Source organism: Sparus aurata, chromosome 4, assembly GCF_900880675.1.
Source record: "Sparus aurata chromosome 4, fSpaAur1.1, whole genome shotgun sequence".
NCBI classification, from domain to species: Eukaryota; Metazoa; Chordata; class Actinopteri; order Spariformes; family Sparidae; genus Sparus; species Sparus aurata.
The window spans coordinates 28,131,392-28,275,570 of NC_044190.1; the positions used below are offsets into that span (position 1 = coordinate 28,131,392).

At 40.4% G+C, this 144,179-nt stretch overlaps 1 protein-coding gene across 2 annotated transcripts; it reads right to left on the reverse strand.

The window, feature by feature from the left end:
• Positions 1 to 18,327: 18,327 nt before the first annotated feature.
• spon1a (spondin 1a) lies at positions 18,328 to 104,737 on the reverse strand. Of its 2 annotated transcripts, none has more exons than XM_030415302.1 (16): positions 104,035 to 104,737; positions 102,960 to 103,066; positions 98,354 to 98,487; positions 86,241 to 86,314; positions 85,626 to 85,748; positions 78,345 to 78,493; positions 42,504 to 42,568; positions 33,563 to 33,782; positions 30,527 to 30,667; positions 29,391 to 29,466; positions 29,070 to 29,252; positions 22,607 to 22,777; positions 22,344 to 22,511; positions 21,833 to 21,997; positions 19,324 to 19,590; positions 18,328 to 19,229 (listed from the first exon to the last, which is right to left on the reverse strand). In XM_030415302.1, exons 1-16 carry the CDS (start codon positions 104,264 to 104,266, stop codon positions 19,066 to 19,068), a joined length of 2,439 nt encoding a protein of 812 aa, XP_030271162.1. In that variant the 5' UTR covers positions 104,267 to 104,737; the 3' UTR covers positions 18,328 to 19,065. The 2 variants fall into 2 exon arrangements, with proteins under 2 accessions (XP_030271162.1, XP_030271163.1); XM_030415303.1 differs by having other exon boundaries at positions 33,563 to 33,764; positions 104,035 to 104,736.
• Between the last annotated feature and the right edge of the window lie 39,442 nt (positions 104,738 to 144,179).

A 144,179-nucleotide genomic window follows, 5' to 3' on the forward strand; every position in this document is an offset into this window, starting at 1 on the left:
GTTCTTCTTTTTCTTCTTGGCTTTTGAATGTTTTATATTAAAGTGTAATATTTTCTTACATATTTACACCTTTAACTTAAATACTCATTGAAAATACATGACTTATGGATGTGCATTTATGATTCAGCCAGCACACTGTGACACAATCTGTACAGACCCTCTGTATTAGGCACTAATGGCAGATGAAAAATGCAGTTTCACCACCCGGTGTCGTTATGTATACAACAATCCGACCTGCGTATTCCCAAGCGTGCAACAAATTTCCGATTAACTTTTTTTTTCCATTCAAATCCAATCATCTGATCGGGAAGATAAACACATGCTGATTAAAAATCAGCCAATTACTTTTGAGGCATGAAAGCATCAACTCTGAATGGTTCAGTGTTAACGGCCTGAAACCTCTGTGCACGCCTGAATGCAAAACCACGTGCAAAATGATGCTAAAAATAACCACAGAGGCGCGGGCTATTCTCTGTAACCAGAGAGAATTGGATTAGATAGAATTAGATATTAGATATTACTCTCTCTCTCCATCTCGCTTTTTAAATTCCATTAACTGGTGGGTGTCACACAAGATCCTTGTACGCGTAGATTGTTATCATGAAGTCATTTCAGACTTGCAGCATGTACATTGTGTAGTACGTAGCGCCAGGTCTCTCTTCTGTGTGGACATGAAGACCTCAAGGTCTTATAAATGTCTCACTGCATCATCACAGAAGACACAAAGAAATGAAAAAGTTGATCCTAGGGCCTGACTTATGTCGCCTCGAGTCTAAACTTCATTTTCTAACATGTAATATACTCATGAATACAGACTACACCAAATCCCTACTGCTGTTATTTGGTGCTTTTTATTGCATGAGGCATGCTTTCGGGCTTTTGCGCTCTCAAGCTCCCAAAGCAAATATCGTGTCTCTGTTTATGGACGCTATTTTCGGAACATGTCGGGCAATAGTTTTTTTTTTTTCCATTATGATGACGTGAGACTATCTCATAATCAATTAGAAAAGGTTTTCTTTCCTGTAGAGCTGATTTGTCGTACTTAACTTTGTGAAAATCAGGACAAGAAGTTGGCGTGAGATAAGCACACCCCCCCACAATTATTAACCACCGTCACTGCAGCTGTCAGGCAGTAACGAGACAGGGAGCTGACTCAGTGTTAAGGCCAAAATACACTTTTGGTAACTGAGCATTTGCACACAGACAGGGTGGAGGATATAGGTAGCTGAAAATGAGGTAGGAAAAAGAATGAAGTAATTTTGTTTTCAGATTTCATGTCACATAATGAAGTTATTTATGGGTCAACCTCCGGACGGACGGTAATGCTGTATTCATGGATCCCAGGATTTTTGATGGATTTGCTGTATCTGTACAGGCAACGGGTGAAATGCTTTATAATATGATGCAATATTAAACAACGGCCCTTGTAAACATATTAAATCTGAAGAGGCGTACAGAACAACAATTCAATAGCACCACAAAGCGTTGTCTCAACAATTACCACCATGTCAAATCCAGCTAAAAAAGCTACAGCTAGCATAGCAAGAGGCCCCAAGTGTGGAAAAAACAACTGCTGTGCATACTCCTTGTTATTCAAAAGTTTTCCCAAACAGGGGGGCAGGGAGTGATATTTCTCAGGGACTGAGGGAGACCCACCTGCCTGTCCATCATCTCCACCCGTGTGACTGGCAGACTGTTAGCTGCTCAGGGAGACGGGACGCGTTGCTCTGCTAGACTCCGCGTTGCCTCAGGAGGGAGCCTCCCAGAGAGGGGTTAACACCTGCTCAATCTGCTGAGGCTCGTGGGAGGATTCTGCTATAAAAAGGACTTAGCAGGGTGAGATGAAGATGAACAGAGGAAACGCACACACACACACACGCACACATAGTTTCTAACTACTGTATTGGGCAAAGATAAATTTAATTGGCATCCTTGTGAAATCAGAGCAAAGTAAGAGCAAGCGTTGACCTCTCTGTGTTATTCAGGGTATCGGACTTTTACCTCATGCACAATAAACCCTGAATTGATGCCAGGCAGCTTGCTCCTTTTTATAGATCTCTTTGCCTGAGTCTACAATATATCTCTGCAATCACCAGCACTATACATGCTGCATACCGTGACGGCTCACCTGTTGATGCCCCGCATGTGACACAATAAACGGTCTGTGTCACTGGTGCTTCAGAGCCCCAGAGCTGTGGAGAAGAATACCTTCATTTGTAGAAAAATAAATTCAATTAACATTTGAAAGGATGGGACTGTTTGGAACGCTTATTCGCTTCTCTAGTTTCATTTCCCCGCGAGGCACTGGGGAATATTGCCGCTTTGATGATCTTTATTGCAATTTGAAATCAATCGGAAAATCACCAAATTGCTAGCAGTCCCATAGTCTGGAGCAGCCTCCCAGATGTTCCATATTCCAAAACAAAGCATTTGCATAAACCAGGGAAACAATGGAGCTGACATTAGCAGGTTTGATTAAACATTAGCATTATTTAAACATTATTTCCCTAATGGAGTAGAAGACACATTCATTGCTGAATGTTGTCATTTCATCTCATTGATAGATGATGAGATATGACATTTGTCCTGTGCAAAAGTCTTAAACGCCTAAAACACTGTAATTAAATGGACATTCAGTTGGAGAATGGTTGCACTTAACAACATAATGTTGAAATGCTTTGTGTGCAGCAGCCCCGTGATTGATTCTCTTTGAGCGATGTCCTCATCCTGAGGGCGGTTACCAGTGTGAACGATGGAGTGACTATCTCTCTCTGTAAGTCTGCATCTTATTGAGAGAACTCTGCTAAGTAGACTCGGGGGAGCAGGGCCAGGGTAAAGCTCACAGTTGTGTGCGTACGTCAGTGGGCTCGCATTCATCCGTTCGTGTTAATGTGTGTACTTACATATACTGCATAATGCATGTTTTCTGGGCTCGTATTGTATATCGAACATGCAGCGCGTGCCGAGGGACAGTGAGCTATCTCATGTTTGTGACTGTGTCATAATACATTATCGGATGGAATCTGTTAGTCTGGATGTTTATATTGCACATGTGTCCCCCGGGGTTCTGTATGGTGAGCGATAGACAACAAGCTTTGCTGACTGGGTGATCCAGTCACAACCTCAGTGCAATTAAGGGAACATAAAACTATATGCCAGGTATGACTGAGTCATAAATATTTCATGCGTTAATCACTATGAAGTAGCAGCAGAATTTTATTGTAATTTTTTTTTTATTCATTTTTATTGATAAATTCAAAATACAATTTTAATAAAAAGTGTTTGTAACCCTTACCTTCTACCTGATTTAGTGAGAATATACTGCAAGCACAGCTTGGTGAATCTTATGCTTCTTGAATGGTAAATTCTAATATGGCTGTTGTGTAATTGAATCATAATGTCTATTTTTCAGGCTCAATGTGATTATCCAAGGCTTTCAGCTGTGTCAGATCTACAGTCCTCACCATCTTTCCCTCAGCTTCCTCCGGATCAAGGTAAACTGCAAACCAGCTAACCATTTTTTCTGTTTTCTCTCCGAGGGCAGAACAACCCAACTAGGCTGAACCGTTGCACCAAACCACCGACAGCCAATCTCAGGGAGCCGATGATGATGCCCCCACCCCAACCTGCCCCCACCACCCCCCCACATGGCCTGTTGCCGTGGTAACAGTGCGGCAAGTACCTCTATAGCTCTTATGTCTCTGGTTATGGCTGTCTGTTTCCATTCTGAGGCTGGATGGATTGATCACTATTCTGCTCACCAAGTGTCGAATCAGGGTGGCACTGGAGCAGAACAGCTTGGAATGACCTGAACTGAGCGCAACTACCTGTTCCTCACTCGACAAACCACGTGAGAGGAAAACCTGATGAAGCCACTGATTCCTTCAGGGTTGGAAATCTGTTCCATCGGCACGGAAATGGGCCACTCGGTGAATACGGCTAACCACTCTTATTACTACTAAGTAACACTTTCTTGTTCTATTTTTCGTCTCAATTTTTGCAGTACACTTTTAGAAATACATTTCAAAGGAGAGAAAGTGCTGTTTCAAAGCTGCATGCTTTGTAAACCTTCTATGACTGTGGCGGACTTTTCAATTAAAAACAATAATTTTACTGCATCTGTATCTACCGGCACAGCTGAGATTGCTTAGCAACACAGAAGTAAGCTAATCAAGAAAGCCCTGCGCTTGGGTGATGGCTGTGAGGCACAATGTTATCATATGATAACAGTGTTGATCACAAGGGTGGTAGAACCTGTTAAGGTGCAAGTAATGGTGACACACAGCACAACTATATCTTGACAAAAGAAAAAAAGCTGCCACAATACATTACATTTTGACATGTAGCATCATATGAGCATTATTGACATAATAATGCTGTGTGATTTCATCACACTTGATACACTAAATAAACATTTCACCCATTCCTTTTAGTTCAGTGACTGAACTAAAACTGGAAAAAGGGAAAAATTGTGGGTTGTTAAGGGGCATTTAGTGTACGCTAAAGTACAATTAAAGTTATGTCTTCTTTGTCGTTGTTGTTTATCTTAGCTTCTACATTCAGCTGATATTAATTTTGCTCTACTGAAATTGTCCTGCTTCTCTTTGATTCAGTTGTAGTGTTTTTAAACCACATTACCGATTTATTAACTATTATGATTGATAAATATTTGTATACATTTATACACTAAACCCTAAACCTGTTTGAACTACACTGTTATTGTAATGTTTTGCATTCACACTGGATAGATTTTGAATCCAGTGTGTAATTTGTAACGTGTTCTTCGAACCAAATACAAATGTGTTTTTTTGCTTATTACCATACTTTGCTTAAAAATGTAAATTATACTATTAAAATGTCACACGTGTCTTGACTATATATGTCTACAATACATTTGGACAGAGTTAACTTTATCAAATCAAATTACATTTACAGATGTAACTCAGGTAAAATAAAAAATTGCCTTAAAGTTATACAATACATTGGTCTTGTGGTGACCAGTTCAATAATGATCAATAATGTGTTGAATTAACGTGAAACAGTCTAATTGGAATTAACTGTGCACAAGCAATAATAAGAAGCCTTATTCTGATCATTTGAGACCAATGTACACATTCAAATTAAGTACATTTAAAGGACTTGTTCCTTCAGTGAGGATTCTGCATGCATTTCATGGAAACATTTCTTAGGGTAGTGATGATATTCAGAGACCACTTGCTGTTTGTGTTGTTTGCGCTTGAGAAGGCATCTCTTCAGCAGCAACAAAAGATTTCTCATAAGAACAATCTGTTCATGTTCTGAGTCGAGACGTATGCTCTCAGCATGCTCAGAAGATGCTCCGTGTCTGAATAATTCATTCCGCTGAAAACCGTCTGGATCTTACACCATGGTCTGCGATTCCATTAAGGTCTCCTCATGCTTCATTTTTATATTCACACAATCTCATTATCATCATGAAAGACCTCCACATCATGAAAAAAGTTCAAAGAAATAAAGAAAAATGGCGGTGTAATCGCACACAGAAGTCACAGTTTAGTTGATGCTCTGGTTTAGGAGTCACGGTTCCATACAAGTCTGGTGCAGCTGCAAAATAACCCCAAATGTAAAATAATCGTTTCTTCTCTAAATTTGGGTGGCACCATCAGGAATGATCTATGTCAGTGTTATCTGGGTCGTTATCAGGCTCCAGCAGAGCTTGTTGACAAGCCAGTATTTGAATCAGATGTGCTGGTTCAGGGGAAGATCTAAAACGTGCAGTGCATGGGGCTACCAGGACCCCGATTGTAAAATGTAATGAGGACAATGTGCACCAATGTTGCAAACTGTGTGCACAAGCCAACATGCTGGCACTCCAAATTCCTATATGTGTACAGATGATGTTAAAACAGCTCCTCTAGTGGAGGTCCTACGTTTGTTACTAGTAAACTCCCACCTTCCCTGCTGTGCTGAGTAGTTTTATGTAAAAATATGTTGCATAATTGATACAAAGAATGTGCGGGTGCAAGTGACACAAGGAACTCCCCTTGTTTATTGAACATTGTAACAGATGTCTATATCTGGTTTAATCACTATGAACTCATGAAGTGCTTTGGTTGTATTGTTGTCCTTGTATGGCAAGTATTTAATATTTATACACTGATATTGACCTGTGTGCCTGACATCAAGTTAAACCATTTAGCTTGGGCTAAACAGGACTGGCATCGCCATATGTTTCTGTGGGCCCACTCACATTTGGCCCAATTGCTCCGTCCCCTGCCGAAGCACAATTGTCCTTCCTCCCCAGTCCCCTGCTGGCCTATACCCACGTAAACCAGGCCTGATCATCGTTACCTCTTGTATATATGTCATCACGTCATAGCACTGAGAGGCACAATGGAGAACAACAGCGAGAACATGACTAACTTTACCAACTTTTTTGTGCCTTATTTTATGTCATTTTGGTCATAGATTGGATTCTTGATTATGCAAGAGTATACTTCATGTCCACGTTGCACACCTGTTATTTTGACATTTGATTTACTGTACCACTTTGTTGCTGGAGGAAGATGGAGCCAAATATTTGTGTATAAGAGCCAGGCGCTTCGCACTTACCATGCAAGCCTACAATGTCAAGAGAAAACCAAGCCACAATAAAAAAAAATAAATAAATCTTGAAACATTTTGGTTAAAAGGATTCACACAAGATGGGATTCGGGACGACTACACAGGATTTGAAGAAGCAAGGGTTATATTGCCTGTGATAAAGAATTCCTTGGGGAGAGTGAGAGAGAGTCACAGAGAAAGAGTGAGGGAGCAAGAGAGAGAGAGAGTTTAAACGATGTGAGAAAACATTAGTAGGAACCATTACATGCTCTGGCGCTGCTCTGGGAGCCATTAGCTTGTATAAACAGGTCATTCCTCCACTGAGCTCTACTCATTGATTCGCATATAATCTGTCTTTGCTCTTCGTGCTCATACTAACTGAGCACAGTCTGCTCGGCACTACAGTACATGTTAGTGTTGCCAAAAAGGTTGTGGCAACCCAGTAAGTGTCTGTCTATTGGAGTATCAGTGTGGACCAAAAGCATCCCCTGCTGATGGCGATGTAAGGGAAAAGCTCCCTCGCTGCTACACCCACAGCTCCATCACACCTCTGGTGCACACTATGGTATAATGTGGGGTAGCACACATTGTGTATTTGATGCCTTTTTGCATTATATTTAACTACATAATATGTGATATAATTTGCCAGAAACCATGTGGTTGTCTGTCTGTGTCAAATCAGGGGAGGCCAAAAGAACAGTTAATACAGGATTGTAGGGAGGTTTTATGTTGAGTCTTCATCCAAGGCCATGTGTTAAATATAGTTAATACTTTCTGGGGGAAAGCTCACAGGGATGTGTTGATGTTGTGAGACAACAAGATGCAGGGTTTGTGAATGTACACCCGCTTATTCAAAAACAGGCATGTTCTGGTTAAGTCGTGATCTCCTTTTCTACACACTGAACACTGCTGAAATGTCAATACCGATGGCACTGTCAGATCTAAAGATATAGTTCCTGTGCCCGAGAAAAGTCAGGTCCAATTATCTCTTCCCTGGGTGATAATACTACCAAATGTGACTTGAACGTGTGTCCAATATAGTGGAAACCCACCCTTTCACACGGGCAAGAGCAGATGGCAGACTCAAGCAGAATGTAGGCATTTCACTGTGTACAAAGAATCCAAAAACACCAACTTAACTGGAAATGTATCTGTAGAAAACACATGACCAACATCTCTATAGCCACAAATTATGATGGGGTCCATGTAAATCAACAGCCTCTTGGTTGGACAAAGGATAGCAACAGGTTATAAAACAGCCTGTAGTTTACAGTGCAACTTCGTCATGTGATCAATACATATCAAATACTCAGTGACTCCTACTGTTAATCAAATGTAAGTCCAGCCAATGAAAACCAGACGAGGGGAAACAATTAGAAATGTTAGAGGGGAAGACAATTTTTTTTCTTTTCTGTGAGCATTTTTAAGTATTGTGTACCTCTGTTTAATAGAGCTGAACAGTTGACAGTGATGACATTGTGTGGTACCCAAGTAATTATGGAATAATCCCATGGTTTGGATGTGCTACCAGAACATGATATACAAAAAGATGCAGTACAATGAAAACAAATGCTTTTGCCCTTTTCTCGTGGCAGCCGTGACAGTAATTTCGTACATGCCTGCCGAAGGCAGGCTAGCTTCACTCACACTCCATGGATTTATCCTGCCTATGTCTTGTTCTTTATTGTATTTGGAAAAAGAACAAGTTGAGAAATGGGTCTACAGTTTTAAAAATGTGCTTCCAGCAGGAATGACTGTCCAGCAGTGCAGCAGCTCATATGGAGTGGAAAAACACATTTACCTTTTTCTGTAGTGTACAAGCGATGGAAGGCCTGTGTTGTCATCTGGACAAAAATAAAACAGCACAATAAAAGAATAACGCATATACGAAGGTTGATCAAATAAAGCTAATCATAAGTGTTTAATTAGATACTAGTGAACTTGCCAATTTCTACATAATGTTGCTTAAAGTGTCCAAACCTTGCTGTACAATAAAATAGTGCATTTACTTTGTTCTTCCGGCTTAATTAAAGAGTAAAATAAATCCTTTTTGTGTGATCAAAAGATAGAAAGATTATAGCCCTCTGGTGACAATACAAGCTGTCCATAGCTGTGCACTTGAGAAAGGTACTTTTGTATTCTGCTCCCGTCATAAGTTGCTGCAAACACGCGTGCTGCAAGATGACTTACAAGAGGAAAGTCCCATTTCTCGACTTATTTCTTATTTCAAAATCATACAATAAAATAGAAACAGGCACAACAAATCCTCTGAGCGGTGTCTATCTTTACTGCCGAAGGCATTTAGTAGCATATCACAACTGTGAAATACATTACAACATATTTCTTAATAGGTGCCGCACAATGTCATTGTTGTCAACCGTTCTCCTCCATTTATTGGTTTTCTTTCACCTTACTTTTAACGTTTAAAATTCCTGCCGGTACATTTAGAGATAAAATAATATGTTTAAAAAGGATGAGATCTTTTTTCTATATTTTGATGAGTTGGGTACTTACATTATCCCAAATGATTCCAACAATGTTCAGACCAAGAGAAATCCATAATTTTACATGAGGTGGTGCCGCATTTTATTTAGTTGCCTGTCACCATAACATCCGGGGAGTGAGTTAGAGAACGAGAAAGAAAGTTGGCAAGCATGGCAAAACGTACTATGAATAAAACCTGAACATTACCTCGTCCATGAACATTCTTGCCTGAGTTATGTACTGATTCAAATGACAGATGTACACTATAAATTGTGTGAAATTGCACAGTAAATTGCAGGCTGTACTAAGTGTTGTGTAGTGCATTTGGCCTCTCCCAGTCAGAGAGTGTTGTGAAGGGTTATAAAGCAGTCTGAAGGTGACAAGTTCACAAAAGCAGCACTTCATGGAACAGTTTGTCCTCTTTGTCTGTGACTTTCCGTCCTTTTCTGTTCCGGGGATGTTCGATAAATAGAGTATCAACAAATGCGTGTGGGAAAATTTAGACTTTAATCGAAAAAGGCTATGCTTCGGATCACAGCAGACTGTGAAAAAGAGCGTCACGGTCTGCCATGTGTCGGCCTGCCATGTGCCAATATATTTAAGTAAGGAAACAGAGCTTTGCCCCGAGGTCTCCGAAGCTTTTGTTGAGTCTTGGCAACACTAAATGGAGAGAGAACTGCCAGAGGATTACCGGTAAAATAAATTAGCCTACAGTCAACCTTATAACTTCACAATATAAATACCCACAATACAGACACAAGCAGCAACAAAATTAATTAACTCTGCTGAGGAGGTTGTGTCTCGTGTCTGAGAGTTTGCAGTGTAACTCAAATTTCATTGAAACTCAGTTGTCAGATAGTCCCCCGGCCACGCAATAATTGATTCTGGTTCGGTGCAGATCTGGATTTGGGATTTTTATCCTGAGACAATTGCCCTATGTCTATCAAAACTGGTGTTTTAAGCTATAAAGCTAACAGAGATAGAGACATGAATCCAAATCCTTAGTGAGAACACTAAACCCAACATCTCAAAAAAAGAGAAATTCTCGCTGTTGATGCAGCCTCAAGTCAGAGAATCGTCCGGCGTTGGCGGAGCTTTTTTACTCCCTGGGTGTCTCTTAATTACCTGATTTTATGTTTCTTAGTGCTTTGGCTGAAAACAGAAGACAAGAGAAGACATGACAAACAGATGGAATGCCAATTGTCTCTGCCTCCACTTGCGACCCATTCTAAGCTGGTTGAAAGGAAAGGGATCAACGGGCCGAGTGAGGAGAGGTCAAAGTTCTCCCTTGATGTTGCGACAGAAATGCAATGTAAACACGCCCACATATGGACACGCCAACGAACAACTTAGTCTCTATTTGGAAGGTGCCATGAGGGAGAGATCAAAACAAATGAGGTCTGTTTAATTAGACATTATAGTGGATTATAGAATCAGCTCTGAAGAAAACAGCTAATACTTCATTAGTGATGTAATACACAATGGCATTTTACTTCATTTTCATGAACGTTATATGTGAGCTGTGGCTTGTTGGAAGTGGAAATTTAAATGACCAGAATACAAACTTTGATATCTGTTAGAAGACTTTCAAACATGTTTAACATGGTTAAGGGGAAGGCCTGACTGCTTAGAAGTCAAATTTGAATCATTTGTTGACACTGTAGAGTTTGTCATGGCTTGCTCATCGTTATTTATTAATCATTTAAATGTTAAGCAACACAAAAGCTGTCTTTAACCTCAACTGACTCTGCCGAGCTCATCCATCAGCAGCAGAGAAAATCTTGCCCTTTGGTGCGAGGTTGTCTGTGACACTGCTGATGAAATGCAATTTTAACGGCAGGAGAATCGTGTGCGCGAGCTATCGCTTTAAAGCCATATGGTTATTTAAGAGTTCAAACTACTGGGGAGGGCTATGTTGTCATGGTAACAATGAGACCCCTCAAGAAGGAATTTTTAACACTGCAAAACGTTCAGTTCACCATTGATATCTGGAGTGTGGCAAGGGAGTACACCTTTACAAACACACTCTGAGTCAGTCCACTGTCACTGCTGTTTGAGTCTTACAGAGAGAAATGAGACAACCACCATCACACAATATGAAGACCAAGATCAAATTATTAGAATGTCCAAATAGCGTATGTGTTCCTGAATTTACATTTTCAACTGTAATTTTGATTTTAGCGTGTTAGCAGGTATGTGCCACCACTTTGCAGCACAGTGTTTTAATCTGTTTAAATGTCCACTGGCATGGTGAGGTACATGGTGGGTGTGCAGCCTCACCTGCCAACCCAAAAGTGTCAGTATTTGACGAGCTGTGTAAGCCAAAGTTGGGAATTAGACTATCTCACAAAGAGGAGCTTCAACATTTATTGGTGAATGCTACTTTTGAGAACAAGTTGTGCTTTAAAAAGTGAGGGAGAAAAAAAATGTTGGGGACATGCTCCCATCTACTTACTGTGAATAATATATCTGCTAACATTTCTGATAATTGCCAAAATCAAACTTAAAATTGAAAATGTGAAGTATAGGCTCATAATAACAAAGTGAGACAACTATCAGAAAAGCAGGGATTCACTTTTGGGGGGAATGATCTGTAATACCTAAAATATTTATCATGTTGGACAATAGCCCCATATCGTTCAGTGTTCTTCAATTTACAGTGACAATCAGACTGTGCAGAAGCGTCAGAGTGAGTCTGTATAGCCTTGCCGTGGAATGCCAGTCAATTTCAGATTAGTGCACTGTGAATCCCTGCAAAATGTGTTTCCCCAGCAACAAGAAAGATAACATGACAGGAAAATCATCTAGCGCTATCACTGTAAAAGGGTTTTCCTGCTCTTTGCCAGGACAAGAAAAAGGGGGTGACAGTAAATGAAAGAGAGGGGGAAAAAATGAACAGGACAATGAGCAGAATAGCCATTCCAGGTTTTTAAATTAAACATGCACAACACCGGATCCGGATAATGAGCGGTGCCCTCAGGGAGGCTATCTATGGCCTGGGGCTGCTAAACTTAACACAGAAACGCCCCGACTCTGCCTCACACATTATAATTGTTTATCAAACTAGATAGAATACACTCTAATGCTTACTGACATCTCACAGATCCCTCCTGTTCTAAGTCTAAACAGGTTATAAACTCCGGACATTGATTGCTGCTGTGGTCTATAAATTTGTGGAAAAAAAAGCCTTTGCAAGGGCCAGCCACCATATTGATTTTCCCTCTGAGGTTTATTAGTTTATGAAATCCTATATTTCCTCTGTCTCTCTGTCCAGACAGAGGAACTGCCGGTGTAACCGGGGGAGCTTTACTGTTTCTTTACTTCCTTTTTTTCATTTAAAAAACTGAAGGGGCTGCTGTACTTATTCCTCCCCTCCTTTTCTAAGTTTTGTCGATAATGGATCGACCCAGTCACGTTCATAAAAGGGCTCAGAGGCAAATCAAAGCCAAGCAAGCAGAATTTGCCAACTCAATCACCCGACATCCGAGTTCCTCTCACGGCCCGCTGCCTTGACGAAGCTAAACAAAATGTCTGCTGTCAGAGTGAAAGAAAACAATAATAATCAATTTTTATACAGCCAAACCCCATTCAGCTGAGCTTTCCAACCATCACCCAGGAAAATTTCAAAGGAGACAAACGATTGTTTAAACTGCTTGACGGAAATTGGAGCTTGTCACGTCAGGAGACGGATGCCAAAGCAGCATGGGGCCTGTCTACAGTATGTGTCATGACGACATTTTGTTTATAAAGTGATTCATAAATGAAGAATTCAACTGGCTGATATTTCTTAATATCTTCTTAAGCTTCATTAACATATATATTATTATATAGATTACTAAAGGGGAAGGGGGCAATTATGTATCATTATAAAGAGCTTTAATTTTTAAATTGCTTTATATTAATGGGCAGTAACAGTTGTGTAATCATGCAGATAAGTTGAGAGCCACATTCCTTAACTTGGTGCTCTCATGAATCAAACATTTGGTTTCAGCAGATTTTGTCATAATTAACAATTTAATTAATTATAAGATACACTTGTAAACGTGTAGGGAGTGAGGCATAGAGTTTTAGAAATGGCAAATATGAAGCATAAAGTTACGTATAAAACACAATTTCATTTGTTTTTTCTAATCATACAAATATTTCTACAAGGCACAGATGCTGTTCTGGAATCAATTTTAAAAAACCTGTTTGAGAATTTTCATTTTAATTTAGAGGTAAGAATACCAGGGCGTCAAAGATAATGGATTTTTTTTCTCACTCCTTGTTTACTAAAATCTGCTTCAGTGGAATATTTCACCTAATCGGCTTATATTGCTCTGAAGGAAAGTCAGCAAACCAAACCAGAAATTCAGATCAGACAGTGTCAACTTTTTATTGCTTTTATTACTAAACAATGGCTGCCTGGAAGAAGGTGAAGGAAACTAAAAGCCTAGGGTAGCACAACTGTTTCAAAAATGGTGACATTGGTTATGCACATTTGTAATTAATGGGTTAAAAACTACAGTAAGTTTCAGCAGTCATACGCAAGATGTTTTTTTAAACAGCTGACTGTGGTGTCAATAATGATCACATCACAGGACTGTCACAGAAGTCAACATCTCGCCAAAAAATATCTCCCTAACCCAACATCATACACAAGTTCCACTTAGAAATGCTACAATCCACCACCACTCTCTACTAGTCAGGGCAATGCGTTGAAAGACAATGTCTCAATGTGCTTTACAGGCCCCCAAAAGCAATCATTCCCTGAAAGGAATAAAGGAAATAATTATGGAAGTTAAATCATGTCATTAATCAAGAGCATAGATTTTCAGTTTGAGAGCATGATTTCATTCCTTTTCAGTGACACAGCTCTTTCGCGTGCTCAGATTTTTTCTCCTCATGCTCACATTTGGGGGATAGTGGGGGATATCCATTATGGGGATAGTGGTGGAGTTACAGCCTTCAAATTGGCTGCCAAAGCAGACCGAGACGGCATTCCAACATTGCATTTCAACTTTTGTAAGCACCGCTGGAAACCAACAACAACATAGGACTAAAAATTAAGGCTAAAGAAAAGTGAAGGTGCAACATAAAGAAATGTGAAATTATTATATTTATAATTAATTATTCCTTTCCTTGAACCACCACCTTACTGTGGTGGAGGGGTTTGAGCACCTGAATGATCCTAGGAGCTATGTTGCCTGGGGCTTAATGCCGCTGGTAGGGTCTCCCAAGGCAAACAGGTCCTAGGTGATGGGTCAGACTAAGAGCAGTTCCAAAGCCCCTGATGATGAAGTTTAGAACAAGGAAGTGCACGTTGCCCGGAATGGCATCACCGGGGCCCATCCCTGGAGCCAGGCCTGCAATTGGGGCTCGCAGGCGAGCACCTTGTGGCCAGGTCTTTGCCCATGGGACCCGACCGGGCGCAGCCCAAGCAAGCATCGTGGGCACGCCCTCCAGTAGGCTCACCACCCGCAGGAGGGTTCAGAAGGGGCCTGCGGTGAGAGGCAGCGAGCTGGTGTGGGCTTGCTCATAGCTCCCCAGCTCAGCCACTATGTGTCGGAGTTCTCCCCGGTGAACAAGAGGGTCGCTTCCCTGCGCCTCCAGTCGGGGATAGGTCTATACTGTTGTTTCGGCTTATGGGCCGAACAGCAGTATAGAGTACCCGGCCTTCTTGGAGGCCCTGGGAGGGGTACTGGAAAATGCTCCAACAGGGGACTCACTCTACTGGGGGACGCTCACGTGGGCAGCGGACAGCGTTACATGGAGGGGTGTGTTTGAGAGGAACGGCCTCCCTGATCTGAACCCGAGTGGTGTTCTGTTGCTGGACTTCTGTGCTAGTCGCAGTTTGTCCATAACGAACACCATGTTCAAGCATAAGGGTGTCCATCAGTGCACGTGGCACCAGGACGTCCTAGGTCAATAATCGACTTTGTAGTCGCGTCATCTAACCTCCGACCGTATGTCTAGGACACTCGGGTGAAGAAAGGGGCTGAGCTGTCAACTGATCAACACCTGGTGGTGAGTCAGATCCGCTGACAGGGGAGGAAGCTAGACAGACTTGGCAGACCCAACTCCCATCTCCGGGAGAAATTTGACCAGATCTCGAGGGAGGCTGGGGACATTGAGTCCGAATGGACCATGTTCACCACTTCCATTGTTGACACTGCTGTTTGAAGCTGTGGCTGTAAGGTCTCCACTGCCTGTCGTGGCGGCAGTCACGGCAGCAAACCATCCGGCACCTCAAGAAGGGGAAGCAGTTCTCCACCAACACTGTTTACAGTGGAGGTGGGGAGTTGTTGACCTCGACTGGGGACATTGTTGGACGGTGGAAGGAATAACTCGAGGATGTCCTCAATCCGACTGACACGCCTTCCATAGAGGAAGCAGAGGCTGGGGACTCAGAGGTTGATTCATTCATCACTCTAGTCGAAATCACTGAGGTAGTTCGGAAGCTCCTCAGTGGCAGGGCACCGGGGGTGGATGAGAGCCGCTCTGAGTACCTCAAGTCTATGGATGTTGTGGGGCTGTCTTGGCTGACACGTCTCTGCAGCATCGCGTGGCAGTTGGGGACAGTGCATCTGGACTGGCAGACCAGGGTGGTGGTCCCTCTATTCAATAAAGGGGGACCGGAGGGTGTGTTCCGACTATCGGGGGATTACACACCTCAGCCTCCCTGGGAGTCTATTCCAGGGTACTGGAGAGGAGAATTCGGTCGATAATCGAACCTCAGATTCAGGAGGAACAATGCGTTTTTCATCCTGGCCGTGAAACACTGGACCAGCTCTGTACCCTCCACAGGGTGCTCGAGGGTTCAGGGGAGTTTGCCCAACCAGTCCACATGTGCTTTGTGGACTTGGAAAAGGTGTTCGACCATGTCCCTCGTAGCGTTCTGTGGGAGGTGCTTCGGGAGTATGGGGTCAGAGGCCCTCTGCTAAGGGCTGTACGGTCCCTGTACGACCGGAGCAGGAGCTTGGTTTGCATTGCCAGCAGTAAGTCAGACCTGTTCCCAGTGCATATTGGACTTCGACAGAGCTGCCCTTTGGCACTGGTTCTGTTCATTATTTTCATGGACAGAATTTCTAGGCTTAGCAACGGGCTGGAGGGGGTCTGGTTCGGGAGCCACTGGGTCTCATCTCTGCTTATCGCAGACGATGTTGTCTTGTTGGCCCCTTTGAGCCAGGACCTCCAGCACGGCAGTTTGCAGCCGAGTGTGAAGCAGCTGGGATGAGAATCACACCTCCAAGTCCGAGGACATGGTTCTCGACCGGAAAAAGTTGGCTTGCTCCCTCCGGGTTGGTGGAGAGCTCCTGCCTCAAGTTTAAGTATCTTGGGGTCTTGTTCATAAGTGAAGGAAGGATGGAGCGTGAGATTGACAGGCGGATCGGCACAGCGGTCTGTTGTGGTAAAGAAAGAGCCAAGCTGAAAGGCGAACCTCTCAATTTACCAGCTCTGTCACCTGGGAGGAGCTCGGAGTAGAGCCGCTGCTCCTCCACATCGAGAGGAGCCAGCTGAGGTGGCTTGGGCATCTCGGAACATTTACGCTGGCGATCGAGTTGTGAAATTCCCATCAGCCTCTCTGTACTTTGCTTATAGTACTAATTAGCAGGTGTTAAACATGCTGTAACCCAGTGTTATATCATCAGTGTGAGCATGCTAACATAAAGCTAAGTGTTACAGTGTTTCTTCTTATTGCTGTTTAAGCTAATGTGACATTTAAAACCTAGTATTTTATCGTGAAGGAGTAATTTTTGGTGGGCGATTTACACAGCTTCAGTATGTGCACACAGATGTTCACATTTTAACAAAGTGATAATTGAAGGAATGTCTTTTCTGGTAAGATTTGTATCAGTTTTGTGACTGTAAGACAAGGGTTCGACCAAGATGCAATATCGGAAATGACTTAAAACCTAATATATCAGTCTAAGACTGATGATCCATGTTCCAAGAGTCTTATAAATCTCACACACATAAACCGGCTGTACACTGCTTCCACCACAGTGTTGTGCCCGAGGCATAAATAAGGATAGGCTGTTGCAGCAAAAACCTACAGCACATACATCTTAAGAATAAAAACTAAAAGCAGGCTAGCAGAAGAGTTTATGGCTGAACTTAGTGAAGCTAAAAGATGCTTCCTGCTGTAACTCAAGTGCTGGAGACGTCTCTATTCTCCACATCAAGGACCTGATTTTTCCTTACAGTTGTTGAATCCTCAGAAGCTCAGTGAGAAACAAGATAAATGAGAGAAAGGTTGAAGTGCTCAGTTTTTATGTCAGCGGCGTGGCCTGCCCCCAGAATATAAATATTCATCAATGTGTCCACAGACAGAGGAGACTCATTAGAATATCACAGAGATGTGGAAGGTCTACTGGCATGAGTGCATCTTTGAGTTGATTTCCAGAGTCTGATCTTAGAACTGCAACCTGGCTTGCACAACCACAAGCCTGCACTGCACTCGACTGGTTGAGGTCTTTAGGGGCTTCCAACCAGATCTTCCATTAAGATAAACAAACACACATTTATTTATGTTTTTATTTTTATCCCATGCAACCTCTTATCACGCAGTCTCTGCAGCAGTTGCTGTTTCTACAGCTTAACAACGGCAGTTATAATTCCCTTTCCATGTTTCCCAGCGCCTGTGAAGTGTGTAGGCTTCCCCCATGTGTGATTGGGTTGGCATGGAAACAGCAGTGGCATTGTGATGTGTGCGTATTGAATTTTTCCCCCGTTCCCAGAGTTCCACGGTGAGGAAAGCCTGACACCATCCCCTCCCCCCACCAATTACACCAGAGAGTAAAGGGGTGGGAGGGGGGCGATTCTTTCAAGATTTCAACCTCTGTGTTACTTTAAAATGAGGGTGCATTTGCTATTAGCAGCAGAGGACCTTTGAATACTCATCAGTTTCGGTCAAGAAGGCTATTAATGTCAAATTATTTTCCCATGCCATTTCCTTTCACTAGAAGTTAGTCAGTTTGCTACTTTATGAATTATTGTGCTGCATATTTTCAGATTCAGGCAGGTTTCAAAAAGTACATGTTTATCAAATTTCAATACTTAAATGATTGAAATACCTGTATCTGTAATTTTGAATTTGGTTTCCGGCACACTGCCCCCTTATGGCCATGGATGTGCAGAAAAAGGGGGTTAAGGTGGTAGAGCATGCCACTGGAACAAGCAGCCTCAGGAATGACCAGTCAAGGCAAAGGTTTTTTTAGCGAGTTATCGCCATCTAGTGGCAGCAGAAGTGTACACCAAATAAAAAGACAGACCCCGGTGACAAGTTGTCACATTTACTTTTATTGTAAAGGTGATATTATTCCAAAATATTAATATGTTAGAGGAACAGAGAAAGAAAAAGGAAGGGGGGAAGAGCTCTAGAAAACATCTACACAAGACTTTGGTAAGAATCTTGGGACACATTCTTATCAAAAAATTCCACAGCAAAAAAATAACAAAATCTTCTAACAATGAAATCAAAATCATAGAGATCTCCATCGTGGTGCATCTACGTGTACAACAATATAGCTGGGTAAAAAGTCAACTGGGCATTTTGTGTCCTAGAAACAACTGAACAATTGAAGGCATATAAAACACTGGAATGGCTGGGCACCTGTGCTTTAGAAGTCTGGAATATACTGTACTACTGAAGGATACCACAAGATATAACAGTTCTTTATTCTCATTATTAAATCAATTTATAGTTCATAATTATAATTTTTCAAGATATATCATACCACAACAAGTTTACAGTAACCTTGCAAAAGAGCCGTACGTTCATCAGAGCTAGTTGGAGAGCACAGAAGAATCGGCCAAGTTTAAATCCAGAGTTTTCCAGTGAGGTCTTCAGTGTAACTGACCCGAGCTCTGGATTTAACCCCCCACAGATTCGAGTATGTGCTGCTTCAGCCATAAACGGAGTGCATTGGATCATTGTGCAACAGTGTGCCATGCCCTGTCCCGTCCCCAGCCCCGCCGTCATCCCTCCCTCCCTTTCCGCACCCCCCCGACTCCTTCCTAGCAGGGGTGCACGTTACACGCCCTGATCTCCTTCCTGTCCTTGCAGCTGGACAGCTGGGCAGTCTTAAACCTCTGCTTCACTGTCATGAGCCGCTCTTGAATACCTCCACCGCACAGCTTGGTACAGTCCGTCCAACTTGACCACGGTCTCATTTTACACCCTAAAAGATAGAAATCAGGAAAAAAGTGATGAGAGAGACAGTCATTATAGCGTGTGATGATGTAGTTCTGAAGGTGACGAGGACGAAGGCCAACCTGGATGCTCGGAGGTGGCGTCGACTCTGCTTGTTTTGCTCCTCCTCTTTTCACGCTGCTCCTTGCGTCGTTTCTTCTCGTCGCTGTTGGCTTGTCCTCGGTTACACTTCCTGATCTTGCATTTCTTTCTCTGGATGGTTTCGGTACAGGAGTCGCCTCCAAACTGAGGCTCCAGCTTCACCATGCGCGTCCGGATCGTGTGACCCTTCCCGCAGGACTTATTGCACTCTGACCATTCAGTCCACTCAGACATGACGCAGTCTATGGCTGAAGAGACAGAATTGGACAGAGAGAAAGGGGGTTTAGAGGAAGTTGTGACAGAGAGAGGGGGCAACTGTGGGTCATGGATTATATATGAATCCACGTCCAGGGAATGTACTGTGTCTTATCTTAAATTATACAGCGGCACCACAGAGAATAGTTTTCTGGTTAGCCAGAGGGTGTGATTTATTTTCTCATAACCACATGCGTATGATGTAGCATCCTCACAACTGCTGTAAACGAATAAGCACTGAGATGAATAAAACATAGTATTAGCAACTCAAAGTCCTAAAACAACAACATAGATTTATACATAAATTACAATCCCTACAGGGGACACAAATCATGAGAAATTGTGTTTTCCCCTGAAAGCTTCTCACTTTGGCAACAGCTTCTGTTGCTTCTTGGTAAAGTCAAGTTATCTTTTATATCAAGATAGTGGGTGAAGGATGTGACAGATTTCTGTTTAAAGGGTGTGATTCTTCATTATTACCACACAGCTCATCGTAGAATATCTGTCAAATCATTTAACAGTGGCTGTGATTAAAAGTACATCAAACAGTCAAATCAAACATTATGTTTCCACAGAAAACATAACACAAAGACACATTTTGGATACAGACTGTTTGTTTTTAAAGGCGTACTAAGTAAGAATTGACCGCCATTTAAAATCATACTCAAAACAAAGTGAGTAGCCTGATGTACTATAGCTTCTGTTAGCCAGCAAGCTCAGTTAGCCATGCAGTTAGCATTAGGACTGGGAAGTAGGGGAGATTTGGACCATTACGAGCTGGGCTAAATGGTTAGCATGCTAACTCTAGTATTTCTTGACAATCTGTTGGCCATTTTAGTTCATTTTTGCAACATTTTCACCTGAAATGGCACCTTTAGGGAAACCAATCTCCTCTGATGTCACATTCAGGGTGGGAAGCTCAAATGCAAGGATAATGTTATGCTGATGTTTTCTAGGGTACACATCGTATACACGTGGTTTTGATATAATTTCACCTCTTTCTTGTTGATTAGCAACTAAAAAGATGATGAATAGGAAAAATCTGGAGGGACATTGGGCCATATTTCAGGGTAAAACAACATATTTGTCAACCTGTTCCCTTTCCATTAGAGAACAGCTAACGTTAGCATTAAACCACTTCCTAGCAATCAGTAACGTTAGATAACATCCAGTGTGATTCACCTCAAGGTTTAAATAAATGTAAATAAATTTGGATGGTGTCTCAAATTTGGTCAAAAAAATAAAAAATATATTTTATTGTCACTAATGGTCACTAAAATGTTTTTTTAAGCTCACCATGTCCAGTATTCAGAATTCAAAACATTTATTCACAAATATAATTCATTTTTTGCCAAGCGGAGCCAGCCAGTCCTGTGCACGTATGCAAATTGGCCATGTGTGCCAAATGGAAAAAAGACGTAACATTGAGACGTCATACTGAAAAATGGCAAGCAAGAGAAAGCTAAAGCACACCAGAGTGTATCACTCACACACTTTGTGTTCACATCCAAAAAGGTGCCACTCAGAGATGAAGAGGCACCGAAAGACAATGCTAATGCAGCTAGCACAGTGGGCCAACTCGCTACCAGATCAGAGGATCCTCTCCCACCCAGTGACTCCCAAGAAGAACAACGTGAAGTTGAGGCCAAGTGCTCTGAAGACGCAGCAGGTCCTGAGGTAACGTTAGCTGCTACTACTGTTGCTAGCTAGCTAGCTAGCTATCTGTCTGATCGTATTTGCTGTAGATTGATGGATAAATAATTTCACACAATCGGTCATACTGCAGGCTCTCATTTGCAAGTGCACTGATTGCGTGACAGTCTCCGATATATATACCTATACCTGGAATATATTCAGTTGATTGCTCTTGTAAGTGGGCCTGATTGTGCCAATTATTGTCCTGTCTGCACTGTAATGCACAACTTTGCCTCTCCTTGTTATAAAACAATGTGCACCCATATGTCATTGTTGCTTCATGAATACTATAGCATATCGGATTATCAAAAATTGTTAAGTGTGTGTATGTGTGTGGTGTCATGTAGGCAATAGACTGATTGTCTTGGCTTGCATCCATGAAATATTGTAATGTTATAGGCCCAGTGCATATTGAGAAAATTTTGATTGGTATTGCGCAACAATCGGTAGATGGGGACCGAATATTGCGGGGTATTTCGCACACTGTATATTTATATATATACATATATATATATATATATGTATATGTTTATTACTTACGACATTCCGGCAGCATGCACTTCTCCACCTGTTCCAACTCCTCTGTGCAGTCTCCCAGTTCCACGGGGGACGTGAGCTTGCGCTGTCGTGTCCTCAAACCCTTCCCACAGGTCACGCTGCAGTCGCTCCAGTCAGACCACGGGGTCAGCATGCAGGGGATTGTATCTATACAGAACAGTCACACAGTAACACATACATCTAGAATTAACATGCATGAAAAATATTTTCACTGCAACTGATCAAATCACATTTTTCAAAGCAAAGAATTAGGAATAGTAGCAGGAAAACAGCAACGGGCGATTTGTTTCATATCAGTGTTTTTAGTTTCTGTTAATTGATGCTTTTTAAAAACAAAATCCTAATGTAATGTATATCAGTGCTACTTCCATGGATCTACAGTTGGGTAACCAGCCCCCTTATACCCTGCAGTTTAATGAGAACATTTTTTCTCCAGATTTGAAGTGTAGGAGGTGTCGGGAAAGTTGTAGTCTTGAAAAATGCAGCTACTCACGGCATTCTGGCATCATGCACTTCTCCACTTCTAGCACCTCTGCCCCGCAAATGGAGCCATCTGTAGGAGGCATCTTCACCAAGCGCTCTCTTCTCTTCATGCCAAGACCGCAAGTGGCACTGCAGACGTCCCATTCCCCCCACTCTGTAACCAGGCAACTGCTGGGAGCTTAGGGCAAGTGGGAAAGACAAAGATGCCATAAACCATGATGCTGCTTACATTAAATCCATAATATGACTTAAAAAGGAGGAGGGAAAACTCACAGCATTCCTCGTTGACCACACAGGTTTCAGTCTCCTCTGTGGGCAGGGTGCAGACTGAGCCATCATCGGGGAACTGCTTCACATAACGCTCCCGGGACCGTGAGCCTATCCCGCAGGACGCGCTACACGGAGACCAGGTGATCCACTCTGACAGCATACAGGTGGAGGCATCTGAAGAGTCAGAGGACAAAGAAGGAGAAGTCAGAAAGTCTGAAGAGAGGTCAGGGCTTGTTGCTAACTGACAGAATATGTTAAACTCAAAATAATGTGAATTTAAAGCTCTGTTGTCTTGGAGAAGAACAACACAACTAGATAAAACTGCTGCACCTGAATTAGGGCTGGGCGATAAAATGATAACGAAATCTATCGCAATAGACAGGTGATCTATATCAATAGAAAATAAGTTCAATAGAACGTTTGATAATTTCACTCAACTCCATTAGAAAAAAACAGGAACAAAACCCCAATCCAGAACCGCAAGGCATTCTGGGGGATGTAGGCAGAGGAAGGGCTTTAGCCTCTCAACCTCTCAGCCTAGCAAAGCAAGGTTGGTGGCATGAACAAACTCCCTCGCTCTTTGGTAACCTAGCAACAACCTGTTGAGTGACATGCACAGTAGCATTTTCATGTTTCGCCATCGTGCCTCTTAACTGCTTTAACAAAAAGAACGGTGTGGAATGAAAGTACAAAATGAGTGCGACAGTGCAAGAGGAAATTGTGGATAAAAGGAGAAAGGTCACGTCACCAGTTTAGCAGAATTTGGATGTTTTAAGTCCGACAAGAGTCAGACCGATGTTGTCTGCAAACTATGCAAGTTCATTGTCCCTACCAAGTCTGGCAATACGACAAATGTATTCAACCACCTAAGCCTCTCTCATCCGTTGGAGTACAGCAGCATCAGACAGACACAGCCATCGACATCTGCCAGTACAGGTGAAACACCACACAAGTGGCAACAGACCACCATGGAGAGGTACTCAGCAGCAGTGCCATACGACAAAATATCAAAACGTTATAAAGAAATAACGGATGCAGTGGCGTATCATTTAGCAAAGGACTTGCTACCACTGAGAAAAGTTGAGAAGTCTGGATACAAGAAACTCATTCAAGTGCTTAACCCCCCTTACATTCTTACATTTTTTTTAAAAACTGACTAATATGAAACACTTATATCGTGATATATTTTTCAGCCATATTGCCCAGCCCTAACCTGAATGTCTCATTTCATTTGTGACTGATAGTCATGAGTGTAATTATTACACATGTAATGTTCAAAAGCAGGTTGCATCCTTAAGTTTTCTCTCTTCTATCTGCTCCACTGGAACACACAAAACACACAGCTTGCTTCGTCATTTGGGGGGTTGTTGATACATGTGTTCATTTATGTGTTCGCATTTTGCTCTTTACCTTCCTGCCTCTGTGTGTGTGTGTGTGTGTGTGTGATTGTTGGTTGTGCACTGCCTCACATGGGGCACCATTATGATATGCACTGCATCACACAAACACAATTATGTAGTACGCATGGAGGATTACTAGGAGTAGAAGAGTTTTGGGTTAAATTTTATATAATCAACAATGATCAATGATTATCAGGGATGATCATTAATTATGATAAATAATATGATACAGTTTACATTAGATCGCCTCAGAGCCCCACCCTTGAAGAATTTAGAATTATATATAAATATTATATAATATATATAATATTTATATATAATATTATATATACATTCATATACATATAAATCATTCCGTCTCACAAGAAGGAACTTAACAGTTTGTAACTCTGATTAATAATCAACTTAATAACTACAACCAACATTACCATAACAGTTAGTAATGGTTGAAGGATTTTGTTCTTGACAGTGTAGATGTTGGCAACATTCACTCTTGTACAATATTTTTAAAAAAGTATTTTATTTAACACAAAGATGAAAACACACAATCTAGCTAACATGTACCATATACAGGTTTGGTGTGTGTGTGTTCGTGTGTGTGTGTGTGTGTGTGTGTGGGTGTGTGTGTGTGTGTGTGTGTGTGTGTGTGTGTGTGTGAGAGTGTGATATGATGCCAGGTTAGAGAAGATGGTTAGTTGATGGAGAGGAGCCCTTGAGGATAAGAAGTTGAAGCAGTAGAGGATAAGAGAATAAGAGGAAGTACAAAGGAAGGTGCTGGAGTTTTGACTATCTGGTCAGAGGGGGTTCTGTCACCCTGACCAAGAATAGCTCAAAGCTGAATTTTGCACCTAGGTGTGAAGACTGGGGAATTCTGGGTAACTGAGTTCAGTTCAGAGTCCATTTTGAAATCCACAATGAATGACTCCGTGTGTGTGTGTGTGTGTGTGTTGCCTTTTTTGTATAACGTAACAATTAGTCTTATGAAGTTCTGCTCAACAAGTCACTGGTAGCTGAAGTGAGGCACATAGGTTCTAGTTCTAAGGGAGGCACTGCCCTTATAATCATTTTACTCAAGTACTGTAATTAAGTACAAATTTAAGTACTAGTACTGTACAGCATTTCAGAGGCAATATACTCTTTTCACGGCAAACATGATGATGAAAAGCACGGGTGAAGTTCATAACATCAGTGATGGCTGTATTCTTTTCATGTGAGCTACTTCTAGGGCTCTGATGTTGTGCATGCTCACTCGGCAACATAGCTCACTGAGACACTTAGTGGAGTAAAGCCATTGTTAATGTTCTTGATAACACCTGGGCTTTTCCTGCTTCGATGTCTCACTATCATTGTGCTTTTTTTTTAGGTTTAGTTACTTTTTGAGACCCTTCAATAAACCCCATGTATCTCCACATCTACAGCAGTAAAATGCAACATGAACAAATGAATGCTGCTGTTTTATAAATCCTAACATCATATATAATAGTAAAACGATGACAGAGGCAATTTCTGTACTATTTTATGCTTAAAGTGCATTTTGTGAATCATATTTACACGTTTCACTTAAGTAAATGCAGAACTATCACTTGTTGTGCAGTTTTTTCCAAAGCGTGGAAGTGAAGAGAATGAATACTTCTTCCACCGCTGTCTAACTTCATTATGTCATTTAAATTACATTGCAGGAGAGAACAGCCTCTTAGCTAAATGTGTGCAATGTGGGTCTGAACTTTGTAGTTGCACATAAAGAATGTTACTAAAACAGCATACAGTAATTTGTAAACATTTAAAAATGACCACTTCTACCCAAGATACAGAGAAGCTTGTTCATGGTTTAATTACAAGCAGGTTAGATTACTGCAGTGCATTAATGTCAGGTGTCTGCAAAATCTCTACAAATCCATCAGAGTTGGTATAAAGTGCTGCCGGCAGTGTAAGTGGACCAAAGTCCATGCACTGTCTGTCTTCCAGTTAGTTTGAGGATAGATCCTCTTACTTGTCTATAAATCTATTCACCGACTTGCCCCCAGAGTATAAGGCTTATACATATGCTAAAAGTCCCAGATAGAGCCATCAGATCTTTTTCTCTACTGCTCACTGCACCCAAACAGTGAGAGGCATAAAAAGACCTACAGGGAAGCTGCCTCTGGGAACAGTCTCCCTTTGGATCTAAGGACAGAAATTCAGACTTCTAAGTGGCTGCCCCCCCAAAAAGAAAAAAACCTCAACATGCAATAACACTGACATTCTCCTGCCTTCATTATAAATTATTTTTGCCAAATAAAAAGTTAATTAATTGTCCTTCGCGGCATACAGAAAGTTCTCCCCTGATAATATAATGCACATATTATAAAATTTAGAATAATGTAAGATCATTAAAACAGCCACAAGAACCTTTATTAGCAGTAGACAGAGAGGAAACATGGGAGAGAGAAGGGGAGGTGACATGCAGCAAAGGACCTCTGGCCGGAATCGAACCGGGGTCAGCTGCGTTTTTATGGCATGCGCTCTAACCACTAGACCACCTGCGCGCTACAAAAGACTTTCTTTCAAGTCAACATACATTCATAGCCATTAGTCGTCAAATCAACAGGAAGGAGAGAAAGTACTGGACGTTGGGGATCATGTTGCCTCGTTTCTCTATTTGTGGTCCCACCGGTAAGAATAATCAGAAGTTTCTTTTCCAGTTTAGCCGAGGATACGGGTGAAAACTATTTCTCTATTTCACAAAAGTTTTAATGATGTGGTTACATCAGACCCAACATATGCAGGGATGAAAGATAAACTAGTAATGCATGAACCAGCTTATCTAACCAATAGCCATGGCTCAGTGGTTCGTCACTTTATGATGACCCAGGGGTCCAAATGAAAGATTTTCAGGCTATAACACAGTCAGCCATAAAATTGATTTCTTGAGGCAAACTATGCTTTTGAATCTATTATAAATAAATCAGAAAAAGACAGCAAACAGACATCTTTTAAAATCTCACACTAAACCATGTTGTGCACATTACACACACCTAAAGTCCGCATCTGTGCAGAAAGTACACACTGACAAGATAAACACTTTTGATGGATATCATATAAACGTCATAATGTGCTCCTTCTGTTACCACAGATGACCATCTCCTGCTATGAAAAGTTATATACGAATAGAAAATAAAATTCTAAAGTAAAATAAATGGATAAATGGGACATGGGACAAAATGACTAATAAAAACAAGCAATGAATAATTTGAATCTCATAATTCTGGGATCCAGTAACAGATGAGCTTGGGTATGGAGATAAAGTGGCAGAAGGTAAATATTAAGACTGTGACATTTGTTTCATTGTACTGATTCTGTGCTCCTGGATTTGAAGGGAAACAGTGATCGTGAGGTTAAAAATGCCAATTTCTCAGCTTCATTTTTTCCACATTTAATGAACTCTGTAGAAATGATTGCCCTTCCTATACATAGATTCTCCAAGAGGTTATTTTGGTCCCATTTAATATGTGTAGGCAGCCAGCCAGGCTAGGATGCCAGTATGCGTGTGTTATGGGCACAAACAGGAGGAAGCAGAAGTTAATATCTCAGCACATTTAATTGGAATAATCTGTGAGGCTGGATCCATGGCCAATGTAATTTTTGGCTGACTCAAACAGTTTTACAATGTTTATTTTGCTGCCTATTTTGCTTCTTCTAGTATTTTCTGTACTTTTAATTTGCCAGATTTGATTAAACTGCAGCGCTGAAGTGTTTTGATCTTCTTTGCCCGATGAAGCACTTTGTGACTTAGTTATAAAAAACTGCTGTATAAATAAACTTTTGCCATATTAGTGTAAGTGAGGGCCTTAATATTTCTGCAGTAATCAACATTTGAAGTGTGAAACAAAGCACAAATAATGACCTTCTGAAAGAACAATCTGTGTGCCATTCACAAAGCAATGAATGGCTCTTCACCAACAGGCAAATCCAACCAATGGATTCATCTCAAATGGGGCGAGAGTTTACTACAAAATAAAAACTACTTATGTTTCCTCTTTCATGTAGTGCTTTTTATCCATCTAGATTCTCTTTGTGTTAGTTTGCGAGTTTAGAAGGTATCGACCATAGACATGCCTTTTCTTAAATGCAAAGGAACCCATATGGCACATGTAAAAAAACCCAAAAACTTAACAATGTCTCTTTCCAGAAATCATGACCTGGTTACTCAAGATAATCCAGAGACCCTATTGTGAGCAGTTTCATGTAGGAACTTCTTTCTTTCCGTATCACTGCACAAAATGTGCAACTTCTTATGGCCAAGAGGTTAGCTAACTAGCTAGCTAGGATTAGAGTGTGGGTTAGCTTGCTTACCTTGCTAACATTACAACTATGCCAAGTAGGATGCAATTAATAGAGTTGCACATGCACAGTACCGATCAGGTAGCGGGCATGGAAGCCACTAGCAGCGGGAACTTCTCTAATATTTTTATTTTGTTTTACCTCAGTCTCAGCCTGTCTTTCAAACCCAGAACTAATTTAATGGCATTGAAGAAAAGAAACGGACATGCGGGGAAAAATTAGCGTGTTCATCCAGGTGTCTATACAGTACATCGTAAATTCTGCAGAGTCATTCGACACAGTCATTCGGAGTAAAAGGTGTTGGTGTTTCTTTTTGTCCAGTGGGAAAAGGGGCAACAAAGAAAGAAGATGATAAAGTAAAGGGAAATAAACACGGAATAACCAGCAGACCTTGTTTCTTGTGTGAATTACTCTTAAAATCTTACAAAATAAATTTGATGACCTCACGCAATTTACCTTGACTTACTGTAAAATTTAAAAACCTGCCTTATAAACAAAGTGCTCTTGTTGCCTCTGCTCACTCTTAATTGCTGCTGTACAAAGGCACTTTGGGCATTAGCGATGGCCTACAGCAATAAAGGCTTTTTCTATAAACATACACTCGCTTCTTAAGAGTGTCAAAACATTAATGGAAGCAATAACCCTAAAATTTCTATTTCAAATGTTCCTTTTTTTTACGTCATCATGGACTTTTTTGTTTTCCTCGCAGTTACAGTAAGCTCCAGTCTTTTCGAAAAGACACTCACCCTCATCGCTGCATCCGGGCCCCATGCAGGGCTCAAAGTCCTGGGTGTGTGGGCAGGGCACACTGAGGTCCAACTGGGCCTTCAACATCCTCTGCCTCATCCGCTTGCCCTTTTCACAAGTGGCCGAGCTGCAGGCTGACCATGGAGACCAGTTGGAGTAGATGCAGGTCTCAGGAGTATCATCTGCAGGATGGAGAGTGGAGTATAGGTATGACATACAGCCTACAACTGTTTACTATGCTTTTAATCTTGTGAAGGAGATAGATAGAGAGAGAGTGAGAGAGAGAGAGAGAGAGAGAGAAACGAGAGCAGGGTCCGGACCTTCCTCTTTCTCCTCTTGGGCGATATCCGCTACAATGTCATCCACATTGTCTGGCACGATGTTGCACTGTTCCCCCTGTGGACGCACAGACACGAACGGCATTGAGACACGCTCTGTATGGGCTCTGTCGCTCAGCTCCCTCAACACATTCTCCTCACTGTAGGATCCAGAATGAATGTACATTCATTCAGCGAGTGCAAACCGAGTGCATGTGTGTGTGTTTGTATAAGTAAATTATGAAAAATAGGTTGTGGAAAATGAATAAAGCAATAACAAAATCCCAACAGCTGCCTCTAGATGCCACTGAAGGACTGCTAACCCTTTTATCCCTCCCCTGGTTTGCAGCCAGAGGTGCCAGAGAGTGTTTCACCACCCATCAAAGTATATTAAGAGAAAGGCTGTATTTTATAGAGAGTGAATTTTAGTACCTGCTGCCATAAAAGCTTTGACTTTTTTTCAATGTCTTTCGTCACGTTATTGGCTGATGTTCTTTTTGGAGTTGCATCACAACACAATTGAGGTATTGTGTCATTTATTATTCTGGATATAAAGTGTGATTACTTGTCACTGGTGGTCTACTGCTCATCGCTTACTACTGTACGACTACTGATAACTGACATTTGACAACATAAATCCTATTTTCCAGAGCCTACATTTCATTTTTGTTCAATTTGGAAAGCAGCGAACTTGTTGAAAGGTGTCCCAAGGATTCTCACTTTGTGAAACACAACTCCCACCTCGCACACCACAAATAGAGGTACAAGAACAAGACTGCTGCTGAGCACCAATAAAGAAAAAGGTAATGTCTCTCTCCCCTTCCTCTGAGTCTCTACTTTTCAAGCTTTAATACTTCAGAATGATTACAGTTATTAAGCCAGTTGAATTTGTATGTCATCTGTAATGCGCATATATACTTTGAGAGAAGTATAGGTGTGAAGAGAAGGTGTGGAGCTGAGCTGGAAGAACACAATAAAATTACAAAAAAATCAAAATACAAATTAAAAAAAAGGATAATCACACCAACAGAACAAAACATCCCGAACAAGGATCTTTTTTTTCCTTTATTTTGCTTTATGCAAATGCCTTCATTATGAACATTATCCCTGAAAAGCTACAAAGAACCGTAAAAACAGACCTTCCTGGCAATGCGTTCCACCACCACCCTTGCCACAGGAGTGATGGCGCCCCCCTCAGGGTCATAGAAAGGGCTCTGTGGATGATCCAGACTGGTCAGGGGACGGATCTTTTCCTGGGGCACAGTGGGCTTGTTGGGAGACTAGAAGAAGGACACAGAAAGACCAAAAAAAAAGCAAAGCTGTGGATCTTTGGGATTTCAAAAATAACACACTGTCAGGATTTGCTTGAAAAATACTGTTGTGCAAGTACAATGAGCACAAAGTCAGTCAAAGTCACACGCAGCACGAGTCACGCAGAGGACAGATCGCAGAGCTGAAGTGCAGCTGTGGAGGAGTGCTGTAGTTTATATGGGAGATGCTCTTATTAGTCAACAGTAAAAGGTCTGCCAGCGTGGGGTCGATAGAAGAATCCCCGCCAGAGGCTGTCTGGAGGCTGAAGACCAGCTCATCCTTCACCCCCCGCTGAGGCCGCCCATAAAAAACACAGGGAAATAGCACAACTGTTTTTGTTGGTGTGAGAGAGGGAGAGACTGTGAGATAGGGGGAAGGGTAATGAGTGGCCACTAATTAGAAGACACAGTAAAAGTAAAGGCACAAAGGACGGATCTCATTATTCTGTTACAGTCCTGCGCCTTTAGCAAACCGGGAGCCAACGTCCCACCCTGAGTCCAGCATAGTCTCTGTTCCTCCGCTGTACCATGTATTTTTGGACAGAGGGTTTCTTTCATTAAACTCTCTCTAAAAAGCTCAAACATGATACTTGTGTGATCAGTACAGACAGTACCGTTTGTGAAGGTTGTCAATTAAACAGATAAAGAAAACCTGTATTTTGTGGATGTTTAACACCCACATGTTTTAGAGGTAGCAACAAAGCACTACAAAGTGTGTGAGTCCCTTCGTTTTACGTTAAGTTTGTTTAGCAGATGCTGTTATCCAAAGTGACTTACAACCATGTGGACACGACCCAGTGATTGCTTGTCTCGAGCATCTACCGAAAACTCCAATAAATATGCTAAATTTGTTTGTTTGTCTTGTTGTTCTGATTTTTGTGCCAATGTGCAGTCTGAACAGGTGAGTTTTTCAGGATCATGTGTGAGATTTTGATTCCCATATGCCAGGTGTAACGTGCAACTATCACTGGATTCATCTGATCCTGAATGAAACTTAAAAACATGATGATTTTCAGATGTGTAACACTTCTGTGTGGTCGAATTAGACATAGAAATGAATCCGATAAGCATGATTTTAGAAGCCAATCCTGACAAATTGAGGCTGTTCATTTTTGGTTTTTACTATCCATCCCGAGTGAGCCAATCATGAGTGGACAGCTTCGAGACTGTCAACTCAAACCTGGCATTAGATGCGCCTTGAGTGACTTGTGCGATCGGACCTTACCTCCCCACTCTGAATGAAGCTTTAGCAAAAAGTCGGACAGAAAGGTTACTCTTTTGCATGCTCTGCCGTGAGTTTGATCCCCATACCATCCTTTAATTCACTTTCATAACTGCCTGTCATTATCTGGGGCTGTAAATTGATATCAGCTGCATATCCATCCAATAGCACAGCGACACACCTTCGCTGTTAGCCGATCATCTTGCTGCTGTCACTTTAAGTACAATTGTCTCCTGCCTCTCGTTTGTTCATGCTGCTGTCATGCGTGCGTCTTCCCGCCAAGCCTTCGCAGCTTCATCAGCTTCATCAGCTTCATCATTTCCTCAGCCCATATGTCTCCGAAGAGTCACCAGCCACCGCCACCAGCATCTGGACACCATGGGGGGATCCTTCTTGCCGCTGCTGTTGCTGAGAGCAGATGCCCTTCGATCATAAAATCTCCCTGCAGAGTTTAGGCGCCGAAGACTTCTGACTCATTATCTTACATCATCTGCTGTATTTCATTTTTTTTATTTTTGTATGACGTTTACCGAATTAACAAGTAGACTGAATGCAGTCTCGGAGGTAGGAACTCAAATGTGTCCATGACGCAGCGGGGTGTTCACACCTGTATTTAGGCCTGTCCACTTGTCATCAAGTAAGTGGGTCATATCAACGGGTCAAACAACAAAAACTAACTTCCTGTTTATTTAAGAAAGTCCCGTCCCTTACACCTCACAGAATCTGTGCCCTCTACCACACCTCATAGTTTAAACTCCTGTTGTACACGATTCAAATTCTGCAACTTCATTTCACAGTTTTTGCAGATTTTTTTGTGTTGTCAAGTCTTATGGAGGAGTCCAAAAAAATAATGCACAGCAGGCAAGCTGAAGCACGTGATCGAAAAAAAAAAAAAAGAGAGGACTAAGAAGAGCGAAATTATTGCAGAGGCCGGCCAAAGCAAGCAAGAGAGCGCGGTTCAGCGGGTTCCTCCGTGCTCTACAAGGGATCAGCCAGAGGTTTCACACATGTCATCATCGACAGTCTAATCTGTTAGTGCTGACTGGAGACACGCAACAGGCAGCAGACAGCACCTCCGGGAGAGGGCACGATGGGGGGAGGGGAGGGAGACGTTCGAGGCTGTTAAAGGAGAATTGGAAGGGTGATGACACTTGAATTGTTGCACGCTGGCAGTATGTGAAGAGGTGAAAAAGGGAGTGATTGCGACTGCGAGCAGAGGGGCCGACGAAGAAGAAGAGGTTGGTATAATGACAAGGTCAAAATGTGAGTGTGAAGGACGGACTCAGCTGGGGATGAAAGTGAGGAGGGAGGTTATCAGTGGGCAAAAGGCAGAGAGAATAACAGTTTGTAAAAAGGCTGTGATTGCTGTGGGGCTGCAGATTGTAACCTGAGATGAGTCACACATTCCGAGGGACACCGCTGCCTTTGTTTGCATTAATATAGTAATAGATGATTTATTCTCCCTCCAAGATTTGATTATATTTTTATGCTTTTTCACTAAATATTTATCAGGTAAAGTATAAAAGCTACATTTCAAAAATTGTTTCTTTTGGGATGCAATCCAACTCCAACTTACAATCCCAAAAGTCCCAATATTACTATTTTACCGACAGGAGGTTTAACACCAAAATGTTATTACTGACCTCGTATGTAACCCCACTGTCAGTGCCTGCATCCCATGGGATCAGGTCCTGGACTACCTTCTGAGCCCAACCACACTCCTTGGTACACAAGTCCTCAGCAGACAGACCCACATTCCAGTCCGGACTGGGCCCCAGCATGGTCAGGAAGGACATGATGTGGCGGGTCCGGTCCACTGAGAACTCAGCTGAGGGCGCGGCCCGCCTGCGGAGGAGGGTGAGACTGAGGAGTGAGTGGATCAAAGCAGTTTGGAAAATGTGAGTAAGGGAAAATCAGATAAGGTAGAACTTTTAATCCATACACACATTTCTACATAGTCAAAATAAATACATACACAGCAGTACATGATAAGTACGGGAGCCCCGAGGGAGAAATGAGGATTTTTTTACCCCTCTGGTGATCCATTTTATAAGTCTAAGCTGATTTGTTTTCTTTCCAGTGTGTACGACTTAATAACTGATGAAACAAATGTTTCACCAGGATAATCTTTCTCAGTTGTTTATTCCTTTTGTAGGAGAAAAAGCATTTTTTCATGTGTGAAACTAAGAAAGGAAAACTAAACATGTGACAATTTTGGCAGAATAATAAACAAACTTTTTTTTTTCTCCAGACAACCTTTTTTATCACTTGGTTTCACACATGAATTTCCTTTTTCACTCCTGATTTGTTTTTTCACCTGTTCTCACAGATGGAAAAGTAAGAAAGATTATTATCGCAAGCCCTTTTGTTTCCACCATATTTCAAGTCATAAACACAGGAGACAAAAGAATCAGACTTAGAAAATGGATCACCAAAAATGTTCCTCAATCGCTCAGTTGATGATTGAACTTAGTGGGTCAAACTTTAGGTTCACAAATTATTGACATGATATTAAATAACTTGTGAAAGTCCTGAAACACATATGTCAACAGAACATATACAGTATATGTCAGAAACCAGAGTTGCTGGTGCACCTAAATAATTATTCACAAACACACTTTGATTTTAAGTCTTTTCTATTCTGATTTTTGATGTTATAAAGTAGGGCAACAATTGCAGGGAGAGGTGCACAAAACACAGCAGCGTGCAGAGTAAAAGGATGAGCATTTAATCAGGTTTGTAGCCAATATGATCAACAAAAATATTCTTGCATTAGCCCTGATACCGATCTTCAGCATTCGCTTGCTTCCCTTCTCTCCACACTTCTGCACATCTTCTCGTTGAAACAAAGATATCAGACTGATAGCTTTGTTAGCTCTCAACAGCTACATGAGGCTCAGAAAGTGAACCTATATCAGTAACTCAAAGAAGCCTAATTGTTGCACCCTAAAAAATACTGTTGAAAATGAAAAACACAAAGAAACAAAGGTACATTGTGAAGTGGATGTGAAATAAGAAGAGAAGCTCGCCTGGAAGTACTCCACATGCTGCACTTGCAGTGCCATCAAATCATAGAGACTGGCATCTATTTATTTGACATATTCTAGACTTGCATTGCCAGGACACATTTATCTCCACTCTGCATTTGCTCCAGCACAGGAGACACACACACACACACACACACACACACACACACACACACACCTCTGGCCATCTGTCTTGACCAATGATTGACAGTTAAACTAATTACAAGAATTTTACTCAGCCAATACAAGATTAATTAGGAGTGGGGAGATTCTTGCTACAGCATTGACAATTAGCCAGGGATTCCTTTTCACCTGTCACCGTGCCCGTATAAATCCATTTGACTTCAGCCAACTCAGTCTTGCCCTCGTGCACTCTGCTAATGATGGCCTCTGAGGATGTGAAATAGCCCGTATCCCCTGGGAACACACAACTTGACTCGACACTCCCAGGCCTCTGCTCAGTGAGCGCTGCACATCCAAGGTTTATCTCAGACAGCTACCTGGGCTCTACAAAAAGGCAAAGTGTAACTGACAGAGAGGAGAGACGGAGCGAGTCTGGGAGCAAATGAGGAACGGATTAAGCGCTGTAGATAACCCCAGTGAAATACTTTTATCACTCAAAACACTGTTGTCTGGTTTACGAATGTGTGCGTGCATGTTAGCAGGTGTTATGGAGTTTCCTGAATGGATATCAGGCCCTAATGATTCCCCAACACATCCATTCCCTTACATCTACCTGTGAAGGGGGCAAATTGATTGTAGCCCATTTCTGACAGCTACAGAAAAGATTTGATGATTACTTAGCCATGACAAAAAAGAGAGATAATGAGTCATATTTATCAGATAAAGAGTCCAAATGATTTGAATAAGGTAAGAGTGAAAACTATGATATAAAAGACACAATTATGAGATCAAAAGTCAAATGATGACATAAAAGTCATAACAAAAAAATTGATATAATCAGACACAAACTCATAATTATGTGGTAAAAGGTCAATATTATGAGACAAGAGATCAATATTTGTATTTCAGAACTGTTAACCCCCCAACCTCCCAATAATTAAAATTACTTAATCTCATAATATAGATTTTTTTTTTTTATCTCAATATCACGATTAACCATAGGAATATTGTTTTCATCAAGTTTGGTTTCCATGTTATTTTTCGTTCTTGGTGCAAAACGAGCTTTGATACAATTCAGTACACAGAGTTACTACTTGAATTTAGTCAACAAGAAATATTAAGTAAAGGTTAAGGTGAGGGAAACACGTCTTCAAAAATAATTGTTTTTCTGTGGCAGAAAACTGTAATATCCATAAAATGGCCTGAAAAGGATTTTTTTCATTTGTAAATATTTTGTTGAGAGCATTTATTGTTCTGCAGACAGGTTACATGAAGCAGTGCTTCAAAGCTCAGGCTCATTATCAATAAATTATCAGCACTACAACAGTACAATTCATATGTTTCAAGTATGCAAAAACACTTGGCTCACTTGACTATTATACAACACACACACACACACACACACACACACACAGAACCCATTCCAACAACCACAAAAAGTAGTTCTCAGAGTGACAGAAATAAAGGCAGCTCATTAACAGCTGTAGTCTTGTCTTCAAAAGCTCCTTATTTCACACTGCTGACAACAAGCTTTTTTTTTTCTTTATTTTTAGCTGCTAATCAGATGTAACCCGTGGAACACCAACGTAGCCCTGTGGTTATTAAGAAGACGCCTGACAAGAGAGAGTGGGAGCGTGGAGACAATAAGGAGCCAGCTGAATGTCATGAAGGTGCTGCAGCTGTCACAGATGAAACCATTTTAATCCAGTTTAAAGTGGGAAAAGTGGCATACGGGTCGGAATAATGAAGAGAATTTTAGTGGGGAAATTAATGGAGGAAGACACTGTCATGTATAACGTCACTTGGTAGAGAGTGGGAGGATACGGTGCAACAAAGAAAGTGGGAAGTAGTTTTTTTTGTTTCATTAGAATTTTTGCAAGGACCAAGATTATATAACTTAAACGGTATTTTGACTTCCTCTTCATCTTTGTGGACAAAGAAACAAATAGAAAACTTCATCGTCTGCCTCTCCAGAGGTACGGAGCAATTATTTAGACAGCCATCATTACACACCATGCTTTCTGTTCAAATGATTACAGCTTGAAGGAGGCTGAGGCTGGGAGACCAAATTGCCCTGCACTTGAAGGATGCTCCTCCAACATATTACATTTTCTCACTCATATATAGTGAGAAAAAATAAATATATAAATAAATATATATATACACACACACACACACACACACACACACACACACACACACACACATATATATGTTGTTTTTCATGTAGTCTCTTCAAGGTTATTTTATTCTTCTATAATATAGGAATATAGAAATATACACCTAATGTCCATTTGGAGGTGTGCGTGTGAGCTCCTCTGTGACCTGTGGTTACCCAAAACACCTTTCTCCTTTCTTTTCTTCAGTCAAACTGAAAGGACCATCTTTGAAACAGAGGAGGTGGCCTACAACATTACCTATCACCCACCTACAATGCTTCCTACAGTTCCCTCCCCAGACAGCTTAACAACCATTCACACCTGGGCTCACATAGCCCTAGCAACCCGCATGACAGCCGGTTGGGTCATCAACCCACAAGTGGCCGTAATGACTCTGAAACTCAGAGTTCACACGTGTCCTCAATGATTCTGTAAGGACACTCCCACACAGAATTTAAAAGCCTGTAACTCCCCTCCAGTTAGTTAGAACTGAAGGAACCTCTTGCATGAGAGGTGAAACGTCTTCAAAAAAATGAAACAAGTCCAGTTGTCTACGATACAGCCCTTAGAACCTTTCTTTGCATACTGACACATTTATTCAGGAGCTGTCTAATGTACCTTATTTTCCGGGATATAAATTCACACTGTTCTCAAGTTTATTTGTTCCACTAATATGTTCTCAGTCTCAGGAGAGCCACTCTCATGGACACTCTGCTGTAATATGTGTGATAATGGCTGGCACTTCAGCCTTATTCTTTTCTCATCTCTCACCTCTGATCTTACGCTACATCTCTGCTGCTTTGCCCTTTGTCCCAGCAATCATTTCTTTCTCTTTATAGGCACATGAAATTGAAAGCTTGGGGTAAAAGAAGCCACTTCACTCTACAGAATGATGCTGCAGTGCACAAACATTTTTCTTAACCACAAAGTTGACCTTAAAAAAGTATTACTTGCGTATTTAAATCCCAGTCTTTGCATTTTATTCTAAATGCCTGCTTTTTTCTTTCTGTCTCTCATCTTTCACATATGTCAAAGCAAGACATGTTGGAAGAAACTGTCCTTTTTGTGTTAAATGACAGCAAAATCTCCTTTTTCTATACATACATATGAGTACAAGAGAAGGCACAAATGCATGTGCCTTTTCGTGTTATGCACCCCGGACTTCCTGGTTAAAAAGGTGAAATACATACAAAAAAAAACCCAGAGCTGCCCAAAGATGCATATTTACTCTGTATTTCTGGAGCAGCAACACAAAAACACACACACTCAACCATGAAACATGCTGACATGAATATGCATTTATGCATTTTTTTATGCAGCTACAGTATGTAAAGCTAATCAACTCTCCAAAGACTCTTTCAGCTCTCTATACACTACTTCAGTGGTCAGGACACTTCCATGTAGTCATCGATACAAAATGTCCTTCCCTTTTCTCACTACAAGCTGCTGAAATTGATCTGACACCCTCCTGCATGCGCTGCCCGAGATCACCATTTGAAACAATTAATTGGTCGCCCATATAGCACAGAGTAAGCTAATTAGCCCTGGTGGATATCACTGCCTCTATTCTTGGTTGCGTTTGTCCCTTCTAGAGACCAAACACATGGCCCTCACCGGGGCCCTGTGGTTGAGGAAACAACACCGCACCACTGAGGCTTCTACCACTGAAGTTCTTCTGAGCGAGCATAGCCAACAAGCTCCTTGTTTTTCTCATGAATAAGAGATTAAATGGCTTTTATGAATTTAGGAGTAAATGAGCACACACATACTGCAAGTAGGGTGAAGATGGCAGTTTCAGGATACCTCTGAGCTGGGTTTTTCACTGATCAGCAATCTCTGGGTGCAACTTTGGAGACTAACTTCTAACTGTTTGTGTGGACGCCTTAAAATCTTCGGACCTGCAGAATCATCGAAAATGGTTTACCAGTTGTAGAGAATGTCACAGCTCATTCACTACAAACTGTACTTGGATTTTAATGTGCTGAACATTTTTTGTGCCCCGCGTTTTAATGAGTACATTCCTCTGCAGAGTGGCTGATATATTAAGATCTTAAATTCAAAGCATGCAAACATACATTTTATATAAAAGTAGGCAGTGTTGGGAAGATTACTTTGGAAATGTAGTTGGTTACAATTACAAGTTACCCTGTTGAAAATGTAACAGTAGTGTAACTATTTCAATTACTTTCTCAAAGTAATGTAACTAATTACATTTGATTACATTTTGATTACTTTTCTTAATTTTGAATGAAATCTCTCAACTGCTAACCATTTTCACATTTTAAGACCTATAGTGTGATAAACCTTTCAGTTCAAAGGTTTAACCATATATTATGAGTCTGACCTTAGGCCTGTACGGCGAAGGAGGCTCACTTCCTCACTAAATGGAGCGACAACGGGCTGATTTCAGCCAAGAGGAGCAGGTTGTTTTAATGGAGAGAGTATGAGCGATACAAAAAAGCCTGATCACAGCCTGAAGCAACAGTGTTGCTGCAAATATGACAAGAGGAGGCTAATTTTAATTTCTGACAGCTCTACATTGAGCTGCTTTTAAATATGAAGCTTTAGAGCAACAACAACTGTTGTTTTAAACTGTGTTTTATATTGTTTTCATATATTTCACTGATCGCAATTATAAAATGCCAGTGTGTGTTTTATTGAAAGCGAGGCTGGGTGTGCGTATGAAAATAGGTTACAGTGGGTTTTTTAGGTGCTGTAGCTACAAGCAAATCTCATGTTGTCTCTGTACAAAGACCTTTTTAAATGTGAGAAAACAGAGTAGACCTACTCAAGATTTGCGTTTTGGCAACACATAACAGGCGAAACAATGAATTTATTCATGGCCACATTAAGTTAAATTATCTGTCTTGCTGCGAGTGCACAACTTCTTTCAGTGGTGACTGACTGTATATAAAAGTAAATAGGCTATAGCCTAATAAATGACCTCCTGACGCGAGTCAGATCAACAGCTGAGCAGCGTATCCCCTCAGCTGAACATCTGTAGGCGGAGACGCTCAGAGAGAAAGTAAACAGCAGCGGATCAGCGCGATCTCTCCCTCCGTACAAATGCTCTGTTCTGATCCAGCTCCACTGGACTTTCAAAGTAAAGGTCACGCCAGCTGTAAATGAGTTAAATAGTGAAACAGCGGCGCTTTTATAGCCGATTTTATGATTAAACTCTGAACAGAACCTGGTCGGGACCAGGTTATGAGCTAAGCATAAGTTACCATGGTGATCTAGCCGGGTCAAAAGAGAGCCACCTTTGTAATACAGGGAAGCCTAGCTTCTGTCCGTATGAAGTGTTTTTTGTATTTCCAGCCCAGGAACATCTTGTACACCGCCGACACTGTTGCTGCTGAGTCTGACTGCCGCCGTACGGTTTGTAGGTTGAGTCGAATGGCACATGACCAGAGAGAGCCAATCACAAGCGTCAGTTTTGGAAGGAGGATGTTGATATGAAAAAAACTAAAAACAAACATGAATCCAGGGGGCGAAAAACTATTTGATAAATCGGAGCTTTTGCGGCGATTTTTCAAATGTAACTTAAGTTGTAATCATTGAAATTTCCAAAAGCAACTGTAATTTAATTACATATTTTCTCCCAGTAATGTAACGGATTACAATTACGTACATTTTGTAATTAAATTACGTAACGTCGCTACATGTAATTCGTTACTCCCCAACACTGAAAGTAGGCACATAAATATCACAGAACCATTACAGACCCAACACAGTTACTCAATAATGATTAAAGTTCAGCCTATTACAAATTCACTGCAGGAGGGACTAGAGGGACTTCAACATTAGTAGTAAATCTGGCTGTTAAAGGGGAGGCTGTTGTAATCCCAGACTCCCCCTGATACTGGTCTGCTGTGAATAATTCAAACAACTCCTTTTTCTCCACCTGTCTTAAAGGTTATCCTGTTTATAATCATGCATCAAGTCAGAAATGTATGTAATGTAACTGTTACATCATGTGTTTTACTTAAAAGTCAAAAGAACAAGAAAAGATTGTCACTTTTTATACATTATTTAAAGTTCCATCCAAGTTCATCCTTTTTTCCATATAGCTCTCTTACCTTGAAGGTACTAAAGAATATAGTACTTTTCCATGACATCTTTGTAAAAATGATCACAGGTTGGAGTGGTTATTCAATACAGTCCAACAAAAGAAACTTAAAATCTCTCAAATTCTAAACAGAGAGATTTAAATGGCCAAATACCAAAAAATTCCTCAAATTCAAAAGAATAGAAAGAAAACAAAAAACAGATTTGGGTGCCTCACTGCCTTGAGCGCAAAAAGGAAGACATTTTAAATGCTGGCTGCCCAGAGACTGGAGTCTGTGTCATCACTGTGACCCCTCAGAAATGATGACAAGAATGCACTTTCTTCCCTCATGTCCAACATACACTCTGTTAAGGGAAACATACTACCCCAAATGTTCAAAAATATTAATGGATTTTAGCACCCTGTCAGATGCACAAAAAGTGCCAAAAATATTTGGAGAGAAGGAGAAGTGCCTATTATTATCAGCAAAACATATAACAGCACGCCACAGAAAGAAAACAGACTGAGGTACAAGACCTTAAATGGGGATTGAACTACGATGACCGATATTTTGCTATATTTGATACATATCTGAGTGAATACAACTATAATGAAGATGTTTTAAATTATTATAAATATGTATTTTTTACGATTTGCTCATCTGTTGCATTACTTTAATACTTATTATGTGATTTATAATGCTTTGGCAACGCAAATGTATATTGTCCTGTAAATAGGGCTACTTTGAATAACAAAGCAATTAATTAAATTGAATTTATTCTGATATCTATATAACTATATAGTGAATTTGTGTGATATTACATATGATTGTAGGTTGGACATAGTTGCACGCATAACACAATGATGAACATTGTATCAATTCATACATAATGCAGTCCTAGACTGTTCCTCTGTCAAGGTAACTCAACACCAGATGTTTAATTATGAGGCCTTTGGTCTTGAGTATCATGAACGGTTTATTCCCACACAGAATACCCATATGAATCAAACATAATGGTTTAATAAGACCAGTGAAAACAGAGTGAGACCTTAGCAAGTTTAAAGTCTCCACAGATTGACTGTATACTGTCTAGAAGGTGCCTGGATGGGTTTTGTTTTAATAAAGGGGAAGATGATGAAAATTATTTATAATTTGTAATAAAACTCCGGAGCCCAGTCCGTAGCAGATGTGTGGTGAGTATTATGATAATCAGGAAATATCACTTACACATTAAGTGGTTGCCAGGCCGGCCACTGTGCTTTCATTTTGATGACTGTCAGGACGTCGTCACCCTGCACAAGAGAGACAGACAAAAGGCCACAAAAAATTTCAATCTCAGTCTCCCAAAATAACCAACACAGGAGCAATCACGCTTTGCAGGGGAATAATTAAAAAGGGATCAATGAAAGACTTTTTCCATTTCAACACTCCTATAATCTATAAAATAATTACAGTCAGCAGATGAAGACGGTGTGTCTGGTCAGAGTAGCTGAAAATGCAACTTCAACATAAAAAAGAAAAGCATTGTGCAACAGAAAAAAGACTAATTTAAATGTGAGAGTAAAAAAATGAAATGGAAACAGGAGGTTTAAGAGAAGTTTTCACACAAGTTTCAAAATCCTGTGAAGGCATAGGACCACTGAAAGACATGTGGAGCAGAATAAAAACATCTAGTTTCTGCAAAAATACTCAAAATTAAATTCAAAATACCTGTTCTGACAAACTATGCAAGGAAAGTTAAGGGTGATAAAAGAATATTACTAAACCTCAAATAACAATAGAGCATACCAGAAACTCTTCCAAGACACTGCAGGCAATTGAACAGATATTTTCCAGAACACAAAGGGGGTTGGCCTCGGTTTGAAGGCTGCATAAGTCTTTTAGAAAGTTAAGCATAACTTGAAAAGGTTGTTAATTTTTTTTTTGCTATGAGGAAGAATAACTCAAAAGCCTCTAAAGTTGACAGAACGATGCAACGCTGGCATTCCTGTAGGGCTGGACGATAAAACAATAATATCTATTGCAATAGACACATGATCAATAGCAATAGAAAATATGTTCAATAGAACACTTGATAATTTCACTGAACTCGTTTCGAAAAAAACAAAACAGGAAGAAAACCCCAATCCAGAACTGCAAGGCATTCTGGGGGATGTAGGCAGAGGACGGGCTTTAGCCTCTCGACCCCTCCTGGCAGTCTGGCAATATGACAAATTTATTTTACCACCTCAGCCGCTCTCATCCGTTGGAGTACAGCAGCATCAAACAGACACAGCCATCGACATCTCACTGTACAGGTGGAACACCACACAAGCGGCAACAGACCACCATGGAGAGGTACTCAGCAGCAGTGCCATACGACAAAACATCAAAACATTATAAAGAAACAACGGATGCAGTGGCGTACCATTTAGCGAACCAGCCCTACATTCCTGTGTGCAGCATTCAATCTGCAGCTACCGTGTTGTACCGTAAAGATGCAACAGATAATTATATCCATCTTAAAAACAGCTAAAAGAATTTCACGAATGATCCTATGTTGAGTTTATGAAATAATAGTGTCACACTGTTGAAATTTCCAGCAGGTTCATTCAAGACAATGCACATTGTTGTTCACCTGTTGCATGTATTCTCTTCATGTCTCTGCAGATTCCACAGATAAAGACATAAAACTGGAGTGAAATGTTGTTATGATGTTGATATGACTGTCTACAGGTCGCTTTCGGGTCTGTTTCTGTAAAGAACCACACGTGTCACAGCAAAAACAGGCAAGACTAGATGACGCTGCAGCCTTGCTTGACACGCACGAGAGGCTCCATTCACACCCCAGCGTGGCTGCTCTAATGGCGCAGTGTCGTCCACACAGCAAATGTGGCCAGAACTAGTGTTTTCTATGATAAAAGGACATCATTCCTCTTTCTTATGGCAACAGGTATTATTCATTCATTAAGATGGATACTTCTAACACTATTACCACTTCTCAATCCTGTAAAGTGCTGCTGCTGCATCAGATATTACATCACTCTGATATTTACGCTAGTTCCGCCAAGCACTGAAAGCACCCATAATCTTTCCCACAGCAAGTGCCCCAGAAAACTCACAGACACTTTGTTCACCACAAAGAAAATATAAGGCATACGCAGGACTGCAATAACATCATAACAAATCTAATAAAATGCCTCAAGAAAAACTGAATGTGAACATCACATCCTGCCCGTGTGAAGCTTGATCAATCTCAGGCGCTCAGTCAATAGCTTCCACTGCTCCCCTCAGAAAATGCAAAAAGAAAAAAGAAAATCAACTACATTTCATTCAAATCACTATTTCTCTTTGAAAAGGTTTGTAATGCACAATGTGCTTAATTGTTACAGTGATGTACTTCCTGTGGTCATCATACGTCCCTCACCCCATCTGTTCCTCTGTGTTATTGAATTTCATTGCAGTGAGTCTGACGGACTGATAATAAGCGCAGCGGACTAATCCTGTTCTGGATTCAAGGATGTTACTGAAGGGCTGGGCCTGTGGTGAGGATTCACTCATGACACAGTACTGCAGTCTTGGGGAAGCTTTACACTTTTGGGTAAAAGTTTCTGTCAGTATGTCATCATATTTACAGAGACACTTGCAAACTTACAATAAATAGCAGTTGACAAGTGCGCAAATGGCAAAAAAAAAAAAAAAAAAAGTCAATTTGCTACTTTCATTTCAGGTTCACAGGTTAATCTAAAAAGTGAAAAAGGGAAATATGTTTATCTTCTTTAAGGATACAAATGAAGTCTGTATTATGAGAGCTGTGACAGCTTCTCAAGGTACTGAGGTTGAACAGAGATGAAAAGCTTGCCTATTTTGTTTTCAACACACCATCTGTCTCTTAAATGTGATCTAGGACAGAGGTTTTCAACATCCAATTTCCCTGGCTGAAGGTGAAAAGGAAGGGAGCTTGGAAATATGGGTCTGATGAGGAATAGAGCAAGCGAACATTGCTGTGAGACCTTTAGAGAAACAGAGTGCTCACGACGGGCAGAGTCCAAGACAGTGACAAGGATCACTAGTGAGCGAGCCAAAAAAAGACCTGAGCCCACAATTTAGTCTTTTGGCAGCCGTTTGCAGAACAAATTAAACTGTCAAGATGCGACTCATAACTGCTGAAAAGGACACATTTCATGTTCTGCACCTGCAACCCCAGAAACAACAGGACAGGTTTCTTTCCCTTTGTCTCTCCAGGTTTTGCCCTTCAACATCCCAAAATAACTAAACCTGAATGCCCATATGGGCTTAATGAAGCCTGGCCTCCTAAAATGTTGTAAAATACCATGATTCTCTTTTGAAGGTAAAGAGAGGTGAGGAAAACATGTTCCCCCCTCAAGGATTAAAAAAATACCATGCGGATGTGAATGTTTGTTTCTTCTTAGGAGAGAACAGCCTAATCTCATCTCAAGTGTTAGTTGGTCATAATGGTTGGGGAGAACTTTTAACAGGGATCAGGGAAGCTGATATGATTGGATATAATTGATGCCAGCTTGACATGTTATCAGCATGCACACTGAGTGCAGAGTGAGTGACTCATAAAATACCACTGGAAAAATGTGCCCATATCTACACACTAAGAAATCAAAGTACGGGATTGTACCTAAAAGAGTACAAATGCTTTGTCACTCCAGTGGTACCCTATCACGGTACAAGCATGTACCTTTAAAATTAGTAAATTTTTGTACCCGCTTGTTTGTACCTCTTAAGAAACATTTCTGCACCCCTAGTGACAAAAATGTACCTTTATGTCCTGGTACAAAAATGTACTGACTAGAAAGGTACAGTTCTTGTACCGTGATAGGGTACCACTGGAGCGACATGCCATTTTGTACCTTTATGAGGCAAATACATACCTTTAAAACTGAGACAAAAGACTTGACAATCATTCAGATTGAGATCAATTTATTCAAACGATTTGTTTACATCTAGTAACAAAATCAATATTTTACATTGAAACGATTCAGTTCATTTTCATAAACCACTTTTAAATTTCATTAACCACTTTTGAATTTCTTGAATCACATAACCACAAAATGTGACATTCCAGGTATAAAGCACACAACATTAACCAAACTCATCTTTAGAACTGTAATATAAATTCAGTAAGAAACAACATGGGACCCGTTTAAATTGTTTAAGAGTTTAAGCACAAAAACTGAAGGCATCAGGCCCAATGAGCCGCTCATAAATCAGTCCTTAATGTAAAACACTCAAGCAGTTCAACACATCCATGTATCCTGACACTTCATGCCGACTTCGCTGCATGAAAAGTGGGATTTTCGTCAGTATGCGGCACTGTAGATTGACGTGGAATTTCAGGTTTGCTGCTGCACGCGGCAATTTGCAGGCAACACTGAAAACTGACGTAAATTGTCGGAAATTGACGTGGGCCTTGCTTGGCAGTTGTCCCCCAATGACCCCCCTCCCCCTGATTCTAGGGGAGGCTTTAACATGTAAATGAAAATGCTGTGAGCTATACAAATGCAAATCAGGGTTGCAGGGGGAGTTTTACCCTAGGTGGCCTTTTTCTAAGACGTGTTAACTTCATTTTAAGAAAATCTCTGGTATAAATAGATCAGGCTCAGTATAGCCTAATTATAGACCCTTATATTTGAGCTTGAATGGATTTATTTAATGAAAGTATGCTAGATTAATTACTGTTTATGTCATCAGCAATGGCCAACGTTATGAAAAAAAGATCTCTCTCTCTCTCTCTCTCGATCTCGAACAAGTTAAAGATAAAACGCCAGTTGTTAAGAAGTTAAAATTTGCATGAAATATTTTGAGATAACCAAGATATTAAAATGTAAGAAAAGAAAAAAAGTATTTCTATAATTTCATGGGTTCTGAATGTTTTAAAAGCAGTTGAAAAGTAATTCTTATTGCGTGTGAGAGTTCTTGTTCCTGTAAGAGTTTTTAAACTTCCGGGTTGACCGGAGCGTGAGTGACGAGGAAGATATGTGGTAAAATATGTGGAAAATATTTATTTTTGTCCCTCTTTGCAACAATGACTATAGCCTTACTTGATGATCAGTGTGCAAATTTGTATTTTTGAATATAAATTAAACGATAAATCAATAATCTGGGCAGGATACTAGAATCCATTAAAGTGTAAAGGGGGATAAAAATTCGTACTCCTTATACTTGTACAACACTAAAGCCTGGTTTATGCTTCTGCGTTGCAGCGACGGCGTAGCTACGTCGTCGACCCTACGCCGTCATTGAGCATTCTTAGTTCTGCGTCGAGGGAATGCGTTGTTCCGCCAAGCGGCTAGGGGGGTGTGGCTGTGTCTTTGTTTGGTTTCGGGGGGTTCATATCGGATTCCTTGGTTTTCTTCCGGTCAGACAGTAAACAATGGCAACTGAGATGGAGCGGGTGTTTTTGGAGATGGAGCTCGTGGATATTGAACAGTAGAAGTAGTAGAAGAATAGAAGGATCTTTATTCTTATCACATATGCAATGTACAACATGTTGAAACTGCCACTCTGCATTTTACCCATCCCATGGAAGCAGTGGGTAGCCGACGTACAGCGCTCGATTACCAACTCGAGAACAAAGCCAGTGCTTCGGTCAAGGGCCCCTATTTTCAATAAATAAACGTGAGGAAAAAACACTGAGAGGAAAAAAGACGTTGTTATTACTCTGTTCAGCAGTTTCCAACATAGTAATGTTGGTCATGGTCACACATGCACACACACAAACACACACACACACACACACCCACACACACACACACACGTCAATATTGCCAACAGGGCACTATATTTCTCCACTATCTAAGAGGGGACCTCTGTTTCTGGTCATTTTGAAGACAAAGAAAAAAAAAAGCTTATTTTAAGGTATTTTACCATACTATTACTTTAAATGTTAGAGAGAGAGAGGGAGCGAGAGAGAGAGATGTTTGGAGTGTAAATGGGTGAGCTTTTGACATAGAATGAGGATGCTTATGACAAACACCTTGTGTCTTTAATTCACCCCCACCCCCTCCCTCCCCACTAACTCCCACACACACTCACACAAACACACACAAAGACCAATATTTTGAGTGTTAATGAGTATAGCTTATGACAGGCAGAGGAGAGATTCACTGAAGACAATTACCATCCTTGCAAATGCACACACTGACCGTATATGCATGCACATACATACAACACATACCCACTGAGCCAAATGTTCCCTGCATGTGTATAAAACAGGATACTGAGTAGAATCTCACTCTCGGCTCTCTTTCCCCCTCAGCCATAAGTGAGTCTTCAGTCTAATGTAGAAAGTCTCTGTAGGATCAATATACTGTAGAGGATGTGATCCAATACTTCACATCTTTACTTACTAATTACCAGAAACCCAATCACTTAGTGGCTCCCTAGACATTTTGATGGAATGGGTGAATTTTATAATTAATTTGCAGATTTGTCGGTACAGTGTCCACCAGCTAGGCCCTCATCTGCCCCTCAGTACATTTCTATAAATATTTGATTTCCTTATAATTGACAGTCAGTCGTGCAGATGGGTCTGCAGCATCAAATATGCAATATGTATTAAATGCTAAAATGTACTGGTCCAATAGTTAACAGTAACATTGCAGCTGCACTGTTATGTACACATAAGCAAAAGAAGAAGACTTCCAACACAACAGTTCACTTTCACTAAGTTTGTGTTTCAAGGGCCATTTGCATTTGGAATTCACTTCTCTTTTTCTTCTTTTTTTTTTTTTTTTTTGCACCTACAACATGTCTCTTGAGCTGAGGGCTTCGAGTTTTCATCTCAGTCACTGAAGAATTCATGCAAATCAAGACACATTACAAGCAAATAGCCTCCTTCATCACCAAAAGCACAGCTCAGTGCCAGAGTCAGAGACCCTTACACCATAATGGCCTGCTTTTGACACTAATATAAATTGCTCTCTGTGGAATCCAAACCTCAGACATGCTTCTATCTTTTTTAGCATTAGCTCAGCCATTTATGGTGTTGTTTTCATACATTTGAAAATAATTATACTCATTTAAAGAGGTTGTAACGGAAATGTCATGTTTGACAGCTTTGATTTTTAGCTTGCAAACAATGCGTTTTCATTTTAACAACTTCATAAACTACAGCAGGATTTTTTCTACTTTGGTCTGTAAAGGGCCATGGAATTCTTCAAATTTATTTGGAATGTGAACAATCATCTAAGCTGCAAATATAAAAACCTGAAAGTGAAAATATGCACAGACAAATCGGGCACAGAAAGACAACTTTCTGAGATGTACTGTTTTTCTACTTATTACACAGACATCATGATATGTCACTTTTGGCACAAACCTTTGCTGGAATAGGGTCTTTGCTTGCCTACTGCAAGTATGTACAATAAGTTGCAATTTGACTTGAAAAGGATTTGAATCTGTATTTTATCCACAAATTAGTAGAAATTACAGTTTCAAAATTAACTATATGAATAGTTGTATATCTCTTCAATGTAAAACCCAAGAGAGAAAGCAGCAGTCTTTTTCTGTGTCCATACATTAGGAGGCGAATATTAAAGCATGCTGCCATAAAGAAACTCACTTTCGCCGCTTCACACAACTTTGCTGCTGAGTTTAATGACTGGTGGCACAAAGATTTATTGGGCTAATGGCAAAATGTGCAACAGATCATTACCTTAGCAAAGAATTCCCAGACTCTGAATGCATTTCTCAGTTAACAAGCATTAACTGTGCATACATCCGTTCATTCAGTTAAACCGTCAGTATGCCCGACTCAAAATGTCAACTTGTGTTGAGTGACTGCGGTGACAGACAGAGCAAATAATAAAGAAGAAACTTGACACTTTTTACAGAGTGACAAAGAGCATTCCATGATGAAATAAAGACTTATCACAAAAAAGTGGGAGCATGTTTCTGAGTGAGATGAAGTTTACAGCCACCTTCCACATTATTCATACAACCATCTGATCTTACTAACAACAGATACAGGTATGACTGATACAGAATGTACTATGTATGTTCATTTTAAACATAACAAAGGTAGAGCCTTCCCACACAGTTCATTATAGTTTCTAAAATCCAACCATCTGCTACAGAACTTGACTGCAACAGTACAGTTTGTTTTATTTTCCTATAGAAGAAGAAATCTAATTTTCCTGCCCAGTGCACCGACAGTATTGTGGTTTCTAATGCTGCTAAGAGAACAAGACTGCAAGAGATGAAAGAGGTTGCAATCACCTGCATGTCACATGTTTTCTTACCACCACCACAAAGGGAGACACAGAACATTATTATAAGTTCTGTGAACCATGTTCCTGCCTGAGAAATGCAACATGACCACCTAAAAGTAACTGATTGTATATTCATCTCAATCACATTTCCTTTGTTTCTAATTATATTCTTATCTTATTAACTTTACTTTCATACATGATTTAGCACATTAGGGTCACCGTACAAGGGAAGAATCTTCTGGTTACCTGTTAATTGGACAACTTACACCACTAATTAAAGTCTTCCCACTGGCATATTTATTCCTGAACACACTCCAAGCTGTTCCTCATGCCAAAAGGCAGGCCCTTTGCTGCTCAAATAGAGCGCATTTCCACTAATGACAGGGATCTCTAAAGCTGAACCTATTAGTAACTCGTCCCTTGCTGCTCCTGCCCGACGCGCACAGTGGTTAGCTTTTTAGAGAGCCTGTCATTTCCTTCCACTAACTTAATATTGGGCGAAAGCAAATCTATAATTCTGTTCTATTCTGTACGATGGCAGCTGAGGGACAAGCTGAAAGGGAAGCGTCTTTTCAATTTATTTGCTTTAGTGCAGCAAGCCATTACCTACAGCACTAACAACACACATTCTAAGACTTTCAGTGATTTCTCATTTTAAGTGAATTATTATCATTTTCATTAGGTTTCATGACCCTGAATCCCTTCAAATATCATATGGGTCAGAAAATAAAGCTGATTTATTGAAACCTTGAATAGATGTGTTTCGAGACTACAGTGTTTTCATCACTGTTCCGGCTCCACGAAGTGCACTGAATCAATAAACACTGACGAATTACAGCTGATCTCTTTTTGACTCTTTGGCTTTTACTCTAAACCCTCTGATGTAACCTTTCATAAAATATCTTTTGTACACTGTTTCCATAGTCCGGATTTCCAAGGTTTTGACTTTCACGAGGACCTACAACAAGCATCAGCCTATTTTGTTTTTGTTTACGGAGCCCCTTAAGGGACATGGAAAAAAAAAAAAAAAAAAAAAAATGTCATTTTTGCGAGATCCTGCAAAGATTTTTGCGAGATCTCGCAAAGACAATTCTCATCTTTAGCTGACAGGAACTCAAAATAATGACTGTATTTCCAGCTAGAAAACGCGCATCTCTCTCCTCCCTCCATTGTTGTTTGTGTTTGTGTCGCTGCGTGGTGTTACACGTGAGTTGTGCTCGTGCTGAAAACGTGACTTGTGGCACACGTGACATCACTCCCCGAGTCAAGAAGAAAGCAGAACTATTTATTTTTACTAAGGAAAATGACAAAAATAATGATAAGTAACTTTAATCTGATTACTGGTTTGTAAATGTTGACGTGTTAGATTACTCGTTACTGAAAAAAGTGGTCAGATACCGGCATCACTGCGCAAATAGTCTTTTTTTAACGGGGTCCGGGGACATTTCGAAAAATTTTAAAATTGGGCTGTTTAAAGATGCAATTTCAACATAGTTTGAGAAGGAAAGGAAGGCCAATACATATTTTAAGACCTGCGCTGTGTGCATAGGCTATAAGAGCAGGTAGAACATTCCTTATTATAATTTCTTGGCTTCATTGACTATCTGCATCAGGCCTGCAGGAGGCTTTGTAGGTATTAAGAGACAAATGTCGTCATTTAACATTGTCAATAAACCCACAAACGTAATAAAAATCTGCAGTATTTAATGTTATAAACCCACAAATGTAATATATTTTCCACAAACGTAAGAGCCGCCGCCTACTACAAACGTAACATGCTATTTTCTACACATGTAATAACTATTACGTTTGCAATGATTTATTTGTGGGGACGTGAAAATCTTTATTGTAATAACTTCCCACAAATGTAATAATACAATGACTAATGGTCGGGGTCGTTGTTGTTTGTTTGTTTGCCCATACACCTACTAATACTACTGACCGTGGGCGCAAAATCCAGCTGCTGACTCTCCGCTGTCACACAGTGGATCCCCTGTGACCAAAGTGTCACCTGGACTTCAGAAGGGCCAGAATTCAAAACTACTAGAACGGCCGTAAGCGGTCATTTGGACCGCTAGATTTAAACTCTATAATCTGTCATGTAAATACCCAACTGAGTGATGAATGCATTCATTGTGTCATGATATTTAAAAAAAAAAAAACAACAACAACAAAATAACCCCAAAATGAACATGTTAACAAGTTTAATTATACATGTATCAATATTCACATCATCGCACATAGTAAACTGTAATCATTGCATATTTACACAAGATTTTAATAGAGAAAACTCATAGAAAATTAACAACTAAAAGTAACTTACTTGACTATGAAACATTTTATTTTAACACTTAATATATAATAAAACAATAATAGTAGAATAATAATCGAAAAAGCTGGAAATGAGCTGATCTAAAACAAAAAAAGAGCCGTTGTGATCACTGGTCACATCTCCGCACATTACCTCCCCTCTCGTACAGTTACAAGTGTCCGGTGTTTGGTTCCGTTTGCAGCGGACCGGCACTGCCTCCGTGTCTGTGTCAGCGAAGATGGCCAGTGGCAGTCTTCTATTACATACTAGACCTGGCTAGGATCAATGCCCGCATCTTATTCAAGGAGTGCTCAAAGTGATCGAAACAGCTCTTTTTTTTTTGGTTTGTTTGTTTTAGATCAGCTCGTTTCCAGCCTTTTCGATTATCATTATTTATTTTATTATATATTAAATGTTAAAATAAAATGCTTCATAATCAAATAAGTTACTTTTAACTGTTTTTTCTTGTTCTGGGTTTGACAAATGACATCTTTTTTTTTTTTCACCCATCATTTTTTTTTCAGCCATCATTTTTTTTTCACCCATCATTTTTTTCCCCCCCATGTCCCTTAAGGGGCTCCGTACCTTTTCTCTTTCTCTAAACACATCCAAGAGGATGGAAATCTGTGCATCACAATCTCTGTGTCCTTCACGACCTCCAGACCGCAGCAGCCAGAAACATCTGCCCAACAGGACAAACACTGTGGCTCACGTCACAGTACAAAGTGTGACTTATCAAATTATTTTACACAATAACACAAAACATCTGCTCCAAGTTAATTATCCCACGAAACAAAGGCACATTCATCAATGCCAGGCTAGTAATTCACTCCTGATGTGTTTCTTTTTTATCCAACAAAACCCATTAACTGCATGTGCTGCAAATTAGCAAATCTAGAAACATTTCATTTAAGAATTGATAACCCAAATTTCACAATAAAAAATCCATGAGAACTATGCCACTATGAATAATTACCTTGTTGCTATAAAATCTTTCAGAAAACTGATGGATGTTGCTGTTCAGTGGCCATATTGGAAGTCTTTCTAAACTAAACAGTGTTTTATTAAATAGTTGATGTTTGTGCAGTTCTGAATTGTGACTCACATTTTTGCACATTTAAAAAAAATTATATACTTCAGAGTTGGTCTGATTAACAAAAGAGCCACAATCAAACCATCATTTCCTCCTTTAATCTGTATTGTGGATGATAAAATAGTCGGAGAGGAGAGGAAAGTGTCTTGTTAATGAGCAACAAACACATCTTAATTGTTAAACATCATCCCTGTTGAGTCACACGTGAAGCTAAAAAATCCCCTTGTGTCAGGTAGAAACCTGATGTGAGATATATTCATAATGATAATAATCTTCTCCTAAAATATGAATGCTTCTAAATTATTTCTACAAATGCTTACACATTCTAATCACAACCTGGATGATTTAATAATGAATGAACAAGCATCATTAACCACTGCAGATGCAAACAAAAAAACTGCTGCCAGTAGAAACAGTTAATGTGCATTTGTTGACTGAACACTAACAGTCAATATTCAGAATGCAGGTTCAATAAAGAGCTGTTAAGCAAACTGACAGGAGATGCAGCTCAAGGCGTCTAATGTTTTACAAAAAATGTGTTTACTTGATTCCTCTCTCCTTATATCCTCAGTGGGAGGGGCTCAGCTGCAAGGAGTATATGCATGTGAAGGAGATGTGGATGTAGTTAAGGGAATGGAAACCTGATGTATGAGTCAATTCCTTCCAGACTGCATTTAATGATTTTAATCTTTACAACAATCATGAGCACCATGCAAACAGTTTTTTTAATGGGGTCATTTTGATACTTGCTAATCAGCAGTTCAGAAATGGCTAAACCGCATGCTTTTTCTGCAACAAATGTGAAAGATTTGCCGAATATGTGAGGCAGTTTATGGTGGTTAATTATATCACTATCACTTGTCACTGTCATTTCTCCAATAGATTGCGATCCCATTGTCTAGCTGGATCATGCAAGACATCATGATAGTATTGTAAGTGATGACACCCCCATTGTGCCTCTCAAATGTTTTTTGTTATCATCCCAACATCAGATTCTTGCACTTCTTGATTTTTTGTTGAATAATGCATTTTCTCAGGATTTAATTTTCAAGACTGCAGTAATCGATACGTGGCTCTCAAGTATGCAGACAACACTGATTTGATTTTCCTCCTGACCTGTTAAATAGTGACACTATGTGCTGGAAGCGAGCCTATTGTCAGAGGCTTCTGAGTCCCAGAGGCCAAGCCTGTCCTGCCAGGGTGGAATACCCCTTTGTCGCAGTCCCTCACGCTGAGGATATCAGGCATGAAATTGGCTCAAGGCAAGCTGAGGGTGTAGTCTTTAAATACTGCCCCAGTAGTCCTGAGCAGTGTGCGGTTTTCCCCTATTGGCGCAGTCTTTTCCTTTTCTTCAATCAGCAGAACAACTGTTCAGGGTGATTCTTTATCATGTCTACAGAAACCATAGTGATTGTCAACCAGTTCTTTTCTTTAAAGTGAGAATGTGTGAAGAATTTAATACAGGACACAGTTTATGCAATGACATTTACTTTGTATCTTTGTCCCATCTATATTAATAGTTAAACTTAGTATATTGTAAACTAAAAAAAAAATCAAAATCAAAATACAGTAATATTCTGGCAGCAGGTGGTGCCAATAACTTGCAGTCCATTTCCGATTAATTTTACACATGCTCTTGTTTAATTTTTGGCTTTCCAGTATTGAATCAAGGTTATTTAACTGTATAAAAACAATGAAATTACCTTTGAATACTAATACAAATACTGTTATAATGCATGCATCCAGTCTTAAAATGCAGAACAGTGCTGTTTTTCATTCAATTTCAATATATAATTTCACCTGAATAACCATATAATTTAATGATCAGTGTAACATGCAATAGAATTACCTATTGGTTCGGTGTCTGTCACTTTAAATTGCATGTACTGTCACAAAGATAACATTAACCTGATTTTTTTCAATTAAAAAAAATCAAACTTTTATGGTCTTATGAGAGTTTTCATGATATTTCACATTGGACGGGGAAAATCTTAAAAATAAACCAAATAAACCCATAGAATTAATGTTTGTGGTGCAATATCATATCACTAATTAAAGTGATAGCTTCTGAAAGCAATGTTGTTTGGCAGTCACACCTCAGGTGGCAGATTTCAGAGCCTAGACCACCAAAAATAAACTCAACCTTTGAGGAAATGTTGGTACACGTGATGTTATTGTCTCTGGTGCAGGTGTTTGCTGTCTAGGAAAGAAAAGGCTGTGTCGCCTGGGAATAAATTCCTGTCTGTTCGCATGTAAAACATTCACATGATTTCCATGTGTGTTATTGGTGTCATGTCAATCTGTGCTGCACCTGAGCCCTATTATTGACAAGGTGGTGCGATTACGTGCCTGCTCGCGCATTAATTGGCTTTCAAATGCCGACACGGTCATACACTGTAAGTGATTCTGAACATCTGTGCGTGTCAGTGTTTGCATACATGTCTGTGTTTGTGTGACCGGCACTGTCGCTAATGCAAAGCACTCTGAGCATGGCGTCAATTATTGCAGTGGATCACAGAGGGCTGATGGCTGCTGTCAGAGAAATGGACTCATCTCAACTGTGTTTCCAAGGTGATTCAATACGCAGCGTTTGTATTGGCGTCTGAAAATCTTTACCTTTTTAACAATGTGAAAATACAATTATTCATTCTTAATCCGCTCACGTACAGACAATTAAAGGGTGGCTAACACATGTAAATTGCTGCCAACTGTTCTAGCTAACGATAAGCTATTTGAACAACAAAGTGAGACTTTTAAATACTGAATGTAAAATATAGACTGACCAATACTGTGACTAAAGTACCATTTCTCGGTATCTGCCATTAAATCCAAACACGCCGTAAAAAAATTACTTTTTTTTGATTGAGCAGAACTCCTAACAACCTCAATGGCTTCAGCAGGATAATCAGTGGAATATATGTGTAAATGTAGAGGGACTACTGATGGCAAGAATGTGATGGTAAAACTAAAAGGGAGTAAACACTGCCATCATATCACAGCTACAAGTGTTGAAACAAGTCTAATTCTCTCCGTGGAGAAGCCTCTCAATGGGGTGAAGGCTTCCACAGTTTTGTGCTTCATTACATTTACATTGCTTGTTTCCCTCTTCAACCCTGATCCATGGAGGCATAAAGAGGTCCTCAAAAGAAATGTGACCGCCAATGCTTTCACCCTTCCACTGCACTAGTATATTTTAATCTGCTTCTGGTTGAGACTTAACCCAAGCCGGGAAGCAGGAAGGATCGTCGCTAAGCCCCAAAACAATTATAACTCCATATTCTCATAATGACTTATATTAATGCACACCTTGTTATTTGTCACCTCTTGATAGGTGTGTGTTAATGTGTTTTACCGATATCCACTGCATCAACTGGAGCAAAAGCACACATGAGAAACATTTGTGATGAGAACTGTAGGATTTATTTTCAGAGGCTTGTTTAGAACAAATTTCTCTTCAGATGTATTGATACATGGACAACTGGTCAATGATTTTATAGCAGAATGATATGATACAAACTGCTTCGACCTTATTCAATTCAAGATTGGCGTGTAGGCAACAACATGTACTAATGTAGTGCTGGTGTACTAATACCAGTCTCCATACAGGAAGTGCAGTAGCTAGTCTAGGTATGGTTTTGTACATTAAAATTAATATTTTACTTACCTTCGGAGGTGACAAATCATGTCACAATTTAAAAAAGAAAATTTCCCTCCTTCAAACCTCTGACATCTCAATCATCTGTCTGAGACTGACTGTCAGCTCTACGGCAAATGTACTTGCTCTGAATGTAACAGAGACAGGCAATGAGTGGACTATTACAAAAAGATGACAGTTTTCTTGATGCTTTTGTCTTCTTAGAGAGTTATTTGAATCTCGGGATGACCAATAGAATCACTGAACGCATATTCCCTCAGCTGGGGAGTCATTATGATTGATGGTATTAAGCATAATATTTGTATTCCTATGTAAATGTATGGGTGAGATGAAGATAGAAACAACCTCCCTGATGAAGAGTATATAGTAGACAAAAAAATCATTAAAGTAAAGATAGAAGTACGTGTTATGCGTGCAGAAGGACTGATCCAACTTAAAGCCTCGAGGCAGAAATCAAAGGGGCATGAGAGGAGGAAGGCCGGCATATATATCATAAGTATTTTACTTAGTACTTTGAAGAAAAACTAAATAAACCGTGCATGTTCTGTGTCACTCAACTGGTGACACAATCGTTCTAAATTCATCTCAACAGTGATAATGTATGCTGGTCCCTAGGCAGAACTGTGCGTGGTTTAATACGGCTAATAGATTAGAAGAAGGAGACATTACAGCTAAAATTAAGGCGCAAAGCAAAAAAGAGCTATAAAAGCTTGAAATAAGAGCAAGAGCTCATTAAAGATTACACATTTCAGACACAGTGAACATAACACCAATAAAAAGGCTGTCTTTAAAAAAAGGTGCAGCCACAGAAAAAGCTTAAAACATATTCGTCTTCACCTTTAACAACTGAAAACCTCTCTGAGCAATGCATCTATATCATCTGTAGAGAAGGGTTCATAATGAGACTCAAGCTGAAGAAGGGACAGACCATTCCTGGCTAATATCAGCATAGAGTGAAAGTGTGAATAACTCTGTGCATGTCAGGACTAAATAATTTCTCTGCTTATGAATCACTTCAATGACCCTCAACAGATGTATAATTGATGTCCTTGTCATTTTTTCCTACAGCTTCACATTAACAAAGCTGTCATTTGTGAATGGTAAATATTATGTACGATCTAAGGTGTCATGGAAAAAATATTTGTCAGCCACTTTCGATTTACACTGTCTGCACCGTATACAGTGGCACACCCCTTTAATTGTGGGAAGCTCTCTGTTTGGCGCATTTTTCTGCTTTTCGATGTGTGGACCTTGGCCAGAGATATTTCAGCCTGTCTTCATCAGGAGAAAGAACCATGTACATAGATCGACAGTGAAATCATCGTATTACGACCCAGACTTGGATTTTTTTTTTGGCCGTGAACTCCAGTGGCTGTAGCAATTGTCAGAGCTAAAGTGAGGTGGAGAAGCAGAAAGAGTGAACATTCAGGAGGCCACTGTTTGTGTCCAGTGTGAAACTAGAAGTCAACAGTAAGTAATTCTAACTTAATTATACATACGGTTATGTGAGTTGCTGACATAACTTAGGTACATTTCTGCTGAAGTTACAGAGGTCAGACAGGTATTTTAACCCAAACCCCTAAGTTTTCCTAAACTTAACCAACTAGTTTTCTTGCCTAAACTTAAACAAACTGATCAGTTTACATGTTCATATGTAAACTTAAAGAAAAGGCAATCATCAAGGTCCAAAAGGGTTCAAAGGCAATTAATCTCTTATTTTTATTCAACGGACAAAGGCTGAATATATTTAAAACACTCCAGTTTGCAGGATGTTCAGAGAAACACCAGGAATAATTTTAAGTATATCTCAACCAAAAACCTCATTAGAGGCAAAACCAGCTGAACCTCAAGGCTCCCACTAGGAGACCATCAGATTATGGATACGTTTCTCTCCCACATGTGGTTCCCGGAAAGATTAGGTTATAAGGTTACCAAGCATCAATATAGTATACACGTAAAGACTTCATTTGTAGGTAGCTCCTGTGCAGTGTAGTCTTACCTCGAACATGTTTCTATTTTATACTATATTTGCTCACTCAATCAAAACTGGCTTATGTTGTGGAAAAAAAGCTCACTGTAGTCATTTCCAGAACAGAGAACTGCTTGTTTCCATTAGAGGAGACACATCATGCAGAGCAGATGACATACTGCTTCTTCATCTTGGAGGGAAAAGATTCATATTGCATGAATAATTTCCATCTAGTCCTGACAAGCGCAGTGAACCTTCATTTGCAATGCTTGATTTAGCATTCGTAATCCCCTGTTAGGCAAGAAACGGCATTTAAACTGGCATCATGGCAAATAGGAAATGGTTAGGCAGGAGTCACAGTGTTAATATGTATTATATTGCCTGTTTGCTCCACTGACAACTGTAATGGTTTAATATGAATATGGGCAGGAAGGCAGCCATACAGCCGTCTGTGTGCTTTCTAACTGCAGAATGAACATACAAAAAACCTGCTGGAATCAATCAGCTACCTTACAACTTTTTCTCCTATAATAATGTAATTAATTAGTTTCCACTTTTCACAGTAAACATAAAAAACATCTCATTAATCTGTTTGTGGGCCAGAAGAGGTTGTCTGGAGATTTTCGCTATCTGGGTATCACCCACCACTTTATTGATTTAGAAAAATATTGACAGTTTTCTGGAGATGAAGAATGTTTTTTTGTGATCATGTCAAATTTTCCCCCTCCCAAAATGACACTGACACTCCATATTTAATGTTTTAAAAATAGCAACCATGAAAGGAAGTGAGTTAATCTGTCAATATCATATAGAAACATTGTGTTGGCACACACTTATTATTACAGGATATGCAGGAGCCTTAAAATAGACTTGTACATCCATTTTACCTAGCTCGCAAAAGCCTAAATGTCCCTTTTCTGTGGTTCCACAGGACTTAGCCGACATACAGTAGAGAGATGTGTTATGGGGAGAGGCAGTAATTTAGAAATGTCTGTTGGAAGTTGGATGGACTGAACAAAGTTGTAAAGAAAGGCCTGTGTCAAGAACCTTCTTGGACCTGGTCTATAAAACACGTGGAAATTCATAATGCACCTTCTGTTGCTGTATTCTAATCAGCTTTTATCACTTAATAATCTTGGTAGGATGCTATATTGAGAGATTAATACCAACAACCAACCAGCTGACTTTAAGGATTAGGAATTTGTTGTCAGACTGTTCCTAGTGCATTTCCATCGACTTCACAACATCATCTGAATGAAGACACAGGAAAACTTAAATAATCCCAAAAAAAAGTTTTCTCACTTGGCTGAGGTGCAAAAACTGCTTATGTTACTCTAAATACCACCTCCTAATATTCCCATACCACCAGACAACGTGCATGAATCTTACTGAAACCATTTTATCTTACTGAATTATCAGAAATACAATAAAAAAAATGTTTCACTGTTGGATGGATATCTGCTAGTGCCATTATATCCAATATAAGAAGTGTCAATCTTCCTAGATTGCTAGAGACACAACAGCCCCTTAAAGATGTGCTGTCTGATCTACTGCCATTATTCATTGCTCCACATAAATGATTACAACAGACACCATTCACAATAGATGGCAGATCATCAAATTTGCAGATGATGCAGCACTCTTTGGAAAGATACAAGTCAAGATTAAAGCCAGTTAAAGATCTGCAATCCACTTCTTGCACTCGAGTGAAAGCAATTTACTGAATTGACCAAATTACTGGTCATAGATCAGATCTTAAAAAACAAATAGCAGTAGTTCGGAAGTGTAGTCTTTTAAATTGATCCAGAATGCAATACAGATGAAAATGCCAAAGCCCAACAAAAACTTTTAAAGTAGATTACAAGATTACAAGAAAGCTCAGGAGACATTTCACAAAAGAACAAACTTAACAGAAAACTAACTATTGACAGCAAATGCTCAAACATTTGTTCCCAAGATCACAGGGCTCTCAGAAAACCACACTGCATCTCTTATGATGGAAATCATTGCTGATCCATCTCAACCCTTCCACAGTGAATACTTTATCCTGCCCTCAGGCTGCCACTACCGGCTTTCACTGCTGAAACAATCAGATCTGTCAGATCATTTATTCCAACAAGCATCCACCTGCTAAACAGTGAATAAGCAATGGACTGTTGAACAAATGACATGGATTGTTAGGACTCCTCAGTTGCGTGATTCTATTCTATTAACTGTTTTAAACTGTATGTATTTCAATTGCACTTTAATTACAAACTGCTGAATGCCAAGGTGTGCTTTTGTCATTTTTGTCGAGATTGTCATGACTGATGTAATTAAACAGTCCATTATTTCAAAATTGTTCCCTTGGACAAAAATACCTTTGACTCTGTGATACTTTCCAGGACTCTGTGGGCACATGTGTGTTTGTATGAGTAGGAGGAACATGTTTGAAATTGTGTGTTCAGATTTTGAACTAAGACTCTGTAGGGTTGAGTTTTCATTAAACTGTGATGATGATAATGTTCCCCGAGTCTTGCTCTGGAAAACAGATGAGGTAGCCGAGATGACCAGGTTCCCAACGCAAATAAAATCCTATTAGCATTTTTCATGCCAACAAAGCCAGTCTGACACTGAAGCACAAGCCGAGAGGAGACCGCTGTGGAAATTGCCCGTATCACTCACACAGTTTCTGGAGAAAAATGATACTAATAGCAATCCTCAGCTCCTGGTGGCTGTGATGGCTTACAACATGAGGGAAGTAACACCCATTTACTCACTGCAATAGCAGGAAAGAAAACGTGATGCAATAACAGCTGGAGCTTCGGCCTTTTTTAGATCCCATCGGAGTATCAGTCGCAGCACATACTCGTATAATCATCATGCTAAAAAGATCATTAGCTCTAATTACCATGCAAATACCTCTGTTATTTCTTCACCTCATTAATATTATCAGAAAAGCTTATTTCCTCTGAGTGCACAACTATGCAAATAAGTCATTCATATGCTTTTTCACTGCTTTAGTACAATGCAACCTGACCCTGAAGATTGTGACAGGGTAACATCCATCTGCATGAAATTTCTTCCTTATTTCTCGGTCAATCTATGTGAAAGTGCAATTTCCGCATTTGCGTTTTCCAGACAAATTAAATAAGAGAGTTTTCCCTGTAAATGTTTGAGTCAAAGGTGGCAGAGGCACTTCTCGTTTTACAGTTTTTGTGACATTTCAGGAGCTTCACAGCAAAACATCTTTCAGAATTTCTCAACTGAAGAAGTTGATGACTACTTTTAAAGTCTAACAAATTGGCCTGAATTCGAACGTAACTCCAAAAACATTTTGAGCAGCATATCACCCCACTAGCTGGCAAGTGTTTATCTTTATTAGCTATCCATGGCTGTAGCTAGCTATCTTTATCTAGCTGGCTCATAGCTCTGATGAGCTCTTCTTAGTTCAGTATAAGAGAGAAACCTGAGTCCGGAAGGTGTACGGTTGTATCTTGTCTATTTAATAAGAGAAATAGAAGTAAGACTATTTCATTTCTAGACATTTTTTGAGTTAACTTTTTTTATTACACTTAAACCTACAAATTATGTAACTATTGTGTCTTATCAGTACACAGTGGTATAATGAGACAGGATGGGCCAGGGCTATTTAATTAGCATGCTAACACCAGTAGACATGTCTGTTATACAGTACATAGTCATCGACATAACGTCAACACTGTTGTTTCTTCACACTGTTTTGGTAATGTTTGTAAATTTTTTGAAGGATTTAAAAACAAAATTTGGCTATATGTTACGGATTGCTCCTTTAAAATGTAAAAACAAAAAACAACAACAAAAAATTCGGAAAATATCCGATATCTTTTTATATATCAGCGTATTGAAAAGACATAAAATGTCATGTGAGATCTGACACAGGCACTTGTTAACAGTTCTCTCTGTTGAGTGTGAGGCAAACTTTTGTGTAGAAGGTACACACTGAGGTATGCTGAGATAGCGAGTCCTAACATCTCGCATGTAAGCACGTTGAGGCTCTTGCATCCACTTCAGACAGGTTGACACACTAAAGCTTTTAATTTAGTAGCTATAGCAAAGCTTAAAAAAGGTTTAAACAGTGTACTTTCAAATCAATAGGGACCTCAGGGCTTCCATAGACTTGCACTACGCTTGATAAACTGTATGGAGCCATTTCATGTTGGGTTTTTTCTGTTGTTTTTTTTTACGTCCTAAAACGCATCCCCTGCGTATTCATTTATTTAGGAGAATGCTGCAACGCTGTTTTGCTTTAAAGCTCCACAAATAGAGCATTGGCACAGGGATGAGTACATACTGACTGAATTTTCATCTCCGGGGGGAACTGCTCTTATCAGTTAAAGGACCATGATTTGCCAGACGAAAGTGCCCATGGGGATTTAAAAATTAAAACAAACTGGAATAAAAATATGAAAAACAAAGATTGAGACAAATGACGGCGTATCAACGCAAAACAACATCAACATTATGCAATCTCTCTGTGCACATATCACATTTCTGGCTCTATTCTTTATACCTTGTTATGTCAACAAAAGGGGTACAACATGGTGGAAAGAGTGAAAACAGCTTTGTCACATGACAAATGACAGTCATTGAAGAACATGCTGTTATTATATGGAATATCAATATTGAATGGAAGAAGAACTACAATCCTACAAACATAGGTATGTCTTATAAATCAATTCAGTATTTATTTAGAGTGACTAGGTCACATGACAAGAAGGCTTTCGAAACAATCGCAGCTATTTCCAATTCAAATATTTATGTAAAATCCAATATTTATATTATATATTCTAATTACACATTCAATATCAAATAAGGTTAAGAAAAATGTATAATATTTTTTAATGACAAATTTCACTAATATGAGCAAGTAAGCAGAGAGTTTAAGTAGTAGTATTGGGTTTTTTTTTTATCATTCAAACAGTCATTTAGACCCCTATGGTGATGCGTGAGGGCTCAGTGGCTACTCATTTTGTTGTTGAATAGAAATATTTGGCCCACTCTAAATGGCAGAATACTTCATTTTGTGTTTAAACTGGTCAAACTACTCCCTAGGACACCGCAATTATGTGAAATTAAGAGCTCCGATCCAAATCCCCCCCGTTACTCTAAAGGAGCCTTTTCCCCCGTGTGAGATAGGAGCTCCTCTGATGTTGTAATCAAAGTTCTGCTCAGGATTCTCTGATCTGTCTATCCCAGCACGTACTCCAAACTATTAATAGACATTAAAAAATTGCTTCAAAATTCCAGTGGGATGCATACTGGCTGTTATCAGCACATAGCGTAAAGCCTTACACAGCCTTCAGGTGGTAATTAAATCTCCACTGACTTCCCCTAAATCCTGCCCTGCAGAAAAAGAAAAAAAAACTGCAATCCAGATCTGCGTAGGTGAAGTCACTTCAGTCACACCAATCATGCTCTAAACAGGACAGGAGAAAAATCCCGCTGGCCAGGGAGGGAAACGTGGTGACAAGAGAATCATCCATGCTTAAGGCAGATGAGTTTGTAAGCGCTGACTTCTTCTCTGGAGGGCTGTGAATTGATTTGCTGACTGCGGTTGTCCTCGGTGGCAAATCTCTGAGCCTTGCAGTACAGTCTGGAAGCCTATAGTGCTGCCTGGCACACTCATTCATCAAGCAGCCTGAGCCATCATACAGGCAACTCCAGCAGACCTGAGCCCAGGGCTAGGGGATATTATTAGAGATGAATTGAGGTAACTGCCTTTGATGACCCAGTTCAGGCTGTCTGTCGCTCTCTAAGCTTTTCTTCCGTTTTACTAACTTTCATTCTTACTTCCAGGATCTTTTCTCTGTAAGGAGGTCACTGGCCATTGAGGCTAGATGTACTGCACTGCAGAGTGTGTGATGATCCTGAAACTGCCCGTTGCTGAGGCTGGAACCTCAAGTTTTTAGATTTATTATGGCCAGATATAATCCATCCATGTGTTTATTACATATACACCACCAGAGACGTCTTATCAGTCCTTTTGAGGCACACATGCGGCTGCATCAGAATACATAATTCAGTCCAGTACTCACAAGAGACATTAGCCCGGCATCATCTCCGAGGGGAAAAACAAAATAAAAACAGAACCATGCTAAAGGAAAAATGTTAAATATAGTATGCAACAGCAATGCGACTACACAGAATGTCAGTGCTATCTCTTTGCAGAATATGTTCATTTTACCAAACATTCAACACGTACTGGAAGCTACAGTTGTTTGAAGCAGAGGTACATGAAAGCAACATCATCCAGCACAGAAAAAAAATGATGGACTAAAACAAATAGAACGTATTCTCATTTTCAACAAATTACACAAATTACACAGGGTAGGCAAACAAGCCTGTAGAGAAGAATATTGTATGTATGGTGTAAGTGCCCACAACACTGTTCCCATTAACCATAACATGAAGGTTAGTTGTTGCACATCTCAAAACACACAGTAGCTACTCAGGGCTAATATGCTTGTGACGCTGTAGTCGGCCCAGATAACTCAAACAGAATCCACAGAAATGTATTTCCAACTGACAAATCAAACTCTCAATACACTGTTACAAGGAGCGTCCAGTTTCACTGCCCTTAAAATCCATCATCAGGGAGGAAGCCAGCCTCCACTGATAACATAAATGTCATGTTTGTGTTAGTTCCCTTCACAGGCAGAGGAGAATCATATCCACAGAGTAACAATTATTACTGTTTGTGCGCAGCATGCTCACACACAAGTACACAACACACAAACACAGAGTAATGAGCTTTTTAATGCATTTGAGGCAAAATAATGCAGCGTTAGAAATGAAAGACGCGGCACTAAAAGTAATGGAATAAGCAATAACCTGGAATTAGCAATAGCTGTAGCTCTACAAAAACAGGGTTTCTGGATAATAAATCTCTGCTATCTTCCCAGCTCTTATGAAAAGCAATTGTGGACTAATAATAGGCATTGCAGATGATAATCGTGTTCACAAAAGACAGTCGAAATGTTGGAGTTTGCTGACATACTCTATCATATATCAGACTCGAGACAGATCTTATGAGGTGTGAAACTTGTTATTCTTGATTTGTGTGTCACAAATATGCAGCCTGGTCAGTGGCCCTACTTTTCAAAGCTGTCATCACTTCTTCTGCACTCCCTCTGGTGCAGCAGTACTGTATAGAGAGCAGGAAAAGTCAGAGTCAGGAGGTGGTCATAAGAGATTGGATGGGTCATAAACTGGACTGAAAACCGGGGGTGGGACCTATTTGGGCCCTAGTAGTTTTTGTACCTAAACCTTACCAAGTAGTTTTGGAGCCTAAACCTTACCAAGTAGTTTTTGTACCTAAATCTAACAAAGTAGTTTTTGTACCTAAACCTTACCAAGTAGTTTTTTAACCCAAACCTAACAAATTAGTTTTTGTACCTAAACCTTACCTAGTAGTCTTTGTACTGAAACCTTACCAAGTAGTTTTTGAACCCAAACCTAACAAAGTAGTTTTTTTTACCTAAACCTAACCAAGTATTTTTTTAACCTAAACCTAACCAAGTAGTTTTTGGGCCTAAACCTAACCAAATTTAACGTCATTACCAGTCCAACATCCATAATGTGTCATAATATGCAAACTATTTGTCAGAAAGCTTCATTTTGAAAGGGTAGCTAGAAATTGCATAAATGTTTTATTGCTAACTTGTGTGAAACTGAAGCTAGAGGGCAGAGCATCAACTTTGAAGCTTAAGGCCACTGTCTGAAATTGGGAGTGAGAATGTGTTGAAATATGTGTGTGGTCGTATTTGAATGCGCTACCATGTCCTTAACTGTCAATCACATTGTCTCTCCTCCATCTCTTTGACCCATCCCTGGGATGACAGAGTCCAGGTCCCCACCCCACCAAATGATATGGAGATTGCGCTGAATTCAGGGCCTCAGAGCCATGGTCTCATTTACATAGGGACAACATCACATGTGGAGCCATTTCTGAAAACAGATTTGTCGAGGCCACCTCATGAATAAAAGATCACAACGATTTCTAATGAGGGTTTATTGTATTTAGCTGGCCTTGATCTTCTGAAGATGTAAGAAAAGAGTAAGAGACGTTTCTATTAGGTATCCAACCTCATTCAGGAGAATCCGCACTTCATCTCCACACAGGCTGTAATGCACGATGCACACACCAACATTAATGTAGGGTTAATCACAGTGGCTGCACTTCCTAACAGATGGTATGGAAATGAAATGCATTTAGTAATACTTACTTTCATCTCACAAAACCTATTGACAGTTGAGTAGACATGCTGTATGAGAGGCATATGGTCTCACACATACAGTAGGTCTCTTTAACAACGTATGCATCATGTATTCAGGTATCTTCAAAAGACTTTTCTCAGATGCAGTTTTTCCAAGCCCTGTTTACAACTTGTCCACTTGTTTTACTGAGTGTCCATCCTTGGCGTTTTCAGCGCCACCAACGTATCCTCAAAAACAGATAGTGACACATAAAGTATGACATCTCCTTTAAAATGGCAAAACTCAGTGGTTATATGCAGGTAAGCACATGAAACCCAGTGAGAGATATAGCATTGATTACTAACTGATAAGAGGGGGGAAGATTGCCCCTGGAGACTACAGATATAATGCAAACTCAAAAGATTGCAATGTTTAGCATAAATTTGAATCTTAATATCCTTCAACTGTGTCATCTCACACTCACAGGAACTGACAAATATTCAGAGGAAAGTCCCAGCATGTACAAATAACAAAAACAGACAAACGTCTGATCTTTGAATGCTACAATGCAAATACAGGACAGGCAGAAGCAGGGTCAGCTACCACTTTCTTATTCCAAGCAGTACTCTGGACACCGGGATGGCTCTATCAAAGCTGCCTCCGGCCAAGATGTCCGAGATTCCAGAATAATCCAGCTTTTATCCCTGTGAGTGTGTATGTAACCCTGTGTCCTGAGCCAGCCAGCTGCACGGAGGGCCGGTTAAGTCAACATTAAGGCCCGCGTACACACAAATGGAGGACGCATGCAAACAGAACGGCATGAATATGCCAACAAATCATACATATTAACCACAAACACATGCAATCTACATTAAAAAGCCATGGACTGCATAAGAAGCTATAATGACTTGCGTGCCTCTAAATAATAAAATAACGCATCACTCTGACTGTTTCATTATGAGAAAAATAAACAACCCAGTCATATGTCCAAACTATGTGCATGTGCACACTCAGGCGCACACGTGCACATACACAGAGAAGAACATACTGTCTAACTCGCTGCATTTCAAAATGTACTAGCCTCTGGCTGTACGGCTCGATTTCTGCAATCATAATTACAGTCCTGGGAACCAAGGCAGGCATTAAGGTTTTTGAGAGCTTTGTTTTCCCAAACAGGAATATCTCTTCTGGGCACATAAAGCTGACTTGACAGGCTGAGAGAAATTAAAGAATTATTCCCTCCTAAACTCGAGCGTTCGCTTTTATTCAGCCTAGAAGATACCCGGAAAACAAAACAAAGGAGGGTTGTATCAAGGGAGAAGTGGCCGGGGGGGGGGGGTGTTGGCAGTGAAAAACGGGAGACATTTTTGCATGTTCTTTACACCCACTGGGGTTTGGCATGGTGCACCATGGCTTGGCAAGGTTGGATACAGAGGTGGGGTCAAGACTTCACCCTCTGGGAGGCCCCCTTTATAGCTAATTGCTATCCCACTGTGGCAAACCTGACCTCATGCAGTAGCACTCACGCAGAAAGATACATGAGGAGTACGAGGACCTGACAAATGGTATGATTTGAAAGAAGAGAGCGAAGACAAAAACAGAGACAGAAGGATACTGGAAAAGAGGCTGTTTGTGTGTGAATTTTTGTGTTAACAACTTCTTCATCCCACTCTAGTGCCCTGCTCCACAGGGCTGGAGGAGAGCTGCCTGTAATGTATCATTTAGCACTTCAGTTAAACCAAACGGAACTCCTGCTGGACTTCCTGGAAGGCCTGGACGAGATTAGAGTTGACTAACCTCACTGTATGAAATATGATTCATTAATATTCACTGCATCCATTTGACATAATATAGCTAGAGTCTGCATGTCGAAGTGTCCTTGGTAAAGAAACTGAACCCCAAGCTGCTCTTAATGTGCTGGTTGGCACCTTGCATGGCATGAATGTATGAATGAACAACTGTAAGTCACTTTGGACTAAAGCGTCTGATAAATTCCCTAAAATGGAAATGTCAAGGAGCAGTGTGTTCAAACTCAACATTCAAAAATCAACTAAAATTACTAATTACCAACACTCCAATGGTCCCCCCGCTCCTCGTCCAGACTGCTAAATGCACAGCTCACTGAGCTAATGATAGCCACAGTTAGCAGCAGTGATATGCTGCCACCTATCTGGTTTGAGTACAATTAAAACATGGCTGAGAAAGGATGTAGCTCAAAATTACTTGAGAGGAAAAATCTGATCCACTTTGAATCCTAACAGTATTTAAACCCCAAGCTCCCTCACCGCTTGACCCCTTTCAGCAAGCCTCTAAAGGACTTTACACAATGCAGCTCAATGGCCACTGTAGTTACTCATAAACTACATTTCTACAATCATGATCACATGATGTAAAACTGTCATTAAAACATGCAGGTGCCGTAGGAATTTGTAAGTGAGTGAGCAATCACAACTAGACCCTTTCATGGCAGATGAAAGGGAGTGAGTTTCATTGATGTATCATACATGTTTGCATGCTGAACGGACTCCGGCACCAGTTAATTAGACGGCCAAGGAATGAATCAAATGTGGGGGTTGAAAGACTGAGTCTGAATTGCATCAAGGCGGAGACCAGTTTCACCTCTGATTGTTTGATGAGAGATTGGATCGCAGAAAGATATTACACAACTTAATGATGCAAGAAAATAACTCAGGTCATTCAGTCTTGTCTAATCTGCCCGGCCTCGTACAGGTCTTACCGGAGATGCGCAAGGGGAGAAAAGATAGATCACAATCCCTCATTATCAAAATGTCAACCATTATGTGTTAACCTAGGAGAGAGTGTACTTTTCTAACATGCGTTTGAATTTCGCTCATGTCATGCATTAGTAAATTGTGTACTTATTGTAGTGAATGGAGTGAAATTTGTCTGTGCTCCACATGAAGACCCTTTCCAGTGAAAACACATCGGCTCCTTTCCAAGACATTGTGTTAAGTGTGCCATTGGTTCAACGGTCAATGGTCTGAAAACACTATGGGATGAACTCTCCAGAGAGAAACAACGGAAGAAGACAGTAGACAGTGACAGTTCACTGGTATTATTAAATAAATAAAATGTGTTTACTATTTTCCTTCCCGCAAACAATCTCAGAAGATCCGAAGATCAATACAATAGACAGTAGCTCTTCTACCTGAGCATCTAAACAGCCACATTATTTCTCCAGACATAACAAACTCTGGTAAGATTTACGACCCGGCAATGCAACCACGAGAGGTAATTAAAAGTGTACCAAAAGACACAAGGGGAATTCAGATTTCCGCGCAGTGAAAAGTGTTTCTGAAGTCACTCTCTGGATTCAAAGGAACACACATAAACACCTGCTCATTCAGTGAGAGTCAAGGACCCAAAGGAATCTGTATATCTATTATTCTCTGCCCACGCTCCTGACTGCACTCCTCCCACTTACAGATGGCAGACCTTACTGTTCTCACGACAACTAAACTGCAGAATTATCACTTGAATCCTTGAAAAGGTGTGCAGAGAGAGGAGCAGAGGGAGAAAGATTAACAACGAGGCATTTTCTTCCATAATGCCTGTTGTTCTTTTACTCATCATGCAAACTAAATATGCGAGTCAACTCTAATGCTCCCTGCAGACTGTGAAAGCACTTCCATCAGCCTGGCAATTTGACTGCAATAAATAAAAGTCGCGATTAGCATTACGATTTAAAACCTTTTATATGAATCTTGCTCAGAAAGATCCTGCATTTAGTTTTTATATTCAAAGGGAAATTAGGGTTTTCCCAGCAGTCAGTCATATTATCCATTATCATCTGCACATGTACCTTTTTAAAACTAAAAAAGGTGCCAGACACCAAAAGGACTGCCACTGTAACAACTGACACGGATCTGTATTTCATAACGTCTTCTTTTTGGCTCCAGCCCGAGCTATGTTGTCTGTACTCCGTGGCCCAGCTGTGGCGCTCGGGATAATAGAGGATTCCATCAGCATACTGTGCAATAATGAAAAACACCCCATGCTGTGAGAGGAAATAGGAGATTTCACAATCTGTCTGAGACTTTGGCCCTGGTCCATGTAGAGAGTCTCATTAGACTTCTCATTAATGACACACTGAGCTTCTGTAATAACTGAATGCATATATAAATCACCTCAGAAATGAAAGGAGAGACAACAACGGACCCAGACCGCATCCTTGTGCTGCCAAGTCCTCTGATAAGAGCATTTGTACTTGGCAAATGGACCAGTACTGCACATCTGCTTACAGTCTGGAACTAGAATTACTGCCTGGGAGTTGCATGCCTCCGCAAACCAATCATGTTAAGTTGACGTCCATGTCTGTCTAGACTCATATAATAAGTATAGTTCAGACTTTTAACTTATCTAATTAAAGGTATTGAGTGTATTTTTTGGTTTCACTATACTGACATGTATGATTCCAGTGAATAATGCTTGCTGAGCACAGACGTAATTTTGGGGGGGGACACAGGGGGCATGTCCCTTGCACTTTTTCAAAAGGCCGTTTTGGTCCCCTGCAGTTTTTACTGTCCAAAAACCATGTTACGCTATATTTAACAGAGACACGTCAAGCACTAGGACCAAGCGGAAAACGGCCACTCAAGCTGAAGCCTGTTTCCATGAGTTTAGACCCGCCCACAAGCTCCTCGATTGGCTACTAGAAGGATTGTGATATCAAAGGTTTCATTTACATAAACATTTGAATCGGTGTCCATGTGCGTATGTGTGTTTGGTAATTAGGCGCAGCCAGGATGTAAATTACCAAATAATGGCCGGGGCGTTTATTTGTTTCAATCACTTAACAGACCAGGCGTTTATTTGGGACCAGGCTTTTAATTCAACAGTTGTGCGTCTTCTGCAAGTGAAGTTGTTGCGGCGGAGGAAACTCATCTCTGCTGTCACTCACGGTGGTGTGCATTTGTTTCTCCATCGCCCTGATCATTTTGCGGGACACTCTCTCGTGTCATGCCCGTTTGCTGATAACTCATTCTCGCATGTTTATCTCAGGCTCCTCGCTAGCCTTCTTCCTCCCTCCACCAGGCAGCCTGGTCCTGTTGCTGTCCTCCTCGGACAGACGCTGAAGCTCAGTTTTATTTTTTCACCAATCTCTCACTCTGTTGGGGTCGACAGAGAAACGTCTAGCGGCTGCTTCTCCCGAGTTTTCCTCTGCATATTTTACGACAGAAATTTTAAACTTCAAGTTGTACTTTTTTTTTTTTTGCTGCACCGGAGCCATGGCGATCATCAGTGTGATATTGACTGACAGAAAGCAGCACAATACATGAAAAAGGCGAAGAAGAAAAACGTGCAGTGTCAGTGGACACATCTTCTTCCTTGATTGAAAAAAATAAATAAATTAGACTCAGCATTTATTTGGAACCGGCAGTTATTTACCAAAATATACACCTGCACCCGGCGCTTAAAGGGGACTCTGCGGTTAATTGTAACCCGGCTATTATTTGGTAATTTACGGTACTCAAAGAAATGTGTTACACCCATCCTGCAACACCTTCACTGGCTCCCAATAAAGCAGCATATCCACTTCAAGATCCTCCTCATCAATTACAAAGCTTTCAATAATCTTGTAAAGTGTCTTTGAGTTTTATTGAAAGTGCTGATGAATAAAATGTAATATTATTATTATTAATATTATTATTTATTATTATTATTATTATAACTGTAGAGCCTCAACAAGATTTTAAAAAAGCTTATATTTTATGCCAAAGAGATACACTTATTTTCATGTATTATTTTTATGTTGAAAGGCAACCCCTGTTTAAAAAGAACACCAACAATGAAAGATTTAGGGAAAAATACAGTAAAACCTCAAATTACAAATATGATTTTATACATCCAAACTCATGAGAATTGTGACACTAAGTTTTTTCCTCTATAAAATGAGGTCTGTTTACCATATATTCCAAAAATAAGTGTAAAATTGGTGGTACTGAGTTGGAGTGAAGTTGACTAACAAGGTGAAACACAGAATTGGATGATAATGTTTTGCTACATGCTTCACAACCAGTCAAACCAAAAAAGGGAACAGTAAACTTAAAAGGTAGCAACAGAAAACTAGAAGAACTACTAGAAAACACAGTGAACTGAAAGAGTTGGAGTTTTATTAAAAATACTTGTGTCCCCCCCACCTCTGAAATCAAAATTTCGTCCTTGTTGCTGAGAAACCCCCCGATGCACGCTATATATACCATGAAATACAGCTCGAAAAGACAAGACTTAAAGGTGCAATATGTAAGAATTACATAATTAAAGACTTGGATGCTCTACACACGTGCTCCACCCGACAGCACAGAGGATCTATACAACCACCACAGTTTCAAGGTGGACACCCAAGATGAGTCTCACCAATTCAGTATTCGACTAGATTTGAGATTTTGCATTCTCACCTTCTGTTCCTGAGTAATGATATTTAATAATGGCCAAAAAAGTGTTTTTTTGCAGAACATGATGATATCACTGTGAAGTTGACCTTTGATGATTTGGATATAAAATGTCATCACCTCATCATTTTCACAAGTGTGAAATTTAGTGATAATTTGCACATGAATTCTAAATGTGTTTTGTGAGGTCACAGTTACCTTAACCTTCAACTAGCAAGTTCTGATCAGTTGATCTTGTAGGCTTTTTGTTCCAGACTTGACGAAATTCCCCTAATGTGTTACTGAGACCTGGCATTTAGGAGAATGGAACAGGTGGACAGACTTCCCTAATAGATTATGTTGCTAAACCATCGATGCACCAAATCTTGAGACATATCACCTATCTTAAATACGAACATACACTCACTAACAGATACAAGTTTGATTTGCATCTCCAGTGACATCAGATTATAAATCAGACAAAAGTGCCGTCTCCCAGACTATGTGTTGAAATTTTATGTTGTTGGGCAGTAATGGTCACACTTGCGATCTCAGACCCTTTCAGTATGACGAGTGGCATAGTGTCATGATTGCTTGTGTGTGCAGTGCAGAGGTGTTAAGACTGTGTGGGCGAAGGCTGCATTTGAGGAGGCTCTGACATGAAATCATGTTTTTATTAGCAGCCGGTCACATGGTTGAGGGCTGGAATGAGCTGGCCATGAAAAATAATGGCATGTAGGGGACAAATTTAAAAAAATGTAGCAAACTGTGCACGTCACATCCTAACTCCTTCCTTTCATTAGTACTTATAAGAACACACAAAAGAATGGAAGCAATATGGCTGTCATCTGTAGATTTGCAGTTTAATAAAGCTCAAATTGAGTGCAAAATGTCGGAGCTTTTGTTTAAACAATGAATAATTATAAAAAGTTATCAACAGAATACAAAGTTTTGACATAATGTCAAAGACGTATATGTGTTGTGTTGCAGAGATATTTATTGAAGTTAGCATGCTAGCCAGCTAGCTGCTAGCATCTACCCAAAGGTAGTCACTTTGTAAATTCAAACAGGATAGTCCGATATAGGGTTGCCAACCGTCCCTTGAAAAACGGAATCGTCCCGTATTCAGAAACAAAGTTACGCGTCCCGTATTGAGCTTAAAAGGGACGCACTTTGTCCCGTATTTCCGTGAGAATCAAAATGGTCTTTAAAATGTCAATGGAATCACTGAATGACAGGGCATTTTATATGAAAATATACGGTAATCTTACTGCCAGCCCTCTCCTGCTCTGTGACCAATGAGCCGACAGCACACTCACACACGAGAATAACAACGCAGAATCCGGCTCTTCTCATTGGTCGAGTTACTGTCGCTTGCAAGAAGATACCGGAAGACAAGAGACTGAGGCAACTGGCAAAACAATCCAGCATGGCTCACAACGACACAGGTTCACAGGACACTGCAGACGGTACGCCTTCCACCATGAGCAGTAACGGTACTCCCCCGATAAAAAAAGAAAAGGCTGCAAAAATACAGACTCGAATGAGAAAAAGAAAACGTGGCTGGAAAAAGTGTAGATAATGTCTGCTGGCGCACTTTTTCTGTAGCCCATGGTGAACTGTTTGACGTGAAACAGCATGCATCTAGTGGTCTACACGTGAGGGACAACCAGGTGGACCCTTGACTGGTTTGTTGTCCACCAGGCAACACCGCGGATATGGTATGTAGAAAAAATAAGAATGTTTTTTAAGTCCAATAAATGTCAGTATTTTGTGGCCAAAAAAATGTTTAGTGTAATAAACACATACAATTGATAGATGAATACATCAGGGCGGTTGTCCCTTATTTATTTTTCAGGGAGTTGGCAACCCTAGTCCGATAGTAAACAGCACTAACACATCCCCAGTGCTCTGAGTTCCCAGTTCGGGCAGAGTCAGCTAACACGACTGTTAGCTGCAAGTTTAACTGACCTTACTAGCTAATAGCAGCCACAGTTAGCAGCCCCTGATGATATGCTACCCCCCTATTTGTCTGGGGAATACTGCTGCTCCTTTAAAGATGTACTTATTCCTGAAGAATAAGCACAGATTTTGAGCAGTAACAACGCAACATACAGTGTAGCTTACCCTTGTCCAATCACTGAGAGGCTGCTAAAGTCAAAGCAAAATAAAGCGATCACGTTCTGAATTGACATGAGCAGGATAAAGAGGGCTCTGTGTGCGTGTGTACGTGTGCACACATGTTTGCTCATCTCTGCGTGCCTGCTTGGCTTTGCAAATTACACTTTGTATGAACACTCTGATCAGTGCGCCACTTGGCTGGAGTGGAGCCTGGCTATGAATATCAATTTTGCATTCATCGCTAGTTGCTCCCCTCGATGCCCCACCTGACACAAAAGAGAATCAGCTTTCTGTTTGTGTCAGCGTTTAGCAAAGAGCGCTGCACGGCTCCTTCACCCAGCCTCCTTACCTCAAGGGCATCAACGGACTCTGTATGTTGTCTGAGATGTAGAAAGAGGGATTTGTGCTTTTGTCTAAGGCAAAAGAAGATTGTTTAGTTTCTAGGTATATCAGCAGCTACCTAAGTCAACCAAAAAGCATCCATGTGTCATGTGGATGACAGGTACAAGACAAACGCTAAGTGAAATCAGCTAAGAATGATCACACTGTACGTCCACTCGCTTACAAACACACAAGCAGAAATGGTCCAACTTAAGCCACGTGCAGAGTATTGACAAAGGCTGACTATTCATTAGCTTTTCCAGGCAGTGAATGATAGCATGCGGCGTGCTAGTATCAGACTAATCAGGGTTTATATTGATTGCCTGTGTAATCGTCCCACTTCACAATTGAGCAATTATCCTCTACAACCACAGCTTGAGCCGAGCCACACCTGGTGATGTTACTGTCACTGGTGGTGAGGATAATGCCCGATTTCCTCCTGTTAAATCAATTCCCTGAATTGCTGATGAGAAAAGGGCAATCCAACTGTTGTGTATGTCCTGTACATAATTCTCAGCTTCCCTGTAGAAAACAGAGTTGTCTGACTTGTCTTATATAACTGACCTCTGGGTGTATGATCAATAGTGTGGCTAAACTAATTCTCATATAATGTGCTCAAGAAAATGGCTGCAAATTAACAACAAATGAACAACATTCAATTAAGTCTATATAATAGAATTTATGTTTTTCAGCTCACTAACTGCTCCAATCAATCACACCTGGTGCCATTTCACTCCCATTTCCAAGCTCAGAAAAAACTAATCTAATGATCCCGGCCAAGAGATGAGAATAATGTAAAAAAAAAAAAAAAATGCTGTAATAGCAGTGGGAAGGCGGCAATGACACAGAGACCCCATTGCTCACACTATGGTCTCATTATCTGCTGTGACTCCAGGTCTTCAATATTAGCCAACAATAAGCACTCTGCAGGACCATCTGCTCTGCCAGCACGGGTTATTCTCAGAGTGGGAGAGACAGCCGTGGAGAGGAAAGGAAGAGGAAAGATATACCATGCTATTTGTGGACATAATAAAGAAGAAGAGAGGCCAAGGAGGGAGAGAGAACATGAGGAATGGAACAGAAGAAATATATAAAGATTACGAATTAATATGTAGAAGTAAGGTGAAAGCAGTGACAGGCAGTTTGAAAGCAAAACTGGAGAAAATATCCCAAAAGGAAGGAGCCGCTGGAAAGACACAACTCACCATGGATGGAATCAACTACTAATAAACAAAAAACAACAACATGTAGATGTCGGCTCAAAAGCACCTCCTGAACACCACGAGGGTTGTATCAAAGTCAGATAAAGGTGAACTGACACGCGAGAATTTAACGCTGATATCTCGCTCTAATCTTTACTTTTTGACGTCACAACCCAGGCACTCACCCCCCAAGAACCAGAATATTGGTCACAGTAGATGTGGAGGCAGGCTAAGAATAGTGTAGATGCATGAAAGCACTAATCAATCTGGACAACAACGTCAAAGCAATGCTGAATTCTGTCAGCTCATGCTGAACTCAGGTGTGCATCTCCTGGAACATCCGCTGAGACCCCAGCAGTGTTATGCAACTCATCTCTACAGGTTTTAGTTGTGATCAAAATACTTTCAGAGAGAAAAGCTGAACATTTGTATGATAGATTAATTTGTTGTATTCAACATGTACAGCATGTCAGTCATTTTCTGGTGCTGCTGGAGATTCTTACCTTCTGTCTGATCTCCTCCTCCATTTTGACCGGGGAGCCCAGCTCTGCTACCTGTTTAACTCCATCACTAGCCAAGCCACCATATTCCCACAGCACGTAGCTCTTAGAATGGGAAGCACCAATAATGGCTGACCAGTGATTGGCCCGACCTGCCGGAAAAAAGACAGTGAAACATCTCTTTAGTGGGCATCCCAATCTGTTTTCCCGAAGACGCCAATGGTGATCCATCAGATGAGCACAGAAGCAAGACTCTGGGCAAAGTTGTGTGGTTTTAAATACAAGTCAAGAAATGTGTTATTTCTTTAATGCCATATATGCTTTCAAGAGATAAACAAAAGCAAATGTGTTCAAAAGACTCAACAGGTCCAGGTGCACTGACGTGTCAAATACATCGGAAGTCCGATTCTAGAAATTATTATGTAGAATTGGTGAACAAAACATGAATGGTCAAATGGTTAAAACTCAATGGTGTCAGGAAATAAGGTTGATTGAACATGAGATCACTGTGTATACAATACATAAAGTCATGTTACTTTAATATATAGTAATTCAATCTATTGACCATCATAAAAGATCTTTAAGTTGACATGAAAATGTGTTGATTTAACAATTAAGAATTAAGAACAATATATTCATGTTGAACATGATTACATCAATTTTAGTCCACATGAGTTTTAATGTGTGCAATCAATGCTGATGGTCTTGAGCTTCAGTTCAGTTGATTTCCTGTTTTATGTTGAAAGTTTATCCTCATGTGTCATGTTTTACTTTCCACTTCCTGTCTTTGTCCATTTTCCCACCCTTTTCCTGTACACACAAATGTGATAATTTGTTCGTCATGTCTCCTGCATCTCATGTGTTCCTGTGCCTGTTTCCCGGTCATTGTGTGTCATCTTCATTAGTTCTTGTGTTCTGGTTTGGTATTTGTCTTTCATTTTTTTCCTTGAACTTTCTTTTACCGGCCTTTCATTGTTTGCTTTTGGTTATCAGGTCATCATTGAAGCTCACTTGTTGTTGTACAACCTGCCTGCCTCTGTGTCCACGTTTGGGTCCTTTTTTTGACGAACTGTGACAAATACTCATTAACGTTATCTTATAAAGTCTTTTGTTTTGGGTCAAAACATTTTCTCAAAATTTATCCGAATTAGGTCATCCCTACTATGTTACTGTGGACAACAGTGGCCTTGCATGTGTACCGCTTCTACAGCAAATAAACCATTTGTTCCATACTCGTTTAAAATCCCCCTATTGTCATATTATTCCTCTGCATTTTACAGTCCCAATCAACATAACATGTATGCTTAAGTCTTTTGAGATTCGTGAAAAAAGGCTACAGCCACTCATTCAAGATGAAAGATTATTATTGTGTCATGTGTCTTCAACAACTTCAACATTTGACTGAACACATTATACCACCTACAGTATTTAGGCAGCATGTGATTCACTCAAATAGTTCATAGGTCTGCCTCTGATCTTGATGCCCTGAATAAAGGCCTGACTCTGCAGTTCTGTAAGTCACCTTGTGTGCCTTCTGCTGGTTCCCAGCATGACTCTGAACAAAGATTAATCACTCTGATAATCTATTCTCTGAGTTTGCAGTATTTCTGTTATAGTAAACGGAGGACAATGCTAACGTGGCTAACTTTCAAATGAGTGAACTTATATAACTATAAGAAACTATACTATAAGTGGCTAACTTTACTTTCTGACTTTTTACTTCTACACACTTGTTCTTACTTTATATCTGGATGAATGCTTGCAGATGCCAGCAGAACAATGATTGTATTCCCTGATTGATGTTTGTAAGAGGTACTCACAAGAGGAGTGTTGATGGCTGTAGCCCAGCTGTAGTTTATATCATTAGGCTCCCGCCATTATTGTGTATGCATCTGTGTTCCATTTGTTCAGTGGGTCTTGTGTAGTCAAGTTTGTCTTTTTCCCTCTCTTTTTGTCAGTTTTCCTGATAACACCACAAACACAGCTAGAAATTGTTCTAAGGTCCCCTAAAAAATACCCAGTGGTTTTACGCTTACCACATTTTGAAGAACGGTCTCGAACTGTAGTCACTGGCTGGGCTGCCGTCTCCCTTGTGACTCCACCAGCATCACTTCCACCTCACGACAGTCAGCTCAGCTAAGCTCATAACCAACATTTCCTGGAAACTGGGTTGGTTAAAGTTTATTTGACCTGGCCTCTAATAAACTTTCAAAACTTTTCTTACACTGCAAGCTGCACCGAGATTTCTAACTCTTCCAGTATCCCGGTTAAAGACTAATGATGAGCAGGATCGGGAATGACCTGCCCGAGGAACTCAGATTAGCAAAGTCAGTATCATCTCCTAGGGCTTGATCTGAATGTGTTTTTAGCAGTGAAAGGTGCCCCTTTAATGGGTGTGTTAAATGCTTTTGTGCTCCAGGTGCATTACATTTATCTGCCTTGCAGTTTTATGGGGAAGCACCTTGAGAGCTCCAACCTACAAAATTATCAACTGACTGAAGGTTAGTGGTGGTTGTTTGTGCTCAGGCTGTTAGAGAATATCAGTTATTAGTGTATCAGGCTTCAGTACATGAGCTGTGTGATTGATAGTAGGAGCCTATTTTTTTCTTTTTCTTTCGCCCTAATAATAAAATAGCAGGCTGAGTGTATTGGCTTACATAGGCTTCACAAAATCACAGAAGAGTTTCATCCACCCATCCATCCCATGATGACGTCAAATCTTGTTAAATGCAAAAATTTTGATTTGCCAAAAGCTCTGTTCTTACCTTGGAAATAACTAAATACATGAAGTCTTTTCATTTTCAAAATACCTGAATGTTTACAGGAGACGAGGTCTACAAAGGTGAAGGTTCTTTTAAATGTTTTGGATGATCCTAGTCTGAAAAAGAGCTTTGCGTGGAGCAAGTACAACGATAAAAATGTAATCTGTCAGTTGTGTCAGTCATTGTAGGTAAAAAGTAAACTTATGAAAAAGCCAGGATTACAGAAACAGAGGATACCTTCCTCACAACTTTTTTTTTTTTGTCTGTCGATATCATCTCCACCATATTGGTTGTTTAATATTCTTGCTGATGGTCCTTCATGAAATTTTAAGGCCATTTTCTGGCCCAAGCTTTCATAAATGCCTATGCCCGGCAGGTAGAACGTCATCGCCTGTAACTAAATAACTTGAACATTATGGCACCAGTGAGCAGGTGTGTATCCATTACAGTGTTTTTTCGCCTAAGGTTGAGGTAGTATTAGCTTACTTCAAAGGTTTGGAGCAAGACTCCTTCTTAATGCAGTTTTCGTAGGGATTAGTCCATATGGTCAGAATTGTAGCCGGTTTCCATCTTCAATCTGTGGATATGTTTAGCATTGACGTGATAAGTGCTGATAGCTGCACAGTGCCTATTAATGACCCGCCACAATTTTGCAGGGCTGTCTTAAGAATATGGTGCTTCATGATTCTATAACTGCCCGCTGTGACCTCTCTCTTCAGGTTAATGGGACTCTGGGATCAATGGTGCATGGCAGACCTCAGAGCAATACATGTAGACTTAAAGAGACACACAGGAGTAGCAATAGTTACAATACGCCTGGAAAAAAAGGTCATAAAGGCAGAGAGAGATATTTGTGCCTTTCAGTTCACATCCTTGTGAACTAACTCAACTAACATTGCTCTGTGTATTCCCAGAGGTCAGCAAATACACAGAGAATCCTCTAGATGTGATGTCCTTCCTGCACTAATAAGTGTTCAAAGGTGTCATTGATTACATTCAGGCACTAAATGTGGTGTTACATCCAATGGTGGTACCAAACTTTGTTAGAGGCTGGAACCAACCATCAGAGTCCCTACACAATGATACACAAAACAATATTTTTTTGATTCACAATCATAACAATGTTTTTTCAGAAAAAGATACACTTACATCCTCCAACTTTCTACAAGCTCTGCAGATGTTCGTTCTGTCTACTTAAAAATGTTATCAATGTGACCCTCGATGTGTTTTATAGCTCCTTGTGCATGTGAGCTCATCATATGCCTCATATGAAATCTTATGAAAGTATTTGTGATTTTCTCAAGGGTAAGAAGGTGTTGACCGAGTTAAGAATACAGAAGATGGAAGGGAGTTGATTTCTGGTGTGCATGTTTTCAGTCTGGACCTCAATATATTGCTTCACTTGAGTAAAAAGAAACTCACTCTGACTTCTTTATTGGGTCTATGAAGGAATCTTAAGCTCTCTCCCTCTTTCGTTTTCTCTCTCTTTTCCTCCTACTCATCCCATAGAAAAACCACTGTTGTCAACCAGGCTGTGCACCGTCTCCACACACTCGCTGTGTCCGAGCGAGCTGGCATTGCTTGGGTTGAATAGGCATGCAGCGCTGCATGACTTACAATGGGGACAATGGGAGAAAGAAAATAGAACTGTCAAGGTTATCATGTCAGCAGGAAAAAAAAAAAGCCTGTTGGCCTGTTTAACAATGAGTTTTTGGTCTCAGAATGTGTGTCACCACCAGTGTTGGGAAGATTACTTTGGAAATGTAGTTGGTTACAATTACAAGTTACCCTGTTGAAAATGTAACAGTAGTGTAACTATTTCAATTACTTTCTCAAAGTAATGTAACTAATTACATTTGATTACATTTTGATTACTTTTCTTAATTTTGAATGAAATCTCTCAACTGCTAACCATTTTCACATTTTAAGACCTATAGTGTGATAAACCTTTCAGTTCAAAGGTTTAACCATATATTATGAGTCTGACCTTAGGCCTGTACGGCGAAGGAGGCTCACTTCCTCACTAAATGGAGCGACAACGGGCTGATTTCAGCCAAGAGGAGCAGGTTGTTTTAATGGAGAGAGTATGAGCGATACAAAAAAGCCTGTAGCAACAGTGTTGCTGCAAATATGACAAGAGGAGGCTAATTTTAATTTCTGACAGCTCTACATTGAGCTGCTTTTAAATATGAAGCTTTAGAGCAACAACAACTGTTGTTTTAAACTGTGTTTTATATTGTTTTCATATATTTCACTGATCGCAATTATAAAATGCCAGTGTGTGTTTTATTGAAAGCGAGGCTGGGTGTGCGTATGAAAATAGGTTACAGTGGGTTTTTTAGGTGCTGTAGCTACAAGCAAATCTCATGTTGTCTCTGTACAAAGACCTTTTTAAATGTGAGAAAACAGAGTAGACCTACTCAAGATTTGCGTTTTGGCAACACATAACAGGCAAAACAATTAATTTATTCATGGCCACATTAAGTTAAATTATCTGTCTTGCTGCGAGTGCACAACTTCTTTCAGTGGTGACTGACTGTATATAAAAGTAAATAGGCTATAGCCTAATAAATGACCTCCTGACGCGAGTCAGATCAACAGCTGAGCAGCGTATCCCCTCAGCTGACCATCTGTAGGCGGAGACGCTCAGAGAGAAAGTAAACAGCAGCGGATCAGCGCGATCTCTCCCTCCGTACAAATGCTCTGTTCTGATCCAGCTCCACTGGACTTTCAAAGTAAAGGTCACGCCAGCTGTAAATGAGTTAAATAGTGAAACAGCGGCGCTTTTATAGCCGATTTTATGATTAAACTCTGAACAGAACCTGGTCGGGACCAGGTTATGAACTAAGCATAAGTTACCATGGTGATCTAGCCGGGTCAAAAGAGAGCCACCTTTGTAATACAGGGAAGCCTGGCTTCTGTCTGTATGAAGTGTTTTTTGTATTTCCAGCCCAGGAACATCTTGTACGCCGCCGACACTGTTGCTGCTGAGTCTGACTGCCGCCGTACGGTTTGTAGGTTGAGTCGAATGGCACATGACCAGAGAGAGCCAATCACAAGCGTCAGTTTTGGAAGGAGGATGTTGATATGAAAAAAACTAAAAACAAACATGAATCCAGGGGGCGAAAAACTATTTGATAAATCGGAGCTTTTGCGGTGATTTTTCAAATGTAACTTAAGTTGTAATCATTGAAATTTCCAAAAGCAACTGTAATTTAATTACATATTTTCTCCCAGTAATGTAACGGATTACAATTACGTACATTTTGTAATTAAATTACGTAACGTCGTTACATGTAATTCGTTACTCCCCAACACTGGTCACCACAATGGTCCAGGCATCACTTGAAGGTCGTGTTAGGAATACAAAGGGTGACGTGACATTCCTCGAGGAGCAAGAAATGCCTCAAGGCTAGCACTTGCACATGCAGAAATGTATTTTTGTTGATTCTTGATTGGAATGTATCATCAGAACTCCAATAAAGGTCTGATCACATGCTTACTGTATCGTAGTTGATCAGTATTATTGTCCAATCTTTGCAGCGTTATAATAACTGGTTACCTTGGATATGACTTTGTGCAAGGACAAATCCAATTGTAGCATCCTAAGAGTTGGGATGAAACAGAAACACACACACACACAGCTTACACCATCCTCTTTTAAGTTGAACTATCTGCGAGGTGTGTGTTTGCGCGTCTTGCGTGTGAGAGTGAGTCACATACCAACTACTCCCTCCATGAGACAGTAAATTAGGGCTCTCTTCGATCTTGGGGTTTATCTTATTCCACTCTAATCAGCGTATTGATCTGACCGGCGAGAGCGTGCTTTGGACAAGAGAGCCGGTGTAATCCTTAAGTCCATTCACATCCTGACAGCGTGGCTCAAGGTTATATACACATCAAACCCAACCCATACTGTAGCTCACCACGCACATCACTTTTGAGAGTCAGGTACCAGGTCAATACTGTCCATGAGTTGGGAACTTACCAGGAGTTTTTCGGGCTACGAAGCTTGATTAAGAGTCAAGAATAAGGCTGCTGATGGTAGATATTTGTGTTTTTGTCAACACAACCAATGAAAAGACACAAATCAGCTAAGTGTTAGTTCTTTAGACACGTACAGAGACTGACAGGTTGAAAACATAACTAGCCAATGCTGTTGCCGCTAGTAATTAAAATACAATGTGATTGACTTTTTTTTTTTTTTTTTTAATGCTTCAGCACCTTTATCCACCCTCTGTCATTATTCTGTTTTAGAGCCTGTTTCTTTAAGGGCCCTCTCCCAAAATACTTGTCTTCTCTGATTCGTCAGTTCTCACAGGCCTGAGCAGGCCTGTTTTGTTGTGATATCACAACCTTACAAAAGTTGTAGCATGGTAGTCCATGGAATAATCTACAACTGGCTTGGGCTACGCAGCCAATACAGAGTAATTCACTTGTGGTTTTAGTTTTTGTATGGGACATCTGATGGCTCATTCTTTAAATGTAATGGAGCTGATGACAAAGAGAAGTCTGTGCTTACGTGGGTAGTCTTTGGGATGAATCTTCTCTGACCAGTTCCCATAGAAGGTGACTCTGTACTTTGCTGTTCCACAGGCACAGCAGTCAAGCAGAGGTTTTTCTGTAGTGTCTCCATACAGGGATTCTGCAATGAAATGAAGGGAGGGGAGAGGAGGGAAAAAGAAAAAGAGCCAAAGTCAGAAATGCAGACGACCATGAAACAGTCATAGGGTGATGGCTCATTAGTATAAGGAGTAGATAAGAGTGGTTCCCATCATATAGGAGATGGTTGGTTTAAGAAAGTAGGGAGCCAACGGAAGAAGAAAGGCATGAGAGAAAAACAGGGAGGATGTGCAGCACAGGGCTTTTGATCTGTTGCTCAGTGTGGCATCCAATGTCATGCACAGCCAGGGGTTACACTCATTTACAATCATTCACATGCCAGAGCGTAACAGCAGAGGGGAAAGTCCCCGCATCAAAATCAAGAATGAAAGAAAAAAGAAAATAGAGCAAAAGAAGACGAGGAAGAAAAAAAAGAGACTATCAGTAGGGAACGAAATAGAGTACCAGCAGGCAGATTGAAGGGATAAGAAATTCATGGTACGTTTTTTATTCCATGTCAATAAAAGAAGCCTACCTTTCTCACACATTCGCTTGGTGAGTGAGCCTTCATCCTGGAAATATATTATCCTCTTCTGCACAATGCTAGCCCTGCACAGAAAAAAAAGAGAAGAGATGGAGGCATTGAGGGGTGAAGTTTGTTGGGGGATCAGGCGGGACCAAGTCAAAATGTAGAGACATATAAGCATAGGGGGCAAAATATAAGAGTTCAGGTCACAATGGTAGAAGAACAGAGAAGATGGGTAACTTTTGGAGAGGCTGTGAGGTTTTTAAAAAGGAAGAGAAAACAACAGACGGCGAGAAATGTTGAAAATCTTGCGTTGTAAGATATGATAGCAGATGGAACAGGTGCAGCGCTATTCATTAGAATCTCTTCTGTGTTTTTTTTTTCTTTAAGAGAGCTCCTAAAAGCAGGTATCAGAGCCCACGGGGAAATTGCAAAATCAGGCTGTCTTTCAGACAGAGGCATTCAGTGTCTCACACAAAAGACCACAAAAAGAATGCATCAGCATTAAGACATACACGTACATAGAATTGAGAGGTTGAAAAAGCTGAAAGAGAGACTGCAAATAAAAGAGAATTTTCTTGCATTAAAGAGAGTCCCTGCAGCAATTTGTAAGGAAAAAAAATCAGAAATGAAGAGACACATTATATGGTGGGATATGCAGCGTGTCGATAAGAACTGATTGACAGGCGAACAGAAAATGCTCCCCAAAAATGTGAGGCCTGGCACAGGGGAGCTTCTTTAGATTGAGCTGTCTTGGATGCTTGTTCCACTGGGTGGTGGAGAACACGGGTCTGAGAGGGGCCTTGACATGTAAATCAGCCACAAACAAGCCTTTTCAGAGGCCAGCAGACTTAAGAAAACAACAACAGAAAACAAGCCTCCAGGCACCTAACTTCCTCACAAACACCAGCTTTCTACACCAGCCCTGGCCGCAGGAAGGTTTCCATGGGGATGAAACCCAACAATGAGGTGCTGGATTGAGGTACCGGGCTAAGGTCTGGTCCAGGTGGGCCCCGTCCAGCTGGACTGTTTGGACACCATTGATTCTGGGGTATCACACTAAGTTGTATTCCCAGAACTGGTCCCTCAAAGCTAGAAAAATATGTACAGTGACATGGGGAATTTCCATTAAACTAGAAGATGATAGAAATTAGATATTCACACACATCATGACCTCACTTAACTTAATCACCAACTTTAAAGGGAAATATTATACTGATATGAGCCAGTTGTGTAACAGACCACGGACATCTCACCGAGCTTGCTTTTACAACACATTATAAATGATGAGGTATTTGTTTTGTGGATTTGTTTTTGTACATCAGTGAATGAAAGCAACACGCAGTCAGAACATTTTTTTATTCTTATCCAGAAGCTCTCTACCTTTTTTCTCTGTGAGAAATTCAGCCTGATGAATTCAACCTGTTCAAACTACCTGTGCTTCTCCGTTTGTGGGCAAGTGGGCAAGCGTTACCAGAGAGTAAAAAGAAGAATTTCACACAATACAACTTCATGTCCTGTTATACATTAGCGAACAAAACATGTCCATCTGTTTCGATAGTCGTATTACGGGGTACTCAAAAAGCTCAAAAGAAAATATTGCTCCTGTTTTGGCTTACTCTGTTGTGTAATGGTGTGCTGTCTTGGGCAGGTCTCCATCGAGAAAACGATTTAAATCTCAAGGGACTTCCTGGTTGAATTAAAATTAATTAATTAACTAATTAATTAACATGCTGCCAAACATGTCATCAGAGCAACGCTGCAGGCTTACTTTGACAAAAATAAAAAGAGAATGATTGATGTGAAGTTGGATGCCAACAAACGTCTAATAAATATCTTGCGAAGGCTAAGCTGTCATCTTCACATGAGAGGTAGTCACAAAAGTAGTCTAGTAGATGAGAAAATGTTTGCCTGTTAGTACGTGATGTTGCGCTGTGGGAACGGCTCCGATGGCTGATCCTGAAAAAGAGACCTGCATAAAGACCCTGAGGCAGTCAGAGTGAGGAGATTTTTTTCAGAAACTACTTAAATGTATAAGATGTCAAGATACTCCAATAATATCCTAAAATAAAAAATGAAATAAAGAGCACAGATATTCAATTTATTTCTTTATCTTTTGTTCAGTTCTGTGACAAGGTTAAGAATGATGATCAGCTGGTTTTGAGGATAGCAATATGCAGTCCACATCTCCACAGTAACATTGAGGGACAGTGAGATAACATTACATCTTATGTTATCTTCATATTTCTAAGCTTCAGTTACCTTTTTAACATAAGCAGTGTGTATGTGAGAGGCAGACAGAAAGAAAAATAACAAAAGATCAGAGAGCAGAAGAAGAAGCGAGAGGTCAGCGTCATTTTCTCAATGAATGTTAAGGCGGGTCATAACCTGCACACAGCATGGAGAGGCAGCTCTGCTTCAAAATATGAGAGGCCATTAAGGCCATAAATCATAACAGGTCTCATACAAATTACTGTATCCTGATAACACTCACTTGTTCTCATCATCAAACTCGCTTACATACACTACTACTCACAGCTGTACTTACTATAGCTATACTTTCTGTGTTTTTGCCAGTGCATTTCAACCCACTGGACCTTAGGTGAATTCCTGCTGAACCTAAGCACCATGGAATGTTTTTCTACTGTATTTTAAGATGTTTTTTTGTTTTTTTTAAACAAAACGCGTTATACATATAGCAAGTTCCTTTCGGGAATAACTCAGTAAGCAGGTGCATAACTTTACCGAGTGTGTCACTGAGAGAGAAAGAGAGAGAGCATGTGTGATGGTCAGCACAAAGTTAGTGTGTGCACAGTTTAAAGGAGCAATTTAAAACATTTGGCAAGAATTTTAGTTTAATTCAGTGAACAATAAACTTACATCAACAGAGAAGAAACAACAGTGTTGCCGTTATGTCAAATGCATAAATGTTTGTGTTGTAGGGATGTTAGCAGCTAGTCCTGTCCTGTCTCGTAATACCAGTAGGTGTGTAACAATACATCGATCCAGATCGATATATCGATTCAGTGATCAACGATCCAATAGCAGTGATGCAAAGTGAATACATTGATTCAAATGTGCCGCAATCGTTAAGATACGGCCTTATTTTAAAATGCCCATAGCACGTCTGTGTCACCATCACGTCTGTGTCACCACCAAACAGTGCTTTCCTTTCATTAGAAATAATAGATTGTTCTCCATTTAAATGTCTGTAACCATCGATAAAATAATAATTCCACTGAAAGGTTCAGTAATAAAATGTTCAAATCATATTTTTTGTGAGTTGATAAATGTAACGGATTGTGTCATATGGGCATATGATACCATCTCAAAAGATATGAATCAAATTGTATTGTGGCAAACATTGTGATATCGGTAAATATTGTATCATTGTCCAAAGAATAGATATAATATTGTATCCTGATGAACCATGGATTTATACACCTAGATACCAGCAGTGTTCACTCTGACGTCAAGTGGCTAGTGTGTTATTAAAAAAAGCTGTGTGAGAGGGAGTTTCATTGAAAAGGGGAAAAGATGAAAGGATTTGATTTCAAGAGGCTTTAAGTTTCATTAAAAATACCTTTTTAAGTTGAAGACATGCACATAATTATACTCACTTTCACATGCAGAACACCATCAGTAAACTCATTCCATCTCACACACATTGTCTGAATTTACACACTAGTATTCTCACACACTACTCACGCTGGTCTCTCAGTCTCACTTAAACAGACCATAATTCACTCTCATTAAAATAGCTTTACCGACTCACATGCATATTACTGTATATTGAGTATATTGGTGTCTATGTGAGATTGTGATGATGCGTGAGAGAGCCGGTATGATTTATGGCCATAACGGCCTTTCATAACGTGGATGAAACGATTCAAGGTAAGCGACACCACCAGCACATCTCTAATTGTTCACGCTTTAATTCAATCTCACCCCAATTTCACATATCTCCCTGAGAGAGAGGCGCCCACTCCACCTCACTGCTTGCCCACTTTCCTGGGCTGGCCAGACAATCAAGCAGAGTAATGCTTATTTAACATCCAATTTAAATTCTATCTCACTTGGCCGGATCCACACCACCACCAATCCCAATCACCCCGAAAGTCCACTGATTTCACTGTGTGTGGGGGTGTGAGAGGGAGTACGTATGCGAGAGCTTAACAAAAAAGAGCGAAAGACAGGGCGGAAAGAGAATAAAGGGTGAGAATCAAAGAGAGCAAGAGTTTGCCTTTCTAACTACGTTTTCCATTTGCACTCCCAATAGATGTCTAAAAGAAGAAAATAAATTCTCATTTTGCTCCTGTAGCTCCCGCTACATTCAGAGATTAAATCAGTTAATTTTGTTCCATCCGCTGCAGCTGCTACAAGCGGAACTTACGGAAAAGAAACAACACATAAATCCGCTGCACCAAAGCAAATGTATTTACATTTCACTTCCATGGCACTGCTTGACTAAAGTGTCCTGTCGAAGTCCCTCCTTGATCTGTCCTATCGTTGCGCTGAAGGAGATAAATGCGTTCTGACAGCCACACATGGTTGTGACATTCATCTGATCACAGATACACTGTCTCACTCAGACAGCCCATCAGAACACATCGCACAAACCTCACCATATCCCACGCCACAGGGAGATGACAAATAAATTGCTTCCTACCTACAAATGGATAGATAAAAGATAGTGGCAACTTCAATGGCAACTGCAATATACAGATTGTATTTTGATGCGGCTCTGTGGAACAACCAGGATGTAGCCCACAACAAGGGTTCAGCTGTGACAGGAGTTTCACTTTTTGTCATCAGACAATCGCAGGTCATGTTTGGTTTTTATCATGATCACAGCTAGACAGGGTCAGCCCTATGTTCCCACAGTCCTATGTTCCCACATTTCTATATTTTTTTCTTAAAATTAGGCCCTATGTTGAAGCTAGACATGAAGCTAAACATTTCATGTCAAACAGAACAAAGTTGGCAGGAAATAAAGATAAAATACCTCTTTGCTAAAATAAGCTCTGAGAGAGTTTTAGCAGTCACTCATCTAAAATATTTAGCCAAGCGGATTTGTCTTTCCACACTCTCTTTTATTAGCAAAGACCAAAACATTCAAATTGCTACCTGAGAACAGACTAACGTCTGTTTGGGTATTTGGGGTTTTGTGTTATTTATTTCCTATTTTATTTTGTAGTCGTATCCATATGTGTCTTGTTGTTACTTTCCACTTCCTGTCTTTGTCTCTTTTCCTTACACCTGTGATTAATTTGTTCATCACTCTTGTTTATTTAAGCTTGTGTTTTCCCCTCTCTCTTGGTCAGTTTGTCCGTTTTCACTCCATTTCCCCACGTCAGTCCTGCGTCTTCTGCATTCACTGGTCTCAGATTCTGTTTTGCTCCCTGTGTTCCCAGTGCATCATTGGTTTTGTTTTTATATTTTTCTTCTTCATTTGTTCTCTGATTTGCCCCTGCCTGCCTCTTTGGCTTTTGCAGTCTGCCAGTCTTGTTTCGGAGGATTACAGTGTCTTTATCAAAGCTGGCTTTTTGTTTCTTTACCTGCCTGCCTTGGTGTTTTTCATTTGGATCCTTTCTGTGTAAACCATAAGAACATCATAGGCAGTAATTACCTGGAGCTAACTTACAAAAAGTGAACTGTAAGCCAGTTGCTGAACTGGCTAAAAATCTTTATACTGTTAAAAGACACATCACTCTGGACACCACAGTACAACCCTGAGCTGACGGTTTGTTTTTGTAGTTTAACAAGAACCGCTAAGTGAGAACTCTATACATATCTGTGTCTTCATCTCTATTAGTTCTGTAAAATGAAGCGAAAAGCCTGTCAAAAATACGGTGTGAGAACCAGCTGGAGACATTCACTATTAATGATCTAAACTGTATTTAATCAGCATGTCATGCTCGAGCTGCTCATCACATTTACAGGCTGTAGCAACAGGTTGTGAACATTAATTCTGCTCCCACTATGAGCTAAAAATAAGCCAAGATCTGGAAAAGGGATTTGAAAGCAATCAGATTTAAAAAGTAGATTCGATTCAATATTTCCCTATCTCTGAACACATCTAGTATCACAACTTGGTGATGTTAGGAGCTTCCTATGTTGTATCTATATCCATAACCAACAGTGGAGTCAAAGTTAGCTGTCATACGTATCTGTATCTCTGCAGAAAGGTACGAAATTCAACCGCTGAAAGTCAGCAGAAAGCAGATTTTGAAGAATACATTTTCTCACAACATGAGTGGGATACAAGGAACAGAGACATCTTGAAGGAAACCTTGGCGCGATCTGATTCTAGCATATGAGAAAGCCGAAAATAACTGGATTGGATGGTAGGCTTTCAAAAGACGATGCTCTGAGTTCAGGAGTTTCAATGAGCATCCCTGCCTGACCCTATCATCACAGACCGACCTTAGACGAAGCCCAACCACCAAGCTTAGTCTTTCCATCTATAAGACAGCAACTGCCCGTCAATTATACTGCAGCAAACCACTCGGGAGGAGCAGGGTTCCTGTGACAACGTTTGAGTCAGAGGCACACACATGCCACACACACATGCACACTTCTAATTTCATGGCCAGATGTCGTTTTTTTTAAATAACATGATTCTTTTTTTCCTTTTTATAGGCATACGCACCGACGACGGGCAGTGACGGAGCTCTCTGGGGACACAAAATGAAATTAAAAACAAACATTTACCCTGCCTGTGGTGGTAATGAAATTGTCCTCTCCATCCTGATCTATAATATCATTTCACATTATCATGATGTTTCTTTCTGTGCATATTTGTTGACTGCACTGTGTGTTTATGTACCCTTGAGTCTGTGCCGGTAAGGGCTGTATGATAACAGAGTACATTGTGTACAAGAGTGTCTCTCATTCTTTTAATACATCATATATATTCTGCCTAAATGTACTTTATGTTTTGTACATCTCTCTATAAAAGCAATAAATCTCTGTCTGTCTGTCTGTCTGTCTGTCTGTCTGTGTGTGTGTGTGTGTGTGTGTGTGCCTCAAATATCTCTGCAGATCAGGATCAGCCTGACCTGAGATTTTCAACATGGCTGCTGCATGGTTTAAGGGTGTGCAACGTCGAATTGTTTGGACTACAATGATACCATAAATAAATTATTTCATAAATGATTTACCAATTCCATTAGCATTGTCAACCATAGCCACCATAGCCACGTGCGCACCACAGCCAATCACTGCAGAGCCCACCCCCATGCCCCACCTCTTGAGTCGATGGACGCACTGGTGCGTCCAAATCAGGTGACCAATTTAGCATCAAGATGCAGCCTCCGTGAGTTTCGGTTCCAACGTATGTGTTGGTGCTGTATGCCAGTTTTTAAATCATGTTGGTAGGCCGAGTAAAACCGGACTTATGATAAAGAATGTCCGCCACGCTTTTTTGCGAACATTGCCGTCACGTTTGCTGTGCGTTTGGTGCAGAGAGGAACGGTCAAAAACGGGCTTCTCTCACGAAAGTGTCCGCAAGCAGGAAGTGTTTGCAAGCAAAAAAACCTGTGCTACTCACTTTCCTATTGGTGGAAAAAGGCACCACACCAACCAATCACAAAATTATATGGCAAACCACGTGATTTGGTTGCTGAGAAACAGGGGGAAGTTGTGGGAGGGACGGCGGCGAAAGAGTGACAGCTACAGTGACGGTGATAGTGAGCGACACAGATCGCGAGTTTTAAGAGTTGAGAGATTTGTGACAATTAGCATGTTTGGAGTGTAAAGTTAGTGTGTTATGTAGTGTTTGGTTTAGTGCGTCGTGGAGTCGTTTTTTTTTGTTTTATGAGTCAAAACAATGAGGAGAATGCTGAATGTGAAGCAGGCAGGAAGGAGCTGAGGGAGGCCTGAGCCTGAGGCATTGTTTGCATTTAAATGTAAATAGTTACATATACATTTGTACATTACAAACACTTGTGCACAAATTTTGCAAACAATTTATATTTGCATTATAAGTTATGCAAATGGTTTTTTAAACATATTTGTGGTTTTCACAGTAAAAAATCTAACTTTTTCGGATTTTATGTTTTTTTGTGATTTTAGGTCCATTGTGTTGATACAGTATGTCAAAATGAAGAAATAATTGTACAGTCACACATGTGAGGTTGTGCTGAAAATAATGACATCAAGCAAGGCAAGGTAAATAGTTTTTAAGGTGAAATATAATGGCAAAATCAAAAAAAGGCAAAAACGGCCGATTATACCCTGGAATAACGAATTTCACAACAAACCTAAATATCCCTGACGTCCCACCTTCAAACACAGCCTCATTTGGCCATCCATGAAAAAGCTACTTAACCTCCCACTTTTCTATAGGAACACATACTTCCTACGGGCAATTCACTAGTTAATGTAATTTTAAGTATATTATGCAACTATTGTTCACCATGTATGGGATATGTTGTTTGTCAAGTGTGGACACCAGGAACATCGGGTGGTTGACATGGCATCAAATAACAAAGATCCATTAAAGGACACCTATTATGGTTTTTCATGTTTTCCCTTTACTTCATTGTGTTTTATATGTGTGCATATGTTGTGCATGTAAAAGGGTTAGGGTAAAGTCTGTACCAACGGAGTCTCCTCTCTCCCACAGAAAACACTGCTCCTGAAATGCCCTGTCAGCGGTCTCGCCTTTAATTCTGTGACTTTGTGACATCACACTATGTCACAGAGTCACATATTGTATAATTTATGCCTAGCATTTAGTTTCGCAAGTAAGAATATATTTTGCACAGCTGCGTTGTTGTTAGTGTTGCTGGGTCACGTGTGTGTGAGCTGACCAATCAGAGGAGACTAGGTATTCATGAGGAGGGCCTTAAAATAGACTGACAAACCAAAAAAAAAAATTTATGAGCCTGAAACTGAGCATCATACGTCCTTTGAATAAACAAATTTCACCTGTCAGTTAGTTGCAGGAGTTGTCCCTCCTCAATAAGTTAGACTTTTTGTTGTGTTACTGCACAGAGGCGCACACGAATCCTGTGATCTCTATGACTGCTAGGTAGAAGAAAGAACAGTGGCAAGAAACCCACTCCTAGCCTGTAATCATGACTTTCAGAGGCATCTCTTTTGAACCATAGGCTTCTCACTCCTCTCCGTCTCCTATTGTCTGCGCCCTGGTATTACATCCACATCTCTGCACTTTCAAGTATCTCTTTCTAAGGCTGTATGCTCTGTCACACTTTCAACTTTTTCTCCTCTATCCGTGCGCTTAACTGAATACCATCATCCCACTGGTCTCTGTGCGGAGAGCAGAAGTGTCGTGTCGTACATGACCTGCTTGAGAAAATGATGACAACAACACAGCGGAGAGGAAAACAAAGAGAGAGACAGATGAAAAGCGAGGAGGAGGGAGAGAGGAGCACAAAGGAAAGTAGGAAAGTTCAGGCAGGTTATGGAGATACTCTAGGATAACTCACAGGGAAACTCATCATACTCTGTGGCGGTCACATAATAACATGCTTTACAAGGAAATGCAACATTTTCATCAAGCCTTTGCAAGGCAGAAATGTGGACCAGGCAGCAGAGAAAGCGCCTATGTACATAAACAGTTAAATAATGCATCGATCTGGTGGCCTTGTGAGTCCCGGTCCTGCAGTATCTTTCCACGTCCTGTATTTCCCCACAGTACTGGATTAATAAATGGATTTCTGCCATGATCTGTCTCCAGCTGAACATGACTGCACTTCTGTATGCAAGAAAAGCCCAGAGGACACACAACAACAGAATTGATTGGTGTCAATCAACTGTAGAACTAATAAAGACAATTAATAGTTTATGAAGCCAACTGGGAACGGTGATTTGATAAGACCTTCTGTATTCAACTCTGCCTAGCTTGGGGGGAAGGGAGGTAATGAAAGTTACTCTACATGTGGACTTGATATACTGTGTGCTGGCAGCATAACGCACCATCTCATTATGCACTCATAAAACATTAAATGATTAAAACTGAGATGTAATGCTATATGACAGAATGAAGTATAAGCCATATAACCAATCTTGGAAAACATTTAAAAGATTAAAATTAAGATTAAGATTTCAAAAAGTTGAAAAACTAAATGCTTAATGGAGCTTTATGTAAGAATCGACAGTCTACAGCAATTGCAGTTTTGATGTTATGTCAAAGGTGTCCATGTATTGTGTTCTGTAAACGTCCAACACATGACGTGATTAGCATACTAATCAGCTAGCATCAGTCAGTTCCGTCTCAGAGTACTACTTTTTACTTCAAGAGACTACAGCGAGTCACTGAAGCGTCCAGTCTGCTCTCATTCCAGCATGAGAGGATGAAGAAGTGGCACTGTCTCGAGGTTGTATTCTAACCTCTTGTCAGTCATGTTGAAGGGCCTGCCCCCGCTCAGACCATTTAATGACTAGAAGTCAATGAATGGAACGCTCCACGCGACAATGGCTGGCGCTCTTGACAAGCGACTGTTATCACCACCACCACCACCCGCTCCCGGTAAGACAACATCAGCAGCAAAAATAGAGGTGATGGAAATAGAAGCAAAACAAGAAGTTTGATGCTGAACACACAATGGTTCGTCTAGGCAGAGGAATCAACACCTTTCAGTACTAGTGTTGCTTATTTGACAATTATCTCTGTAGATCTTTGGAAGCATTTCATTAGACTTTCTTACAATTGTGGTGGACACCCCAACTTTCTGGAGATATGCTGAGTGTGAACTCTTCAATAAAACACCTTTAAAGTCATCAGCAAATCAGATTCAAAGCAACATTAGGTAACATTTCTGGCTTAAAATAACATCTCCAAAATCATTTTGATGGTACAGAGTCTTTTAAATGGGTAAATAGTGTTTATGTAGCTGCAGTGAGAGGGTAGGATCACAGCCTTACATACTTCGAGATACATCGTAATGATGCAATGAGTTTTGTTTGTAGTCAGCACCTACGGTGTGTCCCACAGAATCAGACTTTAATTGTGGCAGTGGCTGTCCAGCTAGGGTGCCACAGAGCATGTGCACCCAAAACTACTGCCAATCGGTCGGCTAATTTCCGGTATTACACATTTTACTGGACTGAATTGCCCAAATTCTGACAGTAAAACTAGTCATTTTGCAGGATTTAATAGTCTTTCATAATGTTAGCATTTGAGAAAAAAATCCCCAGTGCATCACATGTAATTACATGGCTTGGCCACGACTGGCCTTAGCGCCTGGCACTCTTTGTGGGGGATTGATCTTGACGATGAGGCCAGCCGTTGTCTTTGCAGAGGAAGTTACAGTCAAGCAAACTGTGTTAAATAGTCCTCCTCTTCTTCATTGGTTTTACCGGCGGACTAAAAGCCACACTGCCATCCACTGTATCAGAGTATACAACATCATGCTATTCACTGACGGGTGCGTTGTCTTGAGTGACTGAGACCTGGATCTGCAGCTCCAAAAATAGAAAATCAACATGTGGTGGCCAATGTTGATGTTGTGGCGGACCGCCAAAAATAAATTAATGTGATGGAAACACTGACCTTCATACTGTTACAGACCTGGGATTTAGGGTCTAGCCTGGTTTACACTCAGTTGCTAGATAATTACGTGCATGTACCGAAAGTGAATGCAGTCAAATACAAGGTTTCCACCTTCATGGTTGTAAAAAAGTTTTTCGTCTAAACTGTTTTGGGGAGGTTATTTAGTCTAGTCCATCCGCTATCAAATGCAATAAACAAATAGTCAAATTGCCAAAAATACAACAAGACATGCTGTTGCTGCCACCATGAAGTTAGAAAAAATACATTTATACATCTCAAAAAATTTTAGATGGTCACCAGGAGATAATCACAAATCAAATCTATCCTGTTTTTTTGGGCAAAAGATATATAAGACTGAAAGGCTGAGCTTATATCTGATATCCTCCATTTCTCTGCATGCAGTGATGCAAGGTGAGAAAATACAATAAAAGAATTAGATAGAAGGGAGCAGCCTTGTCCTCTGCATTACCAGCCCTCTTATAACATAATGAATGACAGTTCATCAAGCACACAGACCTCTTCATCCAAGTTAATCCTCCACTGGTAGTGTGGAGCGTATCAAAGCGTTTCGAGCAGAGGACTTCAGCTGCTGTATACGTACTTGAGGAGGACGCAGCCAGAGCCACTACGGGGCGCGGTCCAGAACACCTGGATGCTGGTGTGTCTGCGAGGGGTGCTCTCCGTCACTGCGGGAGGGCAGTTGGTCATAAACTGTGTTTCCTCCTCATCAATTATCTGTAAAAGCGTTCAGACACACACACACACACACAAAGAAGTTAGCGATGAATAAAAACGCCCTCAGACAAGAGGCAATTAAAATATCCACATGTGATCTGATTCATTAGGCGGTGGAGTATTTCACATTCATTTCCTCCTCTGTTGTCAGCTCAAGCACCTATAAACATAATTAGCAGCTGAAACTGACATCAATAATTTCACATTTCCCGGACACGTTAGGAGATTTACACCAGAATAATCCAAAAAATACACACGCTAAGAAAGGGCAATTATTATAAATTGTGGCTAAGACAGAAATAAATCATTAGTCTTCAACCATGTATGGTTTTCTGGATTCTGTCACATATACTTGTACAAACACAACTGTGTATCTGCATGTAGTCTCATTTTGTTGTTCTCTAATCTTTAATTATTTTCCTTGTGAGATACTGGATACTTTTCTGCTCTCGTTACAATGAAATAGTCTCAGAAGTTCAGAGGGGAAATCACTCATAGATAGTTGTAACCTGTTAAAAAGAAACCACACTGCGTCTTTTCCAGCGTTCACAGGCCAAGAGGTTGGGAGAGAAACTTAACATTTGATGGCTGGAGAGCTGTGGCTGTGATTTTTCTCATCCCAGTCCCTGTGAATAACTATCATTGTCAGTGTGTGGAGGAACAAGAAAAAGACGGTGAAGGCATTTGACAGCAAAAAGCAATTAATGCAGGCCAGTGAAAGGGGGAAACATCGCACTCTTGTTTTTCCACTTCGTCAGCCTAGTGGACTCAAGTCGGGAAGCTTCCAGGAGCTGAACAGGAGCATCAACGGCATTAAAACTAAGAGGTTAGTCCTGGTGAAATAAAGTAAATTGGATTGAATTCAATCCACACTCAAATCAATCAGAAGTTATCACCCACTTGCCCAATCTTGACACCATCACTGCAGGCATTTTTACAGAAAAAAAACACTCTGGGGGGGGATCAAACTGAAGCTGAGTCCAAATACCTGCAGCCCTCTCTGCTCTTGAGCATCTCATTGATTTTAACCCGACAGGAAATTAGCAGGGACGGGTGGCATGAAGGAGCGCAGCCAGTGCGCTAATATTCACCACCCAGAGACCGAGGATCTGTTTGATAGGAAGTGACATCAGGGCAGTAAAGACGGGGGAACTTTCTCACTCCATAAAGCTGTCAGCAGAGAATTTCCTTTGTCATGCCATGTTATGAATGAGCTGCCTCTGAAAGTGGATTGAGTGTGGGTACGCATGCCTGTGTGTGTGTGTGTGTGTGTCTGTGAGAGGAGGAGAGACAGAGTGAGAAGGGGAGCCTGGGAGCTGTGTTCGTGTGTGTATGTGTGTGTGTGTGTTGTGTGTGTGTGTGTGTGTGTGTGTGTGTGTGTTGTGTGTGTGTGTGTGTGTGTGTGTGCGGCCTATCTTGGTCTGACGGATTACACCCCCCCCTTTTCCTCCGCGTTCCCATGGTTTCTAAGAGGCATCCTGTGCCGGCCTGACTGGACTTCAACACATGTTAAAACCAGCGAGGTCTCATGTGAACACAATAAACAACATCTGCTGACAGAGGCTGACAAATTTGCTGCGAAATGACTTCATGACCCCTTTTTTTGTGTATGTTTGTGTCTAAATCAAAGTTTTCAGATCTTCTCCCAGTAGACATGTAGAAGAGAATGAACATAGAAGAAAAAAAAATGGTGACACATTAGAAAAACTCAATTTGTGAATCATTCTTGACTAAATTCTTTACTTTAGACCCAAACAAATAACATTCAACATCAATTTACATATCTACAAAAGACGATTAGGCCAACTGTTCAAAAATATTCTGAGTGTTACTTTTTTCATAATTGCAGCTTCTTTCTTTAAACTGACTTCATTTCTCTGTCTTTAATTCTGAGATTCTGACAAAGAAGTCAAACTCACTTTTTTGGCCCTAATCCTCTTCCATATGCAACACACGTCTTTGTTGCACTCATATTAGATCTTCCTTGTGGAATTATGATGTGATGATGATGCACCCATATGTCCACGACTATGTCAAGTTTCAAATCTCCTTGTGGCACTGATTTCACCCCTCACACTTCCGCCCGACAATTTGCCCTCTCTTGCTCGATCATCGCACCCTGCTGAGAAGCAGTGTCTTGTCGGACAACGGCAGAGTTGACCCGCTGGTTCACACACTTTTGCCCGCGAACACACACACACACACACACAGATATACGCGCAGGGTGGCAGCTGACCTTCCCAGAAAGCTCAATAAAAGTGCTTTTCATCAAGTCAGGAGCTGTCCTGAGGCGGCTGTGATGGGGGGCACACCAGCAGATTTCAAATGAGCTGTATGTTAAATAAAGCCTGACGTCTTCTGTTGCAGCTTCTTTTCACTCTGTGCCTGGAGGCCGGCCCACCCAGAGCTCTTTCACAGCGGACGACTACTGTGTGAGTCTGTGCGTGTATGTGTGTGTGTGTGCTTTTTCTGACATAAAAGACATAAAAACATGAAAGACTAACAGAGTAGGTGATGACCGAGGGATATCTTTCTGGACAGCAGTTTATTTTTTTTTACTTTGTTGTCACATGGTGTGTGGAACAAGCCAGGTGATCGTGTGCAGCTGTGAACGAGACCTTCAAACCTCTCCAAATCTGGTCTAATCAAAGGCAGAGTCTCAGAAAATGTGGACATAAAGTAAAATATTTCTGTTTTGTTTTTTTAATGTCGTCCTATATTCAAGGCTCAGGTTCGCTGCGAGTGCCACGGCATGGCAGTTAACTGTGATCAGAACAGCCTGAGAGCTGCTGTGCAAACCTCGCCATGCATTGTACTACAGGTTCAATAAAATAATGTTTTGTTGTTTTTTTTTTCTTGGGAAGAGACTGAAACCGACAGGTTCACAAAAGTCTGAAAAGGAGAGCTCCACACATCCTGTGAAACCCATTTATCAAGTGCTTTCTAACAAGGTCCTGTCTAAGAAAACACTTGATTTTGTGAATTTGAATTCTGCCTGGTTCCCTATACGTCTGCCTTGCCTTTTCTTATTAGGAGTACACTGTGTCGGAGTACACTGGCTTTGCTGTTATAAACTCTCTGGAATGTCTCTCATATTTGGGCACTTCATAAAGCTGAAAACCAGTTCCTCGGTCGCTAATTTCTTTCCAAGTCCTCTGTCACTTTGTGCAGTGTGAGCTCAATGAATCTCTTGAAAAAACTGCCGCCGTGACTTTCAATGAACAAAACGTTGGCAGGACACGGCGAGCTAAAAGGCATGAGAGCGGAAAAGGACCGGTGAGGGGGAAGGAATTCAAAGGTTATGAATGTAATATTGCATTTATGTCTTGTAGTTCAACGCGCAATGTAGTTTCTGCACTGTAAATGTCTTGTAAAAGCAACTGGAGACATTTTATTATGCTTTATGTCAAAAAGTTCTTCATCATATTACACAATTATAATCCTCACACAGCCAATCAACAGGTCTTCTTCTTCTTCTTCTTCTTCTTCTTCTTCTTCTTCTTCTTCTTCTCTCCACAACTTGACTCCTCACACTGCATCATAATCACAAAGGCCTCACATATTTGCCCACTGCCACACGTGCGTAACAACACCACCGGCTGCCTGTCCTTCTCCCTCTTCCCTTCGCACTCCGCCGTCTTCCTGCTTCCTACAAAAAACTCCAGCTGGACCTGCCTTTTGCAAAAAACGCTCATTAGCCTCTCGACTACACCAACCGCACACTTCCTACATGTTTGAGCTGTCTCATCGCACGCAACTCTCCATATTCCACACGTGAACATTTCACAGCCTGGCAAAGCAGAGCCGCGTATAGCCGAGCTGAAAGCATGCTCTTTTCATATGCTATATCGAGCCTATTAGAGGAGGTGAGGTGAGAATAATCACACTTTGACATGTGAAGATGGGAAAGGATGTGCAAAGAGAATCTGCCAAGACCTCCACCCATCCCCCCCTCTCATCCAGCTACAGGGAGATCTAGTTTTTCTCTCTCCCTGCACACACGTCATGTATGGTATTGATATTACGGTTAAGCAAGGCTGGGGGGAGTAAGTGTGCTGGTTAGCTGACTTTTATTAGTGCCGAGGGTTACATTTAAATGTATTGTATCACATTTCAGTTCTCTCAAATACCTGCTTCTTACATGTGAGGATTTGTTGCTTTTCCTTATCAATTATGGTAGTAAGTGAGGAGTCTTTGGGTTTTGGGGCCGTTGGTTGGACAAAATAAGCAATTTTTTAAGACCTTCATTTTGGGCTCTGGGGAACTGGGGTGAGCATTTGCCACACTTGTTTTTGACTGAACGATTAACAGATGAATCAGTAAAATAAGTGGCACATTAAACGATAAAGGAAAGCATTGTTAGTTGCAGTCCTACGTCACTATGGTGAACGGGTTGATTAATTCCCATGTTATTGTGCTGGGAAAAAAACAGAGATTGCACGAGCAAGTCTTTTCAATGGCTGCTGCCTCACCTGGAAATTTCCAATGTAGTCCTCGTCCCTGTCTCCTTCGGCTCCCTCCCTCTGGGCAATAATGGTGAACCCTCTGAAGTAGGAGGGGCTGGATGCAGTCAGGAGCACTGGACGGAGAGCAAACAGGACTGACATCAACTGATGGAGAAAACAGCTGAGCTCCCAAACACAAGAATTAAAGGGGTCTTAATTAGATGCCTGCCTGTTACATTAAGACGTGACAGAGTCTGGTGGATAAAGGGTAATATATTCTGATATAATAGTAATTATTCCTTTTGTATGTACAATCAGACGTCGCACCTGCTCTTGAGCTAAGATAACAGTAATTGTAAAAGGCTCAGCCTGGAAGTGTGGGAGAGTTTAAGATTGTAATCCAGCCGAACATAAAAAAAAGGATTAATTCATTAATTCAATTTACTTTAGGGGAAATTTAACTCCCTGTACCCATAACTTTATCTGCATCTTGGGAGAAGATATAGACACTTCAGGCCTTCAGGTGATGGCATTATAATTGCAAAAATTTGACTTTTTGAGCCGATCCAGTTATTCGGTTTGAATGCTGTGGAAGTATTTATGATCCAGTCAGAGAAGAATGAGCCAAGACGTGAAGACCAGAGCAGCGTGAGCCTCCGAGATTCACGGAGCAGATGGTGCATGCCCATTAACAGCACCCAATAACTTCCACTTTAGACAAAAGCAATGGGGTGATAGGGGGGACTGCTGGCTTTTGAAAAATCTATTTTAACTATGAAAGAGAATCGCAAACCGCCTGACAGATATCGCAGAGGGATTAAGCTCTAAACCTTTTTTAATATTTGATCACAAAGGAGAGTTTTGAGGCGTTGAAAGTCAAATTGTCTGGTCACCTTTGGTTACACATGCACATTTCCCTGCTGGAATAGAGGGTGTAGTTTACTTTCAGTGCGTATACACAAGCGTGGCTTGAAAAGTAGACTCTTGCAGAAACTTACTTTAAGTTTGCGTAGCCTACTGACCGTACATGAGTGTTTATTTGACAAAGCGCGCAAGGTGCCAACAGGCGCAGTGTGCGTAAATCCCGCGGATAAACACCAACCTCTGTATGTGCTCCCCGGCTGATAGCTCTCCGGGTCCCCTTCAACGCGGAGGCGAAACTCGTTGTTGACCTCCTTTCGATTGCTCTGAGCCCGTAGTATCCGACTACAATACCCGTCTGACTTCCCGGCTCTCTCAGAGGGCTCCTCGGTGAACGCGAACATATTGCACGCCGCGGTGGAGACGAAGCAGAGCAGGAGCAGGACGCGAGCGTGTCGCCCGGCTACTGACATCGTGGAGGACTCCGACGGACAAGTTGATGCGTGGAGGGGGAGAAAAAAGAAGAAGAAGAAAAAGAAGAAGAAGATGGGGATCTTGTCAAGGGGACGGGGTGGGGTGTGGGGGATGAGAAACGCTCAACTCCCGCTTCACTTCCAAATGAGAGTCCAATTTGCCAAGTGCTGAAGTAGACTTCTGCTCTGCTCGGAGGGTAGATCCATCCTGGTGCGAATGGCACAGAGAGGGAGAAACACAGAGAGAGAGAGAGAGAGAGAGAGAGAGAGAGAGAGAGAGAGAGAGGAGGAGGAGGAGGACTGACCGGGATGTGCTGTGCGCTCTCTCTCTCTGGAGGAGGTCTGCACACTGCGTGCCGCTGCGCGAGCCGAGCGGCCGGACGGCAAAGCAGGGGTCCGAGGAAACGGCCGAATGAGGGGATGGGTGAGCGTTGTGTGGCTGTCTCCAGGGCCACGGTGTTTACCCACAGGCTAGTTGAGGAATAATCTGAACCAACAGACTGCGAACAAAGATAAACACTTCCACAATCGACTGCCAGGAGGAGGCGACACGTTTGACATACTTGGACTGAACTCTGCGTGTGTGTGTGCGTGCGTGTGTTGTCATCACTCAAGGGCCCTAAAGGAAGACAGGAACACACAGAGCGACACACAAAGGAGTAAAACAAAAAAGCGTGCCTAATGGTTGTCAAGGTGACTAATTGAACAATAAGGACTGAATTAATTGGCTGCTCGTTGACTCCCTCTTTCTATTTTTCCTGGTACACAAAAGTCAAACTGATGAAATCGCAGCATGGCTTGTGAGCTTCCACCTGACTCAACATGTCAGATAAGGCAGAATAATGAGGTGTATCAGGACCCCGCCATGTAGGGACCAGGAGGAGCTGCTGTGCTGTCATTACCAACATGAGCAGAAGTGAGATTTCACATCATTCTCAGGACACCAGTGGCCTCTCGCTGAATATTGATCAGTGGCGGTAACACCAGAAAACTAGCCTGGAGACACGTCGGTCCACGTCGTTCTCGCACTCTGCAGCCCACACTCACAGATCACTATTAAGTTTTTCTTGCAGGCGGTGAGGTATAGCCTTGCAGGCTCACTGCAGACACTTATAGTTTTGTAGATGATAGCACTTTCACTAACAAAGACCATGGCATCATTTAATGTAAAGGTTGTTTTGTTGAATTGATGGAAGGCTTGATAAGGGTAGGGAGAGAGGGGTCGAGGCAGTTGGAAGAGGGAGAGAGGGGTCGAGGCAAGTGGATGAGGGGGAGAGGGGTCAAGGTAGATGGACGACGGGGAGAGAGTTCGAGGTAGGTGGATGAAGGGGAGAGTGGTTGAGGTAGGTGGATGAAGGGGAGAGGGGTCGAAGTAATTGGACGAAGGAGAGAGGGGTCGAGGTAGGTTGATGAAGGGGAGAGTGGTCAAAGTAGTTGGATGAAGGGGAGAGGGGAGAGGTAGGTGGATGAAGGGGAGAGTGGTTCAGGTAGGTGGATGAAGGGGAGAGGGGTCAAGGTAGTTGGACGAGGGAGAGAGGGGTCGAGGTAGGTGGAGGAAGGGGAGAGTGGTCAAAGTAGTTGGACGAAGGAGAGAGGGGTCGAGGTAGGTGGATGAAGGGGAGAGGGGTTGAAGTAGTTGGACGAGGGAGAGAGGGGTCGAGGAAGTTTGACGAGGGGGAGAGGGGTCGAGGTAGGTTGACGAGGGGGAGAGGGGTCGAGGTAGTTGGACGAGGGAGAGAGGGGTCGAGGTAGGTGGATGAAGGGGAGAGGGGATGAGGGGTTGGGGGGGATTAGAACTTGAGACAGACGGGAGAAAAAATGGTTATGCCTGTATAGGTCTGCACAGGTGATTGGATTGGAAAGGCACAGGTGTTGCGTTACAGTGACCCAGGTGGTTTTGGTTAGATGGCTCAGGTGGCAAATTAGCCAGGAGAGAGGCATGGGGTAGTTCCTGACCTTTAGTGATAATACAAACTTCATTTGTGTCTGAAAGAGCAGTTACAGCAATGTCAGCAGAACAACTACTTAATAGATTTGTCATGAAATGTTGAAACAGTGTTCATGGTCCCCAGAGGACAGAGCCTGCTGACTTTGCCGATTCCTCCAGCACTCACCAGCAGATTAACCTTTGACATTTTTAAGTGGAGTATCTTGATAACTATTGGTTGCGTTGCAATGAAATTTGGTACAGACATCTATAGTGCCCAAACAAGTGGATCCTACTTACTTTGGGGATCCCCCAACTAATCCTATGGTAACATCATGATGGTCACATTTGTGTTTCTGGAGAAGTGTTGGATGGATTGTCAGAAAAGTTGGTCACACACTCATGTCCCTTTGAGGGTAAAATGTTATGACTTTGGTGATCCTCTGACTTCTCACTTAGCACCATCCCCAGGTCTATATTTCAATTCGTTCAATTCTTCATTCTATGAGAAAATACTTGCAAAATATCTGACATTCCCATCAGCCTCAGCTGCACATTGTGGTTTGTGCCAATTAGCATTAGAGCCGAACCAATATCAATGATTTTTGGCGCATGAGATACCAGAGATGGGGACTCGAGTGACTGTGACTTGGACTCGAGTCAACTCGAGTCGCTGTTTTGATGACTTGTGACTTGACTTGAAAAAAAAAAATAAAAGACTTGAGACTCGTCCTGCGATGAGCTGGCGACTCATCCAGGGTGAACCCTGGCCTACGCCCATAGAGTGAAACTGGATTTGGCCCCAGTAAGCCCCGCAACCCCTTAGGGGGGAAAAAGCGGCAACATCCCGCAACCCTCACGGATAAGCGGAAAAGAAAACGGAACGGAACGGACTTGAGACTCGACTCGGACTTGGAAGTTAATGACTCGGGACTTGACTTGACTTGAGACACAATGACTTGAATTACTTGAGTGTTATTCAGTTCATGATTTCAGTTTGAATATAAATTAATACATTAAGTAAAAAAAATATAAATATCAATTACTCGGTAGGAGCGCAGGCTGAGAATGGCGTTGTCATGATTGGATCACTACCCTGTCAATCAATCATGCCCTCTCTATGTACCTTATGTGTTTATTTGAGAAACCCACCCTCTTATATCAGAGCCATTCTGCCCAGTAAGTACTTGTCAATTAGCTAATATTATCCTGTTAGCCTAGTCGGTAGTTAGCTAACTTTAGCTTGATATGATACGGAGGTGGGGGTAGGAAGGGTCGGTTTGGTGGAACTTCTTGTTTTTAATTTGCCAACATTAACCCCAGACAACGTGAGCGAACCTTCCGACCGGTTCATCACAAGACTGGCTGTACGTTTTACGAATGAGCAACACAGGGTTAAATGAGCTAAATAACATACAAGCCCGCCAACACCGAATCATTACCCAGTGTTTTCCCTGCCTCTTAAGCAACGGCGGGCCGCCTGCGTGATTTTGGCCGCTACCTCTGTGTGTGTGTGTGTGTGTGTCTGTGTGTGTGTGTGTGTGTGTGTGTGTATGTAGGTGTGTGTGTGTGTGTGTGTGTGTGTGTGTGTGTGTGTGCATGCGCACGCAGGGGCCATCCCTGCAAAGTAAATATTGCAGCAATGATAGTAGTAGTAGTAGTAGTAACTAAGGTTGTGAAGTTGAATGAATACTGTTTGAGATAGACTAAATGAAGCAATTGTCTTAAAATTGAGTAATTACTACAAGCTAAAACACTAGTAAATAAAGTAGATGCTGCTTAAAAACAGATCATGACACAAATATGGTTTTAAAACGTAGCAAAGTAAGTAAATATAATTTAAAATGGAATACATATGTTGAAACAGTACATGTAATAAATAGGATTTTAAAATGAAGTAACCCCTTGTTAAAAAACAGCATATGAAGTTGATTTGGGTTAACAGCTGAGTAAATGTAAATTTCTGTTTTGTTTGATTCCATTTTGTATTTTACTGAATATCAGTAATTACAATGCAAACCCAAAGTATTGTCATTTTTTAAACAGGTTGGACACATTGGCCATTGATTTTTACTGACAGTTACTTATATCTTGTCTTTTCACTTTATTAAGATCAGATTCTGAGGGTTAAATTGCAATAATAAGGTGACTTGACTTGGACTTGACTTGACCTAGTACAGGACTTGACTTGACTCGACTTGATATAACCTGTGACTTGACTTGACTTGACTTGCCCAAGAAAAAATGACTTGGGACTCACTTGAGACTTGAAGGTTAAGACTTGAGACTTACTTGAGACTTGCACATATGTGACTTGGTCCCATCTCTGTGAGATACCGATGAGATGTTTTACAGTTTCACAAACAATCCTCTATTGTCTAAAATGCTAAAATAGCATCAGAGCGCTGAAACCGTAAACATCACTGGGAATTTTTTAATCATTGATTGCATATTGCAATGGCATAATCACTATGAACAAACCATTTTCACACAAGGACACATCAGACAGCATACATATCCTGACACAGTTTATCTGTCATAGGCTGGTATCTGCAGATAATATCACCCAACCAATGTGTCGGTCCATCGGTCGGGCTCCAGTTAGCATCAGGCGGTTTTAACCACCAAGTCAGATAACAGTACAATATATACATTTTTAATCTTTTTAATTTTTTTCAAATATAATACGTATAGACCATACTCTATGCCCTAATACTGTCTATTTCTTGTGTAGAATTACTGACAGGGTAAGGCTACAGGGGAGCAGTGGTGAATGGCGCTTGATGTGGGGTATAAACAGTAGTTTAGTAGTATAGTGTTGTTTTATTTGATTTATTATTGAAATGCAGAAAAAAAGGCAATTTATTTGAATACTGAGGTCTGACCGTTTGACAGACAACGCCTCTATCTAATGTCCTTCAACTTGTTTGGGGAGTGTTTTTAAGAAAAATACTGGTACGTTATGAAACTTCAGTTCACTCTTTGCAAAGCCACTAAAATGAAACAAAAAAAAAAAAACTTGTGCAAACATTTCTAGGGTGGAATCTGAGTGATGTTTCTTAATACTCTGATAAGATGCGAGCTCAAGCTGTCTGCTTTGTATTTTTTCTCTGCTTTTCTGTTTCTCCCACCTTGCTTTTTCACTCTTTCAGTAACATGTGTGAAAACACACCCTTGCCTCCTCAACTTCAGACATTTGTGAAAATCAGAATCAGTAACTCCAATGTCATTAGAGTTCAGCTACTGCTCAGGATCGTGACCAAGTGGTCTCAGTGAAGGATAGTGTCTTTTATATCCAGGCATGATGTCATTTGATAATGACAGATGGTTTCAAAAGCTGTGCTTCACCTGAGCTCAACCACAGCCTGCACGTTTAAACCTTGATGACTGAAATAAGCTCTTTTGTCGACAACATAGCAGACAACAACACATTGTTTGGATCAAACCCCTGCAGCAAAACTACCTTACAGAAGACTATAATAACTCATTACGTACTAATAACTTTTTAATCTCTGCTGTGCTTTGCTTTATTTTTTTATCATCCGTGTCTCATTAACAGGCTCAAAAATAAAATGTTCTCTCCCGATCGCTTATTGCCTCTCTCTCTTGTTATCTTCCCCACCCTCTTTTCTGCCTCTTTAGCTAACATTTCCTTTTTTTCTTCAAAAGCATATTGGTTTGGACTGTGGTCCATCCAACAGGAGTTCTGCAGTTGCTGAAATCAAAAAAAAACATGACACGTAACACAACGACAACACAACACTGGGCGTGAAGCGATGAAAGTATTGACGTAATCCCTCTTGTTTCTTTGCCTCTCAGTCGTGCTCAGGAGACAGACAACATTTTTATCCTTTGTGACATTCTTATGCAACACCCCCAGAGTTTATTCCGGGCTTCAAAGGGGTCAGCAGGCATGTAATGAGAATGTAACAACTTCTGATGGGCATTGACAAATGGAGAGTGGCTATGCTCTGTGCATCTACCGCTGGGTTGATGGATGGATGATGGAGAAGGAGAGGAAAAAGAGTCTGAATCGCAGAAGGCTGCACCAGCAGGTGCCATGAAAGCATTTTGTCTCACAGCCCTGCTGAGCCAAATCGCTTCACCACTTCCAAGTTTTTCCTCACCATTTTACAAAATATACTGCACATTGAACAATCTCCACAAGATCCTCACTTTGCTTTTTTACCAATGGAGGTAAGGAAGCTGCCGACAAACGTCGACTTGTGTAACACAGAAAACAGAAACAGTTTGCATTTGTGTGAGGGATGGTCACTCTCCGGAGAACAGCTTAGAGGAGACCTATCACTTTTTTGTTCCCTTCTTTCAGTGTTTTATATGTTCTTGTGCATGTAAAAGATCTTGAAAGTTAAAAAGGTCAAAGTTCACACCAACAGACGCTCCTCTCTTCTGAATCAGAATCAGAATCAGAATACTTTATTAATCCCGGGGGGGAAATTGTTTTTGTTTCAGATGCTCTGTGCAAAGTAGAAATAGATATACAGCATGAATGGAAACAAGAGATAAAGATAAAGATATAAATAAAACACTACAATATACAATAGAATAAAATAAAATAAAACATTAGAGTAGACAATAAAATAAATAATAAAATAATAAGTAGACAATCTGGAAATATATACAATATACAGTGAAATGGTTGTAGCGTTATAAATGAAATGAGAATGAGTAATTATAAGTTTGTTTTGTTTTGTTTATCAATTTAATTCAATTCAAACTTTATTAGGGACACATCTCATGAGAGGTCCATAGCACCAACAAACACAACATATAAATAAGCAGCGGTGTCATTAGTCCTGCCTTTTACTCTGTGACTTTGTGACATCACACTACGTCACCATGTCACTCATTCATATAATTATAGGTTGACACATAAAAATTGTTTCAACACAGCCGCTCTGTTGTTGTTTGTGGTGCTGGCTCAGGGGTGTTTGAGTTTACTAATCTACTAAATTCATTCTCACCAATTCTTTAGCCTATAAAAATAAATTGGGGAGCCTTCAGTTGCTGCTTTTCACATTACAACGACAGTTTTTCCTTACTCTGCAGAGACGAGAATGTCTCCATGTTTTATTGCTTCATAATGTCGGAAAAGTTGCCTCGAGCAGAGGAACCCATTTTGAATTCCCAAACCAGTCAATAAAATGAGTGGCGAGCTTGAATGAGTAATGAGATGTCATGCCCTCAACAACTATTCTTGAGCTGCCCTTGAGTTGGACACTTAACCCCCGACAGCTCTAGAGGAGCTACTCACAGGCAACAGTAGGAAACCGAGTGTACTGCATCAATACCCAGGTATGCGTGTGTGCAACTGGGGATGTCTGAGACAGAAATGCCTCCACTTTTAGCTGACCTTTTCCTTTGCTGTAACTTAAGTTATTTTTATACATTTTTATATAAGAACTGATTTATATTCCATTGGGTGAGAGATAAGTAACTACGATATGTTAGAAGTTTGGAGCTGAAAAGAGAGAATTCTGTACAAAGTGATAAAAAATATATATATTTCTTGCTTCTTGTGGAGACTTCCCTTGTGAGGATACAGTCATGTCTTGCGCTTTTTAAAAACAGAAGTCTCTCATTGCTGACACCAGTTTGACCGAACACATGTGGTCTGTGGATGTGTTGGTATCAGCACATGGGGTTGTTGCCGCTGGTCTAGGCACCTACTGTGTGTTTTCCTCTGTAGCGATGCCATGGTCTGCTGCTCGCCTCTGAAGTGGTCTTATCTTTTGCCACATCTAAGGGATGAAATCATGGGGACACTTTCCAACTGGAGTCCTGCAAAAACAGACACAAATGCTGATTTTAATCCACACCAGCTACCTCTTTTTAAAGAGCTTGTGCTTTCTTTCAGTCATCATTCAAAATAAGAACTTTTAATTATCTAATTTGCTTATTAACACAAACTACGCTTCAAGCTTAACATTATGCAAAATAGGCTTATTTTCTTTCTTGCTGAGAGTTGGTTTAAAGATTGAGCCGCTCTGATGTCTGTCCAACAATTATAAGACTACAGTAAGCAGCTGGTTAGCTTACTTTACCAGTAAGGCAAAGGCAAAAAGCTAAGCTGGCTCTGTGCACAGGTAACAAAATCAACCATCCAGCACCATATCTCATTTGTTTAATACATGCCAAAAACTGTAGTTGTACTGGCAGTTAGCCATCTTGGGAGGGTTATATGTCAGGTTATTTGTTGGCTCTTACCAGACAGGCAACCAGTGGAAACTCTCTTTAAAAGTTATTGTGCCTGGTCGAGAAATAGTCCCATACAGCAAACTGTCATATTTACATTTTGTTTTTCATAAAGAATTTATAAGACACAGCATGCTCAACTCATTATAGGACCTTAAAGGTCATATTTATGTCATATGCCATATAAAAGATGAAGAGTAGAATAAAAGTGGCACTTTTCCTTAAAAACACCATGATTTTGAACACTAAAGCTCTGTTTGTATCACATGGTATCTTTTTTTTCGTCAGCAATCAACACACTTGGTAGTTGCCAGTTAGTGGATAAAAACTTGGGTAAGTGCCCAGCATACTTTACTGCCTTAATATTAGCTAGTTAGCTTCAGCAACGTAAAGGTTAGTTGGCATTAGCAAAGTTTACGTTAGCTGGCATTCGCAGCTTTAATGTTTGCCGGCCAGTGTTAGCAATGTTAGCCTAGGCTAGCAACAGCTGCAAGCCTCAGCACCAAAGCAACGATGACAAAGGCAAATCGTTTTAGACAGCATCGGCTACTGTGAACAAGCTCACCTGAGTCAGCACAAGTAGGACAATGAAATTAGGAAATCCCCCTTAAACTGTCATTTTTGATTATTCAACTCAAACAACTGCAGATTAATTATACATCATGCACAAATGACTCAGCTGCCAATGTAAGTGTGTTTCCCAAAATGCTGAACTATACCGTGAGCATTTGAGTGTGATGTTTGCCCATGAAACCTGTTTGTGAATACATGTGTAACTGCATCAATAAGTGCACGTAATATACTGCATGGGTGTGTGTCAGCAGGAGTATATGATATACTTTAAATCTTTGTGAGCAAAATCTAATCATTATCCACTCCTTTTCTCCACACACCCCTGAATTTCTCCACTCGACTGCACAAGCCTTTGAAAAAATCCCCAGTGCTTTGTTGTTTTCTAGAAGAAATAGAGGTCAAGAGGGAAAATCAAATTAGGCTCTCATTTGATCGTGGTGGAGCAGGAGAGCCTGCTCATTAAACAGCCGAGCCCCCCGCCGATGAGTCATTAAGGCCATATTTACCATGCTATAGCGCTGTATGCAGAGAACCTGAGAGGATCTACCAAGTTGCTTCCACTGAATTTGAAGAAGAAAGAAAAGTGGTTAGAGGATACAGATGGAAAGAAGGAAGGAAACTTATTCCTCTCTCCTCTATAGTCACAAAGTCATTTTCCTACTCGAAACAATGAGTATTTATCCACGGCATTTCAGACCTGCAATCAGCAGACATGTATGTAATGTATAACAATGACTGACATGTTCTGAACTTCAGTGCATTAATGATCCTTGATGTATATGCATAACAGGCTCTGATGTCACACAGCACAGCTCAGCAATCTTGGTCTGCAGACAGAGTTAATGTCTTTATTTCCACCCTGGCTTCACGCATCCAGGCCCACATCTACTGCTTTGGAGGTAATGCATTTTGATGCCCGTCTAAAAGCCTGAGTGAAACATGTGCTGCTGGGAGGCCAGCAATCGTACGGGGGCTATCACAAATAATTACAGTCAGCCAGAGGGTGACGGGGATCGCCAGGTGCTGGGGCCTGCAGAGACATTACTTATTGAATCCTGTCTTTAGCTCTAAGGAGACCTGGGCCATATCTAAATGGCTTTCAGGAAATCACACACCCTGTCAGGAACCATTATGTTTCTGTCTCAGAAACAGACTGTCTCAGCCGAAGTTTGCCACTAGTCTACGGGAGGCATAATACAGTTTACAGTTAGCTGTTTATGACAGGCTCACTGAGACATCGTCATGAATGGGTTTGCACAATAGTACATAAAATATGCACATTACAAATATTAAACAGTCTAATAACTTCGGGTTATGACAAGTACCCATCCATAAGTTTAAGATTATGCTTCTATTCACAAGACGAGCAAAGAAATACATTCACAATAACATAATTGGGGCATGTTACAGAAGCCAGACATGGCACTCATACCTGATGTAAGCTACTATTATAAGCCTTCTCACTACATGTCAAAATAGGGTCAAATAAAACAACATTAGAAGGGATCCGTACACACACTGAAGCCCACAATTCAACCACAGGGTGACAAGTAGGGGCTCGTCAGGGATCCAGTATTGATCCTAAAATAGCGTAAAATTAATTTGGTTTGTACGGGTAATTTGGCCGGTTTAGGTTGGTGTGTGTTTCCTGCTATTGTAGACAATGGTCTTTGGTTTGACTTGGAGGAGTGTACACTAGTTGTTTTTGGACATAGCTATCTGTGCTGTGGTTAATCACCAACTGTTTTGGGAGAGGAAGTGTCAGGTAGTTAGTGCTGGTTGCTTCCTGTAAGAAGTTTGTAGGAGATTTAGCAGAGGTATTTGGTACCTCTCTGTTTGTTTTTGAGCTTGGTTGGACTTGACTTGGGTTTTGTGGCGGCCCCTATCTTGGGTAGTTTGGTGTCTGTTTGAGCAGAAGTTCCTTCTCCCCTGTTAGGCTCAGCAGCGGGTTCCTCCAGGGGACTCGTGGTGACTACTTTAAGTGGCAGCGAAGGTGGGTGAGCTTTTAGCTCGGGAGCATCTCCGTGGTTGTGAGGGTGTTGCCAGTTTTATGGTTGCTTTCTTCACACTCTTCTGCACTCGCTCATGCATAATAACCACCCACCATTAACTGCATGAAGACTAGGGATGAGTTAGTTAGCTAGCTTTATGGTTGTAGTTAACATCAGGATAGGGGTGAGGCTCCTGTTCAGCTGTCACCATAGGTTAGGGTTTTCTGTGTCCCAGTCAAGGTTGATCATTTGGTTGATTACTATTTGGTTTTGAGGATGGCTTCCCTTGTGGAGAGTTTTATCCAGGATCCTTCAGAGTCTTTGCTGGAGCAGTGCACTAAGGAGCAGCTTCTTAGGATTGCAGAGCACTATGGAATTGACATTCCAGATAAGAAATGAAAGGAGACATGTTTGATGCACGTACAAAGTGGCATTAAAAGTTTAGTTATATCAGTTTATCTTCGATTTAAAGGATACCTATTATGAATTATTATTTGTTTGTTTCCTTCAGTGTTTTACATATGAACTTGTGCATGAAAAAATACTGCACCAACGGAAGCAAGAGTCGCATTGTTAATTCCGTGACTTCATGACATCACGCTATGTCACCATATCACACTTGAATAATTATTTTCTAGCGATTGATTTAGCACAGCTGCTCTGTTGTTTTCAACAGTGGTTGGTCAGGCATGCGTGAGCTGACCAATCAGAGGAGACTTGCTATTCAGGAGCGGGGTTCTACTTAAAGAGACAAGAACTAAACATAGCATTTCGAACAGAGTGGGAAAACTGCTGGAGTAATGGACAGAATAAAGAAAACTGATGTGTTTTTAAGCACTTAAGCATGTAAATTTATTCTAGGAGTAACTCAAAATAAAATTATAAACCTGAAAATTAGCACAATATGTCTCCTTTAGTCAAGAGATGAATATTTTATAGTAGAGGCAGCTGTTTGGCTACCCTTGAAACAAAAACCTTTGTGAAATGCTTCCATTTTTATACACTGAATTTTTGGATCTGGGACTTTTAATACTAACTATGCATTTAGTTGAGATTGCTCAAGGGCACCCTTCCTTAACATATTCATAATACTAGATGATGACATGCTAATACAAACCATGTGAGGTCATGCTTGTGACAGAAGACATTTAGTTTATATCGCTTGAAGGACTATGGGACACAGTGTCTGTATAAGGTTGAAGGCCAAGACATCCAACTGTGTGGTCTGGTTTAAATGTCACATTAACATCTATGCTGCCTGGGCCATAAGTGCTGTGACATTCTGCAGTGCCGGTCTCTGTTTCAGGCTCTCATCAGAACATCACTCAAAATCTCGATCCTATTGCACATTAATTCTGTCACTGGATCACATCGAAAGTTTTCTCTTTAACTAAAGGTACTATTTGTACTATCATGAGTTCAGGGAACTGATATATTCAACTTGTTTATGATGCTTACTATATTGTTACCAGCATTTTCAAAGAGGCTTTGACCTTTTCTCGATCGCAGCCCTTTACTTGCCACTGACCTTTAGCTAGGACGCGTTAGCTGAAGACACTCTTGTGTTTTCTCTTCTCGAATGTCATGCCCAGAAGCACTTTAGGTCCTGTATCTCTCATCTAAACACATTCCAATGTATTCCCTCTCAAAGTCATATCACAAAACCAAGTAATTTAAAAGTCCACAAAAAGGCCTGGTAGAATGAGCTTACGAAAGATTGAGCACATATGACTTGGTAATATAAACTACATAAATCAATACATTTGAAAGGTCCATCATCTTGAAAAAGCTGGGGTACCTCTCTCTAGTGAAACTAATGTTAAGTGTATATTCAGTGGGACTAGACTCAGTCTAGCAGAAATACATGTTGTATCTTCTGAATGTGCAGCATCAAGTTCACACACATCCTTTATAATGCATCTGGTAAAATTACATGAACCAAGGTCAATGGATATTAATATGTTTCCAGTGATGTTTTTTGTCTGTTCTTAAAACTGCTAATAATAATAATAATACATTTTATTTGTTTGATGTTGCCTTTCAAGCTACCCAAGGTCACCTTACATAGGATAAAAGCATAAAATAACAGCATCACAGTCCAGAGTTCATACACAACATGAGCAAAACAAAAGCAAAATATCACAAAAATGATATGATTTTAGTCATTCAAAAGATCTTACTTATAATGATACTTAACATTAAGCATGCAGTTACAGAATAACTGGGGGGTAACGAGCCTTTCAGCCCCATACACGACTTCCCCATTACAGAAGATCAGGGGCTCAAAAGCAATTCCTCTCCACTTGGAATATAATCGTACTCATTTTTAACTTTCGAACTTTGATGATTTTTAAATCCACAAGGAGTGGACACTATACAATGCACATGTTTTACAAATCCAACACAATGACCCTTCATGAACATTATATTTGTGAAGCTTATCATTAGATAATGATTTAACTTTTGTAAAAGCACACTTACATATCGGTGCTGATAGGATGGCGAAAAATAATGAATAATACAGCCCGACAACAGAAAAAAAATTCATCTAGAGCCAAATTCTGTCTGACATTTATAAGCTTAAAAAGCGGTGTTTATTGCAGTGCTATCGAATTGGACGAATTGGACTTCTTCATCCAGGGGTCCTTTACATGGCCTTCATACACATCGTTGAGAAAGTGGTACATCTAGTGCTAACTACAACATGCTTCAGCAGAGAATCTAAAACTCCTTATGGACATTTCACAGCTCAAATTCAATAGAAGAAACATGTACACCGCACTCTGCACTGAAGTATGTTGGGAACGCATACTTTTTTCGTTTTGAATTGAGAATGAGTTAAGAAATTATTTATGAGGATGAAGTTTTAGTTGAGTTATTTGTTTGATTACATTTATTTCACTGGATAAACTGGCTAATAATATCAGTATCCTACAGGCACTAATACCTTGTGTTTTCATTGTAAACAGACCTGATACTGCATGTAAGACTGCAATATCTTGGGTCGGGGTGGGGGACTTGACTTGCCTTAAAGCAACATTATGTAAGAATTGGCATTCTGTAGAATTTTGTACCCCACATAGGTTCTGAGTGCATCACCACTTTTGTTAATACAAATGCCAGTTTGTAACAACTTTTCAGATGTAATGTAGGTGCTAACTGCAAACAAAACTCATTACGTCACAATGTTATGTGTTGAAAAAGTAAACATGTATTTAACGCTGTGATCCCACCATCTCACTGAAGTCACATAGAGCAGAAACGACAGACATGATGTTCAGTTTGACTTGACTTTACTTGACTTGACCAAGAACAAATGAGTTAGGGATCTCTTTGAGACTTAGACTAAATGACTTGAGTCACATGTCTGGTCGATTGTCTGAATCACACACATCAGAAGTTTATGGAGATACTTTAGTTACCCAGAAGTCACAGGAGTACTTGCCCTGAATAACACTGAGAATAACAGGAGGCGCCTCCAGTGCACTTTTCTACCAGCACATTAATCATGCCCAACAATGTCCACAAATAAAATGGTTTGTTTAATTTAATGGTTCGTCTGTCAAATGATTCATCTTTATCATTTTCTCTCCATGAAAAACTCTCACATGGTGACTCACAGTTTGCTTTCATCTAGTGCAGAACAAAATTTAAAAAACGCCAACAAAATGAGTTCAAATTATGTGGTTGTGAATATGATGTCGATATTGTCATATATAGAGAATGCTTTGATAATTACTGCAATTACAAACCAGCCTCCTACCTTCTCTGCACATCTTAAATGGAATCCAAAAATATCTGAGACAGAGTTCATCTCTTATCTGTCACTGAGGACGGCATCTTTTCTCAACAACAGTTTGAGGAGCTCAGCTGAAGCCAGAGAGCTTATAAAATACAGAAACTGCTGTGTGTGTGTGGCATGTTGTATTCTCAAGCAAGAACCATCTTCTTTCATTACTGCAGAAACAGCCTCATGAAGTGTTCTCTCATTACCAAGTCAAAGCATGTTGTGATTGTGTAGATGGAAATAACTGCTGTATTGATTCGTTCACCTGAGAAGTATTAATATCGCTGGAATTGTAAATGTCTCTGTATTCTATCACATTCCTGTATATAGTGCACACACCTACACGTTGAGCATGTAAGTGCATCAACAGCAGGTAGGTTATTTTTCTTTTAAAAGGGTTTCTCATTTCCGAATCAACGTTAAACCCATAAAGGCCTCAACTTGGAGGCTCCAGAGCAAGCAATCCTGCACATCAGTCACATAGATTATATTCATGCCACAGACATATCAAGGTTTGGCACCTTATGTTTTCGTAGAAATGCAGCATTTTGTGTCATCTTCATTTGAAGAGGGTAGCTGTTAAAGGTCTCCAGGAATTGAGCATTTAACAGAGGATGGAGAGCATGAAAGCGGGGCTAAAAGGCAAATAATTGCACGTATCGCGGTGAAGTGCCTTTGAAAAATGGCTGCTTATGACAAGGAAGTTTCCTCTGGGGCCTAGAAAATTTGCATTAATCACACATAGATCATATCCAGTACGTGCTCATCCCATTACATTCGATGCACAGAGTAGTAGAGAGGAGAAGGTGTGAGAGGGAACGAGAAAGAGGTGAAAAGATATTCAAGTTTGAGAGGATTGATAGAAAATAAGGAGCTTTTTAATTACCGAAATTGCATCAACAGTGAAGCTATAGATAAATCATTGGCTACCAAAAGAAACCAGCACATCACTATACACTCCAATCAAGTAAAAGCATCAGCTTGTGGATGGTGTTTTCTTGGTAAATTTGTAAGTTATTTGTATGTAATTTGGAGCTAGAAGCCAGTGTGCTTCCTCAGAATTGCTTGTCAGACGGTCGAATTGTCCTCCCTTCCACACTTCATAGACATCAGATAAGGAGCTGTGTAAAAACTGACAACTCGACATTCACACCCACTTCACGCCCCGATTGGACAGCTCTGCAGAGGTCAAGAAGGCGCCAAGGTCCGAACTTCTCTTTCAGCTCTTTCTTTTTCCTTTCTTGACACAACCATTCTGTCACTCTTCTTTTGAACAACTGAGTGGAACAATATGAATGCCCTTGGGGAGAGACTGACTGAAAATGCCCACCTTTACTCACATTATTCAATCAATATTGCACCTCCCACCCACCTATGGCTGACGGCTTTCCAATCCAACTTCCATTGTGGCAGTTGGGAACACCTTAGAGCAACCCAACCCGCTTATGTGTGTTGCATTTTGCTTTTCCTTCTCTTTCCTACCAGTATCTCCCTTTGTTGTTGCTATTTCATTGATCTCTCTTTTACATTGCATTGTGACGATATAGCCAACCAAAGGAGTCACTATTCTAACTACAGTACAGCCAGTCCTATATAGTGAATTTCTTGTTTTTTCTTTTGGAAGGATGTGCAGTACTTGAGTGAAGATGATACTGCCAAAGTCTCCATTGTTATGAACCAACTTGCATGAAGCATCAGTTGTATATATTGGAATATCTGGGCAATTCCTGTCAGTCAGACAGCTGAATTTGATACAAGGGGCCCTGAACGTTTTCTTCACCGCCTCAAAGTGAAGTGGTGAACTAGCATTTTTACATGTTGATGAAAGTTCTCTGTTGTCCAGGTCATAGTGGTCTAAATGGCGATAATGTGCCGTCTCAGTGTCAGAAGGGCTAGCAACAGCTACAGCATCCACCACAGTAGAGCCACCACAGTACTTGGTAGCTTTTATTTTGGTTCTTTCGATGTGAATTATAAGCTAAATATTTAGTTTCACCCGTGACATTTAGATTCAACATTTAGTATTTAGATTTAACATTTGGATTTAACATTTAGATTTGCATTTAGCATTTAGATTTAACATTTAGATTTAACATGTAGATTTCACATTTAGATTTACATTTAGCATTTAGATTTAACATTTAGATTTAGATTTAGATTTAACATTTAGATTTAGATTTAGATTTAACATTTAGATTTAGATTTAACATTTACCATTTAGATTTAGATTTCTTACTTAGATTTAACATTTACATTATATTTTTACAAAAGAAGTAAATATCACAAAGTTCACAAAAGAAACATTTTAAAATTCACATATGTTTTTTAAATGTGGTGTGTTGCTAATGTGGCGAAATGTTGCTGTTTATTTAAGCATGCGCATCTTTACAATCAGCACCCCATAGTTTCCCTCTAGGGTGACCTTCCACTAGAGAAAATGTGATAAAGTGCCCTTTCTCTCCTCTATGAATTTGTCTACATCATGACTTTCTGCATGCTGGTGCCTGGTGTCATCTTCACCAAGAGGTAGAAGAGCTGTAAATCATCAGATCATCAGATCCTTTAACACATTCATCAGGCCCACACATCAAAAACCCTGTAATTCTACTTCAAGTCTGTATCAGCAGACGTGCAAGTTTGAGGGATGGATTTATACTCCTTGCAGGAACATTTGGATGATCTGGACTCATTTCAAGGAGGATTTACTCATTAATGTTTCCAGTTGGCAGGGTTGCGTTCACAAATCCTATCCCTCCAACCCCGTCCTGAGAGACAGCTTTGAAAGATTGTTTTTCAAGGACAACACTGTGTAAATGTTAAGAGGCAAGTCACAATCACAATATTTAATTGCATAAGAGATCTAGAAAGAATGGCAACGAATGTGATATTTGTTGAGGTACTTCAGTAATAATTGTCAACCTGCTTGCGGTGATAGAGGGAAAGTCAGGGGGTCAGGGAAATGAGAGAGCTTCATCCTGGGGGGATCGTGTTTTTTAAACATTTCATGGAATTTCATTCAGTAGTTGGTGAGATATTTCTTTCTATCTCTGTCATTTTGTACCAAGTAGTGGACTGACAAGGCAAATAAAAATTGGAAAAATAACGATCCAAGCTCAGCTTAACAAGTTACCAACTACATTCAACTTGTGCCATGGAATCAGCAGATACTCATCTTGTGCAGCTCTACTTAAGCTGTTGCATTTCTTTCAGTCCATATTCATGCAGATTTAACAAATCATTACCTATATAGCACAGATTATGATGAAAAAACTTGAAACATGGTGTCAGCATGGTAAGTGTTTATTTGATCACCAGCCATCCCCTTAAAAGCTTCCAAATAATTGTTATGTTACAGTGACTTGTTATATGAGGAGTGGTGTCTCTGTCGCAGCAATAGCACCCCTGTTGCTTCTTTCTGCATGTGACTTTGGTAAGGAGGCAGCATTACAGTGTGCAACACTCATAGCACATCTCACACAGCACCAACAATCACCAATTTGGGTGAAACTTGATCATTTTTTTAAAGAGAACATTTTCAGTTTTTTTCTTTGAAGTCATCAACTGTCCATGTTTTATGGGGTTTCCTGAAAGTAAGTTGTAACTGCTGCGTAGTATAGTTATCTCCAATAGCTAACTGCCTGGGAGTCACAGTGTTTACACTGCTATCGCAGCAGTTTTGGACTGCTGTCCAATATAGAGACTGAAATGGACCTTGATAGATGAAGCTAAGAAGGTAAGAAGAAAGTAATCAAGCAAGAGAATGTATTAGAGCAAATCAGTTAAGCTTAAAAAAAAAAAAAGCAATAACTGGACTTGCCGCTGATTCTGTGTTGTTGCACTTGCTTTGTTAGAAAAGTTGTCATGTCTTGTGTTGTTTTAATTTGTCAACTCATTAGTTTTTTAGGTGGTCAGCCCATGTACACCAAGGTTTAGCATTTTATAGCAAGGTTATTCAAGATGTTCCATTGTTACCTGGGGATAGTGACCTGCCAAAACAAGTTTGGACTGCGCAATGGCAGGCAAGTTTCCTCTGTGCCGCTATTCAACCTTCACTTTTCTGGGAAAAAAATCCAGCCCAAGCGAGGTTAATTCGTTTTCACACAGCCATTACACTGGTGCAAATAATATTTACTTCAGAATGATAAGGTAAAGCAAAAAAGAATAACAATGTTTTCATTTACTCATTATATTATTATATTTCATCTGCTGAAGACTACTTCATTCTCTTCTCCTTAAGCTGTTTCTTCTCCAAACCCCTTGGCCCCTATCCTTTAATATGTTTTACTACTTCTTATTTAAAAGTTAAAAGCAATCTCCTGTTTAACTCCATCTAATCGATAAACCTAAAACTACCATTAGGACCTCTTGTGTCACATGGGAGCCAATCTCAAATCATCCTTGTTGATATAAACTTAATGTGCTGCTGCCTGCTGCTTTTAACACTGATGTCAACACCTAACTACCGTATTCTCCACAACACCATATTGACTCCATTTCGGTTAATAGTTGAGATAAAGAAGATGTGTTGATGACATTTACCACTGAGGGAGAGTGCTCAAGACTTTAATTCATTTCCATTGCCTCTGTTTATAAACTAGTCTGTGGCTTCTGCGACAGAGGGTTTTAAAGAAAGTATGCTATGGTACACATTTGGATATTGTTAATTAAACATTTATACGATTTGTACATAATGAATTAAACTATGACAGTGTAGCCTTTAAGACATTAAAGGAAAGAAGGCATTTCCATCTAGGATGTTTTTATTCTTTTTATTGCAGGCCAGACTGTAGATGAAAATATAATCTTTCTGTATCAACAATCACATTCTCTCCTCTGTATTCCACCTTCTCCCCTTATATCCCTGAAGTAAACATTAACTGGATGTCAATATAAAGCATTTTTCATTGCAGAGCACCCACACTACTCAATTTCCAATATATATATATATATGTCATAAACATAAAAGCTATGGTGCTATAAGCGCTTTATGCTCTGAGCATTACACACATCCATCCACCAGCCCTACCCACACAAATAGACACCACAGACAGGGTTTCACATCAACCTTCAGGCAATAAATAGATGTATTTCTCTCTTACATGTAAGTTCTATTATGCGTGGGGATACTTCTTAGTCTGAGAGATCATCACAGTAGTGGGGCATTATCACACAATCCACTCTCCTGAATCTTAATACCTTCGCATCGAGCCATTCTTCTCGTCCACTCATTCCAGATTTAATCTCTTTTTGGGGAATTACTCATTTATATCCGGCGTACTGAGAGGTGTATTTCAATACACTGGACAAAAGAAACACATGGCGTGTGTGTGTCAGCAGTGTGTCAACTGCCTGGTAGCTTTTCACCTACACTTCAAAAAAGAGATTCAGACTGATGATAATACGGACAGGTTAGTTAATCAGATTAGGGAGTTTGATTATTAGACATTGGTACAATAAGATCTGCTTTGAGTTCAGAAGCAGATAATTGTTCATGACTGGTGTTATGCCCTTAAGACATGCCTGAAGTTTAACTGATTAGCATCATCTGGGTCAATTGATTAGTATAATTGTGTGTCATCTGCAAAGCAATAAATATGCATGGAGTGTTTCCTAATTCTATTCCCTAATTGAAGCAAAGATAAAGTGAAACATGTTGGTCCAAGCACAGAACCTTGTGGAACACCATGACTAACTATGGTATGAATTGAGGATTTATTTTTAACTTGTACAAACTGAGATCAATCTGATAAATAGAACTGGTTGACAGTAAACCTCAGTAAAGCTTATCACCACCCTAAGAAAGACACTACAGCTTACCTTGTTTATGCTAATATGAGGCAGTGACACTGGAAGACAGTTACTGTTGTGGGTGCTGAGAAGTCAGTCATAATGACATCATAGAAAATGGTTTGCAGCATTAATGGTTTTTGTGTTCATTTGACTGACCAGAATAACTCAAAGCAAATGGTTATTAACACTTTACAACAATTTGCGAAGTTTTGCAGCACAGCTGAGGACACATGTAAACACCAGCAAACTGTATGTCAAAGCAGCCACATCTCAACTACAGTCCAAACAACAGCAATTTCCTGGACTTTTTAAAAAATCACTCAGTTCTGAGCATTGTTGAGACAGGAGAAATTTTAATAACTTTGTGAAACGCTGACTATGACAGATTCTTAATTATTTGAGCCTTCTTGTGTATTTGGCATATTTTACACATTTATGTCTCTTGTGTGGAAAAAATGACATGCTTTTTTGCATATGGAGCGGGAAAGAGATATCCATTCCCAATTCACACTTTTTTAATCAATTTATGTTTTTCGGAATGCCTTGCTTTACTAGCTGCTGCAGCCCCCTCAGTGCCCCTAACTTTCAATTTCCATGTCAGCACCTGCAATTTGTCTGAGCAGATATACACAATTTCTTGCTTGTGAGGATAACTCTGGAAGCAAGAAAATAAAGTGCAAATCCTCAGCTGTTTTTTTTTTTACTATTTCCACACGCAGAGGTCAGCCAGACTCAGAGAGCCCAGGGAACATTTTAGGTCACATCTCTGTGTCTTTTTCTTTATTAAATATATATCAGAGAGAAATAAAATAGGAAAGAAAAGAGAGGGGAAAAAGCAGACTTAGGACTAAATTCCTATCCCAGGCATCATTAGTTTGAAATGACTGTCCTGGGTACAGTTTTGCCTCAGACTGTAGAGAGAATCAGATTGTGTGGGATCTGGGGAGTACAAGGAAAGAAGTGTTGAAAAACCTTTGAGATGGCGGCAGATGCTGGAGTAGCAAGAGTAGCAAGATTTATCGGTTAATATAGTGTGGGTCTGCTGGCTCTCTCAGCTCTCGACTGCCACACCAAATAAGGACAGGGGGACAAGAAGCTGGGGTAGACATACAATAAAGAAGAAAATGAAAAGTTATTATGTGGTCAAGACCAGGATGAAAAGAAGGCGCTGAAAAAAGAAAGAGGGACATAAACTGATCCTGATATAATGAGATCTGTGTGTCTTTTGCACAGCTACCATCCTGAGCCACTTTAACTCAATAATCTGTTTTTCATTTCCCCTTTTTTGACCTTGAGAAGAGCAAATGTGACTACTATTGTTGCTCACTTATGAGGCTATTTGCCCCAACAATACAGACTATATTCTGACCCTCCTTTTTTCTTGCACACTCAATCCGTAATGGCATCTTATGATCTCTATTTCAATCGCAATACAAGAGAAAAGAGGAGGATGCTGTCAAAGTGGTGCGTGGTGGTGCGCACCTTTTCACAGTTAACCGGAATTAATGTGCATTCTGCTTTATAATCACACCATATATTTGCATGACACGCCAATATTGCTGCAAAATAAAACGTTACATCACACTACAATAAGTCTACATAGTTCTCTGAGTTTCTGGCTGACATCCTCCCAAATGACAATGACAAGCTCCTGATCTGTGGGGATTTTAATGTTCACGTTTGTTGCCCATCTGACCAATTCGCCACTGACTTCAAAAGCCTGTTGGCAACTTTTAATTTAATTCAATCCGTGGATAAACCAACGCACCATCTTGGGCACACATTGGACCTTGTTATTTCATTCGGGCTCTCAGTTTCCCTCAAAAAGATTTCTGAGACTGCAATCTCAGATCATCTCCCTATTGTTTTTGAACTGATAGCGCCCCAATCAGTCAGCAAACCTCTTGCTCCATCCTGTCAGCGGCATATCATCACTCCCTCCACGGCCGATGAATTTTCTGCTGCTTTCAATGACTCACAGTTTCTTGCCTTGAACGGCTTGGCTTCCCCTCTCTGTCCTGATCATCTTCTCTCCTCCTTCCATTCCACCTGTGCTGGGATCCTGGACACCATTGCCCCTTTAAGGCAAAAATCTGCCAAACCAAGAATGGACCCCTGGTTGAACGACACCACCGTGTCATCAGGCATCGTTGCAGGCAGGCGGAATGCAGATGGAAGAAAGACAAACTGCATGTGTCTCTGGAAATGTTAAGGGACTGCCTCACTGATTATCAGAGAGCTGTACGTGAAGCAAAATCTCAGTACCTCTCTAATATTATTTCTAGCAGCAGTCATTGTCCCAAGGTGTTATTTGACACAATTAATGCTGTTGTTAACCCATGCACTTCTGCCGTGACTGATGTTTCAATAGCCACTTGTGAGAGTTTTCTTCATCATTTTGTTGACAAAGTGAATTCTGTCAGAAAAGACACCAGTAAGAGTGTCATTACGAATACTAATAAGGATCTGCTTGCTGCCCCAGCTCATTCTGCTGTGTTTGACCAGTTTGAGTTGGTCTCCCTCAATTCTCTCGGTGACGTAGTGAAATCTCTGAAACCTACAAATTGCCCATTGGATATCGTCCCTGCTAAGGTGCTGAAAATGGTTTTTAATACTGTGGGGCCCAGTCTCCTGGTTTTTATCAAATCCTGCCTCAGATTAGGAACTGGCCCAGCTGCCTTTAAACATGCTGTGGTCAGGCCCCTTCTTAAAAAGTCTAATCTTGACCCCTCAGTGTTATCAAATTTTAGACCTGTTTCCAATCTGCCCTTTCTTTCTAAGGTTTTAGAAAAAGTTGTTTTTATACAATTACAGTCCTTTCTGGAAGACAACTCTGTTCTTGAAAAATTCAAATCTGGGTTTAGGTCTCGTCACAGCACAGAGTCTGCACTGTTAAAGGTTCACAACGATATTGCCCTGTCTGTGGATGCCAAGTGCCCCGTTGTCTTAGTGCATTGAAGTGGTTTACATCCTTCTTGTCCAGTAGAACCTTCTCCGTCCTGGTTGGTGACCTGTCCTCTTCCAGTGCTCCTCTCTCCTGTGGAGTCCCACAAGGATCTATTCTTGGCCCTATCCTCTTTTCATTGTCCATGTTACCACTTGGGTCAATTATAGCCAGGCACAACCTCTCTTTTCACTGTTATGCAGATGACTTACAAATCTATCTGCCAGTGAAGCCAAATAGTAACAGTGCACGGTGTTCTGTGTTTGATTGTATTTCTGATGTTAAGCAGTGGTTGGCCCAAAATTTTCTTCATTTAAATGATGATAAAACTGAATGTATTGTGTTTGGGGATACTGTGACGGCTGGCTTTGGCACCTTGTCTTCAAAGCTCAGCTCAACCATCAGAAATCTGGGAGTGACCTTTGACAGTCAACTGAGGTTTGACAAACAAATCGGCACTGTTGTCAGGACTGGTTTCTTCCAGTTACGTCTTCTGGCCAAAGTTAAAATGTTTTTAAGCCGTCATGACCTCGAGAAAGCCATTCATGCTCTAATAAGTTCAAGGCTAGACTACTGCAATGCACTTTATGTTGGCGTCTCCCAGTCTTCTCTTAATCGCCTTCAACTTGTGCAAAACGCTGCTGCCCGTCTTTCAACCAACACTAACAGACGTGTGCACATCACTCCTGTTCTTAACTCCCTTCATTGGCTTCCTGTCCTTTATAGAATTGATTTTAAACTTTTAATGTTTGTTTTTAAAGATCTTAACTGCCTCGCCCCATCGTATTTATCTGAGCTTTTAACTGTCTGTAATTCTAGTAGAGCTCTGAGGTCAACTAACCAACCATTGCTGGAAGTGCCCAGGTCAAAATATAAACACTGGGGTGACCGAGCATTTTCTGTTGCTGCTCCCAGGCTCTGGAATAAGCTCCCCGCCGAGATGCGTGTTATTTATGACCTGGGCCTCTTCAAATCTAGGCTAAAAACCTATTTATTTAGGGTGGCTTTTAATACCCAGTAGTGTGATGACATTTTTTTATCTTATTTTATCTTATTTTTATCTCATTTGATTTTGCTGTATTTTATTGCTTTCACTGTTTTTATTGTTTTTATTGTTTTTATTTATTCTTTTTACTTATTACCTGCTGTAAAGCACTTTGGTACACCGAAAGGATTGTTGTAAAGGGCTGTATAAATAAAGTACATTTACATTTACATTTACATAGTTTGGTAAAACTTGAACTGCCCACGCCCTGCTGTTAAAGAGTCAGTTCACCCAGCTTAACAATGAAAGGTATTTTTCCACTTATCACTACTGCTGTTAAGCCTTGCTAAATCCTTTTGTTTTTGAGATATCCCTTTCAGAGACTTTGTAGAAATCCTGGAATGGGGTGAAAGGAATATGTGCTGCTTCTGTGTGGAAAAGGCTAGAAAAAGTCATGGACGAGTATAAAAAAAAATCAAAGTAGATAAAACCAAAATGATCCACATGGTTAGGGGTGAGTGAGAAGATACTTCCATTTTTGATTTGGTTGACCTGGCCCTTTAAGTACTTCAATACTGTTCAACAGTACTTTCAAACGTCCAAATGTTCACGTTATGGAGGAGGACATTACTGAAAATACATATATGTGTATCTTTCATAATTTCACAAATATTAAACATTTTCCATTCCCTCATTATAATTAATGTATTTTTAAAAAATCAGAGTAAGAGCAGGTGGCAGTGTGGTTAAGTTGTTAAACTAGGTATAAAAAAAATGTGATTGGAAGAAAACAAAATAATGCTACTTACCTGAGTGTATACTCAAAGTGTACTGCATATTTGTGTATAAGTGTATTTCCTGGAGCCATCATGACTATCAAAGAAACAGGGTAAAATATCTACCATATATACAATAGGGTAATTTCTCTAAAATTTTGCATTGGCTAGTCTACAGAAAAGAAAAACTGTTGCAGAATTGCATCCGTGTGAAGGATGAATTAGGATGCTTGCTGCTTGGTCTTTGTTTGAGCCAGGCTCTGGCCAGAAGTTGAGGCCCACTCAGCTCCACAGAGCTCTCATAAACCTGAATACTAATGAAGAGCTTCCAATCCTAACCTGACTTTGGCCTCAGCAAGGATCAGACAATGTCAAGTAGTCTGCTGGTCAGAGATAGAGATATGCAGAGGGCTGTCTGAGAGAAGTGGGCTACGGAGAATCAGCTGGAGAAATAATGGAGAGCAGAGAGAGCAAGTGAAAAAAGTCAGCATGTGATGCCATCTTGTGTGTTACTTCTATTCACCAAACAGTCTTTTTTATCGTGCAACCATTCTGAATTGCATTTTAGTTTCATTATCTTCACCTTCATTTTTCACTATTTCAATTACAATAATAGTAAGTGGGAGAGGGGAATTTAGAAAGTTCTAGATGCTGAACTGAAGGTTGACTCATCCCCCTGAGACTGGAGGCGTAGGGCTCAGAAGGGAGCATTAGAGATGTTTTGTAGTTGGATACAGAAAAATGGAGGACTATCAGGGATCAGAGGAGGCTGAAGTACACTATGAGAAAAAAAAAACATCTCCCACTCCTGGTCGGATCTATGTGTGTTTGTGCATTTTGTGTGTTGCTTAGGAACATGCCAGCGATCTCTTCTAGCATGGTTTTTGATGTGGATGTCGATTGTTGGCCACACTCACTCCCACTCACTCTCACTGCACTCTGGAGTATGCTTTATAACCAGCATATGATTGAGCATAACAAATCTTGATTAAACATTTGTCCTGGCACTTTGCAGCTTGAACAAAAGACAACAGGGACACCCAGCAGGACGGAGACAAGCCAGAATACAGAGAAACTTCTGAAAATTGGGTTGCACGTTTGGATTTGTTTAATTCATACGGGGCAACGGCAATGTTAACATTATCATTCTGGCCTCACTCTTCAAATCACAGTTGTATGTAAAAAGGCTCATTTCAATTTGATGTTTAGAAAGCTTCTTTTGATAGTAGTAAACACTTTAACCACACAGATTAGATACAAATGAGATTATTTTTTGTTATTCATTCTCCTGCCATTTTGACAGTCACTACCTTGTCTTAGAAATGGTGGCTAAGTGTGGCATGTAGAAATTAGGAAAATCTTCAGATCAGATACGAAGTTAAGTTTATAAAGCATTATCAGTATGTCCTCTGGCATAACTGGCACAAATAACGGCATTGTGCTCTTAAAGTCTTACTAATGATGTAGGAATACTAATGAAGGTCTGGAAAAAGCAGTTCCACACAGTTTGATGTTAAAAGCAACCAGAGATATTATACAAAAAAGAACAGCATCTAACTCCAATATCTGCAATACATATCTGCAGCTCAAAATAAATTTAAAAAAAATAGGTCCACCAGTTTCAGGTGTATGAGCAATGAAGCTATGACTGAGCAGTGATCGGGCTGGAAGCAACGCTGTAAGTTTCTTGGTTCTTGTTTCTCTTTAAGATGCAGCATTTTATCAGGAAATCTATCATAAAGCTTTTTGAGCTGAAATGACTTTTCTCTTGAGGATATGAGCTGACTTAAGCAGTAAAAGAGGTTCCATCAACAAACAATTATAACAATTATTTTTTGTCAAGACATGGCCAGTGTTACGGCTGATTTTGGCCCATCTGAGTCAGAGAAAATCTGACATTTTTCAAAGCTTTGTTGGGGATGGTGAACTAATGCGCTGTAGCTGCTCTGCTACAGTTACCATTGTCAAGTACAGTGCTACTAAAAAGTCATTGGTCAGGCTACATTAGTTACGGTTGGCCTACAGAGTCTCAGCAATGTGATCTTAAATGTGTGAGCCATCCTGAAACAGCAGCAAATCAGCTGGGCTTCTATGTGTCTGCCTTCAAACAGGGCACAGAGACACATGCACAACTTGGCACTGTGTGGTTGTTTTAGCTACTTATAATAGTATAATTGTTGATGTGATTACAATGAAAGATAGAAGAATTCAGCTCTTGTTGCCTTGTTACATTCATGAGCTCTTTGGAATGGTACACTCCCAATTAAAACTCAGTAGTTACTGTTGTTGGCCTTTGGGATGGACGCTGGTGTAATATGCTTGAGGCAATACAAAAATGTTTACTAATAGTAGGGTAGGTAGGTAATAATGCATCCCACAGTAACAACTCAGTGCGAGTGCCTCTCCAAGGAAACAAGATGAGTCATTAACATTTCTTGCAATTAAACATTTTCCCTCAGGTTTTAAAAAAATCCTGGGTTTATGAAGCACAAACTGTTGACCTTGGTGATTACAGGCTCATCTCAAACCTTTCTTTTCTTCTTCTGGTGAGACTGTTTTTAACAAACTTTAGTAACTGCAATATATTAGAAAAGTTGCCTAGCAGTCTGTCAATGGAACTGAAACAGACAAACTTAGGATTAGAATTGATATAGTGACAATAAAATCACTGATCTCATTCTGTTAGATCTACATCCTGCATTAAATCATGGCACTTTATCCAACCTATTTGAGAAATGGGTGGGTGTCTCTGGTATCATTTATGGATTTTTCATTATGTCATCTAAACATGGAAATTATATGTAAATACACATGCAGTTTATATTCATTACTTATCACTTAATGTGATGATTAAGCCATCTCATGCAACCCTTTCCATTAGTAACATTATGAGAAAATTCTGTTAATTAAAATATCTGGCACATCTTAAATATTCTGACACTTATCATTTTCCTGGCCAGGGAATACTGGTGAAAACTACCCTCTTGGCTGATTCTGGCATATTTATATAAAAGATTTATTAATGTGCACTGTCACTGATAGATAAGTAAGTAAGTAAGTAAATACATAAATAAATGTGTTCTTTTTTTCCACCATAGTGTGGATTTTACACTTCCATCTGCTTTATTGTCTAAACTTTGCCTCAGACGGGGCTTTGGATGTGAACCTTGTTCTCTGGTGGACAGGTTCTGCATTTTATATGACCACAGTCCACTCTGACCACATCCATGTGATGCTGGTATGATACATAAATGTTGCATTTAATTTCCCCCAAAACCCGAGAGTCATGCCAACGTCTGGACACAAGTCAGCTGATCCAGTGTTGCGGCAAAGAGCTTCATCACCGCAATAAGGCCACGCAGTGAGCAGACTGGAGCGAGCCAACAACATGTGACAAATGAACTCCCCATTGCACCAGGGCAGTATAGAAATTATCAGCTTCCTAACAAAACCCGAGTGCATTCAGTATATCACACATACGGTACATGAAAGCATGCACACACACACAATAAGGACTAAGCCTATCCCCTTGAGAACTCTTCTCCAACTACAGTAATTCCCTTTCCCCTTATCATACTCCTGAGTTTCATATGAACCCGAGTACTACTGTACAACAGTGGCATGGAAAAGTGAGAAACACCCACACCCAGGCCACACACACACACACACGACTTACCCACTCTACAAGGTTTTCAATTATGCATATACACCAAAAAGTTTTGCGGTCTACCAGATGTAAGACACAAGATAAATTAAATCCCGGTGGAAACATGGTTTTAATTAGACCAATCTGCTGCATCACACTCGCTCTCTCATTGTCTCCCAGATAATATAGCTCATCAGCACTGACAAAATCACTCCCCGTCAAACACAGGTAGAACAGCATGTCCTTTGATAATAGTGATGTAATTTTCTGCCCTGCTGAAGAGTAGTTATACACTTCAATCTCAGGGAAAGAGAGTAGTTTAATAGTACGTGTCAAGGTGCCACACAAAGTTACATTGACTTAGCATGGAGGTAGTGAGTCCAATCAGCCATCTCTCACTTCTGTAAGTCAAGGTGACAAACGGCCATGGAAATTTAACAAATCAGAATTTCTTTCACTGATCATTTTATATAATCAATGATGCGTTATTTGCATCGCTTATAGGGCAGCACAGACGAAAACGCATGTTAACATGTTTGTTGCTCGCTGCATGTTAATAATGTAGTGTGAGCCCTGTTGTTAAAACATCTTGCCAAGTGCACAGAATATAGAATATAAAAGAAGCACACATGACCCATAAATACAATAGCATACAATTAAGAACAGTTTGAAAGCACTCTGCGCAACACAGACTGGCTATTTGACAAAACAGCCCGAGGGGTTCAGTATAGGGGAGCTAGTGTATAGTAGCACATAAAAGTCACACAAATCACAATCATTAGGAAACCCACAGCATTCAGAGGTTGTGCCAGATATCTCACTGTGTAAGACAACAGAATAACAAGCTCCTAAAAAAATCCACTGAAAGCTGTATGTGCTCATTATAAGTATACTAGCAGAAAGTATCATGAATGTTTCACAGTCTATGAAAATAGTGTGACGTGTGATACAATCTCATCAGAGAAAACAGGTAAAACCCACCACGCATCTGAAATAACCAGCCTGCAGCGCAGATGACCATCATGTGACTCTTCTATAAACCAACACCTGCTATTCTGACTCTCAGCCTCAGCTCACTAGAATTATCTGACTATCAATTTTCACAGATTTAGATGTTAAAGACCTCAGGCGATCCATTCTCTACTAGTACTGCTTCTTTGAACACAGCTCGTGTCCTTGAACATGGCAAAAGAGAAATAAAAGACTGTCATTGCCAGAAGTCTCTGAACTTGTCCTGAACTTGCTCCATTTATTAACTCTTGGTCTGGTCACTTAATACTTTATGAGTGCACAACGGGACAAGATGTCAGCCATATAAGACGCAGACAAGCACTATACATGAGACAGAGGAGTTCCTACACATACACAAACATTCAAATCAACGTCCTGTTGCTGCAGTATGTAAAGAAAATTAACTTGCCTGTCTGAAACAGTTATTTTTACAACCCTGGTCTTGTTGTCATTGTTTGGTCACCGCTGAGATCTGATATAAGCAGGTGTGGACTGAGGATGTTTGAAAAATTTAAAGGGTATCAGCTGTACTTGGTGGGGCACCAGCACGCCAAAGAAAGGGCACTAAAAGGGCTCCCTGGAGGACAGTAAACTGTGTTTAATCTGCCAAAGGAGAATCCAAGAGGGCACTTTCGGAACATTTTTTCCAAGATGGGGGCACCAGGTGGCAACTCCTAGTGGTTATGAGTTCATTTCACTCAAGATCTTACTCCCAAACTCATTGCTGAGTTTTGTCTCTTAGTATTTGCATTGTCTTTGACCTGGCAATCTGTCAGTGGCATTTTAGCTGAAGCAAAGGTTAGCATTTGAGCATTAGCAAACAATACTTCCATTCCTACACTATAACCCTTCCATGGCTTTTTCAAAGCCTCTGAATCATAATGCTATGCAGTTAGTGTGTGCATTTTCAATGGCAACACACTCTCCTTCTCGCTTCTGATGGGTTCCAGTGAATAATTTAAGGTGAAACTAATTACTTTAAACCAATTCAGTTGGGTTACCATGCAATTCATTTAAGAGAACTAATGAGTTTCAAAGCATGCATTACAAAGACATTCATCAAGACCAAGAAACCTAGCTTGACATCGGTGCTCTGCTTTAGACAAGACTGAGTGCACTGGGTTTTTAGAATTTCTCAACCTTTGATAATAATGAAAGAAAAAATAATGATTGTGGTGAACAGATTAACATTTAACACTTGTGTCAGGAGCAAATATTGCAGCCAGTAATTGTGGAATGCATTTGTGCCTTTTGGCATTTTAGTCCATTCTCAATATTATGACTTTATAAATTATCTCGAGTTTCAACTGAGATAATTTCCCTTTTACCTCCAAGCCCTCTCTACTATGGTCCATCCATCAATAACCTTTTATGCTTCCCTCTCATTTAAAAAACATGGAAATACACATTTGTTATTGCCAGCGTTTTCTATTTTCCATAACTAAGGCTTGATTGCTGGAGGGCAAAATATTAGCAAAACAGAGCAGCACTCAGAGATGACCTTTGGACCTTGCAGAGCGAAAGACGTGGTCAGTGTGATCCTGATCACTAGCTACAAGACAACAATGTGTTCCTCCTTTGGCAGATCAGTGACCTCTTTTACAGTCATACAGTAGCTGCACCTAAGCCTGATAATATTCAATGCATCATGCATTTGGGAGAAGGGGCCTTAAAGAGATGGGAGCTAAAACAGAGCATTTCAGACAGAGGGCGAATACAGTGCTGCAACTGAGCAGTAAAAAAATAAACTGCTGTTTTTTGGAGCACTAAAACACAAATCTATTCTAGAAGCAACTCAAATTAAAATTACAATCCTTAAAATGAGAATACATCCTAAGTAACCCTATTGCAGAGAAGATGAAAAAGACACAGAAGAAGAAAAATGTAACTGTAACAGAGTAAAGCTTAATTAGAACATTTCTATACTGAAGAACCTTTGTCTTTTATATACGGCCAACTCTCTTCAGTATCTTGCACTTTATCACGAAAAACAGGTGGAGAGAAAAGAGGGTCCTCCAATACATCCAAATTTCTTTTCTATTTCCCTGAAGGAAGTTTTTGTCCTCAGAATCACCTTGGTAAGTTAATTGGCTTTTTTTCTTCAAAGGCACTTGCCTAACACTTGAGGTGGGTGGTAATGAGAGAAATTACAGGGCTTCATTTAAGGTACTTTTTTCCACTTTAATCTCGTATGTGGAGGCAACTGTGACATTGTGTGGGAATCGATAACCTCTTTGTTGTGGAGGTGAATCCAATAATGAGATGCAAGAGAACAAATTCAGTGGAAGATGGGCTCGGACTCAGACGCATATTTCAATATTTTCTAATCAATCTTTAAAGGTTGTTAGAGTGGTTTTCTGATGATAAGCTGCCACACAGTATGTGCACTTTTTACCTGGTGTATAACTTGTATTTTCAGGGTAGATTTTTTAAGAAGAGAAATGTGAGTTTGAAATAATATTATCCTCACAATACGGATGGTTTGTGTCACAAATCCATCTGGAAAAGAACCACTAGAAGCTGTTTGGAAAGGGACGGGCACTTGAAAAACAAAATAAGGTGATTGAATAAATGTTTTGTCAATCACTGTCAAGTTAACATAAATATTGCAGTTGATGTTGAAGCTTGAAGCTATTGAAAACAACTGAAATATGGAAAGTCAAAAATAGGTTTCATTTACACTGTGGACACTGGGACATGTCCCAACTACTTTTTAAAATGACCGATTTTGTCCCTGTCAACTCTTAAGACCACAATTAGTGAGATGGCATTAATTTAAATGCCCAATTTGCAGTTTTTCCAGTCGTAATTATCTTCTCTGACCTCATTGCTTGGCATTAAATCTTAAATACCGGCAACCATTTAAAAGATGTTTTCCTCATCTGAGCCCTTATGTCCTTTGTCAATGCAAAGTAACTCCTTTGTAGGCAAACTGTGTATTTTTCAGTGTCCTTGGGTAATGGGCACAAAGCTGTGAGAATGATTCCCAACAGCTGCAAAAAAAAAAAAAACACAAACACGTTTTAGTGCAGTTCTGTCTGGAAGAGCAAGTGACCACACTTAGTTTATTGATAATGTCACTTGCAAACTAAATTAGGATTACACATTCAGGTGTTGGAATCTGTGTTGTAGTCTACGTGATACGCAGGTATATGCCGTATACCCACTAAGAAAGCTCCAGGAATTCCGTATACCCACTTAAAAATGTGCAAAGATTCGTAACAATATAGTTTTGTGACAGAACTTTAACTTCAGTGACTTTGTTTTGCAAATACCAGGTGAATAAATGGCATAAAATATTTTTTGCCAGGGAATGCGTCTCCTCTTTTCACTTCCATTCATAAAATTCATGCTGTGCGCTCTTTTTTCTTTTTTTTCCCCTCCTTGTGCGTTCTTTGTCTGTGGCTTGAGTTTGGCCGTGACCTATACCTGACGTCACCTACCAACAAACACAGTTGCTTCATGGTCATTTCCCTGGTGTTAGGATTTATTATTTTACCTGTCTGGTTTAAGTGCCTGACTACTGTGACCTAATTACTATGCACCAAGAAACTGTATTATTAAAGAGTTGCAGTAATAAACTGTAGGCTACTATCAAAGAGTTGTACTTATCCTGTTGACCAATGAGATTGAAACAAGCATTAGCCCCATGTTATGAAAAGTTAATACATTTGAGAGAAAAGCCAGTTTTCCCGAACAGAGAAAGTCCTTGATCAAGCTTTGCTTAATGATACAATTCTAAATAAATGGTAAAAAGTACGTCGTAGTTTGTCTTCTCTCAAATAAACGAATACGCCGACACCAGCTAGACAGTAGTTCTCAGCGTTGCAAGTTTAAAATTAGCTAACATAATGCTGAATCACTTTTCTATAACATTGTAGCATATACCACAAAAGGCGATATGGCCCTGAAGCTGCTGCTTGCCGCTTCGGATGGCACTGCAGAAACTAACGTTACAGAAAAGGAGCCTGATGCCAACGTTACACCTGGTACATGAAGTTCACATACAAGTTAGCAGATATTATTCCAACAGGGGATGTGGTGTGCGTATTGAATTATATTTAGCTACTGCTGTGCCATTTCTAGTGTAACTTAAGTTAGCTAGCTAGCGAACTGGCTAAGATAGATTAAACGCTCATTGTTTGTATTTGTTCGTGGCACATTTCTCTAATGAGCATCTCTGTTCGCAAGCTAGGCAGATAAAGCTAGCTTGCTAGCACCTTTCTTTATTGAGCAAACAAGACACAGCAGCAGTATCATTCAGCAGAGACAGTGGTGCATGTGTGTGTGGGGGGGGGGGGGGTCCAGTAGTCAACAGAATACAATGCTTTTATCCCTCTGTATCTCCTTGTTTCTTTTAGATGAGAACTGGCCAGCCTTGTGGACTGAGAGTCAAGCTAGGGAATTTAAAAACAGGCCTCCTTGGTTAGAGTGGAGGGAAAGAGAGTTAGGTAAATATCAGCCAACATGCAAAGCTGTGACATAAACAATTGAAATTCATAAAGTAAATTACTATATGCAAATGACAGTATAGTTAATTCATAGTCATCTTAAAAGGTAGTGGTCGACCGACATGGGTTTTACAATAGACGAAGTCGATGCCAATATCATGTTGTTTGTTTTTGGTGGGGGTTTTTTTTGCATCTGATAACAAGACACAAAATTGCTAAATTTAAATGAACATTTATTTTATTTAACACTGTTGTTATTATCTGCATTGTCTCTTTGCTTAGATGTTTGCGTAGATCTGCATCCTGTCTGCAGTGCACTTATTTTAGATAAAAAAATGTATCAACTAAATAAATGTCCACAGGTAATCAAAAAAACTAAACTTTGTAAAAAAAAAAAAGTATGAATGAAAAATAAGTAAAGTTTTAGCAAGCTTAACATCAACATTTATCAGCAGATGGCAGCGTCTCCTTGTTTCTGAGAGTGAACCTGTCACCTTACATAAATAAATACAAAAATAAAAAAACACAATGTTAGTGCATTAGCACCCACAAACAGGATAGAAGCATTTATTATTTACTTATGTCCAGTGTAATTTCTTTGACACCAAGCAGCATCTCTTTGTTATTAGATTATAACGTATTGTATGTATGCGTTAGTGAGTATGGTGGTGCTCATGGGATGTCGGTCTGGGACGGGTTTGTGCGAGGCTGGGAGGGAATCATCACAGTATACCCACTACAATAAACTAGACTACACCACTGGTTGGAATCCAAGCATGAACTGTCCTGCCTGAGTAAACATGCATTCATGTGGAATGATTCCTTGAAGTACTGGTTGTTGATGAATTATGAATTGTATTTAGTTTACCACGTCTGTAACACTATAAACATTCACTTTCAAACTTTTCCTGTGCGTTTTTTTTTTTTGCCTTGAATCTATCTTGGCTAAGCACCAAGCAATCGCTAACTGCTTCAGCTGAATGCGAACAAACACAAATCACAGAGTTAAAAGCAATTGATGATGATGGCTTCAGTCACAACATGGTAACTAATATAGCACCTGTGACTGACTGCAAAGGCAAAGACAAGAGAAAAAGAGAGTTGAGTGCAATAAAAAGCTAGTCCATAGGTCCCCTCGGTGATCTGTACCTTCAGTTTCAAAGTAAACACTCATGTCGGGGTCGCATCAGGGGAGGAGAGGCAGGTGTGTGTGCAAAAGCTGGAGAGAAATGTCGCTTCATCAGATGATGTCATCGTGTGAAACGGGGAATCTGAAAATAGACACATCCTGTCATTTCTCCTGCATTTTCTCTCCCTAACTGAACCTATAGGGTGCACAATGCCAACTCCTGTCCTATTGCAAAAGTCTGTCATCCGCATATTGAGCAAAAAAAAACGTCTGCAGTAGGCCAGATCAGCCTGCGTCACTACATCTGTGCATTCTGGCACAAACAGACTTTTTCCAAGAATATAAAATGAGAAGGACAATTCAGTCGCTCTGTTGTTATGCGGCAAACTTGAATGTTTTGTGACTTCAAAATAAATAAGCAATGAACATCATTAGAACGGCGGTCATTAAGATAATTAAACAGAACAGGACATCCATGAATCACTTTCACTTACCAGCAATTTTTAATATCAAAATTATTTCTGGCAGCATTTCGGTGCCTGCAGTAGCAGCAGTAGCAGCAGCAGAGTCACTTAGAGTTTCTTTGGAGTACTAAGTGGTCATTACAGAGCCTCATTTTGATGCAGGCTTTGGTGTTCCTGCTGGGTTTGCAGTTGGCAAAGCTCGTTCAAACATCAGGAGGGCTGCAGCTGGAAGGAGTGAAATGTAATAGCCTGTTTAGTTTTACATGAAAGGATGGGGAAAAAGTTGGCAAAGAGTTTTAACTAGACTCATATACATTACTATTAATAGAGTATCTACTGCTAAAGTTTGTGTTGTTGTTTGTGTGTGTGTGTGTGTGTGTGTGTGTGTGTGTGTGTGTGTGTGTGTCTTTAAATGTTGTCCATAGAGAGCCTGAGAAAACACCTAAAAAACAACTTCAAGCTCTGTGTTCCAGTAAACTGGTAATGACTCATTTACTGTGCCCATATGCCCGCGAGCATACATAACAACACATTCAAGATTTCAGCTCTCTGCTTTTGAAGCAATCCGTCTGATTGGTGGGCATAAAGCAACTTTTGGGGTTTTCTTTTTTCTTCTCATTTATCTCCTGTCAGCATATTTTCGGGGGGGTATCGACAAATATATACAATTAGGTGGGCTAGCCTCGACACAGTGAATGTTGTAGCATGCAGTCAGGAGGTTTCACTAAACAGGCATACATCATCGTCCAAACGACAGGCTGAAATAAACAATTGGCTTTGTCGCAGCAATATTGCTTTGAATTTTCTATTAGTTCAAAATAATGCTATTTACCAATAAAATATATTTATAATATTTGAGAGAGGTGGTCTGATGAAACAAAATGATCCATAAATTTGAATGAATGTATGTTTTGGGTTTTTTTTCCAAATCACACATCCAGTTCACATTGAACTGTGCCTGAAGCAACATTTTTTGGGAATGATAATAGATGACAAACTGAACTTGGGGGCGCTGTTTAGCTCAGTTGATAAAGCGCGCGTCCCATGTGCTGAGGCTCTGCAGCGGACCCAATCAATCAATAAATTTTATTTATATAGCCCAAAATCACAATCACATTGCCTCAGTGGGCTTTACAATCTGTACAGTGAACAACATCCTCTGTCCTTAGACCCTCGATTCGAGTGAGGAAAAACTTCACATGTTGATGGAAAAAAAAACCTTTTAACAGGGTAAAAAAAAAAAACAATGGAAGAAACCTCAGGAAGAGCCACAGAGGAGGGATCCCTCTTCCAGGACGGACAGACATGCAATAGATGTTGCGTGTACAGAAAAGAGCAACAATTCACAGTTTACAAGTTACATCAACAGAAGATCCGATACAAGTTATGCAATGTTAGTGGAACCAGGAGCAATGATCCAGCAGAGTCCGGGGTGTGACAATCCAGATCAGTCAGTATTTCAAGGCAGCAGGAGCCCGGAAATGGTAGATGGTCCCAGGGGGCCGTGGTCCATCAGAAGGGAGCCTGAAAGAAAGAGGGGAGGAGGAGAAAGAGAAGGAGGAACCCAAGTTGGACTCCCGGCCTGGGTCCCTTTGCTGCGTGTCACTCCCCCTCTCTCTCACCCTATTTCCTGTCATATCTTCAGCTATACTATCAATAAAGCCATAATAGGCCAAAAAAATACTTAAAAAAAAAAAAAATGAACTTGGAGACCTTGCGAAAAATATATAAAGAGATGACTGTGTAAATGTGTTACTGTTTTGAACAAACACAGGGCAGTTAAGATTCCGCTCCTCGCCATATGTTGCACTGTTCACTTATTCTTACACGATCTGGTTACTTCACAGAGGTGTCGGGGCTTCACATATATCACTAAAGCTGAATGTTTGTATGTGTTACAGAAAAGAGCAAAGACTCTTTACAAAGTCACATGTGGAAATTTGTTGGCCGAATTTCCAAATCTCTCTTGACCGATCACAGTGGATTCGGATCACCTTGTGCACAGGATGACTCTTAATCAATGAACTGAAGCAGCTTGGGGCATTCCCCTCCCAGCCAATCAGAGGGTGACCCCTTTTGTGAGGCCTTAAGAGAGGCGGGGACTGGCAACCAGGTTGGATTTAAGCTCAATCTTGATCCGGATCCGACGCACTGTAGACTTCGCCCTGATAGAACTCGCGTCTGTTTAAGCCCCTGTTAAGATTTCTTTGCTGCCCCATTTTGTTTTAGCTGAGGGAAATTGTGTTTATTCTTCAGCCGAGTTGACAGACCACAAAAGTCGGCAGTAAACTAGGCTACCTGCATCAGGGCCATCCTTATTTGTGGACACCTGCAGGTTTTCTTTTGTTTGTTTATATTTGGTTTATCTTACCTGACCCCTATGAAACCCAAGCCCCTTTACACCTTTAGTGTTTAACATTTTATTTCATCGTGGACTTGAGTCATTTCAGTTTAATTATCCCCTGAAAAGGGCATTTGTTCATCGTTCCCTGAAGAGAAGAACGTTTAAATCAGCAGGGAACTCTACTCTGGGCTTTGGGCTCCTTTCAATTCACTGAGAAACACACAAACAGTGACAATTGGACGATGACTAAAAATGGGGCTCGAATAATATTCATTTTAAAAGAATCTATAAAGGAACAAAAAGTGACATTCTAAACCATTTTGTGTACCATTTATATTAAGACCACTGTAACTGATGGTATCTGTGTGTATTGCTCAAGTTTTATGATTTGTGAAAAAAAACGGTAAATAAAGGGTTGGCCATCTGTATCCGCAGTATCTAAAGCTTTTATTAGAATGGGGTAGGTGAGTTTTTCTTCTTTCTGCTCCCTGTTTTGTTCAGTGTGTGTTTGTGTGTCATGTGCAGTTGTTTTGTAAATAATACACTAAAATGAGCAAATAAACCAAATATGAATAAATGAGAAAGTACAAACCACAGGAGCGGAGTGGAAATCAGGGTGAAAAATCATAAAATCAAACGCAGAACGCTCTTCAGGAACATAAAAGGGATGCAACTAATTTGTGTCAAGTGTAGTTATGTATTTCTAGAAATAGAAAAATCATGGGCAGTATCAACAGATTGTCCTCGGCACTGAGGAAGATTCAGTTGAGCATCGCACAAATTGCTTTAATCTATTATTTGCTCCTGTAAACAATCAGCGCTGCTGAGTTTATAGAATATTGTACTGACATCTAGCTTTCAATAATCTCTGTCAATCACAACATGACACAAGGCCACATGGGCCCATTATGTCCTGTCAACAGACAGAGCTGGGCTTTTTCTCCTGTCAACAAAGCCGTGATGGATAGGAGAACGGAAGGAGGGGGGGAGAGTTGGCACCTCATTCAGCAACCATGGTAGAGGAATAGTCACTGCGCTTTATTAACAAGTCAAAGAGAGAATGTGTAAGTAGGTGTAGGAGCAGCTTTGTGTCGGTCTGTTGGACTGTCAGACTCAAACTTTGAGCTGAAAATTTGACAGAGCTACAGACTGGGGCGTTGGCAGCATAGGGACAATTAGAGATTACTCAAAGATAGAATAAAACTATAGCAGACAAATATGGGAGTGACCAGCGCTCAGAATATCACGGTACAACTCGGACACAGATTTTACACTTTGCATGTATTTCACAGCTGATAAAAAAATCATATTCAACACAAAGGGCTATAACTGTGAACTACCATCTACAACATCCTTCTTCATCTCTGAGACACTAAATTAGATTCATGAAAATATGAGTGCGGAGGGACAAAGCAATCAAAGACTCCAGCTGTTCCATACCAACCAGGGGATCTTTGCACTGCATGTCTTCGGTAAATGTGGGGATCACAGCACTGTCATAGCGAAGAGAACGTGATGGTTACTGCCAGTGTAGTGACCTTGACATTTTAATTTTTTTAAAACTTTCTCTGTTGTGCCAGACCAGTTACTCAATGGTACAGAATATGCATCTGCTGGGTGTTGAGGTTATTTGTCGCTTTGGTTGAAAAGAGACGGGACAGATGGGGAATAGACGAGTAGATAAATTAAAATAAAGATCTCTTGCAAGACTCAAGTTTGGTTAAATAATACAGTATGTGTTTTAGCCAAATGTTGATATTGTTTTTTGATGTTTATAGAAAACATCAGCTGACAACTCAACTGTCAAGATTCAGAGCACAATCTGCAAATACAGAATAGATCCACGTGCAGCTGAAATGATCAGCTGAATAATTGATCA

Coding starts and splice junctions, on each gene's coding strand:
- spon1a (XM_030415302.1), bottom strand. CDS start 104,266: ATGTCAGTAGCCGGGCGACACGCTCGCGTCCTGCTCCTGCTCTGCTTC. Junction 85,749..86,240: donor CAAGCGAATGTGTGAGAAAG/GTAGGCTTCTTT, acceptor ATTTCATTGCAG/AATCCCTGTATGGAGACACT. Junction 19,230..19,323: donor CGCCACCTCCGAGCATCCAG/GTTGGCCTTCGT, acceptor TCTATCTTTTAG/GGTGTAAAATGAGACCGTGG.